This window comes from Aquarana catesbeiana, linkage group LG12 (assembly GCF_042186555.1).
Source record: "Aquarana catesbeiana isolate 2022-GZ linkage group LG12, ASM4218655v1, whole genome shotgun sequence".
Lineage (NCBI taxonomy): Eukaryota > Metazoa > Chordata > Amphibia > Anura > Ranidae > Aquarana > Aquarana catesbeiana.
The window spans coordinates 165828490-165952498 of record NC_133335.1 but is presented as its reverse complement, the minus strand read 5'-3'; the positions used below and the strand labels follow the sequence as shown (position 1 = coordinate 165952498).

The window sequence follows — 124009 nt, the reverse complement described above, 5'->3', positions numbered from 1 at the left end:
CCCCGGTATATCCGATCAGCCCCCAAACTGTCCACCTTTGGGAGATCCCTGAAAACTCACTGTCACGTACCTGGTAGGTTGTGAGCCTGAAGTGCAGGAAAAGACCTCCCTTACAGCTCCCACTCCCGTTCCCCTGGAATGGAGACAGAGGGCCAGGAGTGAAGAGTGGTATGGGTGCCTGGCAGGATCAACAGTTGCTGAAAGTCCAGTAGTGGTGGCACCCTCTGGAGTCAGTAGTCTGAGGAGTAGACTGAGGACAGAGACTGGAATGCAGGACTGGAACCAGGAACAACAGCAGGTAATAGCAGACTGGAAGCTGGACTGGAACAACAGCAGAAGATAGCCTGGAACACTGGACTGGAACCAGGAACAACAGCAGGTAACAGACTGGAACGCTGGACTGGAACACAGCAGAAGTTAGCCTGGAACGCTGGACTGGAACACAGCAGAAGGTAGCCTGGAACGCTGGACTGGAACCAGGAACAACAGCAGGTAATAGACTGGAACGCTGGACTGGTACACAGCAGAAGATAGCCTGGAACGCTGGGCTGGAACACAGCAGAAGGTAGCCTGGAACGCTGGACTGGAACCAGGAACAACAGCAGGTAATAGCAGACTGGAAGCTGGACTGGAACCAGGAACAACAGCAGGTAATAGCAGACTGGAAGCTGATGAACACAGCGGAGGGTCAACAAGCCGGTGGTCAGTAACGTTCGGACAGCAGAGGTACCAGGGGTAATGCAGAGGGATGGTCAGGCAAGCCAAGAGGGTCTGGTGCAGGCAGATAGCAGGATCGTCAAACAGGAAGCCGGGTCAGATAACAGGAAACACAGATCAGATCAGGTAACACTCACAGAACGCTGTAGAGCAGACAGCGGGGATGGAGTGTGACAGGCAGGTTTAAATAGCCCGCCTGACACCAGCGGGAGTGCGCGTGCCCGTGCGTGACCACACCCGTGAACGCGCGCGCATGCGCAATGGGACCCGTGGCCGGGTTCCCGTGCGCCTGGGATGCCGGTTACTGGCAGGATCTTCGTGACATTGCCCCCCCCCCAAGGGGCAGCCTCCGGATGCCCCTTTGAAAAAATTTCTCTGGATGAGCTGTTTTAAAGGCTTGTAACAGGTCTTCAGCATGAATATTATCCTCTGGTTCCCAAAAATTCTCCTCTGGGCCAAACCCCTTCCACTTTATTAAGAATTGATTTTGGTTACCTCTTTTCCTGTGGTCCATGATAGCCTCCACCTCGAATTCCTCTTCCCCATCTACCAGGATTGGATCAGGAGGATCCGTACTTCGACCTGGAAATGGGTTAGTAATAGATGGTTTAAGCAAGGACACGTGAAAAACTGGATGTACCTTTAGTGAATCCGGGAGTTCAAGTTCATATGCAACTTCATTAATTCTCCGTTTAACAGGGAATGGTCCAAGAAATTTGGGACCCAATTTCTTGGAAGGGCAGGCCAACCTGAGGTTTATGGTGGACAACCATACCTGATCCCCAGGTGCAAGTAAGAGCTCACCTCGCCTCTTTTTATCGAAGGTTGCTTTGTTGTACTCCTGGGTTCTGGTCATGGTGTCCTGTAAAACTTGGTTGTTAGAGGTAAAGAAATCCAATTTCTCCTGGACTGCGGGTACTGTGCATTCTGGAAGAGAGTTGGGTAAAAATGAGGGGTGGAAACCATAATTCGCAAAAAACGGAGTTTGCTTGATAGCAGAATGAATAGAATTGTTATAAGCGAATTCGGCCAATGGTAAAACAGCAATCCAATTATCTTGGGCAAAGGAAGAAAAACAGCGCAAATATTGTTCAAGGGTCTGGTTTGTTCTTTCTGTTTGCCCATTAGTCTGGGGGTGATAAGCCGATGAAAATGAGAGTTCAATGTCCAAAGTTTTACACAAAGCCCTCCAGAATCGAGAGGTAAATTGTACCCCTCGATCTGAAACGATGTTAACTGGTACCCCATGGAGCCTGACAACCTCTTTAATGAATGCTTGTGCTGTTTCTGTAGCTGAAGGGGTACCCTTCATTGGGACAAAGTGCGCCATCTTCGACAACCGATCCACTATGACAAAGATTGAAGTGAAGCCCCCGGCCGGGGGTAGTTCTACAATAAAATCTATTGAGAGCATTTTCCAGGGTCTATCTGGGACAGGCAAGGGTTTTAGTAGACCCCATGCCTTTGTTTTGTGCCCTTTGTTCCTAAGGCAGGTGGTACAGGACTCTACAAACTCTTTACAATCTTTGCGCAGCTGAGGCCACCAGAAGGTGCGCTGAACCAAATCAGTGGTCTTAGCCACACCGAAATGCCCAGCCAGTGCATGATCGTGGCAGAGCTCTAGTACTGGAACTCATAGTGTTTCAGGTATAAAGATCCTACCCTCATGCCACAATAACCCATCCTTAACCTGTAGCTCTGTCTTAATGGAAGATTCTATTTCTGCGGAGGCCTGTTTAATCTGGGAAAGCAGGTTTCCCTGAAGTAGAAGAAAGTTCCCTGGAGACAAAATGGTGTCTGGAGGGGAAATCTCTTGAGGTTTGTGAAACATCCTAGACAGGGCGTCAGGTTTGGTATTCTTGGAGCCAGGACGGTAAGTGACATGGAAGGAGAACCTGGAGAAAAAGAGAGCCCACCTGGCCTGACGTGGTTTCAACCTCTTTGCAGACCTCAAATACTCCAGGTTCTTATGATCTGTAAAGATTAAAACTGGATGAGCGGCACCCTCCAACAGATAGCGCCACTCCTCCAATGCTGACTTGATTGCCAACAACTCTCTGTCACTTACATCATAATTTCTCTCTGCCGTAGATAATTTACGAGAAAAGAAAGCCACAGGATGCAGCAGGGCTTTGGTTCCCTGTCTTTGGGATAATACTGCTCCTACAGCAATTTCAGATGCATCCACTTCTAGAATAAATGGCAGAGAGGAATCTGGATGCTTCAGTACAGAGGCGGAGGTAAAAAGGCCCTTGAGAGTCTCAAAAGCCTTTTGAGCCTTGGCCGACCAATGGAAGCGTGTACCCTGTTTGGTAAGCTGTGTGATGGGTGCAATGATGGCTGAGAACCCCTTAATAAATTTGCGGTAAAAATTAGCGAATCCAACGAATCGCTGGATTCCTTTCTTATCAGTCGGGACTGGCCAATCTAGAACAGCCGTGACCTTCTGGGGGTCCATTTTGATGCCCTTACTGGAGATGACTAAACCTAAAAATTGAATACTTTCCTGTTCGAATTCACATTTTTCAGCCTTTGCATATAGACCGTGTTGTCGAAGTCGGCCCAATACACTTCTGACGTGCCTGCGATGGGATTCAAGGGAACAAGAGAAAATCAATATGTCGTCTAAATAGACGATGACAAACAGGTCTAGAAAGTCACGTAACACATCATTAATAAAGTATTGAAATGTGGCAGGGGCATTACACAGGCTGAAAGGCATCACGAGGTACTCAAAATGTCCATAACGGGTACGAAAAGCGGTCTTCCATTCGTCTCCATCCCTGATACGAACTAAATTGTAGGCCCCACGGAGATCAAGTTTGGTGAATATGGTAGCCGTCCCCAGTCTCTGAAACAACTCTGGTACTAAGGGGAGAGGGTACCGATTCTTCACAGTAATTTTGTTTAGTTTGCGGTAATCCACACATGGCCTGAGGGTTTTATCTTTTTTCTGCATGAAGAAGATGCCTGCACCTGCGGGGGACGTGGATGGACGGATGAAGCCTCTTTTGAGGTTTTCGTCAATGTATTCCTTCAATGCCCCCTGCTCTACCTCAGTCAGGGGAAATATTCTTCCAAAAGGAATTTCAGCACCAGGAAGTAACTCAATGGGACAGTCATAGGCCCGGTGAGGGGGTAACACCTCTGCCCTCTGTTTACTGAATACGTCCAGGAAATCATGATAGGCGGAAGGAATGGATTGAAGTAGACTAGGATCTGTATCTAGGCATAACAGGGTAGAGTTCTCCTGGATGTTCTGGGTTCTGCAAAACTGTTGGCAGTACGGAGAAGGAAAGGTCACCTCACCCGTGATCCAATTTATGTCCGGATTATGGGCCTGTAACCATGGCATGCCGAGTATTATGGGAAACAGGGGTGAAGCGATAATGTCCAGGCGCAGCTGTTCCTGATGGACGTTGGAAACGAAAACGGGTATTGGCATAGTCTCTTGGGTGACAGGTCCAGACTTGATAGCGGTCCCATCAGCGAGATGGATAGAAAGTCCATGGGCTTTAGGTGACAAGGGTATTTGGTGTTGGATGGCAAAACGAGAATCCATGAAACAGCTGCAAGCTCCTGAGTCAATAATGGCGGTGATTTGTAGATCCTTCCCTGGAAGCTGTAGCAGAAGAGGAAGAGCAAGGTGAGTGGTATTTTTAACCAGAGATGTCACATAGTCAGTAGATAGGGATAAACACTTACGAAGTTTGAGGGGACAGTTCCTGACATAGTGCCTGGGTTCCCCACAATACAGGCGCAAGTTATTTACTCGACGACGTTGTCGTTCTTCTGGGGTGAGTGAAGGCCGCAGGACTCCTAATTGCATTGGCTCAGGTAAGTTAAGCGTGGAGGTAGGTGGTGTTGATGATGGGTGATGGGGAACCTTAGGGGTAACCCAAGTTGGACGAGAAGACCCCATAGCTTTCTCAGACCTGCGCTCTCGTAGGCGTCGATCGATCTGGATAGCTAGATTGATTAAAGCATTTAAAGTCTGTGGTGTACCCACCCTGGCCAGTTCATCCTTCAGAGGATCAGAAAGTCCCAACCGAAATTGATAACGGAGAGCCGCATCATTCCAATTAGTATCCGCACTCCACTTCCTGAATTCAGCCACATAATCCTCTGCTGCTCTGCGACCTTGTTGAAGGGTGTGTAGAGCCGCCTCTGCAGTTACAGATAGCTGGGGGTCATCATATAACTGGCCTAGTGCGTCAAAGAAAGTGGAGAGGTTGGTCAGAATTATGTCCTTTTGCTCTAAGAGGCGATGGGCCCAGGTTTGGGGGTCACCAGAGAGTAGAGAAATTACGTAGCCCACCTTTGTAGCCTCCAAGGAAAAGGTACGTGGCTGAAGAGCAAAAAATAGTTCGCAGGAGTTGCGGAAGGCTCTGAACTTATGGCGATTTCCAAAGAAACGTTCAGGTGTGGGAACCTTAGGTTCCGGAGGGAGCATCACCACCGTTGAGGAAGGCCCAACTGAAGGAGCAGGAGCAGAGGAAGCTCCCTGGGTCCCAATGGGGTTAGACAGGGTTAACACTCGTTCCTCCAGTCTGGTGTATCCTTGCTGCAGATTTTTGACTGCTTCAGTCAATCCTGCCAGGTGTGCACAGAGTTCCTCCATGGGAGACGTTCCCTGCTCAGGCTCAGACATGGCTGTCTGCTACTGTCACGTACCTGGTAGGTTGTGAGCCTGAAGTGCAGGAAAAGACCTCCCTTACAGCTCCCACTCCCGTTCCCCTGGAATGGAGACAGAGGGCCAGGAGTGAAGAGTGGTATGGGTGCCTGGCAGGATCAACAGTTGCTGAAAGTCCAGTAGTGGTGGCACCCTCTGGAGTCAGTAGTCTGAGGAGTAGACTGAGGACAGAGACTGGAATGCAGGACTGGAACCAGTAACAACAGCAGGTAATAGCAGACTGGAAGCTGGACTGGAACAACAGCAGAAGATAGCCTGGAACACTGGACTGGAACCAGGAACAACAGCAGGTAACAGACTGGAACGCTGGACTGGAACACAGCAGAAGGTAGCCTGGAACGCTGGACTGGAACACAGCAGAAGGTAGCCTGGAACGCTGGACTGGAACCAGGAACAACAGCAGGTAATAGACTGGAACGCTGGACTGGTACACAGCAGAAGATAGCCTGGAACGCTGGGCTGGAACACAGCAGAAGGTAGCCTGGAACGCTGGACTGGAACCAGGAACAGCAGGTAATAGCAGACTGGAAGCTGGACTGGAACCAGGAACAACAGCAGGTAATAGCAGACTGGAAGCTGATGAACACAGCGGAGGGTCAACAAGCCGATGGTCAGTAACGTTCGGACAGCAGAGGTACCAGGGGTAATGCAGAGGGATGGTCAGGCAAGCCAAGAGGGTCTGGTGCAGGCAGATAGCAGGATCGTCAAACAGGAAGCCGGGTCAGATAACAGGAAACACAGATCAGATCAGGTAACACTCACAGAACGCTGTAGAGCAGACAGCGGGGATGGAGTGTGACAGGCAGGTTTAAATAGCCCGCCTGACACCAGCGGGAGTGCGCGCGCGCGTGCCCGTGCGTGACCGCACCCGTGAACGCGCGCGCATGCGCAATGGGACCCGTGGCCGGGTTCCCGTGCGCCTGGGACGCCGGTTACTGGCAGGATCTTCGTGACACTCACTTATTCAGGGAAGCCTATCCGACACCCACCTAACAACGCCCCAAACATTATATGTCTTTATAAAGCAGAGACCCTAGAGAATAAAATGGTGGGGGTTGCAATTGTTTATGCCACATGGTATTTGCGCAGTGGTGTTTCAGACTCACACTTTTGGGAAAATATACACTTTAACCACTTCCCGCCCACCGCATGCAGAATTACAGCCGTAGGCTGGTTCTATTATCCTGACTGGGCATCATATGACATCCAGCAGGATAAGCCATGAGGGCGCACAGCGCGGCGTGTCACTCTGACACACCGTATCTCCGATCTAGGTAAAGAGCCTATGGCGTAGGCTCTTTACTATGTGATCAGCTGTTTCCAATCACAGCTGGCCACATTATAACCAGGAAGTGCCATTTATCTGCATTTCTTCTATTCGCACTGACAAGGCGCGAGTAAAGGAGAGCCGATCAGTGGTTCTCCTGACAGGGGGGGTCTGCGCAGACAAACAGCGAATTGATTAACAGTGCAGACCCATCAAGGATGCCCACTAGGGATGCCAACCCGTGCCCATAAGGGATGCCAATCAGTGCCATCAGTGCCATCTATAAGTGCTCATCAGTGCTGCCTATCAGTGCCAATTATGAGTGCCCATCAATGCTGCTAATCAGTGCTGCATATTAGTGCCTTATCATCAGTTCCCATCATTGCAGCCTCATCAGTGTCCATCATTGCAGCGTCTTCAGTGTCCATCAGTGCCGTCTCATTAGTGCCTGCCAGTGAAGGAGGAAACTTACTTATTTACAACATTTTATAACAGAAACAAAGGCCTGAAGTTGAAGTGCATGCTCCGCTAACGCGTCGCCTGCTACTGACTACCCGTCCGACCGGAAGTGACCCATCCACCGGCATCTCGTGCTTCTGAGGACCAGGAAACGCCGGTCCACGGTACCCACGTCTTTGCCCCGGATGGACTCCCTGATGGACCCCCCCCCCCCCCCCACGGACAGCTTACTTTGCTGATATGCCTACCTGTCACATACTTTTATGAGTACAATTAATCCTGTGCTCAAATAAATTGTGTTTCATACTGCACTTAGAGTGACACTTTTTTGTGCTTTCTCTCCTATAACAGAAACAAAGAAAAACTTTTGTTTTTTTCTCAAAATTTTCGGTCTTTTTTCATTTGTTTAGCAAAAAATAAAAACCACAGTGGTGATCAAATACCACCAAAAGAAAGCTCTATTTGTGAAAAAAAAAATTATAAAATTGTCGTTTAGGTACAGTGTTGCATGACTGGGCAATTGTAATTCAAAATGCAACAGTGACAGCGGAAAATTGGCCTGGGCAGGAAGGGGGTGAAAGTGCCCTGTATTAAAGTTGTTAATTTGTTTTATTGCACACAAACACAATATAATACCCAATTTTTTGATAAAATATAAAAGATGATGTCACTCTGAGTAAACAGATACCAATGCTTTAAAATTGTGCATATCCATGGAAACGGCGCAAACTAAAGTATAAAAAAAAAAAACCTAGTCGATGATTTAAAGTAGTTGTAAAGCCTTAAAAGAGGAGTATGGGTCTGGGGTTTTTTCCTTCATCATACCTAGGTGGATGCAGCATCGGACCTGGCACCCGGCACCTCTGCACTGAGAACCGAGCGATCGAACATCGCCAATCGCTCAGTTCTCACAGCTCCCCAAGCAGTTAATAAGCAGCTCTCTGCTCTGCTCCTCCACGCTCATTGGAGCGCTGAGCTGTGGAGGGGCTGGGAGTGGCCATCACAGGCTCACAGTGGGAGAGGCTGAGATGGGTATCAGTCCAGGCACCTGGCAGATCCAGACTCCTATTGTCGGGATGACGTGGTGCCTGTACTGATTTCTGTGACATCAGCAGAGAGCAGACTTCAGTCTGCTCTCTGCTGAAAACGGGTCACAGGTGCGCGAAACCGATTGCACTCCTGTGACCCATAGGAGAAGCTCAGCCAAACATGCTTTGGCTGGACTTCTCCTGTAAGGTTTTTCACCTTAATGCGTTCTATTAAGGTGAAAACCTTTCTGTGCTGCAGCACCCCCCCCCCCTTTTTCTTACCTGAGCATCCAGCGATGTGGTAGAGCGCAGCGGCTATAGCTGCTGTCCCCATCCTCATTAAACAGATTGCTACCAGTAGGCATTGGCGGCCCATGCATTAAGGGCGCACGGGCTCTCTCTCCTGCCACCCCTCTATCACCAATAGATAGATTCATGCATTGATTCATGATGAGCATTTGATGAGCACTTGAAGAGTACTCAAGGAGCACTACAATCTATATGATAAATCTGGTTGTAAAAATACTATATTTATCATTTGTATCGTCTATATCTATCATTATATCTATCATCATTTGTTATACAGTATACAGTCAGGTCCATAAATATTGGAACATCGACACAATTCTAATCTTTTTGGCTCTATACACCACCATAATGGATTTCAAATGAAACGAACAAGATGTGCTTTAACTGCAGACATTCAGCTTTAATTTGAGGGTATTTACATCCAAATCAGGTGAACGGTGTAGGAATTACAACAGTTTGTATATGTGCCTCCCACTTTTTAAGGGACCAAAAGTAATGGGACAATTGGCTGCTCAGCTGTTCCACGGCCAGGGGTGTGTTATTCCCTCATTATCCCATTTACAAGGATTAGATAAAAGGTCCAGAATTCATTTCAAGTGTGCTATTTGCATTTGAAATCTGTTGCTGTCAACTCTCAATATGAGATAAATGAAGGGGCAAAAGTTTTGCCGGGGGAAGGGTATTAAAAAATACCCTAGGGACTTTTAAGGTGCTGTTTAAGTAAACCATGTACTCAATAGTCAATAGATCTGTACAATCAATCTTTTTTTAAAAAAATATCTATACTTTTATTAGAACCATCATGAATTAAAAATCAATGTCTCAAACAAATGAGATATCATCATAATAATATCATACAAAAGGTGGTAGATCCACAAAACAGTACATTAAAGATACAGCAACATAGAGCTACTTAATGGTTTCGTGACAGATTGCCGCTCGACATGTTTCGCTCTCATACGAGCTTTTTCAGGAGTTTTGTGGCAAAAATTTGTAGTAGACTCAGGCTGTAGTGCATCAACAGTATATAAAGCTTGAGATAACTGATAAACTGCTACTGACTCTCCAAAAATGGGGTCTCTCATACGTGGGGGTCAACCCTCTTGATGTGACCACAGGGGAATGTAAAGTTTTAAAAGAGTCCTTCAATAGAACCAATGTTTATAAGGGCTTGTAAATAAGACAGCCTCCCAAGGAAAGTGGACAATAATAGCCAGAGTAGATCATTGAATAATGAAGTCAAACAGTAATGGAGACTTTAATTTGTTGTGCAAAGAAGGAGAGATCCCTTCTCGGCACCAATCATTGTAAAGCAAATGGTTCGGCGTACTGGGCTTGAAAACAGTCCGTGCCCACCTTACAAAGAGGCACCGGTAGCAGAGCCATAGAGCAGAGCAGAGCCATAAAACTCCTGAAGAAGCTCGTATGAGAGCGAAACATGTCGAGCGGCAATCTGTCACGAAACCATTAAGTAGCTCTATGTTGCTGTATCTTTAATGTACTGTTTTGTGGATCTACCACCTTTGTATGATATTATTATGATGATATCTCATTTGTTTGAGACATTGGTTTTTAATTCATGATGGTTCTAATAAAAGTATAGATATTTAAAAAAAAAAAAAGATTGATTGTACAGATCTATTGACTATTGAGTACATTGTTTACTTAAACAGCACCTTAAAAGTCCCTAGGGTATTTTTTAATACCCTTCCCCCGGCAAAACTTTTGCCCCTTCATTTATTTTGAAACATGGGATGTGGTGCTTTCTGTTGACTACATCTGCCCTTATTACTTTAATATCTCAATATGAGATCCAAAGAGCTGTCACTGTCAGTGAAGCAAGCCATCATTAGGCTGAAAAAACAAAACAAACCCATCAGAGAGATAGCGAAAACATTAGGTGTGGCCAAATCAACTGTTTGGAACACCCTTAAAAAGAAAGAACGCACCGGTAAGCTCAGCAACACCAAAAGACCTTGAAGACCACGGAAAACAACTGTGGTGGATGACCGAAGAATGCTTTCCCTGGTGAAGAAAACACCCTTCACAACAGTTGGCCAGATCAAGAACACTCTCCAGGAGGTAGGTGTATGTATGTCAAAGTGAACAATCAAGAGAAGACTTTGCCAGAGTGAATACAGAGGGTTCCCCACAAGATGTAAACCATTGGTGAGCCTCAAAAACAGGAAGGCCAGATTAGAGTTTGCCAAACATCTAAAAAAGCCTTTACAGTTCTGGAACAACATCCTATGGACAGATGAGACCAAGATCAACTTGTACCAGAGTGATGGGAAGAGAAGAGTATGGAGAAGGAAAGGAACTGCTCATGATCCAAAGCATACCACCTCATCAGTGAAGCATGGTGGTGGTAGTGTCATGGCGTGGACATGTATGGCTGCCAATGGAACTGGTTCTCTTGTATTTATTGATGATGTGACTGCTGACAAAAGCAGCAGGATGAATTCTGAAGTGTTTCGGGCAATATTATCTGCTCATATTCAGCAAAATGCTTCAGAACTCATTGGACGGCGCTTCAGAGTGCAGATGGACAATGACCTGAAGCATACTGCGAAAGCAATGAAAGAGTTTTTCAAGGGAAAGAAGTGGAATGTTATGCAATGGCCAAGACAATCACCTGACCTGAATCCGATTGAGCATGCATTTCACTTGCTGAAGACAAAACTGAAGGGAAAATGCCCCAAGAACAAGCAAGAACTGAAGACAGTTGCAGTAGAGGCCTGGCAGAGCATCACCAGGGATGAAACCCAGCGTCTGGTGATGTCTATGCGTTCCAGACTTCAGGCTGTAATTGACTGCAAAGGATTTGCAACCAAGTATTAAAAAGTGAAAGTTTGATGGATGATTGTTAATCTGTCCCATTACTTTTGATCCCTTAAATAAGTGGTGTCCAAACTATGGCCCTCCAGTTGTTAAGGAACTACAACTCCCATCATGCCTAGTCATGTCTGTGAATGTCAGTGTTTTACAATGCCTCATGGGAAGTGTAGTTCCGCAACAGCTGGAGGGCCGTAGTTTGGACACCCCTCATATACAAACTGTTGTAATTCCCACACCGTTCACCCGATTTGGATGTAAATACCCTCAAATTAAAGCTGAAAGTCTGCAGTTAAAGTTATCTTGTTCGTTTCATTTCAAATCCATTGTGGTGGTGTATAGAGCCAAAAAAATTAGGATTGTGTCGATGTCCCAATATTTATGGTCCTGACTGTATATAAAAGATGGGTATATATGTCTATTTGATTGTATTTACTCATATTTGCGTATCCCTATTGGTGTCTAAGATTGTGGACTGGCTCGTGTTGTCGCATGTGGTTGGTACTGATCGCACTGGTCGCATAGGTTTTAATCATGTTGTTGTCTGGAACACAGGTGATAACAGTGCGTCAAGAGGTGGATCGCATAAGCTTGTGTAGCATGGCTTATACCACATTTAGATCAAGGTCATGGAATTATCCATGACCTCACAGGAACCAGTTATCAAATAACCTATGTTATCGGATCCCTGATAGAGATGATGGTCCGCTTCGCTGCAACAAGTGAACTGGTCAGTTAGTTTTATCAATCTCAATGGTCCCTTTAAGGGTCCAGGAGGCACAGAGAGGGCTGCTGATGACTTATGTGAGGGATATCCTGTTGGACTATATAGGTTTTGCAACATAATAAAGCATTTTCCCTCCCCCCCCCCTCTTTTTTTTTCTCTACACACGATCGGAAATTCCGCCAGCAAAAGTCCGATGAGAGCTTTTGGTCAGAAAATGCGACCGTGTGTATGCTACATCGGACTTTTGCTGGCTGAATTCCCGCCAGCAAAAGATTGGGAGCAGGTTCTCTATTTTTCGGTCGGAAAAAGTTCCTATCCGAAAATGTGTTTGTTTGCAATCCGGACGCGCAAAAAATCACGCATGCTCAGAATCAAGTACGAGACGGAAGCGCTCGGTCTGGTAAAACTAGCGTTCGTAATGGAGATAGCACATTCGTCACGCTGGAAATTTTTGGATCTTTTAATGCAGCACATTCTTTTGTTCTTTTAGAATGAAGTTGTTTTGCTGCTCATATTCAATTCTGACAAACTTATTTCTTTATTATTTCTTGTGATCTCCTGAATAATCTTTTTTGTTTTTAAAGCCAGATCTCCATAATAATGTTTAGAATTATTTTTTATACTCATCTTTTTTTTTTTTAATCAAGAACTCCTTTTTTTTGATTATTTTTAAATCATTTTCTAGTGATCTCCATATTATTTTTTTTTTGTGTGTCAAGTTTCCACAACAACATTATTATCTTATATTTTTTAACCTCAAGGAGGTTGGTTGGTGTCCCTTGTTAATTAGACATTTTTTATTTTTGAAATGTACCTGCCTACTCACAAACTGTCCTATTTGAAGAAAAACACATAGAGATTTTTTTAGATGGAAATACTTGCCTATTTATTCTGGCTCATAGCAAAATAAAGAGGAAGGCAACGCTGGAGAAACTGCATAAATTTGCGACGCCCTTGTACCCCAGGGCACACATCAACTCTTTGCAACTAAAAATTGGTAGCCTGAGAAGTCCATATAATAGGGAGCACAATCTGGTCTAGGACTCCCAGAGATCAGAAACAGCAGCAGATGACATATATGTCCCCAGGCTGTGGTACTGCAACAGCCTGCGTCTTTTGTCAGACCAGACTGAACCCAGGCCATCACTTTCTTGTCTTCCTTGCAGCCTTCCCTCCATGCTTCCCTGCAGCCTTCCTTGGAGGCTGTGGCTCTGGAGGTGGACTTGTGGCAGGGGGAGGAGGAGGAGGAGGATGGGCGAGCGCACATAAGTGCATGTTATCAGTCATTTGGCCCCTCAACCCCTTATGAAGGGCCTAAAAAATAATCTGCTCACAGATGAGGCATTGGCCCTCCTCCATTTGCTGCAATTTTGCAGCTACATAGCAGCCGTAGGCCTCTTCAGTGTCGGGGGGGGTATTTTCTGGGCCTGCATTAGCATTAATGAGGCCCAGTGCTGCCTCCTCCACGTTACTCCCCTTCCTGGCCTTTTTTGTTGTAAGGCGGAGGGGAGGCACCTGGGATTGGGTGAGGCTACTGGGCCTGGCCACCTCCTGGCTGACACTTACCCCCACCTCCTGGCTGACACTTACCCCCGCCTCCTCCTGTCTGCCACATTCCAGAGCCTCGTCCTGGCTGAGGTTCCTGTGTATGAAAAGGGACATAGTTTTTGTTTTTGGTTCATCAATCACACACAATTTTCAGCTCATGACTGTTGCAAATTGAATGTTAATAAATAGAAAAGACTATCTGTCATGGTTATGCAGTGATGTGTGTCTGTCAGCTAACCTCCTCCATGTGTTTCTTTAGAGACCAGTCACCCTCACCTGACTGTTTAAATAACCTTCCCTCAGCATAGCTCCACCCCAGCTTCTAATTAGGAACATTATATTAACCTGGGCATTGCAAGCCAACCTTGCTGATCAACCATTGTGTATTCATTGTGTGTTTGGCTTCCTGCTTGCCGTGTGCTCTTCCTTTGTCTCTGTTACCGACCTTGGCGTGTTCTCAACTATTCTTGTCTGCTCGTGACTTTGACCTTTTGGCGTGTCCCCGACTATCCCTGTTTGCCTGTGACCCTGAACCTTTGGAGTGTACTCTGTTGTCCTTGTCTGCTTGTGGCCCCAACCTTGGCTTATTCCCTTACTATCCCTATCCTCCTGTTGATTACTGTGGGCGTGAGCTAAGGGACCCTGGGAGTCGCGACCTGGAGCCAGTTGCAGCCCAGTCCATCCTCACCACTAGAGGCTCTGGTGAACACCTGCTGGCTCTTAGACTCCGCACCCTAGGGAATCTTACGCTCTAACCCCAGTGGGATCTGTATTGGTGTACCAGCGGCCCTGCCTTCCTTACCACCCTGATTCCTATCCGCAGCAGTCAGCCGTAGGGTCCACTACCTTAGTGGTGCACTCCTGACTCCCACGGAGTACATCTGCCACCTGGACTCAGGTGACCTGACACTATCATCATTCTAAGCCCAGCATTTTTAATTCTTGTCACAATCATTTTTGGCCACTACTGTCTATTGATATGTAAAACACTTTTTGGTAAATCAATCATTTTTTTTTTATCAATAATAACATCTAGTTAACAACAATCATTTTTGGACAATAAATATGTTAAAAAATACTATACCTGGCTCCAGCTGGGCTCCTCAACTTCTTCCAGGATGGAAGGTCCAGGTTGGTCCTCAAAAGCCTCAGCTGCAGTTGAGGGAAGGGTGGATGGAAGTGTAGAAAGTGATTCCCTGGCTTCAATCTGGTCTTCCAGAAATCGCATCCTGTTGTAGTACCACAGACTGGGTACATACATATCCTTTGCTGCTGCTCCTGATATCATGGAAGCCTGGACCTTATTAAGCTCCTTCCTATACGTGCTTCTCAAACTACCAATTTTCTTCTCTACAAACTCAATGTCTGCATCAGGGACCTGCGTCTTCACAAATTGCAGCAGTTTCTCCAGCAATGCCTTGCTAGCTGGTTTATTTCGATATAAGGGGTTTTTAACCTCCTACAAATTTCTCATATCCCTGTATCTGTCTATGAACTGGCCCATGAATTCCGGGTCTAAACTAATATCTAATATCAGGCTAAACTCTCCTAATCTTATTCCAATATAGGCCTCAATCTCGAATCAGTATAGGCTACTGATGTCCCAAGTTAAAATGTTACCTTCGTTCTCACAATCGGCACTTCCTCCACTCACAGATCGTACGAAAGACACACGCGTGTTAGCTTTATATACACTGCGCATGCGTGAAACTCCGCCCACGTCGCCCGCCCCTGACATTCTTTCTAGAATATTCCCCGCCCTGTCTCTTTCGTCGCAGTGGGAGAGGAACATGGCGAAGACTCAGCAGGTGCGTAATAGCAGTAACGAGGAGGAAAGCCCGGAGCCAGAAACGTCCCGATCCCACGGGAGATTTAAGGTCTCCAATATGGCCTTTGGAGAGATGGTGGACATCTTAAAGAGGGCCGACTATGACGGGAAGTATGGACCTTAACTAAACCCAAATGTGAGAAAGGCCAAGATCATGTCTAAAGTTGTGAAGAGTCTGCACAGGAATTTTGGGGTACGACAATCCAAGGAGCAATTGAGGAAACGCTGGTCAGACCTAAAATTGAGGGAGCAGGATCAGTACAGAAGGATCAAGAAAGTGCTTCTAAAAAGTAAGTACTTGTCGTGTGTTCCTATTATTATTATTACTTGCATGCTGCTCCATGTGCTTTTCTTTACTGTTGTACAGTTTTAAATGGCTACTTTGCTAATTAGATATTTCATGCTAATTTGTATTAAAAGAAGTTTAGGACATTGTTGTCTAGATGTGTTTGAAACTAGAAAGAATTGCAAACTTGATTCAGTGTAATGTAAGGAGAGGACACTCAGCAGCTGTTTACACATTTGGACTCAGGAGCACTAGTGTTGGACACCAGAACAAACTTTTTAGGGTGTCCCACACAGGTACTCCAGTGGATACTTGGGGTGTCTCCATGTGTGGAACTTGTCCAAAAAAGGTAAGTATTCCAGCTTTGGTAAGGGAAAAAAATCATGTCTTCAGCTTGGAACTCTGCCAAAACAGACAGTTGTACAACACTTCCAAGCAATGCTTCATATTCCTATTTCTGGCTTCAAATATCTGTGTGCTAAGTATACCTTTTGTTTCAAAGGGGAGAAAAGACTTGGGACATCTGAGGACACCAGGAACACCCCACCTCCGAAAGAAGGGGAACAGAGGACACCACAACCTCAGGATGTGGAGGAAGGAGAAGTGGAAGAAGTAGTTGAAATTTTCACCACAACAGGTCAGTGTCTGACACCACAGATTCAGGTAATAGAGGTATGCCTGCATATTTATAATACATGGTCTGTATTTTTCCTTTTAGGTGATGTGCATGTTGTGGAAGAACAATCTCCTCATTTCACCAGTGACAGTGCACAAATACTAATCGAAGACATAATGTGGCGTAGTTGGGATTTAGACATCATAAATCAAAAAACAAATGAGGTTGAACAAAAACTGAAGAACATGACTGATGTACTAGGAAGAATTGAAATAACCACAAAATGACACCATTTTATATTTTTTGGACCAAGTTTTCCAAATTTTTGACTCATTTTAAAAGCCAAATTTTGAAGATGCACACAGTATGTCAACAAGTGTGTGTTATCTGCCAGCAGGGGATATCAATGTACGCGTTTTGTGGGTGAAACCCCTTCCTCGCAACTCAAGTAGGTGAGAGGAAGTGGTTGCACCCCCAAAACATGTCCATTAATCCCCCATGATGGGAGCTAGCACATGTTGACATTAGGCATGGGATCAGGAGGGAAATCCCCAGTTTGACTCCCAATTTGTGTGCATCTTCAAAATTTGGCTTTTACAGGGGTGACATCACCCCATCTGATGAAGGCAAGATCAACACATTTTTGACACTATAATGTCTGATATTGTCTTCAGTTTTTCAATGTTGAACTTTGTAAGTTCCTGAGTTGTGTATGTTATGTTGTGTATGCCTGTTTATGTACCAAAAAAAAAAATTTTCAAGGTAAAACTTTATAAAACCAAGATGTTGTTTTTTTACCAAAAAATGTTTTAGAACGCACATGTGCATGTGCACGGAGTAAAAGGTTTTATACTGAACAATGTGTGGCTTCTTCTTTCAATGCTCAATACCAGTTTTTGTATTAAGTTGGTGTTTACAGTGACAACGGGTGTTATTTAATAATGGAAAAAATCACTTGGCACTACAAGTGCACTAGGAGAACCTAGGAGACAGCTAAAAGAAACACAAGCAGTAAATCAAAATCAAGATTTTATCAGATACCAGCTTCCAGGGCTGTCAGTGTAGTTTCATGAAGTCCGGCCTCAGGCCCAACTGAGGCAACATAATTAGGAACATTTCTCTTTAAAAAGTTGTGAAGTATGCAGCATGCTAGAACTATGTGGTTCAGTTTGTACTCAACCATATTAATTGCCATAAGAAATAGGCGGAACCGGCTGGCCATTATCCCAAAGGCATTCTCCACGACTCTTCTGGCTGTGGCCAGCCGGTAATTAAAAACCTTCTTCTCCAGGGTGAGGGTCCTCTGGGGGAATGGCCTCATCAGGTGATCACCCAGACCAAATGCTTCATCAGCGATAAAACCAAATGGGAGTCCTTCAACCTTCCCTTCCGCAGGTGGCAATCCCAAGCCACCTCTCTGGAGATGTCGGTAGAACTCTTTCTGGGCAAAGACTCCACCATCCGACATCCAGCCATTCTTCCCCACGTCCACATATAAAAATCCATATGTTGCCGAGACCATCGCCATCAACACGATACTATTGAAACCCTTATAATTAAAATAGTATGACCCCGAGTGGGGTGGTGAAGCGATGTGGACATGTTTCCCATCGATTGCCCCTCTGCAGTTAAGAAAGTCCCAACGCTCAGCAAACTGGGAGGCCACAGTCTGCCATTCCTGTGGCGTTGAAGGAAATTGTGGAGTCAAAAAAGAAACACAAAAAATGAGTACTTTTGCACATAACATTGCAAGCAGATTAGACACAAACATTCTTGTCCAACATCAGTATAACATTTATTTTAAGGAGTATTTAACCACTTGACCACTGGGCACTTAAACCCCCTTAATAACCAGACCAATTTTCAGCTTTTGGTGCTCTCACATTTTGAATGACAATTACTCAGTCATGCAACACTGTATCTATATGAAATTTTTGTCCTTTTTTTCACACAAATAGAGCTTTCTTTTGGTGGTATTTAATCACCGCTGGGTTCTTTATTTTTTGCGCTATAAAAGAAAAAAGACCGGAAAACCTGTAAAAAAATACATTTTTCTTCATTTCTGTTATAAAATTTTGCAAATTAGTAATTTTTCTTCATATATTTTGGCCAAAATTTATACCGCTACATATCTTTGGTAAAAATAACCCAAATCGGTGGATATTATTTGGTCTTTGTGAAAGTTATAGCGTCCAAAAGCTATGGTGCGAATATCTGAAAATTGATCACACCTGAAGTACTCACGGCCTATCTAATTTCTTGAGACCCTAACATGCCAGAAAAGTACAAATACCCCCCAAATGACCCCTTTTTGGAAAGAAGACATTCCAAGGTATTTAGAAAGATGCATGATGAGTTTTTTGAAGTTGTCATTTTTTTCCACAATTCTTTGCAAAATCAAGGTTTTTTTTTTACTTTTTTTTTTTTTTCACAAAATTTTCATATTAGCAGGTTATTTCTCACACACTGCATATGCATACCGCAACTCCCGAGTATGGCGATACCACATGTGTGAGACTTTTACACAGCGTGGCCACATACAGAGGCCCAACATGCAGGGGAGCACCTTCAGGCGTTCTGGAGTGCCCAGGCCAATTCTGACATTTCTCTCCTACATGTAAAAATCATCATTTATTAGCTAGAAAATTACATAGAACCCCAAAACATTATATATGTTTTTTAGCAAAGACTCTAGAGAATACAATGGTGGTCATTGTAACTTTTTATCTCGCACGGTATTTGCGCAGCAATTTTTTTAACGCGTTTTTTTTTGGGGAAAAAAACTGTTTTGTGCTTTAAAAAAACCAAAACAGTAAAGTTAGCCCAATGTTTTTGCATAATGTGAAATATGAAGTTACGCCGAGTAAATAGATACCCAACATGTCACCTTTCAAAATTGCACACGCTTGTGGAATGGCGCCAAACTTTGCTACTCAAAAATCCCCATAGGCGACGCTTTAAAATTTTTTACTGGTTACATTTTTTGAGTTACAGAGGAGGTCTAGGGCCAAAATCATTGCTCTCGCTCTACCGATCGCAGCGATACCTCACGTGTGGTTTGAACACCGTTTTGATATGTGGGCGGACTTACGTATGCGTTCGCTTCTGCACGCGAGCACACAGGGACAGGGGCGCTTTAAAAATTTTTTTTTTTTTATTGTTCATTTTACTTTATTTTAGGTTGATGCTTTTTTCTAAAAAAAAAAATTTTTTGACCACTTTTATTCCTATTACAAGGAATGTAAACATCCCTTGTAATAGGAATATGGCATGACAGGTCCTCTTTACAGTGAGATATGGGGTCAATAAGACCCCACATCTCACCTCTAGGCTGGGAAAAAAAAAAAGATCCTGGCTTTGATCGTAGCTGTGAGTCGGTAGACGCACCGGAGGACGGCGGGAGGGGGGGACATCCCCTCTCGCCTCCCGTAAGAACGATCAAGCAGTGGAACAGCCGCTATGATCATTCTTATGGTGTAGGGAATCACTGGCTGAAAAAGCTGATATCTGAATGATGCCTGTAGCTGCAGGCATCATTCAGATATCCCCGCACAAAGTCAGGGACGTTGTATGACAGCCGGCGGGCGGGAAGTGGTTAAAATGCAGTTTTTTTTTTTTAACACAAAGTTGTCCATTTATACAATATTTCTAACGCATAGCATGTACATACCAAAAATGACACCCCAAAATAGATTCTCCTACTCCTCCTGAGTACGGGGATACCACATGTGTGAGACTTCCACAGCCTGGCCACATACAGAGGCCGAGTACAGCCGAGTATGGCTCAGCATGGCAGGGTATGGCTGGGTATGGCGGGGTATTGCAGAGTATGGCGGGGTATTGCAGAGTATGGCGTGGTATTGCAGAGTATGGGGGGTATTGCAGAGTATGGCAGGGTATTGCAGGGTACCGCCGAGTATGACTGGGTATGGCTGGGTATCACCGAGTATTGCAGAGTATGGCTGGGTATGGCAGAGTATTGTGGGGTATTGCAGAGTATTGCGGGGTATTGCAGTGTACTGCGGGGTATTGCAGTGTACTGCGGGGTATTGCAGAGTATTGTGGGGTATTGCAGAGTATTGTGGGGGTATTGCAGAGTATTGCACAGCATTGCAGAGTGGTGCAGGGCATTGCAGAGCATTAGGGATGGCTGAGCATGGATGGATGGATGGCTGGATGTCACTGTGCAGCGCTGTGGGCACTACACATCCAGCCCACAGCGCTGCAGCCATTCATCCATCCCCCTCTCTGCTCACAGTGTACCGATCGGTACACAGGAGGGGAGGAGAGGAACCGGCGTCATCAGATGACGCCGGTTTGTTTACATGTGATCGCTCCATCATTTGACGGAGCGATCACATGGTAAACGGCCGCAATCAGTGGCCATTTACCGGGATCCGTGATGCGCCGGGTCACGGATGTGTTCGGGTGCGCGCTCCAGGGGGCGCGCGAGAGGGGAGTTCTGGGAGGACGTCATAGTACGTCCTCCCAGAGTTAAGCAACCGCCCTGCAGCCGTCATTCGGCTATGGACCGGTTGTTAAGTGGTTAAAGACAAAAATATAAGGTCCACTTATCAGATTCCTCGCCCCCTCTGATGGCCCATTGGAAACATTTTGGGGGGGGGTTCTAAATTAGTTTGGGACCCCAAAAAAAGCCTCTGGCACTCTGCCTGAATTAAAGGACATCAATAACATTTGGACACATTTTAAGGGGTGTTTAGGGTAAAGCACTACAATGAAGCTGACAAAATACATTGTTAAGTGACTAGGGTAGGTGTGTATGGGCCCAGGATAGCATGCTGGGGAGGTTAGTGAAGGCAAATATGCACGTAGGCCAAAAAAGGAGCATTAAAAGCTTAAAGCATGCATGAGGATAAAAAGGACATTCACAGCATATTACAATCATGGTAATTAGGGAATGATGAAAGAAATACAAAACATTAGCATACATTAAATACATAGAATATGATGTTAAAGGAGAAAACTGTCAGAAACCATGAAGTGGACCAAGACAGAAGTACAGTAAAATCACTGTCAGACCTCTACTTACCAGACCGGTGAGTCCGCTTGGGCAGAGGGTAGACTCCCTTACGCGTCCGACTCGCGGCCCCTGGTAGAGTATACAGGAAGCACAGGAGTGCAGAGTGGTATGGGAGCCTGGTGTGGAAGTCCAGATGCCGGAAGAGAAGTGAACTTTAAACAGCAGGCAGGAATCGGGAACACTGGCAACAGGTGCTGAGCAGGAGCAGAGCAGGGAAGTCCGGGTACAAGCTGGGTTCGGCAACAGGCAGGCTACGAGGTACAATGGAGCAGGCAGAAGAGTAGTCAAGCAGGCAGAGGTCAGGTGTGGGCAGAGTTCAGAGGAATCCAAGAAACAAGCCAGGTCGTCAGGAGATCAAAGCACAGATACAGGAAACAGGAACAAGGCACGGAAGAGCTGTTGATCAGGCAGCACCGACCAGAGTGTGAGGCAAGCCTAAATAGGGCGATTGGCGCCAAACGCCGCGCAGGTGTGCGCGCCCCCCGAACGCCAGCACGTACACCAGCACCCACAGGAGTACGTCGACCAGTACCCACAGACACACGCGCGCGCACCCGGGCACCACCGCGAACACCAGGGTCAGCCGAAACATGCCCACCAGTGTCAGCAGGAGCGCGCACACCAATGCGCACAATAACGCGCGTGCCAACGCGCACCGGCGCCCAACCAGGTAGCCTCTCTGACAATCACACTTGTTTATTAATAAAAATAAAAAGGTAAATAGAGTAAGCGTAGTCAAAGCATAGCCTGAGTCCAGTAACCGGATCGGGTAGTCAGCCAAGCCAGAGTTCAGTAACCAGATCTGGTAATGAGCCAGGCCAGAAGTCAGGGATCCAAGTAGAGGAACAGCAAGCAGGGTAAGGAGCCAGAAGGGATGACAGCAATGCCAGTCTTTAAATAGGAATGCAGGAGATGGTTTCTTGTGATGTGACCAAGGCGAAGGCAGGAATGAAGTGAGCTGAAGATCTTTCAGGCTCGGTTCACATAGGGGCGACTTGTCAGGCGACCTAGTCGCCTGACAAGTCGCCTCCCGTTCTGTGCTACGGAACCGTTCTAATAGGAGCGACGCAAGTCGCTCCGACTTAGAAAAAGGTTCCTGTACTACTTTGGGGGCGACTTGGGGCGACTTGCATAGACTTCTATACAGAAGTCGTTTTGCAAGTCGCCTCAGAAGTCGTTTGCAGGTCGCCTCGCTGAGGCGACCTGCAAGTCGTGCCGCCCCTGTGTGAACCGGCAGTAAGTAGGTGAGACTGACGAGCAGATCCACAACAGCTGGTTAACTGTGGAGAGAGATGAGAGCTGGCAATTAGCTGACGGCTGTGCGGCCAGCTCAGAGAAGGAAGGGCTGAGCCAGCCCTGACAGTACTCCCCTCCTCAACGACCCCCCCCGGAGGACGTCTATGGAAATCACGGAGCAGGGCAGGAGCATGTACGTCCGAGGATGAGACCCAGGAGTGTTCCTCTGGACCGTACCCCTTCCAATGCACCAGGTACTGTATGCGCCCATGGAACCTATGGGAGTCAACAATGGATTGTACCTCATACTACTCATGGTTCTCAACCTGTATAGGGTGAGGACGTGGCACTGAGGTGGTAAAGTGGTTGCAGATCAACAGTTTCAATAAGGAGACATGAAACACATTTGAGATGTGCATACTAGGAGGAAGGTCCAACGCGTAAGCCACTGGGTTAATCCTGCGAAGGATACGGAAAGGCCCAATAAACCGAGGTGCGAACTTCGGTGAGGGAACACGAAGTCATAGGTTGCGAGATAACAGCCAGACCCTGTCCCCAACCTGGTAGGAAAGTGCAGGCAGGCGTCTGTGGTCAGCATAGAGTCTGCACCTATCATTAGCATGACGCAAAGCCTCCTGGACTTGTGCCCAAGTGGAATGAAGACCACAGAGATGCTCCTCTAGCGCAGGAATACTTTGCGGAACAAACGAGTCAGACAACATGGAAGGTTGGAAACCATAATTCGCCATAAACGGAGACAATGGGGAAGCAGAATTCAAGGCACTGTTGTGAGCAAACTCTGCCCATGGTAATAGGTCTGACCAGTTGTTGTGATGGTCAGAAATATAGCAACGTAGGAATTGCTCCGAGGACTGATTGGCTCGTTCTGCGGGCCCCATTAGACTGCGGGTGATACGCAGAGGAGTAAGCAAGCTGAATTCCCAGCTGTGCACAAAAGGCTCACCAGAACCGGGACACAAACTGACTACCTCTGTCCGAGACAATCTCCTTGGGTAGCCCATGTAAGCGAAAGATCTCCTGAGCAAAAATGGAAACCAGTTCCTTAGAAATGGGCAACTTCTTAAGTGGAATACAATGACACATCTTTGAGAACCGGTCAACCACCATAAGGATAACTGTGTTGCCTTGGGAGTTGGGCATCTCCACAATGAAATCCAGGACAGGTGGGTCCAGGACCTCTCTCCATCGGGTATGGGTTGTAGGAGGCCCACTGGAAGGTGTCATGGAGTCTTACTCTGAGCACACACGGAACAGGCAGCTACGAAGGCAGTTACATCAGCAGGTAGACTAGGCCACCAGAATTGTTGGGAAATGGCCCAAACTAGTTGATTCTTACCAGGGTGGCCAGCTGCCTTGGGAGAATGGTAAGTCTGGAGGACGGCAGAACGGAGACACTCTGTGACAAAGCAGCATTCACAAGGTTTCTCAGGAGGAGCATTGACCTGAGCAGTAAGAATTTTGTCACCCAAAGGAGAAGTAAGACTGGTGCGAACCGTAGCTAGAATATGATCAGGAGGAATCATAGGAACCGGAACCGACTCCAACTTGGAAGTGGAGGAAAATTGTCCTGACAAGGCATCAGCCCTTACATTCTTAGTACCAGGTAAGAATGAGACAATGTAATTGAAACTTGACAAGAAAAGAGCCCATCGCGGCCTTCTGGGAGAGAGGCATTTAGCCTCGGACAAGAATGTGAGATTCTTATGGTCAGTAAGAATGAGAACCGGTAAGGCAAATTGTATAACACAAACAGTGCGTGCTGTGATGGTGGAACCAGGGAGAGGTGAACTATTGATGTACGGAGAAATGTAATAAGTTGATAGATCAGTTGTAACAAATACTGTATGCATGTACATGAACCAAACAGGAAATAACATTGTATCTGTAAGTGCAACCTGAGCTTTGATTATTGTTGGATAATATGTGAAAGTTTAATAAAACCTTTTTTTTTTATTTAAAAAAAAAAGAATGAGAACCGGCACAGTGGTACCTGCGAGGAGATGTCTCCATTCTTTCAGGGCTAAAATGATTGCCAACAGCTCGTAATTGCACTCGGCAGGTCACAATTTCTTGGAAAAGTAGCCACAAGGATGCATAGCACACTCACAGGTAGGACGTTGAGACACCAGTGTCAGAAGCATCAACCTCAAGGATAAAAAAGGTAACGTAGGATCAGGATGTGCCAACACAGGAGCAGAAACAAAGGCAGCCTTAAGACTTTCAAAGGCCTTAATGGACTCCGGAGACCAACTCTGTGGGTTACCGTTCTTTCTGGTCATATCGGTCCAGAAACGGGAAGTTACGAATAAACTTCCGATAATAGTTGGCAAAACCCAGGAAACGCTGCAGAGGACGTAACCCCATGGGTCGAGGCCACTGTAGGACTGCGGAAAGTTTCTCTGGGTCCATCGAAAAACCAGCAGTGGAAATGAATTTAATCTGTTCCCGATGGAACTCACACTTCTCCAGTTTACAATAAAGATTGTTCTCTCTTAATTTCTGAAGCACACGAAAGACATCTGTGTGGTGGCTCTCCAGGGACTTGGAAAATGTGAGGATATCATTGGGATAAACCACCACACATAACTGCAACAAATCTCGGAGGACATCATTAATAAATTCTGGGAAAACTGCCGGAGCATTACAAAGGCCAAAAGGCATTATGAGATACTAATAATGGCCTGTTCTGGTATTAAATGCAGTTTTCCACTCGTCGCCCTCCTTAATCCTCAAGAGATTGTATGCCCCTCTCAAATCAAGCTTCGTGAAAACCGTTGCTCCCTTGAGGCAGTCAAATAACTCCGTAATCAACGGAATGGGATAGGCATTCTTAATCGTGAAATGATTGAGACTCCTATAATCGATTCAAGGTCTCAGTTCACCACTCTTCTTCTTCACAAAAAAGAAACCAGCACCAGCAGGAGACGAGGATTTGCGGATGAAACTACGCCAAAGTGCGTCTGCAACATACTCCTCCATGGCCTAATCCCCCAAGACCGACAAAGGGAAAACCCGTCCATGAGGGGGTATGGCACCAGGTTGCAGGTCAATTGCGCAATCATACGACCGGTGTGGATAAGAAGTGCAATAAAAGTTGTATGTGGATCAGGTTGTGTTGGAAAAGGTCGGGTGGTAGGACAGCTGCCTGCAGAGTGGGTGACACCTGAGGAGGTGGAATCTAGTAAGGTTCCCATAGGTGATGGTCACCCTCTGGTGTGTGTGCCTTCTGCAGACACTGCCCTAACAAATCCTGGGAAAACGGTTGATGACATTTGCAACATGGAATGGTGTAATGTCGGTGTGAATATGTTCATGATGAACCGAGTAATGTGTTAATGGTACATCATAATGTGGTGTCCAAAGGTACAGGTAAACCTGGGAAACAATTAGTGACTGCTGAATCAGGTACCAGAAATAAGAGGGGTCCCGTTGTAAACACCATAGAAATAGGCCCCCTACTGTCTCAGGACAGTAATGCTGAGAGAAGTTTTGGGAAACCTGGGAACTTGAAGTGTGGAGGTAGAAGAGTTGATCGAAAGGTCAGAGGGACCCCGTTAAAATTTCAGGAGAGAAAGTGGTTTTGGAAGAGGACCCAGAAAAAAGGTTGGGAAGGATTCATTAGAGCCTGTAGCAGAGTGGCAGTGAGGCTTAGAGGGAGACACCAAAGGAGGCATTGGGTAGAGCTCCCCTTTAGGAAAAAAAAGTATGATCAGACAAGATTGGACGTCTGTAAATGGTAGTGCATGTCTGCACAGTTCTGTCTGTCAGCAGACAGAGAGTGCAAGCCTGTGGGCTGGAACAGCAAGGAAGCTGGAAAAGAGTGCTGAGGTACAGGAACTCCGTTATAAAGCCAAGAGGTCTGAAGCAAAGCCTGAGCAGGAGAGCTGACCAGAGAGCCAGGTGGCTTGGTATTTTTGTTTATTACTACATTACTGCTATGAAGTTGAAACCCCTGCTTGGGGATTCTGGATGGACATTTTCTTTCTTTAATAAAAATGGGCCTATAAGCCCTTAAACGGCATATCTGACATGGACTCTGCTCACTGGTAAGCTCTTCACTGAAGCTAAATAACCCCCAATATTACTGTATGTTTAACTACAATATTCCACCCATAATCCCCATGTAGAAAAATAATTATATGCATGTTCTTATCAGAAATGGGTTGAATATATTCCTATGTATGTTTAACTACAATATTCCACCCATCATCCCCATGTAGAAAAATAATTATATGCACATTCTTAAAAGAAATAAGTTTAATATTTTCCTATATATGTTTAACTACAATATTCCAGCCATAATCCCCATGTAGGAAAATAATGATATGCATATTCTTATCGGAAGTGGTTTAAATATGTTGCTATGTATGTTTAACTACAATATTCCACCCATTATCCCCATGTAGAAAAATAATTATATGCACATTCTTAAAAGAAATAGGTTTAATATGTTCCTATGTATGTTTAACTACAACATTCCACCCATAATCCCCATGTAGAAAAATAATGATATGCACATTTTTAAAAGAAATAAGTTAAATATGTTCCTATGTATGTTTAACTGTGATAATCCACCCATAATCCTCATATAGAAAAATAATTATATGCATATTCTTATCAGAAATGGGCTGAATATGTTCCTATGTATGTTTAACGGCAATATTCCACCCATAATCCCCATGTACAAAAATAATTATATGCATATTCTTATCAGAAATGGGTTGAATATATTCCCATGTACGTTTAACTACAATATTCCACCCATCATCCCCATGTAGAAAAAATAATTATATGCACATTCTTAAAAGAAGTTAAATATGTTCCTATGTATGTTTAACTACAATATTTCCCCCATAATCCCCATGTGGAAAAATAATTATATGCATAATCTTATCAGAAATGGGTTTAATATATTCCTATGTATGTTTAACTACAATATTCCACCCATAATGACATCGGCAGCAGCGCATATACTGAATATCTAGTAAGCTGTGCAAGTTTAGGGGATATTCAAGGTACCTACAGGTAAGCCTTGTTATAGGCTTACCTGTAGGTAAAAGTGGTGTAACAGGGTTTACAACCCCTTTAAAGGGGTTGTAAACCCTCAAGGTTTTTCACCTTAATGCATTCTATACATTAAAGCGGTGTTCCAGCCGAAATTTTTTTTTAAAAGTCAGCAGCTGCAAACACTGTAGCTGATGACTTTTAATAAGGACACTTACCTGTCGGCCCCCGAGGCCTTGCGGCTTCGCTGCCGGTTTCCGACTGCGCATGCACGAGTCCCGCGGCACTTTGTGAATGGCCAGCTTGTCTTCTGGGACACACACATGTCCCAGAAGACAACAGGGGGGCTTGCCGCAGAAGAGGATATGACTTCCTCGGCCGGGACCCAGCAGGAACGGAAGTACTCTTAGTACTTCCAAAAAAGGTAAGTTAGAAAGTAAATTTTTTTTTTAAATATCCAAAAACAAGGGGTGGAGAGGTGGTCTTTCGTTTAAGACCACCTCTCAAAATTGGGTGGAACTCCACTTTAACCAGTTACCAACTGGTCCATAGCCAAATGATGGCTGCAGGGCGGTTGGATAACTCTGGAAAGGCGTACAGTGACGTCCTCCCAGATTCCTGCTCGGGCTTGCACCCGAATACATCCGTGACTGCCGGGTCCAGAGGACTGGATATGTAGTGCCCACAGCGCTGCTCTGTGACAATTGCTGTCACATCCATGGATCCATCCATCCATGCTCAGCCATCCCTCCAAGCTCAGCAATACCCTGCAATGCTCTGCAATACCCTGCAATACCCTGCAATGCTCTGCAATACCCTGCAATACCCTGCAATACCCTGCAATACCCTGCAGTACCCTGCAATACCCCGCAATACCCTGCAATACCCCGCAATACTCTGCAATACCCCGCAATACTCTGCAATACCCCGCAATACCCTGCAATACCCTGCAATACTCTGCAATATCCCGTAATACCCTGCAATACCCAGCCATACTCTGCCATACCCAGCCATACTCTGCCATACCCAGCCATACTCTGCAATATTCAGCCATACTCTGCAATACTTGGTGATACCCAGCCATACTCTGCCATACCCAGCAATACCCAGCCATACTCTGCCATACCCAGCCATACTCTGCAATACTCGGTGATACCCAGCCATACTCTGCAATATCCAGCCATAACCAGCCATACTCGGCCATACCCAGCCATGCTTGGCCATACTCAGCCATGCTCAGCCATACTCAGCTGTACTCGGCCTCTGTATGTGGCCAGGCTGTGGAAGTCTCACACATGTGCTATCGCCGTACTCAGGAGGAGTAGGAGAATCTATTTCGGGGTGTCATTTTTGGTATGTACGTGCTATGTGTTAGAAATATTGTATATATTGTATTGTATAAATGGACAACGTTGTGTTAAAAAAAAAATGTGTTTTAACCACTTCCCGCCCGCCGGCCGTCATACGACGTCCTTTTTTTTTTTATTTCAGGCTTCCAAGCCTAGAGGTGAGATGTGGGGTCTTATTGACCCCATATCTCACTGTAAAGAGGACCTGTCATGCCATATTCCTATTACAAGGGATGTTTGTTAAAAGTGATCAAAAAATTTATTTTTGGGAAAAAAGCATCAAACTAAAATAAATAAAGTAAATGAACAATAAAAAAATAATGTTTTTTTCACCGTGTCCCTCTGTGCTCGCATGCAGAAGCGAACACATACGTAAGTCCCGCCCACATATGAAAATGGTGTTCAAACCACAGATGTGAGGTATCGCTGCGATCGGTAGAGCGAGAGCAATAATTTTGGCCCTAGACCTTCTCTGTAACTCAAAACATGTAACCAGTAAAAAATTTTAAAGCGTCGCCTATGGGGATTTTTAAATAGCGAAGTTTGGCGCCATTCCACGAGCATGTGCAATTTTGAAGGGTGACATGTTAGGTATCTATTTACTCGGCATAACTTCATCTTTCACATTATGCAAAAACATTGGGCTAATTTTACTGTTTTGTTTTTTTTTTTAAAGCAAAAAACTTTTTTTTTTCCCTAAAAAAACACGTTCGAAAAATTGCTGCGCAAATATCATACGAGATAAAAAGTTGCAAGGACCGCCATTGTATTCTCTAGGGTCTTTGCTAAAAAAACATATATAATGTTTTGGGGTTCTATGTAATTTTCTAGCAAATAAATGATGATTTTTACATGCAGGAGAGAAATTTCAGAATTGGCCTGGGTACTCCAGATTGCCTGAAGGTGCTCCGTGCATGTTGGGCCTCTGTATGTGGCCACGCTGTGTAAAAAGTCTCACACATGTGGTATCGCCATACTCGGGAGTAATAGCAGAATGTGTTTTGGGGTGTAATTTGTGGTATGCATATGCTGTGTGTGAGAAATAACCTGCTATGGTATGATATGACAATTTTGTGAAAAAAAAAAATTAAACAAAAACTTGATTTTGCAAAGAATTGTGGGAAAAAATGACAACTTCAAAAAACTCATCATGCATCTTTCTAAATACCTTGGAATGTCTTCTTTCCAAAAAGGGGTCATTAGGGGGTATTTGTACTCTTCTGGCATGTTAGCCCTGGTTCACACAGAGGCGGCACGACTTGCAGGTCGCCTTACCGAGGCGACCTGTATACGACTGCCACGGCGACTTGCAAAACGACTTCTGTATAGAAGTCTATGCAAGTCGCCCCCAAAGTAGTACAGGAACCTTTTTCTAAGTCGGAGCGACTTGCGTCGCTCCTATTAGAACGGTTCCATTGTACAGAACGGGAGGCGACTTGTCAGGCGGCTAGGTCGCCTGACAAGTCGCCCCTGTGTGAACCGGCACTTAGGGTCTCAAGAAATTAGGCCGTCAGTAATTCAGGTGTGATCAATTTTCAGATATTGGCACCATAGCTTTTGGACTCTTTAATTTTCACAAAGACCAAATAATATACACTGATTTGGGTTATTTGTACCAACGATATGTAGCGGTATAAATTTTGGCCAAAATATATGAAGAAAAATTACTAATTTGCTAAATTTTATAACAGAAACAAAGAAAAATGCATTTTTTTACAGAATTTCGGTCTTTTTTTTTTATATAGCGCAAAAAATAAAGAACCCAGCGGTGATTAAATACCACTAAAAGAAAGCTCTATTTGTGTGAAAAATAGGACAAACATTTCATATAGGTACAGTGTTGCATGACTGAGTAATTGTCATTCAAAATGTGAGAGCACCGAAAGCTGAAAATTGGTCTGGTTATTAACCACTTGCCGACCGCCTAACGTATATATACGTCGGCAGAATGGCACGGGCAGGCAGAATCACGTACCTGTACGTGATCTGCCTCCCGCGGGCGGGGGGTCCGATCGGACCCCCCCCCCGGTGCCATCGGCGGTCGGCATCTGACTGGGAGCGTCGGGAGGCGAGGGGGAGACCATCCGATCGTGGCCCCCCCCTCGCGATCGCTCCCAGCCAATGGGAATCCTCCTCTGCCTGTGTGTAGTTTCACACAGGCAGAGGATGTGATGTCATCTCTCCTCGGTCTGGCAGTTTCCGTCCAGCGCCGAGGAGAGAAGACATGTAAGTCCACACAACACAAACACACACACAGTAGAACATGCCAGGCATACTTTACACCCCCGATCCCCCCCCGATCGCCCCCCGATCCCCCCCCAATCACCCCCCCCCCCTGTCACAAACTGACATTAGCAGTATTTTTTTTTTTTTTTTTTTTTCTGATTACTGCATAGTGTCAGTTTGTGACAGTTACAGTGTTAGGGCAGTGAGTATTACCCCCCTTTAGGTCTAGGATACCCCCCTAACCCCCCCTAATAAAGTTTTAACCCCTTGATCACCCCCTGTCACCAGTGTCACTAAGCGATCATTTTTCTGATCGCTGTATTAGTGTCGCTGGTGACGCTAGTTAGAGACGTAAATATTTAGGTTCGCCGTCAGCGTTTTATAGCGACAGGGACCCCCATATACTACCTAATAAATGTTTTAACCCCTTGATTGCCCCCTAGTTAACCCTTTCACCACTGATCACCGTATAACCGTTACGGGTGACGCTGGTTAGTTCGTTTATTTTTTATAGTGTCAGGGCACCCGCCGTTTATTACCGAATAAAGGTTTAGCCCCTGATCGCCTGGCGGTGATATGCGTCGCCCCAGGCAGCGTCAGATTAGCGCCAGTACCGCTAACACCCACGCACGCACCGTACAGCTCCCTTAGTGGTATAGTATCTGATCGGATCAATATCTGATCCAATCAGATCTATACTAGCGTCCCCAGCAGTTTAGGGTTCCCGAAAACGCAGTGTTAGCGGGATCAGCCCAGATACCCGCTAGCACCTGCGTTTTGCCCCTCTGCCCGGCCCACCCAAGTGCAGTATCGATCGATCACTGTCACTTACAAAACACTAAACGCATAACTGCAGCGTTCGCATAGTCAGGCCTGATCCCTGCGATCGCTAACAGTTTTTTTGGTAGCGTTTTGGTGAACTGGCAAGCACCAGCCCCAGGCAGCGTCAGATTAGCGCCAGTACCGCTAACACCCACGCACGCACCGTACACCTCCCTTAGTGGTATAGTATCTGATCGGATCAATATCTGATCTGATCAGATCTATACTAGCGTCCCCAGCAGTTTAGGGTTCCCACAAACGCAGTGTTAGCGGGATCAGCCCAGATACCTGCTAGCACCTGCGTTTTGCCCCTCCGCCCGGCCCAGCCCAGCCCACCCAAGTGCAGTATCGATCGATCACTGACACTTACAAAACACTAAACGCATAACTGCAGCGTTCGCAGAGTCAGGCCTGATCCTTGCGATCGCTAACAGTTTTTTTGGTAGCGTTTTGGTGAACTGGCAAGCACCAGCGGCCTAGTACACCCCGGTCGTGGTCAAACCAGCACTGCAGTAACACTTGGTGACGTGGCAAGTCCCATAAGTGCAGTTCAAGCTGGTGAGGTGGCAAGCACAAGTAGTGTCCCGCTGCCACCAAGAAGACAAACACAGGCCCATCGTGCCCATAGTGCCCTTCCTGCTGCATTCGCCAATCCTAATTGGGAACCCACCGCTTCTGCAGCGCCCGTACTTCCCCCATTCACATCCCCAACCAAATGCAGTCAGCTGCATGAGAGGCATTTTCTTTATGTCCTCCCGAGTACCCCTACCCAACGAACCCCCCCAAAAAAGATGTTGTGTCTGCAGCAAGTGCGGATATAGACGTGACACCCGCTATTGTCCCTCCTGTCCTGACAATCCTGGTCTTTGCATTGGTGAATATTTTGAACGCTACCATGCACTAGTTGAGTATTAGCGTAGGGTACAGCATTGCACAGACTAGGCACACTTTCACAGGGTCTCCCAAGATGCCATCGCATTTTGAGAGACCCGAACCTGGAACAGTTATAAAAGTTAGTTACAAAAAAAAGTGTAAAAAAAAAAAAAAAAAAAAAACACATACAAAAATATAAAATAAAAAAAAAAATAGTTGTCGTTTTATTGTTCTTTCTCTCTCTATTCTCTCTCTCTTGTTCTGTTCTTTTTTACTGTATTCTATTCTGCAATGTTTTATTGTTATTATGTTTTATCATGTTTGCTTTTCAGGTATGCAATTTTTTATACCTTACCGTTTACTGTGCTTTATTGTTAACCATTTTTGTGTCTTCAGGTACGCCATTCACGACTTTGAGTGGTTATACCAGAATGATGCCTGCAGGTTTAGGTATCATCTTGGTATCATTCTTTTCAGCCAGCGGTCGGCTTTCATGTAAAAGCAATCCTAGCGGCTAATTAGCCTCTAGACTGCTTTTACAAGCAGTGGGAGGGAATGCCCCTCCCCCCCCCAACGTCTTCCGTGTTTTTCTCTGGCTCTCCTGTCTCAACAAGGAACCTGAAAATGCAGCCGGTGATTCAGCCAGCTGACCATAGAGCTGATCAGAGACCAGAGTGGCTCCAAACATCTCTATGGCCTAAGAAACCGGAAGCTACGAGCATTTTATGACTTAGATTTCGCCGGATGTAAACAGCGCCATTGGGAAATTGGGAAAGCATTTTATCACACCGATCTTGGTGTGGTCAGATGCTTTGAGGGCAGAGGAGAAATCTAGGGTCTAATAGACCCCAATTTTTGCAAAAAAGAGTACCTGTCACTACCTATTGCTATGATAGGGGATATTTACATTCCCTGAGATAACAATAAAAATGATTAAAAAAAAAAAAAAAATGAAAGGAACAGTTTAAAAATAAGATAAAAAAATAATAATAATAAAGAAAAAAAAAAAAAAAAAAAAAAGCACCCCTGTCCCCCCTGCTCTCGCGCTAAGGCGAACGCAAGCGTCGGTCTGGCGTCAAATGTAAACAGCAATTGCACCATGCATGTGAGGTATCGCCGCGAAGGTCAGATCGAGGGCAGTAAGTTTAGCAGTAGACCTCCTCTGTAAATCTAAAGTGGTAACCTGTAAAGGCTTTTAAAGGCTTTTAAAAATGTATTTAGTTTGTCGCCACTGCACGTTTGTGCGCAATTTTAAAGCATGTCATGTTTGGTATCCATGTACTCGGCCTAAGATCATCTTTTTTATTTCATCAAACATTTGGGCAATATAGTGTGTTTTAGTGCATTAAAATGTAAAAAAGTGTGTTTTTTCCCCAAAAAATGCGTTTGAAAAATCGCTGCGCAAATACTGTGTGAAAAAAAAAAATGAAACACCCACCATTTTAATCTGTAGGGCATTTGCTTTAAAAAAAATATATAATGTTTGGGGGTTCAAAGTAATTTTCTTGCAAAAAAAAATTATTTTTTTATGTAAACAATAAGTGTCAGAAAGGGCTTTGTCTTCAAGTGGTTAGAAGTGTGGGTGATGTGTGACATAAGCTTCTAGATGTTGTGCATAAAATGCCAGGACAGTTCAAAACCCCCCCAAATGACCCCATTTTGGAAAGTAGACACCCCAAGCTATTTGCTGAGAGTCATGTTGAGTCCATGGAATAATTTATATTGTGACACAAGTTGCGGGAAAGAGACAATTTTTTATTTTTTTTATTTTTTTTTGCGCAAAGTTGTCACTAAATGATACATTGCTCAAACATGCCATGGGAATATGTGAAATTACACCCCAAAATACATTCTGCTGCTTCTCCTGAGTATGGGGATACCACATGTGTGGGACTTTTTGGGAGCCTAGCCGCGTACGGGACCCCGAAAACCAATCACCGCCTTCAGGCTTTCTAAGGCCGTAAATTTTTGATTTCACTCTTCACTGCCTATCACAGTTTCGGAGGCCATGGAATGCCCAGGTGGCAAAAAAAACCCCCAAATGACCCCATTTTGGAAAGTAGACACCCCAAGCTATTTGATGAGAGGTATAGTGAGTATTTTGCAGACCTCACTTTTTGTCACAAAGTTTTGAAAATTGAAAAAAGAAAAAAAAAAATTTTTTTTCTCGTCTTTCTTTATTTTCAAAAACAAATGAGAGCTGCAAAATACTCACCATGCCTCTCAGCAAATAGCTTGGGGTGTCTACTTTCCAAAATGGGGTCATTTGGGGGGGGGTTTGTGCCACCTGGGCATTCCATGGCCTCCGAAACTGTGATAGGCAGTGAGGAGTAAAATCAAAAATGTACGCCCTTAGAAATCCTGAAGGCAGTGATTGGTTTTCGGGGTCCCGTACGCGGCTAGGCTCCCAAAAAGTCCCACACATGTGGTATCCCCATACTCAGGAGAAGCAGCTAAATGTATTTTGGGGTGCAATTCCACATATGCCCATGGCCTGTGTGAGCAATATATCATTTAGTGACAACTTTGTGCAAAAAAAAAAAAAAAAATTTGTCACTTTCCCGCAACTTGTGTCAAAATATAAAACATTCCATGGACTCAACATGCCTCAAAGCAAATAGCTTGGGGTGTCTACTTTCCAAAATGGGGTCATTTGGGGGGGTTTTATGTCATCTGGGCATTTTATGGCCTTCAAAACTGTGATAGGTAGTGAGGAGTAAAATCAAAAATGTACGCCCTTAGAAATCCTGAAGGCAGTGATTGGTTTTCGGGGCCCCGTACGCGGCTAGGCTCCCAAAAAGTCTCACACATGTGGTATCCCCATACTCAGGAGAAGCAGCTAAATGTATTTTGGGGTGCAATTCCACATATGCCCATGGCCTGTGTGAGCAATATATCATTTAGTGACAACTTTTTGTAATTTTTTTTTTTTTTTTGTCATTGTTCAATCACTTGGGACAAAAAAAATGAATATTCAATGGGCTCAACATGCCTCTCAGCAAATTCCTTGGGGTGTCTACTTTCCAAAATGGGGTCATTTGTGGGGGTTTTGTACTGCCCTGCCATTTTAGCACCTCAAGAAACGACATAGGCAGTCATAAATTAAAGGCTGTGTAAATTCCAGAAAATGTACCCTAGTTTGTAGACGCTATAACTTTTGCGCAAACCAATAAATATACACTTATTGACTTTTTTTTTACCAAAGACATGTGGCCGAATACATTTTGGCCTAAATGTATGACTAAAATTGAGTTTATTGGATTTTTTTTAGAACAAAAAGTAGAAAATATCATTTTTTTTCAAAATTTTCGGTCTTTTTCCGTGTATAGCGCAAAAAATAAAAACGGCAGAGGTGATCAAATACTATCAAAAGAAAGCTCTATTTGTGGGAAGAAAAGGACGCAAATTTCGTTTGGGTACAGCATTGCATGACCGCGCAATTAGCAGTTAAAGCGACGCAGTGCCGAATTGTAAAAAGTGCTCTGGTCAGGAAGGGGGTAAAACCTTCCGGGGCTGAAGTGGTTAAAGGGGTTTAAGTGCCCAGTGGTCAAGTGGTTAAGGTGAAAAACATCCCATGATGCAGCAGCCCCCCAAGAGCCCCCCTTTTACTTACCCAAACCCGTTCTTTCCAGCGACGGGGATGAGCACAGCAGATCCAGCAGGCGCCTCGCATCCTGATTGGATAGATTGATAGCAGCGCAGCCGTTGGCTCCCACTGTTGTCAATCAAATCCGGAAGCACGCCCACACGAGTGCCCCGAAGGAGAGCAGCTCTCCAACGGGGAACTCGAGAAGAGGAGGAGCCAGGAGCGCCACGGAGGGACCCCAGAAGAGGATTGGGATAACTCTGTGCAAAACCAACTGCACAGAGGAGGAAAGTATGACATGTTTGTTTTTTAAAAACGAACCTTTAAAAATCCTTTAACCACTTGAGGACCGGAAGATTTTCCTGCTTAACGACCGGGCAATTTTTTGTGATACGGCACTGCGTCGCTTTAACTGACAATTGCGCGGTTGTGGAACACTGTACCTAAACAAAATTTTCCCACAAATAGAGCTTTCTTTTGGTGGTATTTGATCACCTCTGTGGTTTTTTATTTTTTATTCTATAAACAGAAAAAGAGCAACAATTTTGAAAAAAAACAAAAAAACAATATTTTTTACTTTTTGCTATAATAAATATTCCCAAAAATGTTTTTAAAATACAATATTTTTCATCAGTTTAGGCCAATATATATTCTTCTACATATTTTTGTTAAAAAATGCAATAAGCGTATATTGATTGGTTTGCGCAAAAAGTTATAGCATCTACAAACTATGGGAAAGATTTTTGTAATTTTTATTATTTATTTTTTTACTAGCAATGGCGGTGATCTGCGATTTTTAGCAGTACTGCAACACTGCGGCGGACAGATCGGACACTTTTGACACACTTTTGGGACTAATGATATTTATCCAGCGCTCAGTGCTGTAGAAATGCACTGATTACTGTGTAAATGTCACTGGCAGGGAAGGGGTTAACACTAGGGGGTATCAAGGGGTTAAATGTGTTCCCTAGGTGTGTTTCTAACTGTGAGGGTATGGGACTACTAACTAGAGGAGGAGCCAGATTGTTGTTCCTACTTAGTAGGAACAGACAATCTGTATCTCCTCCCATGTCAGAACTAAGGATGAGCTTCGGCGTGTTCGCACACTCCACATGAAGAGCCCGCCAGGAAGTCGGCACGGCGCAGCGCTAATCACAGGCAGTGAGACATTTCCAGATCTCTGCAGCCGAACATCGAGAAATGTCTCACTGCCTGTGATTAGCGCAGCGCCGTGCCGACTTCCTGGCGGGCTCTGCACTTGGAGTGTGCGAACACGCTGGAGCTCATCCTTAGTCAGAACAGGGATTTGTGTGTTTACACACACAAATCCCCGTGCTGGCGCTCGTGCCCGCAATCGTGGGTGGCCGACAGCGATCACGTCCACTGGCCACACGCATCGTGTCCCCCGCCGTGCAGCGGGTGCGCATGCCTGCTTTGGGTCTTAAAGGGGACGACGTACCCATACGGGATGGGGTTCGCGGGAACGTGCCGCTTTGCCGGCTTATATTGGCGTGAGCCGGTCGGCAAGTGGTTAATGATTTCTCGGACGGATGTCCTGTTGCTAGGCAGATTAGACTTTTTTTCTAACCTAGCAAGTAGCAACAGCAGCACACAGCTAGAGAAAAACTCCAAAGAAAAAATAATAATATAGTTTATTATAAAAAATATTAATAATAATCATAAAAAATATATTTTTTACTTTTTTTTCTGCAACAAACCTGGTGGAGCGTTGCCCCAGCAGCCCCTTTGTATGAGCCTCCACTGCCGTCCATATTGATACACCCCAAATTAGCACTGCCTCCATTCTACTACACCTGAGATGTCAGCTCTGCGTCCCTATTGCTACACCCACGGTCGTCCATCTTGATACACCCAAGTTTCTCACTACTAGAACACAGATGTTTAGTGCACACAGAACTAAAGCATGCACACCCATAACCTAAATATACAAGTTACACAATCACTTTATGGTAGCTTTAATTCGTATATTACAGAATTAACGCGACACTAACCCGCCACGGTCAAAGAACACACCAATCACATGCTACCACACGATTCCCTCCTCCTCACAATTACGCACGACGTCGTTCAAGGTCAGGCAGTAGTAGGTGGGCTCTTTTCCCCGTCTAGGGAAGGTCACATGACAGGTTTCAGCGAATCCCTGCGCGCCGTTCCCTGACTAACTCCCTCCTGATTGGTGTTTAGTAAGTTTGTGTCGCTCTCTGCTATTGGTGGTTTTGGCAGCGGCTGCCATTGCTCTGTCCCGGCTGGTGTGAGTGGAGGTCGGAGGATAGAGGTGAGGGATGGCGGTATTGTGCATGAGGAGATCTTGCTCCCCTCATTCAGTGATTATTTCCCGACAGACATTGTCCTATGTGGGGGGGACCTTGAAGTACCCGCTGTGATGAGGCCGGCGGTGTGTGTGAGGGGCAGGGAGGGGGACCCTCTGTTATAGAGGTTCATAGGGACACTTGTATGTCCGCCCTTTATAACACTACTGGGCGGTGGGGCCTGTGCTGAGTGAAGGAGGCTGACCTCTGGCCGTCGCCCCGGGTATGCGCCGACCTCTGGCCGTCGCCCCGGGTATGCGCCGACCTCTGGCCGTCGCCCCGGGTATGCGCCGACCTCTGGCCGTCACCCTCCTCCTTTTGGATGTAGATTAGGGGGTCAAGGTTCACCTTCACTGGTAGTCTGCCTTTTTTTGTGCCTAAAGCTGGCCATACACTGTACAATCGGATCGTTCCATCTCCTTCCCATCCACGGTGTAGTACAGGGGCCTCCCCGATTGTGTCCAGATTGAATGAAATGTCCTCTAATGACATGGTCTCTTTAAATCTAAAGGAGATTGTACAATCAGATGGTCAGCGTCTCCCATCATTTGTGTTGTACAAGGCCCTGGCTGGTTGTATGCTGTTTGATTGATTACATTGTTTTGGTAAAGTTGGTAGGGACCCCAGAAGATGTGATAAAACTCAACCTGTCCAAGTTGACATAAGAGGTCGGCTGTTTTAAACCTCCTTTATGGCTCAAGAAGAATATGGAAATAGTTCAGTGTCCATAGACTAGGGACAGGTACACTTTAAAGTGGAGTTCCACCCAAAAATGGAACTTCCACTTTTTGGATTCCTCACATTTGGCACCTTTCAGGGGGGAGGAGGGAGCAGATACCTGTCTAATACAAGTATTTGCTCCCACTTCCTGGCATAGATCACCGCGGAGCTTGCAGTGACCTATGCCACTTCCGGCGCCTACGCTCTCCTCCACTGCTGTATTCTGGGAGACACAGAACATAACAGGGACCAGAGAGGACGAGCAGCGCGACTCGCGCATGCGCAGTAGGGAACCAGGAAGTGAAGCCGCACGGCTTCACTTCCTTATTCCCTTACCGAGGATGGCGGCAGCAGCCGAGAGCCGAAGGACTGATCGGCTTCAGCTGTCGACATCGCGGGCTCCCTGGACAGGTAAGTGTCCATATATTAAATGTCAGCAGCTGCAGTATTTGTAGCTGCTGGCTTTTAATATTATTATATTTTTTTTTTTTTTTGTAAACCCGAATATAATATAATATAATATATATATATATATATATATATATATATATATATATATATATATATATTATATTCGGGTTTACAAAAAAAAAAAATTATATATATATATATATATATATATATATATATATATATATATATATATATATATATATATATATATAATTTTTTTTTTTTTTATCGTACTGTAGAGTATAAGATTTCCTATCATTTGAGCCCAGTCTTGCCACAAAGAGTTAATCCATCTCTGAGCAATCCTCTTTTATTGTTCAGTGAGAGAAATCTTGACAAACTGACAAAAACTTTGTCAAATACTCCCCCTTGCTGTGAGTGACAGCCTAAGACACAGGCATGATTTTTTAATTCCATCCCCCACTCCTTTCTTTAGCAGCTCTGCAAGGATTGGCTGTTCCACACCTCACCATGATTTGGCATGCTGAAGTCATGTGGTTACTTTCCTGTCTTTTCACTGGATGTTAGAGATCATAGAAGAAGTTCAGTGTTAGAAATACAGAGAAAATGCATATTGACAAGGGGAGTGTAGAGGTGGGTGGGGAGTCTACTGACATCACGACTCCACCCACCGAGCTCCAGACAACAGACCCACCCACAGAATATGCAGTTTTTCGGGTCTAATAACAGACAGAGGGGAGACATTTGACAGGTAAAGATACATGCAGGAGGCATGTATATCCTTATAGATAACCCCTATGGCAGTAGTTTAGAAAGGATGACATTGGGTTTACATCCACTTTAAGGACTGCCCCACATACATTTACTGCAGCAGGGTGGCCCTTTAGTGCCACATCATGTACCCTACGTGTGTGTGTATATATATATATATATATATATATATATATATATATATATATATATATATATATATATATATATATATATATATATATATATATATATATATATATATATATGTGTATTTTCTTCTTTTTTTTTTTTTTTCGTTTTGGGTGCCACCGGGACCTGCTGATCGTTCCCAAGGCAGACAGAACGGTGGTCTGCCTATGTAAACAAGGCAGATCGACATTCTGTGACAGGAGAAGATAGAGATCTTGTGTTTCTGCTAAGCAGGACCACGGATCTCTTTCTTCTTACAGTACAAGCACCCCCACACAGTTAGCACCCCCTAGGGACACATTTAGCCCTTTGCCCCAGATGTTAACCCCTTCCCTGCCTGTGCATATACAGTGGCTTGCGAAAGTATTCGGCCCCCTTGAACTTTTCAACCTTTTGCCACATTTCAGGATTCAAACATAAAGATATAAAATGTTTATTTTTTGTGAAGAATCACCAACAAGTGGGACACAATTGTGAAGTGGAACGAAATCTTTTGGATATTTTAAACTTTTTTAGCAATTAAAAAACTGAAAAGTGGTGCATGCAAAATTATTCGGCCCCTTTACTTTCAGTGCAGCAAACTCACTCCAGAAGTTCAGCAAGGATCTCTGAATGATCCAATGTTGTCCTGAATGACTGATGGTGATAAATAGAATCCACCTGTGTGTAATCAAGTCTCTGTATAAATGCACCTGCTCTGTGATAGTCTCAGGGTCGGTTCACACATGGGCAACACGACTTTAGCGCGACTTTGTACCGCGACTTCAACGCGGCTGCAGCGCAACTTTAGCGCGACTTTGTACCGCGACTTCAACGCGGCTGCAGCGCGACTTTAGCGCGACTTCAGCGCGACTTCGGCAAATTACGAGGCGACTTGAAGTCGCCTCCATGACAGGCGACTTCGCCTGTGGCCAATCACCTCTCTGGGAGGGAGGGGGGAGGGAGGGGTTTTCTCTGCAAAGTCGCTTGAGAGATCCGACTTGCAGGCGACTTACGTTGAGTTGAATGGGTACAAGTCGCCTACAAGTCGGATAGAAGTAGTACAGGAACCTTTTCTGAAGTCGGAGCGACTTCAGTAGTGTCAATTAAGACGCTCCCATTGCCTACCATGATAATCTAAATGCAAAGCGACTTGAGGGCGTACAAGTCGGATCCCAAGTCGCCCCAGTGTGAACCGACCCTCAGGGTTCTGTTGAAAGCGCAGAGAGCATCATGAAGACCAAGGAACACACCAGGCAGGTCCGTAATACTGTTGTGGAGAAGTTTAAAGCTGGATTTGGATACATAAAGATTTCCCAAGCTTTAAACATCCCAAGGAGCACTGTGCAAGCGATCATTTTGAAATGGAAGGAGTATCAGACCACTGCAAATCTACCAAGACCTGGCTGTCCCTCTAAACTTTCAGCTCAGACAAGGAGAAGACTGATCAGAGATGCAGCCAAGAGGCCCATGATCACTCTGGATGAACTGCAGAGAACTACAGCTGAGGTGGGAGAGTCTGTCCATAGGACAACAATCAGTCGTACACTGCACAAATCTGGCCTTTATGGAAGAGTGGCGAGAAGAAAGCCATTTCTCAAAGATATCCATAAAAAGTCTTGTCTAAAGTTTGCCACAAGCCACCTGGGAGACACACCAAACATGTGGAAGAAGGTGCTCTGGTCCGATGAAACCAAAATCGAACTTTTTGGCCACAATGCAAAACGATATGTTTGGCGTAAAAGCAACACAGCTCATCACACTCAACACACCATCCGCACTGTCAAACATGGTGGTGGAAGCATCATGGTTTGGGCCTGCTTTTCTTCAGCAGGGACGGGGAAGATGGATACAGCCAAATACAGGACCATTCTGGATGAAAACCTGTTGGAGTCTGCAAAAGACCTGAAACTGGGATAGAGATTTTTCTTCCAACAAGACAATGATCCCAAACATACAGCAAAATCTACAAAGGAATGGTTCACAAATAAACGTATCCAGGTGTTAGAATGGCCAAGTCAAAGTCCAGACCTGAATCCGATCGAGAATCTGTGGAAAGAGCTGAAAACTGCTGTTCACAAACGCTCTCCATCCAACCTCACTGAGCTCGAGCTGTTTTGCAAGGAAGAATGGGCAAGAATTTCAGTCTCTCAATGTGCAAAACTGATAGAGACATACCCCAAGCGACTTGCAGCTGTAATCGCAGCAAAAGGTGGCTCTACAAAGTATTAACGCAAGGGGGCCGAATAATTTTGCACGCCCCACTTTTCATTTTTTTATTAGTTAAAAAAGTTTCAAAAATCCAAAAGATTTCGTTCCACTTCACAATTGTGTCCCATTTGTTGGTGATTCTTCAAACATAAAGATATAAAATTTTTATTTTTTGTGAAGTCTGAAATCTGGCAAAAGATTGAAAAGTTCAAGGGGGCCGAATACTTTCGCAAGCCACTGTATATTAGCACTGATCACTGTATTAGTGTCACTGGTCCCCAAAATAATGTGTCACTTGGTGTCCGATTTATCCGCCGCAATGTCTCAGTCCCGCTAAAAGTTTCTGATCGCTGCCACTACTAGTAAAAAAAAATAATTAAATAAAAATGTCCCATCGCTTGTAGATGCTATAACTTTTGCGCAAACCAAACCAAAAAAGTATTCACACACCTTTTTAAAATTTTCCACATTTTGTCATGTTACAACCAAAAATGTAAATTTATTTTATTGGGGTTTATGTGATAGACCAACACAAAGTGCACATAATTGTGAAGTGGAAGGAAAATGATAAATGTTTAATTTTTTTTTTTTTTTTCCAAGTATATGAAAAGTGTGGAGTGCATTTGTATAGCGCCCCCCTGAGTCAATACTTTGTAGAACCACCTTTCACTGCAATTACAGCTGTAAGTATTTTTGGGGATGTCTCTACCAGCTTTGCACATCTAGAGTGCCATTTTTTTTGCCCATCATTCTTTGTAAAATAGCTCAAGCTCTGTCAGATTGGATGGAGAGCGTCTGTGAACAGCAATTTTCAAGTCTTGCCACAGATTCTCAATTGGTTTTAGGTCTGGACTTTAACTGGGTCATCCTAACACATGAATATGCTTTGATCTAAACCATTCTGTTGTAGCTCTGGCTGTATGTTTAGGGTCGTTGTCCTGTTGGAAGGTGATCCCCCACCCCAGTCAAGTTTTTTGCAGACTAACAGGTTTCGTCTAACATTGCCCTGTATTTGGCTCCATCCATCTTCCCATCAACTCTGACCAGCTTCCCTGTCGAAGAAAAGCATCCCTACAACATGATGCTGCCACCACCATGTTTCACAGTGGGGATGGTGTGTTCAGGGTGATGTGCAGTGTTAGTTTTCTGCCACACATAGCATTTTGCTGTGTGTGTTTTTCAGATGGACCCAATGTTCTCAATGGAGCGTCCACTGACACCCGCCGTCATCTGATCCAGTCTTCAAAAAACAGATGGATGGGGATCTGTTTCCCATCTGTCCGGCGGATCAGATGACAGTCAGGTGGAAACGGACAGGCAATCTGTTCCCACATGACTGCCCCACGGAGAGTAACGGACTGAGTCCGCTCTGCATCAGCGGAGCAGACCACGGACCTGTCCCCCGTCTGCTCAGCGGGGATCAGCGGAGAAATCCAGTGTGACGAGCCTAAAACAAGTAAATCTAATGAACCTTACAATCTATGTACAAATGTTAGCAGCATGAGGATTAAAAATTGTCCATGTTGATTGAGAGAGTGAAATTTTGTTTTAAACAATAAAAAATAGGTGTCACTGCACAACAAAAATTATATCTATATACTAAAAGCAAGCTCGCACAGTCTGTAATCACTCACAGGAATATATACAGTATAAATTACTGCAGCGCTTTATATACATGTACCCCACTATTTTTCAACCTTACATACACATAAAATGTCCAATTAAAATCCAATATAATGTGCAATAAAGGTCCAGTCACGTGATCGGCTCCCAGTGGCGGCTTCAGGGAAGAGGAGGGACAGCCAACAACAGATGCCCCATAGTAAGCCTATGGGTGACGTCACTGCCCAGGCATTCCGTCCGTTGTCTGTGCTCTATCCTCTCCCCTGATAATGCAAGTTGCATACAGCACAAGAAGTGGTGCTACTCTCTACACACGTTGGTGTATAGGGAGATGAGAGCTTGGCTTTTGACAAAATTAAACTTTTTTTCTAATCAGTACCAGCACTCATTGGGTTAAATCCTAGCCAGGATGCTGTCTGCATGGAGTTTGTTTTCCCTGTGTGCATGGGTTTCCTTTCACACTCCAGAGACATGATGGACTTTTAATTGAGTCCTGTCCAAATGCATGTGAGAGAAACCTTGGATTGTAAGCTCTTTGATGTAAGTATATGGAAGCAGGAAAGGCAAAATATAAGTTGACTAAGTCCCCGTTCACACTTGTGTGACTTCATGTGACTTTGGACATCAGAGTCGCATAACAAGTCGTATGATTCCCAATGATATTCATTCATATCCGTGTGACTTTAAAGTAGTCCCTGTACTACCTTTGTTTCAAAGACCAAGTTTACACAGGCATTCCCTGAAATCGCGCGATTTTCAAGTCGCCTAAATGTCCGTTTTAAATTTGCTGTTTCCTCTGACATTCATCAGCATTCTATACTTCTGGGAGCTTTAAAGTGATTGTAAAGGCTCTCTGTTATTTAAAAAAAAAAAAAAAAATCATACTTGCCTCCACTGTGCAGCTCGTTTTGCACAGAGTGGCCCTGATCCTTCTGGGGTCCCTCAGTGGCTCTCGCGGCTCCTCCCCACATCAGATAACACTCTAGGAGAAGCGCTCTCCCCAGGGGGTTACCTTGCAGGCACGCTCCCGAGTCCAGCATCCATAGACACGAATGCCGACTCGGCCCTGGCGCCTGCGTCATTGGATTTGATTGTCAGTCGCGGGATCCAGTGGCTGCACTGCTATCAATCTATCCAATGAAGAGCCGCAACCCCGTGCAAAGAGGGACAGCGCGTCTCCGCCGAAGGAAATACGGGGCTCAGGTAAGTAAAACGTGGGGCCGGTGACTGCCAGAAGTTTTTTCACCTGGATGCATCCAGGTGAAAAAACATGAGGGTTTGCAACCCGTTTAAGTTAGAGCCCCTGATCTGCATACTTTTTCCACATTCCTTTGCCTTCTAGTAGTGATGCTGGAGTCTCTTCATGATAGCTTGGCAATGAAAACTTCCAGTTGCATATACGCAGTGTTTTTGACCAAAGGCACCTTTTGTGGGTCTAGAGAAAAGAGTGTTTGTTTTGTTTGGTTTTTTGTTTTTTTTATCTGTAGATGCAGATCTTGTCGCTTTATGTAATGCTTTCTCACATAGCTGTACTGTATCTTCTTTTTTCAGACTATAATCATGGCGGGTCGCAGAGCTGCAACCAAGGCGATCGACTGGTTGGCATTTGCAGAAAGAGTTCCTCCAAATCAAAAAGCTATGTTTAATGCACTGAAGACCCGCAGTGATGCCGTGGCTGCAAAGTGAGTGAATCTGTTTGAGGGTTAGAAAGCCTATAAAAGGCTCCATATACCTGTGATGAATTACGTGTGGATTTTGCATTGTTTTCTGCTTAAATAGTATGGCTTTTAACAATAGGACACTTACCCGTCCTGGAGGCACCGCAGCTGATGTTTCCATCAGCTGTCGGGTGCTGCCGCCGCCATTTCGGGTAAGGGTACCCGGCAGTGTAGCCTTATGGCTTCACGCCGGGAACCCTACTGCGCATGCGCAAGGCCCTGCTTCTCTCTCCTACTGGCCCAGCGACCAGGGAGAGGAGGAGGGAGCCCCGCGGTGATGTCACGGGCCGCGTCCCGGACTCCCAGAAGTGCAAACAGGATATCCCGTCCTCGTCGTCCCAGCCCCCCTCCCCCTCCCAAAGTGCCAATTGTGGCACCGGAGGGGGAGGAGGACAAATCAGTGGAAGTTCCACTTTTGGGTGGAACTCCGCTTTAAGCAGTTTTGACAGCCTGACGTACAGAGCTGAGTCCTTGTGCGATCTAATTCACTGGTTAATCTTGGTGTACTTTTTAAACAAAGTGTAGCAGATGCTAACAGTTGTGCTGCTTATAAACGTGAAGGTCATTATTATTTTGCTTTTAAGTATTCAAAAGGGCAATGTAGTGAAATTGAACTATATCTCAAAAATTACCTTTTTTATTTGTGCACAAAAGCCTTGTGACACATGCCCTTAAAGTGGTTGGTTGTAAACCCTTGCATATATCCACTGAGGTGACTAGCCTCAAGTGTTGCATAGAGATTAAATAAATCCTCCCACATACGTTGTTACTGTTTATCAGCAGCCCTCTCTCAGCTGTTCAAAGTGCATAAATCAAAGGCTATTTCTCAGCTACAGAAGGCAGGGAGCATGGATCTGATGTCACACCTCACAGAATAGCACACACAGCTCAGTGTAATCTGAGACCTGAGTGGAGGAATAGACAGGCCCGCCCCCTCCTCCTCTGTGCAGTATCATCGGAACATATGCCCCCCAGAATTCTTTGACAATGTCATGACCTGTCAGAAATGACTCATGCAGAGGTAAGGGAGAGCAGATAGGAACCAATCTAGGTGCTTTGGGTTTAGGCTGCCAATACATAGGTCAGTTTTTTTCATATTTGTTCAGTCAGCCAGCTGAATGGGGGGGGAACGATTTTCCTTCATACACATTCAGTGTGGTTGTGGGAATCCATCCTGCTGTGTTGTTCTGACAGCTCTCTCCTGCCTATTGGCTGTATGCGCTGATCAAACTGAATTTTTCCAGTAGTCCCATTTATGAGAGGTCGATAGATCGTCTTCTCATGAACGGGAACAGCCATACATGGATTAAAATTTGTCCGATTCCTGCTGAACAGGCTAAATTTAGATCTATATATGGCCTGCTTAAGGCAAGTACACACTATAGAAGGATATGCTTTTCATTTCACCCACTGTGTACAACCTTTTTAAATTTGTTCCTCATGAAAACAAATAGACAAGCAATTGTAGTAAGTACTGCTGCGTGGCAAGAGTAATGCCACTATCTTAGAGCAAAGAACCAGTCCTTTAAAAGTAGTCCGGTAGATCGGTTTTGGTCCAACATAGTGGAGGTGATAGTGGAAGCTGTTTTTGTTCAGCATAGACCTTGAGGGAATAGGGTGCCAAGCCTGGAACTGCAGAGGATTGTCCTTCGAGAGCTTTCTTGGGTCAGGTCCCATTACCTGGCTTTTGGCAATCACTTTAAACCCTTCTTCCTCCTGACATGTTTCTCACAGTAAGTGCCCCTGACCTGGGCTCATCGTTGCGCATCCATTCCAAATGCTTGTATGTGACATCACATACATCACATACAAGCACGTGGGCTGGATGCGAGAGGTGGATCAGCAGGATGAGTGTGCCAAGACAGGTAGATGTTGTCTCATCTCTGCTTCCTTTCACCACTCTGCATATCATAGATGAGAAGAGGGTACAGCGGTGGGGCAGATGAGAAGGAGGGTACAGTGGTGGGAAAAATGAGCAGGAGGGGTTCAGAGGTGGGACAAATGTGCAGTGATGGAAGAGAAGATGAGAAGGGAGTTCAGTGTTGGGCCTGATGAGCGGGGGGGGGGTTCAGTCCTTGGACCAGATGTAGGGGGGTTCAATGTTGGGCCAGAGGAGCGGTGGGGGGGTTCATGGTTCAGTGTTGGACCCAATGGGGGGGGTTCAGTGTTGGGCCAGATCCAAAGATGAGCGGGGGGGGTTCAGTGTTGGGCCGGATGAGCGGGGGGGTGGTCAGTGTTGGGCCAGATGAGTGGAGGGTTCAGTGTTGGGGCCAGATGAACGGAGGGGGTTCAGTGTTGGGTTCCGCGGGGGGATGTTCAGTGTTGGGCCAGATGGGGGGGGGGGGGGGGTTCAGTGTTGGGCCAGATGGGGGGGTTTCAGTGTTGGGCCAGATCCAAAGATGAGCGGGGGGTTCAGTGTTGGGGCCGGATGAGCGGGGGGGGGTTCAGTGTTGGGCCAGATGGGGGGGGGGGGGGGGTTCAGTGTTGGGCCAGATGGGGGGGGGGGGGGTTCAGTGTTGGGCCAGATGGGGGGGGGGGGGGTTTCAGTGTTGGGCCAGATGGGGGGGGGGGGGGGTTTCAGTGTTGGGCCAGATGGGGGGGGGGGGGTTTTCAGTGGTTTGGGCCAGATGGGGGGGGGGGGTCAGTGTTGGGCCAGATGGGGGGGGGTTCAGTGTTGGGCCAGATGGGGGGGGGGGGTTTCAGTGTTGGGCCAGATGGTGGGGGGGGGTTTTCAGTGTTGGGCCAGATGGGGGGGGGGGGGGGGGGGTTTCAGTGTTGGGGCCAGATGGGGGGGGGGGGTTTCAGTGTTGGGCCAGATGGGGGGGGGGTTCAGTGTTGGGCCAGATGGGGGGGGGGGGTTTCAGTGTTGGGCCAGATGGGGGGGGGGGGGTTCAGTGTTGGGCCAGATGGGGGGGGGGTTTCAGTGTTGGGCCAGATGGGGGGGGTTTCGTGTTGGGGCCAGATGCGGGGGGGGTTCAGTGTTGGGCCAGATGCGGGGGGGGTTCAGTGTTGGGCCAGATGCGGGGGGGTTCAGTGTTGGGCCAGATGCGGGGGGGTTCAGTGTTGGGCCAGATGCGGGGGGGTTCAGTGTTGGGCCAGATGCGGGGGGGTTCAGTGTTGGGCCAGATGCGGGGGGGTTTCAGTGTTGGGCCAGATGCGGGGGGGGTTCAGTGTTGGGCCAGATGCGGGGGGGGGTTCAGTGTTTGGGCCAGATGCGGGAGGGGGTTCAGTGTTGGGCCAGATGCGGGGGGGGGGTTCAGTGTTGGGCCAGATGCGGGGGGGGGGGGTTCAGTGTTGGGCCAGATGCGGGGGGGGGGTTCAGTGTTGGGCCCAGATGCGGGGGGGGGGGGTTCAGTGTTGGGCCAGATGCGGGGGGGGGGGGGGGTTTCAGTGTTGGGCCAGATGCGGGGGGGGGGGTCCCAGTGTTGGGCCAGATGCGGGGGGGGGGGTCCAGTGTTGGGGCCAGATGCGGGGGGGGGGGTCCAGTGTTGGGCCAGATGTGGGGGGGGGGGGGTCCAGTGTTGGGCCAGATGCGGGGGGGGGGGTCCAGTGTTGGGCCAGATGAGCGGGGGGGGGGGGGTCCAGTGTTGGGCCAGATGAGCGGGGGGGGGTTCAGTGTTTGGGCCAGATGAGCGGGGGGGTTCAGTGTTGGGCCAGATGAGCGGGGGGGGTTCAGTGTTGGGCCAGATGAGCGGGGGGGGGTTTCAGTGTTGGGCCAGATGAGCGGGGGGGGGGTTCAGTGTTGGGCCAGATGAGCGGGGGGGGGTTCAGTGTTGGGCCAGATGAGCGGGGGGGGTTCAGTGTTGGGCCAGATGAGCGGGGGGGGTTCAGTGTTGGGCCAGATGAGCGGGGGGGGTTCAGTGTTGGGCCAGATGAGCGGGGGGGGGGGGTTCAGTGTTGGGCCAGATGAGCGGGGGGGGGTTTCAGTGTTGGGCCAGATGAGCGGGGGGGGGTTCAGTGTTGGGCCAGATGAGCGGGGGGGGGGGTTCAGTGTTGGGCCAGATGAGCGGGGGGGGGGTCAGTGTTGGGCCAGATGAGCGGGGGGGGGGTCAGTGTTGGGCCAGATGAGGGGGGGGGGTTAGTGTTGGGCCAGATGAGTGGGGGGGAGAAGGGGGTGGGGCAGATGTTAAAGGAGGTGTGTTGGCGGGGCAGATGAGCGGGGGGGTGAGTCAGTGTTGGGCCTTATGAGGGGGGGGTCAGTGTTGGGCCAGGTGAGCAGGGGGAGAAGGAGGTAGAGCAGTGGGGCAGATGTTAAAGGAGGTGTGTTGGCGGGGCAGATGAGCAGGGGGGGGTTACAGCGGCGGGGCAGATGAGCAGGGGGGGGGTTCAGTGTTGGGCCAGATGAGCGGGGGGTTCAGTGTTGGGCCAGATGAGCGGGGGGGTTCAGTGTTGGGCCAGGTGAGCGGGGGGGGGGGAGTGTTGGGCCAGGTGAGCGGGGGGGGGGGGCAGTGTTGGGCCAGGTGAGGGGGGGGGGGGTCAGTGTTGGGCCAGGTGAGGGGGGGGGGCAGTGTTGGGCCAGGTGAGGGGGGGGGGGGTCAGTGTTGGGCCAGGTGAGGGGGGGGGGGGTCAGTGTTGGGCCAGGTGAGGGGGGGGGGGTCAGTGTTGGGCCAGGTGAGGGGGGGGGGGGTCAGTGTTGGGCCAGGTGAGGGGGGGGGGGGTCAGTGTTGGGCCAGGTGAGGGGGGGGGGTCAGTGTTGGGCCAGGTGAGGGGGGGGGGGTCAGTGTTGGGCCAGGTGAGGGGGGGGGTCAGTGTTGGGCCAGGTGAGCGGGGGGGGTTCAGTGTTGGGCCAGGTGAGCGGGGGGAGAAGGAGGTAGAGCAGTGGGGCAGATGTTAAAGGAGGTGTGTTGGCGGGGCAGATGAGCAGGGGGGGGTTACAGCGGCGGGGCAGATGAGCAGGGGGGGGGTTCAGTGTTGGGCCAGATGAGCGGGGGGTTCAGTGTTGGGCCAGGTGAGCGGGGGGGGGTTCAGTGTTGGGCCAGGTGAGCGGGGGGGGGGGGGAGTGTTGGGCCAGGTGAGCGGGGGGGGGGCAGTGTTGGGCCAGGTGAGGGGGGGGGGGTCAGTGTTGGGCCAGGTGAGGGGGGGGGGCAGTGTTGGGCCAGGTGAGGGGGGGGGGGGTCAGTGTTGGGCCAGGTGAGGGGGGGGGGGGTCAGTGTTGGGCCAGGTGAGGGGGGGGGGTCAGTGTTGGGCCAGGTGAGGGGGGGGGGGGTCAGTGTTGGGCCAGGTGAGGGGGGGGGGGTCAGTGTTGGGCCAGGTGAGGGGGGGGGGTCAGTGTTGGGCCAGGTGAGGGGGGGGGGTCAGTGTTGGGCCAGGTGAGCGGGGGGGGTTCAGTGTTGGGCCAGATGAGTGGGGGGAGAAGGAGGTAGAGCAGTGGGGCAGATGTTAAAGGAGGTGTGTTGGCGGGGCAGATGAGCAGGGGGGTTACAGCGGCGGGGCAGATGAGCAGGGGGGGGTTCAGTGTTGGGCCAGATGAGCGGGGGGTTCAGTGGGGGGAGAAGGGGGGGTAGAGCAGTGTTGGGACAGATGAGCAGGGGATTACAGAGGTGGGACAGATGTGCAGAGGAGAAAGGAGATACATCGGTGTCCAAAGGAGGTACAACTTTGTGTCAAAAGTTGCATGACAAGTCATACTAGTGAAAACTGAGCCTTGGTGTACTTTTTCAAAGTTTTCAAAACCCCAAAGTTGCACAATTGAGTGCGAGTTTGATGTGACTTTACACTCTCTGGATCAGTCTCATCAAAAGTTGCAACAAAGTAGTGCAGGTACCTTTTTCTAAGTCGCTGATTTTCAAAGTTGCATAGATGGGAACGGGTACCATTAAAATCAATAGGCTGTGACTTGTCATGCGACTTTGGACACATGGTAACGTTTCCACTATTGCGACCCCAACTTTACAAGCTCTGAATCAAAGTCGCATCAAAGTATTGCAGGTACCTTTTTCAAAATCGCATAGATGGAAATGGGTCATGCAGCTTTGTGTCCAAAGTTGCATGATAAGTCATACTAGTGCTAGTGAAAACAGAGCCTTAGTGTGATTGCCTGTACTATGATCATTGTGGACTGTGAGCTGAGACCCCAAAGCACTAACAGCCCCCCCCCCCCCCCACCCCCTCATGTCCAGCTCCCTTCTCCTGTGCTAGTCTTCACTCAAAGCCCAGCACAGCTATACTGTATATGTGCACTGCAGAGTTTAGGTAGGAAAAGGGCTAAGTCCGTAACAAAGGCCTGGGCTCACCTCAGAGATAGAGTTCTGGTAGGCAAAAGGTTAAATCCGTACACAGGCTGGGCACACAGCAAGGATAGCAGGATCAGGGTTAAGTCTGTAACACAGGGCTCTCGGGGGTTAAATCCTCAGCAAGGGGCACAGCAAGGGTTAACGGAACTCAGCAGCCAACAGTGGCCTCATAGGCACATCATAGTACCTCAAGGAGCTGTGTGTCCTGGCCACAGCATCTAGATCACACAGACAGCAATTGCAGGAAGAACAGAGAATAAAGTCCCAATGTCTAGAAAGCCACACAGACAATGCAGAACTACAAGTCAATCACTGAAGAGGCCCCTAAAAGTCTGACACTTTCTGCCAGCATAGGGAAATTAACCACTTCAGCTCTGGAAGTTTACCCCTTTGCGCTATAAACCAAAAAAAAAGGACAATTTAAAAAAAAAAAAAAAATTTTTTTTTTACTTTATCCAATAAAAAAAAAAAAAAATTAATCAAATTTCTTTTTCAAATTAGGCGAATATGTATTCTGCTACATATTTTTGGTAAAATCAGAAAAAGCGTATATTGATTGATTGGTTTGCACAAAAGTTATAGCGTCTACAACCCTATGGGATATATTTATGGAACTTTTTTTTTTTGTGATCAGCGACTTATACCGGGACTGCAACATTGCAGCAGACAAATCAGGCACTGACACTTTTGACAGGTTTTTTTTTGGGGGGGGGGGGGGGAACCAGTGACACTAATACAGTGATCGGTGCTAAAAATATGCACGATCACTGTACTATTAACACTGGCTGAGAAGGAGTTAACAGGAGTGATCACAGGGTTAACTGTGAACCTAAACTGTGCTTGGTTACTGTGTGGGAGGTGCTTGTAGTCTGGGAAGGCAGAGATCCACCTTCCTGCTTTGCAGAAACAGGATCAATACCTTCCCTACTGACAGAACTGCAGCCTGCCTTGTTTACATAGGCAGACCGCCGTTCTGCTTGTGTCCCGGGTACCGGCGGACATCCAATCGCAACGGAAGTGGGTCGCTGGCGCGCGAGTGTGTGTTCCAGACCCGGAAGTGCATGAATCACGTACTAGGTACGTGATTTTGCACAGGAGAACTGCCTTCCCAACTTATATGTGCAGTATACGCTCAGCAAACGGTTAAATTGTGCTTTGAATTCAACACCAGGTGCCAGCACGTCTGGCTTCTCCAACTACAGGACACCATGCTATCTGCGCTTCCTGTGGAGGTCACTCATCTTCCGCCCCCTGCGGGGCACAGGAACCCATTGGTGCCTGCTGCATGCAAATTTGGCCTCTTGGCAGGTGGGCCATGGTGTCAAGCGGTCACATATTTGCGTGACTTGAAATACAGCTGTACTGAGAGCACACTCCCGGCACAGTTACCCGTGGCTAACGGAAAGCTCACGATCAAGAGCTTTCCAATCATGTGACTGCCAATCGCGGCGGTCACGTGATCAAAAACCCCTCCTCGTATCCTAAACGTCTTGAAGGGACAGGACACGCCAGCTCCAAGAGGTTAATCAAGCAGACTGCTTACACGCTGACTTCAACATAACACAAAATCATTTTTCTGACCTCCGTTTAGTCACCTATGGAGATGTTTAGGTACCACAGTTTGTCACCCTTTCATGCACATTTTTATATCTTGCAATGTTTGGTATCTTTACTTGCCGTACAATCTTTTATTTTTCAAAAAAATTGCGTGGTATTTTGTGTACTAAAATACATTTTATTGTATTTTTTTTTTCTGAACATTTCTGCTTGATAAAGGGCTGCACAGATATTGTGCAACATAAAAAAATTCAGCAGCCATCATTTTATTCTCCATTGCCTCCACTTTTAGAAAATATATTTATATTTGGGGGTTTTAAGCAATTTTCTATTTAAAACTTCAACATTATTGTGAAAAATGTCACATTTTGCTTGGATGGCAAGTGGCTGATTTTAGTGACATCAGATGTACAAATGCTGGTTTTGCGTCTATAACAGATTGGAGTGCTTGAGAAACAGATCCTTAACTTTGTTGATGTGATGTCCCATGGAAAGATGTACAATGCTGAATTTGCCTTCTATTGAAGAAAAACTGTACTAGGAAATATGGTGGCTGCCATTGCTGATCAACCGTGTAATGCCTCCTGGGTGTTATGCCAATGTCTTTGGAAAATGCTAGTAACTCTGATGTGTGATCTCAATTGTGGTCCCCACATCTCCACATCTTTCATGAATATCTGATGACCATTATTGGTAACACAGGTTCAGTTTTTCAGGTCCACTTAAAGTGGTTGTTCAGCCACTATGTTAAGTTTATACCATCCCCTCTGTTAGATAACGTGTCCTAGTGTCTGTGTTTTTATTTATATATAATAAAAAAAAAAAAAAAAAAAACTGCTGATTTCTACCTGATTTCACAGTGCCTCCCGGTGCCCACGTGGCTCCTCGGCTCTCTCCTCTCCCCATCTGACAGCTCCAGCGGGCGGGGCTGAGCACTGCCACTGACATCAGCCGGGAAGGAGGTGGGGCAGAGGACAGAGCCGAGGAGTCACGTAAGCGCCGGGAAGCGCTGTGACAACAGGTAGGAATTGTCAGCTTTTTATTTAATTGTTTTTATAAAGCACGGGCACTAGGACACGTTCTTATTTAACAAAGGGGATGGTATAAACTTAACATAGTTTTAGAGCAGCGGGGAGAGGCGCAGAGTGGCGCTGATAGCAGATGACAGGCGGGGAGTAGGACTAAGGGAGACGCAGGAGAGCCGCGGCACGTAAACTGACCCCAGTGTTGGGGTTCAGCAGCCATAATAAACCATAGTCAGTTTACAGGGGGAGGGCAGAACCAGGCAGGGTCAGCCAGGTATTTCAGGTGATAGTGTGCGAATTATGCAGCACAAGCACTGTAGTGTATAATATGCTTTAAGGGAGCAGCCTCCATGTTTCTGTACAGCAGGCTTCCTGTAGTGAGAGTTGAGTGAAGTTGGTGCCCTGTGAAACAGGCTGGCTGTGTGTAGTGTTTGCCCAGGCCAGACATGCTGGCAGGCAGGGGATTATCTCCTTGCACTCCTCCCTGCCGCTGGCCTGGCTCTCTAGCATCTTTATGAACTGTTTCTGTCTCTGGGCCTCCTTTCCCTGGCTCAGCCTCTTCTCCAGCCAGCAGAGCAGGGCGCTCTGGTGCCCAGAAACCACCGACCCTGGAGCCACCACCTCCCTGAGCCGGGCCGCCTCCTCCTATCAGCCCGGCCTGCTCCAGCAAAACCACAGAGGAGGATGTCGACAGCAGCGGAGTTGACGGGCCACTGGGGATCCAGCCTTGTCAGTGGCTGGCGCGCTGCTGTCTTCCTGCTCTGTCCCAGGGTCTTCATGCCCTACTGCCACGGCTAATCGCGTTCACCATAATGATGGCGGTGCCCGAGCAGTGCTCTGTTGTGTCAATCCTCCACCTTCCCAGCCAAGACCTGCTCCGCAGCCCACCCTGTAATGCTAGCTGAGGCACCTGTCGCTGACAAAACCCCAGGCAATTTCTAGTCACCCTGGCAAGCCCTGGACTATTGCATTACTTGTTTTATGCACATAAACCTTAGATCACCAAGATAACTAGAAATTTCTTTTAACAGGTTAACATCTCTCCCTGCCAAACCTCCAACAATTGACTGGGCCTATTACCGAACCACAATTGCCAAGGCAGGCCTAGTGGATGAGTTTGAAAAGAAGGCAAGTATACGATTTTGATTAAAAAATAATTTGTATTGCAGAAATCTAACTTAAGATGCATGTTTATTTTGTTTATTTAATTTATTGTTTTGCCTTTTCAGTTTAATGCCCTTACCATCCCAGAGCCTAAAGATACCCAAACTGAAAAGATAAATGCCCAGGAACAGGAAGCTGTAAGTCATTGTGATTTGTGATTTTTTTTCTGTTTTTATGGGGTTTTTTTTTTTTTTTTTTTTTTTTTTAATATATGCCATGAGAGAAATTTGGTCAATAAATGACAAATCTGTGAATAGCTAGCTTGCGGTTTGTCCTTGGCTTAACCACTTCAGCCCCGGAAGAATTTACCCCCTTCCTGACCAGAGCACTTTTTGCGATTCGGCACTGCGTCGCTTTAACTGACAATTGAGCGGTTGTGCGACGTGGCTCCCAAACAAAATTGACGTCCTTTTTTTTCCCACAAATAGAGCTTTTTTGGTGGTATTTGATCACCTCTTTGGTTTTTATTTTTTGCGCTATAAACAAAAATAGGGCGACAGTTTTGAAAAAACGCATTATTTTTTACTTTTTGCTATAATAAATATCCCCCAAAAATATATAAAAAAACAATTTTTTTTCCTCAGTTTAGGCCGATATATATTTTTGGTAAAAAAAAATCGCAATAAGCTATTATTGTTTTTTTGCACAAAAGTTATAGCGTTTACAAAATAGGGGATAGTTTTATGGCATTTTTATTAATTTTAATTTTATTAATTTTTTTTTTTTTTTTTTAAATGGCGGCGATCAGCAATTTTTATTGTGACTGCAACATTATGGCAGACACATCGGACATTTTTGACACATTTTTGGGACCATTGTCATTTATATAAAAATGCACTGATTCCTGTGTAAATGACACTGGCAGTGAAGGGATTAACCACTAGGTGGCAGTGTAGGGGATAAGTGTGTCCTAGGGGCATGTTTCTAACTGTCAGGGGGATGGGCTGTGTCAGAAGAATAGCTGTACACATGGTCTGAATGCCGGCTGGCTCCTGCTGATGTATGTATATATGTTTGATGAAATCCTCCTCTATCACCCTCCCCTGTCGCTATAATCTACCAGTGTGAAAGGGGTTAATGCATGTAAGGGGCTCGCACCAAGAGCCCAGCTGTCCCATTCATAGGTGTACTGCAGCTTCTATGAATGAAACACTATCTAAGAATGGCGATTGAGCTGGATGATAGGTTTTTCTACTCCATTAATGGATCGTGTTTCATTCATAGAAGTTGCAGTACTATACAGTCACTATAAATGGAGCACCTGAGCAGAAAGGGCAGGCTAGCTGGGCGCTCTTGATGAGAGCCTGTGACAGCCCCTTAACTTTATCAACACCATTGCACCCTGAAGATTACAGCAGCAGGTGTGGGGGGATGCAAGGACATAAGAAGATTTCACTGAACAAAAGAGGAATCGGCACAAGGGACTATTTGTTACTATTGTGACTGTTAGTTATGTCCCTTGTGCTGATATATATTTGTTTTATATTTGTTTTGCTACACTATACAGGCTTTATCCTCCAAGTCAAAATGAAAAGTTTATTTTGGTCCCCCCTCCTTCACAGCAGCATGTACTCACTTTTACTTCACTCCTCCTTTTAGTTTGTTTAGCTGCCAGCATTTTAGGTATGGGCAAGAATATAACTCCTTTCAGCAGTGGGGCCCAGAGCTGTCACATGGGAACAGAGAAAGGAGCCCATTGCTTGCTTTTCCTTGCCATAGCAGCTGAAAAGTAGGGGAGCAAAGAAAGGTGAGCACATGTTGCTGGTGGGGAGAGCTAAGTGAACCTTTAGGCTGGGTTCACACCTATGTGAATTGGATGCGAGTTTCCCTGCATCCAATTCGCATAGCAGGAGAATGTGACAGGCTCTCTATGAAGGCAGTTCACATATCTCTGGGGCGGCTGCGGAGTGCATCGCACAGACCTGCTATGCATCTTTGGCTCCGTTTCAGGGCCAATTCAGGCAAAGATTCGGTCCTGCTTCGTCCCTGAACCGGAGAATGGGGACGCATAGCGTTCCAGTGTGAACTGAGCCTTAGCCATGCAAGGATAACTAAAAGGAAAGTTTCACTTTAATACATCCATTATCGCATTAAATTGTTTATTTTTTTGTTTTAACATTTTTTGGTAGACTTTGACATGTGTGCCTTCAGTAAAAAAAAAAAGTTTGCATGCTGCCTGTAAATTTTAATATCTGTCATGCTTTTGTTTGCTTACAGAACAAATCTGCTTTAGCCTTCATTGAAGACTCTAAAGCCAGGGTGACCGCATATGAGAAAGAGGTATGTAGTTATCCAAGCTACCGATGACTCAAAAAAAAAAAAACTGTATTTTATGGCAATCGGGTCAGCTGAACATTCCATAGGCTTTTCAGAGCTTTGCTCTCTAAGGGTAGCCAAAGGTCTTGTCATATATGTGGGCTTGTATGCAATCTTGAAATTGTGTTCATGTAAAGCAAAGATTCATTAAACCCGCCATGGAAACTGCCATCTTGGCCTCTGTTTAACCACTTTAATACAGGGCATTTTCAGCTTTCAGCGCTGTAACATTTTGAATGACAATTGCGCGGTCATGCAACACTGTACCCAAATGAAATTTTTATCATTTTGGGTTTTTTTTTTCCCCACAAATAGATTCTTTTGGTGGTATTTGATTGCCTCTGCGGTTTTTATTTTTTGCGCTACAAACAAAAAAGAGCGAAAATTTTTTACTATAATATCCCTAATTTCTTTTTCTTTTTTTTCTTTTTTTTTTTTTTAAAAAACTTTTTTTTTTTTTTTCTCAGTTTTTAGGCCGATATGTATTCTACATATTTTTGGTAAAAAAAATTGCAATAAGCGTATAGTGATTGGTTTGCGCAAAAGTAATAGCGCTTACAAACTAGGTTATTGATTTATGGCATTTTTATAAAAAAAAAAAAAAAAATGTCTTTATCGTACATCATGGGACACAAAGCCTAAGTAATTAATGGGTTATGGGCCACCTTCAGGTGTTGACACTGGTATACCCAATCAGGGAAGTTCACTCCCTATATAACCCCTCCTCCTTCCAGGAGCACATCAGTTTTTTCACCAGTGTCTAAGGTGTTGATGTGAAGATGTGCTCTGAGGAGCTCCCGGAGGGATCCATGCTGTATTTAAAAAAAAAAAAAAAAACCTCCACAACTGGAACCATCCACGCCATAGGATGATACCCGGGCCCCTCATAGAAGAACGAGGTTTTGCCTGTAACGCTTCTCTTTGAGGGCTGGACTCTAGGAACCAGGACTCGTTTTGGTCTTGCTACATTACCTAAAGTTGTCCTGAGGGGTGCTATACAGGTCCAAAGGAGTGGAACCTTTATTGAGGGACCCGGACTTTGAAGGTTTAACTACGCTGCCTGCCGTGATGGGTGAAGTTTGGATTTGTCTGTTTTCAGCAATATCCTGCAGCGAGGAAAAGGTAAGAGAAAAACTTAGGAACTGCAAAGTCCACCTATGCCTTTTCTTTCAATATGTAACATTGTAATGCCTTAAGGTCTCCTCTAGAGGGAGTAAGACTACACATACCCTTTCAATCTGTGCTACAACAGCATTGGTGTCCTAGCAGCTGGAGGGGGTTCTTTAGTCCTCTCCCCCCAATTGGGGAAGCTGAGTGGCGGGGGGTACATGTACTGTGAAGGTACAATTACATCCTGTAAGAAGTGGGCAGTGTGATATTCTCAGTATGACAGCACACTTGTAATAACCTCAAACTGCTTTTGTGCTTAGCACTATGGCTTCCAAGGTTACTACTAAGGCACCAAAAGTTCCACCCCCAGGCGCTGGGAACTCCAGTCATGCCTCCACACTGTCATCCTCTCCGGAGATACCGGATATGGCAAGCCAGGGTGAACCTTTGGAACCAATTGGTGGTGCAACTGCTTTCACACTTCAGCCCCTGTATACGTGACTGAAGATGCATGTTCCTCTGCCCTGCAGGGCTTAGAAAGAATATTAGCGGCTTTAATCGCATCCTTCATCCAAGCGGATAGGAAGCGTGCTAGATCCCCCCTTCCCCACCTCAAACCCTTTTTATCAAGGGAACAGTGGGCACAGGATGAGGTATTTTCCGCAGGCGATCATGTAGAAAAACAAGACGATTTTTCCTCTGCGGAGGAAACAACAGTTGATGAACCTTGTGCAACCTCGCAATCGGAGAGATTGATGGTACAAACTCTTAAGAAGATGGTTCGTTCCACTTTTCATACTACCCCTAACAGAGTCAGCTGAAAGTTCGGTCCCTTCCTTGGGTTCTTTAAAACCTTTACAACCTTTTTCATGCATTACTAGAAAAGCTTATATATGCTGAATAGGATCATCTGGATAAGCATTTTCTCCCTCCAAAGAGTTTCTCAGTTATCTATCCCATGGAGGAGAAATTCACAAAAGATGGAAAGTACCAGCAGTAGACGCGATTTCCAGCTTCAATAAAAATTTAACTTGTCCAGTAGACAATGCACAAATGCTTAAGGATCCAACAGATGAGTTGGAATTTTTGGTAAAATCCTCTTTTACCTGGCAGGTGCCGTCGCTGCAGTAGGCATCTGTCAGTCCCTAAAGGACCGGTTCAAAGAGGCCCTTAGGGAGGTCCCTGCACAACAGGCTTGTGAGTTAGCAGAACTACCAAAGGTGCTATGTTTTGCCATAGACGCCATAAAAGACTCTATCCACCAAGCGTGTCCCGCCTTGCGCTTGTGCTAAAACACCTTTTTGCACCCTGTAAAAAAGCTTCTGACTAGTTTCCCTTTTCATGGGGAGCGACTATTTGAGGAGAATGTTGGTCAAATACATCCAAATGATTTCTAGCAGGAAAGGTACTCTTTTGCCCAAAAGAAGGTATAAACGGACTCCTTCCCCTGCGCCAGGGGCAGCTGCCTCTAGGCGGTGGCGATGGCCTCCACCGTCAAATTCTAGAGGAGAAAACATTCAGCCCCTGTATACATAATTGAAAATGCATTTTTTCCTCTGCCCTGCAGGGCCTAGAAGGAAAATTATTGACTTTAATCGCATCTGCTAACCAAGGATAGGAAGCGTGTTAGATCCCCCTCCCCCACCTTAGATCCCTTATCAAGGGAACAGTGGGTAGAGGATGAGGGGGGGGGTTACCCTCAGGTGATCAGGAAGAAGGGCAAACTGATTACTCCTCCTCTGCGGAGGAGCCTCTTTCAAGCTACCTCTAGTAGAGTCAGCCGATAGTTCTGTTTTTTTCTTAGGTTCCTTTAAAACCTTCACTGCCTTTTTCATGCGTTTCCTGTACATGTACAGATCCGCGCAGAAATTCAATAGATCCATTCTAGATCTAAAAGAATCTAAATCAGTTCCTGAAGATCCGTTCCTTTCTATGGAGTCGATCAGGTCAGTAGTTTCTATCCTACAAGAAGGAAAACTTCTGGCGTTTATCGGCATCAGGGATGCATGTCCATATATTTCCCGCTCACCAAAAGTTTCTGCGTTTCGAAGTAGAACAGCAGCATTTCAGTTGTAGCCTTGCCCTTCGGGCCAGCTACAGCACCCTGAGTGTTCACAAAAGTGCTAGCCCCACCTCCTAGCCATGTTAAGGGCACAGGGCATAAACTTGGTCTTGGCATACCTAGACAATCTATTGCTATTACAATCAATGCTAATAGACCTATTGGTGTTCGGAGTAAGGTGTACGCATTACAACCAGTTACCTGAAAAGTTTTGGGTTGCGTTCTCAACCTAGAGAAGTCTCCCTTTAAAAAAGCTAAAAAAAGCTGCAGTATTTGGGTCCGATCATAGATACAGCTCAGAAAAAGGTGTTCTTGCCCAGGCAAAAAACAACTCCATAAGAGTTGGTGCGGATGGTCAGGTCAAAAGGAGATCCCTCCATTCGCATGAGGTTGTTAGGAAAGATGGTGGCTTCATTCAAAGCAGTTCCCTATGCCCAGTTCCATTCGAGACTGTTGCAAACAGTATTCTATTTGCTTGGAACAAAACGATCCAAGCTTTGGACTTGCCAATGTGGCTGTCCCCAAGAGTGTCCCAAAGCCTCAATTGGTGGTTACTAAAGAATCTGCTAAAAGGTAAATCCTTCAGACCAGTTATCTGGAAGGTGGTAACGACAGAAAAAAGGCCACTGTCCAAGGACAGTGTTCAAGAACCGAAAAAGAGCCTTGCCCATCAACATACTAGAGGTTCGGCCAGTGCGTCTGGCTCTAAAAGCCTGGACTTCCAGGTTAAGAGATTGTCCTGTCAGGATCCAATCCATCAATGCCACGGCTGTGGCCTATATCAATCACCAAAGGGGGCACCAAGAGTCTCTCAGCGCAGAGAGAGGTGAACCATATTCTAACTTGGGCAGAAAGAAATATTCCGTGCCTATCGGCAGTCTTCATTCCGGGAGTAGAGAATTGGCAGGCGGACTACTTGTTGCCAGCAGATTATTCCCAGGGGAATGGTTTCTTCACCCTGACCATATTTTCGTGCTGTTTGTCAAAGATGGGGGACTCTGGACGTAGATCTTGTAGCGTTCAACATAGTTAGTCAACTTTGTGTCCAGAACAAAGGATCCATTCGCATGCAGAACAGATGCGTTGGTGATACCGTGAGATCAGTTCTCACTGATCTATGTATTTCCCCCTATTCAATTGCTGCCTCGACTTCTTTGCAGGATCAAGCTGGAAAGAAAACCGGTAATTCTGGCAGCACCAGCATGGCCCAGAAGGTCATGGTATGCAGAAATCGTAAAGATGGCAGTGGGGGGTCCGTGGTCCCTTCCACTAAGGCCAGACCTGCTCTCACAGGGGTCGATATTCCATCCTACTTTACGAACGCTAAATTTAATGGCCTGGCTATTGAAACCTATATTCTGAAGAAACGTGGGCTTTCCGGGTCAGTTATCTCTACTTTGATTTAATGCAAGGAAACCAGCTTCCAGAACTATACATTAGAGTCTGGAAGGCTTATGTTTCCTGCTGTGAATCCAAGGGTTGGCACCCTCGGAGATATATCATAGGCAGAATTCTTGCCTTTTCTCCAGTTAGGCGTAGAGATGAAGTTGGCCTTGAGTACTATTAAGGGCCAAGTCTCAGCCTTATCAATTTTATTTCAAAGACTGCTTTCTACGCATTCTTAGTCCAGGGTTTTATGCAAGGGGTGATGTGGATTAATCCGTTAATTAAATCACCTTTAAGCCCTTGGGACTTGAACTTAGTTTTGTCAGTGTTACAAAAACAGCCATTTGAACCGATACAGCATATTCCCTTAGTCCTTCTGACAAGGAAGCTGGTATTTTTGGTTGCTATATCCTCAGCAAGGAGGGTTTCGGAATTGGCTGCTCTTTCTTGTAAAGAGCCATATTTGATTATTCATGAGGACAGAGTGGTGTTACGCCCTCGTCCATGCTTTTTGCCAAAAGCGGTTTCAGGTTTTCACCTGAACCAAGATATTGTCCTGCCATCATTTTTTTTTTTTTCCAAAACCATGTTCCAGGGAAGAAAAGTCACTACATTGTCTTGATGTGGTGAGAGCAGTGAGAATCTATTTAAAGACAACTGCTCAGATTCTTAAGAGTGATGTCTTATTTATTCTGCAAGAGGGTCCTAAGAAAGGACAGGCAGCGTCGAAATCCACTGTCGCTAACTGTATTCGGCAAGTTATAATTCAAACTTATAATTTTAAGGAGTAAGATTCCCCCTTTTCAAGTTAAGGCACACTCTACCAGGGCGGTTAGTCCTTCTTGGTCAGTGCGTCACCAGGCCTCCATGGCTCAGATCTGTAGGGTCGCAACTTGGTCTTCAGTGCATACATTCACAAAAATGTTATCAGGTGGATGTAAGGAGGTATGAGGATATTGCCTTTGGGCGCAGTGTGCTGCAGGCAGCCGTATAAGTCCTCAAGTCTGGGGGTACCCTGCAGGTTGTCTTTCTCTCCCCTCAAGTAGCATTGCTATGGGACGTCCCAAGTAATCACTTAGGCTCTGTGGCCCATGATGTACGATAAAGAAAATAGGATTTTTTTTATTACAGCTTGCCTGTAAAATCCTTTTATTGGAGTACATCATGGGACACAGGTCCCCCCTCTTTTTTGGGATTTAAGTATATTGCTTTGCTACAAAAAACTGATGTGCTCCTGGAAGGAGGAGGGGTTACATAGGGTGTGAACTTCCTTGATTGGATATACCAGTGTCAACACCTGATGGTGGCCCATAACCCATTAATTACTTAGGCTCTGTGTCCCATGATGTACTCCCACAAGAAAAGGATTTTACAGGTAAGCTGTAATGAAAATCCTATTTTTTTACTAGTAATGGAGGTGATCTGCAATTTTTTTTTTTTTTCTTCTTCTTCTTCTAAGGTATGCGACAGTTCGAAGGTTACATTTAAGTGTTCACAGTTGTGGCATAACTGAATGAGAGTCCATTCATACTTGTGCAAATTGTTGTGCGACTTTGGGGTCCGAAGCTGCATGAGAAGACGCCAAAGTGTGAATGGACTCTTATTCAGTTATGCCACAACTGTGAGCACTTAAATGTAACCCTCAAACAGCATGTTTCTCTATGATAACCATTCATAACTGTGCGACTTTAAATTCTGCACTGCACTGCTTTGGTCCGACTGTCTTGTGACTTGAGGTCCATAGACCTCAATGTAAACCCTTAAAAGTTGCAAGAAAGTTGCACCTGCATAATATAGATGCGATTTTATGTGCGATTTGTGAAAAGAATTCTGGCAATTAAGATTGAAAAAAAAGGCATTACTTTGAGAGGATGGAGACCCTCCTGGCACATGAATTGGATACATATGAAAAATGCCGTCGGGTATGGGCCCCCTGGAGGACTCATAGGGAGTCATTACCCCCCCCCCCCCCCCCCCCCCCCGAAGTCATGACTGACATGGGGGAATGAAATCGGGCGAGTTCGCCTGATTTCATTCCCGCAGTCAGTATGAACCAGGGCTCACTGTTCCTTTTTTGTTTTCCAGCAGTCCATCCATCAGGCTTTCTGACCATTATGAGGCAAGGGTAGCGGAGAGAGGTTGGCATAGCACTCCAGCGCTCTAACTGATGTTTACAGATTAGCGTATCCCAACTTATTGGGATCTGGGAGGTGCAGTTCCAACTTCCCTTTGCCACTTTGGTTTCTGCTGGAAGCCTACAGGGTTGGTTTATAACAAACCTGTCCTGAGATAAATGTGTAGGCTAATGTGTTGATTGGCTAAGGGTATTTTATTTCTGGTGTGGTCTGTTCCCAGATGGGACGTTTTCTACTGTTTTCCTGTGACAGATATGACTTAATTGTGTGTGGGTTTTTTTTTTTTTTTTTTTGTACGCAGCTTGCAAAGTTTAAGAACATGATTCCGTTTGATCAGATGACAGTTGAAGATGTAGTGGAAGCTTTCCCTGAAGCCAAGCTGGATAAAGAGAAATATCCCTACTGGCCACACAAGCCCATTAATGAACTTTAAGAAGCACAGAAACACCAATTTATCTGTCAATAAATCCTCTGTAAAGATTGTTTTCTTGAGTTCTTTTGTTGTAGTTTGTAACTATGATTGACTAAAGATTTTGGTTTGCTGGTAAGGGAAAACCTTGTGAGGGTATAAATATGCAGGCACATGCAAAGTTAAAGTTTGACACATTGGGTATCTTTACTTCCGGGCAACCTCATCTTTTATATTTTACTAAATTTGGTAATATTTTGAGTTCTTGTGCACTAAAGTTAAAATGTATTTTTTACTGAAATTTTGCACTTGATGCATAGTTGCATAAAAATTGAAATGACCATGTTTTAATCTTCAGGTTTGCTGCTTTCAGAAATGTTTGGGGGTTTTAACTACAGTGAGGGGGGGGGGGGGGGAGTATTGATCCCCCTACTGATTTTGTACATTTACCCACTGACAAAGAAATGAACAGTCTATAATTTTAATTGTAGGTTTATTAAACAGTGGGACAGAATAACAAAAATATCCAGAAAAACGCATTTCAAAAAGTTATAAATTGACTTGCATTTTAATGAGTGAAATACATTTTTGATCCCTATAAATCAGCTCCCAGGTGTCTTCTATACAGGTAATGACCCCTTTAAAGGGAGTCCTCCAAATCTCAGCTTGTTACCTGTATAAAAGACACCTGTCCACAGAAGCAATCAATCAGATTCCAATATCTCCACCATGACCAAGACCAAAGAGCTGTCCAAGAATGTCAGGGACAAGATTGTAGACCTACACAAGGCTGGAATAGGCAACAAGACCACTGCCAAGCAGCTTGGTGAGAGGGTGACAACAGTTGGTGCGATTATTCGCAAATAGAGGAAACAAAATAACTGTCAAAGCTCTTTCCATTTGGGGCTCCATGCAAGATCTCACCTTTCAATGATCATGAGAATGGTGAGGAATCAGCCCAGAACTACACGAGAGAATCTTGTCAATGATCTCAAGGCAGCTGGAACCATAGTCACCAAGAAAACAATTGGTAACACACTACGCTGTGAAGGACTGAAATCCTGCAGTGCCCGCAAGGTCTCCCTGCTCAAGAAAGCACATGTACTGACCCGTCTGAAGTTTGCCAATGAATATCTGAATGATTCAGAGGAGAACTGGGTGAACGTGTTGTGGTCAGATGAGACCACAATCAAGCTCTTTGGCATCAACTCAACAACATGTTTGGAGGAGGAGGAATGCTGCCTATGACCCCAAGAACACCATCCCCACTGTCAAACGTGGAGGTGGAAACATGCTTTGGGGGTGTTTTTCTGCTAAGGGGACGGGGCAATGTACCATCAAAGCTTGGGTGGGAACCTCTTTCCCCTTAGCCAGTGCATTGACAATGGGTCGTAGATGGGTATTCCAGCATGACAATGACCCAAAATACACAGCCAAGCCACTAAAGAAGTGGCTCAAGAAGAAGCATATTAAGATCCTGGAGTGGCCAAGCCAGTCTCCAGACCTTAATCCCATAGAAAATATGTGGAGGGAGCTGAAGGTTTGAGTTACCAAACGTCAGCCTCAACCTTAAAGCGGCATTCCAGCCACAACTTTTTCCCCCCCGTTTGTCTTTCAGGACAGCCACCATAGAGACACTGGCTCCTCCCCTCTCAGGAAACACTGCCTTTCAATTCCAGATTTACCATACCGCCGGCCCCTCAGAGATGTCTCCCCTCCAGAGGAAACACCATAACTAAGGAAACTGGGCTAAACAGCCGGGGGGCTGAGGCCAGGCATACATGAGAAGGGGAGACGGTCTCTCTATACTGGTGGCTAGGGGGCCCGGGTTGGTGGCATTCGGCTCACCCCAGCTTCTCCTGGGGAAGGAGAAAGACTGGGGAAGTCTGCTTCTCTTCCGCCCAGGGGGCTGCTGTGGGAGGTGCACCAGATCCCCCCTGCAAAGCAGCCAGCGTTGGAGCTAGAGGCTGGGCCAGACAACAGGTAACGTCAGTTCCAGTGGGGGCGGGCACTTTGGCGCCGCGGCTTACAAGAACGGACCGAGCGTTCGGCTGGTGCGACCTGTTCGTTCGCAGTGCAGACAGCGGTAGTCGGCACGTTCGACCATCCATCCTCAGCGGGACATGTCTGAGGCAGAGGCTTCATGGACCGCTCCTGGAGAGAACCGCACCAGCCACTCTAAGGTAAGAGGAACCCTGGGGCGGTGTTGCCTTACCTATCTCGGTTTGCTCCACGGGTGTTTCCCCTTCCTGGTTGTCGTGGGGAAGGGGAGAGCGTCTGGGCCCCTGGTGGTGGTTGGTCGGGGGGGAGGGGGGCGGGGGTCACTCCCGGTGGTCCTCTGTGGTAGCGCAGGTGGGCGTAAACATTTACGGCTGCTTTCTCTTTCAGAAAGCCACATACAAAAACATGTGGACCCACGGTTCTAAGAAGAAATGTCCCGCATGCAAAGTTACCTTGGGAGATTCCTGGACCAGGCGCTCTGTAAGGAGTGCCTTGATTGGTTAGTGAGGGAGCAGGCGGCGTCCGTCAAGGAGCTTTCTAGCACCTTTCAGTCGTTTAAGGCACTCTTTTCTAGTTTCCAGTTGCTGCAGCCCCGGAGCAATCCTCCACCAGTGTTACACCTAGTCCAATGGATACTCCCTCTGTTAGTGGAGAGAGACCACGGGACTCCAGAGAGGAAATTGAGGAGGAGCCAGACAGTGCCGCTTCTGACTCCCAAGGGGAGTCTAATGGAGAGGGAGTGGATGGGGAATCCACAAGAACCTCTCATTCTAAACTTTCCCTTGATGAAGAGGAGGATCTCTTAGGAGCTATCCACACCACTTTGGGAATACAAGAGAAAAAGAAGTACCCTGATTTCACAATCGGTAAAGTGAATAAGTGCAAATAAATGTATCAATCGATAAAGTGAATGGATGCAAATAAATGCATCAAAAACCTATAAGGGAACACATATCCCTAGATATATGTTGATGAAAGAAATAAAAATAACATTAAATAGTGTCTGTGTTAATCCAGCTGAGGTCTAAATGTCCAATCAAATACCTTTGATGAACTTGCTTGTATTTCAGTTATCACAGTTGCATGATGAATTACATTTGCACGGTGATGATTCACATAAAAAGAAAAACCATCATTGCAGTGTTTTTAAATGCTACAAAACTGGGCAATCAATGTAATCCACTCACACATTCGCAGTAGCTGAATCGCTTTTGTTACAATGGTCAGACAGCTTCAAACACCAGAAAAAAATGTGTGAGCTGCAACCAACCAATTAGTGCTGTGACACCGTTGCTACAAATCAATATAAAAAATGTTGGTGCGCTTATCCAACTCTCTCCATCTGTTGCAGTGGTGCTTGTATATAAAATCCTAAACCATAAAAAATACCCTGATATCACAATCGGTAAAGTGAATAAATGCAAATAAATATATCAATCAATAAAGTGAATGGATACAAATAAATGCATCAAAAAACCTATAAGGGAACCCATGCCCCTAGATGTATGTTGATGAAAGAAATAAAAATAAAAAAAACATTAAATAGTGTCTGTCTGTGTTAATCCAGCTGAGGTCTAAATGTTCAATCAAATGCCTTTGATGAACTTGCTTGTATTTCAATTATCACAGATAAGAGTTGCATGATGAATTACATTTGCAAGGTGATGATTCACATAAAGATAAAAGAAAAACCATCATTGCGCAGTGTTTTTAAATGCTACAAAACTGGGCAATCAATGTAATCCACTCACACATTCACAGTAGCTGAATCGCTTTTGTTACAATGGTCAGACAGCTTCACCGCTCATACAGCTATCGCTGTGTTTGCCGAACACTATGTGATGAGGTCACTGACTCCTATTCCCCACACGTATCATCACATGTCACGTGACTTTCTCAAGGGTACCCTTGAGTGCATTTATTTGTATCCATTGACTTTATTGATATATTTATTTGCACTTATTCACTTTACTGATTGTGATATCAGGGTATTTTATATGGTTTAGGATTTTATATACAAGCACCACTCCAACAGATGGGGAGAGTTTGATAAGTGCACCAACATATTTTATATTGATTTGTAGCAACGGTGTCACAGCACTAATTGGTTGGTTGCAGCTCACAAATTTTTTCTGGTGTTTTGTTATTTTATAGAGAATCCACATCAGTGCTTCAGTTTTCTTTTTTCACAAGAGAAAAAGAAGGCGTTATCGCTCCGTGACCAGATGTACCAGGGTCTGGGGGAACAGAAAAGGAGGGTGTTCTTGGTCCATGATGTTTTGGTCGAAGCCATCAAAAAGGAATGGCAAGATCCCGACAGGAAACCTTTCTTTTCAAGGGCTCTGAAACGAAGATTTCCCTTTGCGGACGAGGAGGCTCTAGTCTGGAATAAATCTCCCAGGCTAGATGCAGCTTTTTCACAGGTTTCCAGACATACGGACCTGGCCTTCGAGGACATGGGGGCTCTTTCAGACCCCATGGACAGAAGGAAGAAGGATGGACTCGCTCTTGAAGTCCTGGAATGCACTGGATCAGAGCTGGCATTTCTCCAGGTGTTATGTCTCTTCCCCCCCCCCCCCCCCCGTACTGATTCCAGCAGTACTGAGAAAGTTTCAGTTGGAAAACACAACCCTCATTCTGATCGCGCCACACTGGGCCAGGAGGCCGTGGTTCTCCTTCTTGAGGGGTCTGGCTGTGGAACCACTCTGGATTCTGCTTATCCAGGTGGATCTTCTTTCTCAGGGGCCGATCTGTTGTCCCCAGGTGGAGCAGTGGAATCTCGCAGCGTGGCTACTGGGTAGGAGTTGCTGAAGGGCAAAGGCTTCTCAAATCGTTTAGTGGCGACTCTCCTAAGTTGCAGAAAAGAGAGATTCAAGCTATCTACTTAAAGCTGTGGAGACGCTTCAATAGTTGGTGCACAGAAAGCTCCTTCTATGTACGCAGTTCTGTAGCGGTATTGGAATTTCTGCAGTCAGGAGCGGACAAAGGGTTTGCCCGTAGCACCTTGAAAGGACAGATATCCGCCCTGGGCGTTTTCCTGGAAAAGCCGCTAGCAATAGATCCTTTAGATAGCTAGGTTTTTCACAGCCTTAGGCAGACAGAGACCAGTCAGAATCCCCCCCTTCCCTGTGTGGGATCTTTCTTTAGTTTTACAGGCCCTTACAGGGGAACCTTTTGAGCCACTGGGTTCCTGTCCATTAAAATTGGTCACCCTCAAAATGGTCTTTTTGGTGGCGATCACCACGGCAAGGAGAGTGAGTGAACTCGAAGCCCTCTCTATTAGGGCACCTCTTTTTCAGGTTTTCCCGGGCCGTTTGATTTGTAAAAAAGGTGGCCAAGAAATTATTTTACCTACTTTCTGTTCGAATCCTGTGAGGGAATGGGAACATATTTTTTCATAAATTGGATGTTAAAAGGTGTGTCCCACAGTACTTAGTACAAAACAATTTAGGAAATCTGATTCTTTTTTGTGTTATTTTCAGGGGCTAAGAAAGGGTCTAGAGCCTCTAGACCAGGGGTCTCAAACTGGTGGCCCTCCAGCTGTTGCAAAACTACAAGTCCCATGAGGCATTGCAAGGCTCACAGTTACAAGCATGACTCCCACAGGAAGAGGCATGATGGGACTTGTAGTTTTGCAACAGCTGGAGGGCCGCCAGTTTGAGACCCCTGCTCTAGACGTACGATAGCCAGATAGTTAAGGTTGGCCATTGGTCAGGCTTATGTGATGGGGGGGGGGGGGGTTGGAGCCCCCGGAGGGTTATTAAGGCATATTCCACCAGGGCAGTGGTGACTTCTCAAGCAGAGGTGGGCTGGTGCTTCTCCAGAACAAATCTGTAGGCCTGCAACGTGGTCCAGTTTTGCCACGTTCATGAAGCACTACAGGTTGGACCTGCTGTCAGCCAAAGACCAGGCCTTTGGGCATAAAGTGCTGCAGGCATTAGTCCTACCCTAAGGTAGGTCGCTTATCCTACCCTACCCTAAGGTGCTCACTTATCCTCTCTATGGTGGCTGTCCTGAAAGACGAACGGGGGAAAAAACAGAGTTACTTACCGGTAACATCCTTTTCCAGGAGTCTTTCCGGACAGCACCGGTACCAAATTGTTAGGCATCTATGAGAACTCATTGCATGAGATCATCAAGTACGATAAAGGTTAGTATGACATATTCTTGTGTCTCCCCAGCTGGCCGGTGGTACTCTTGAAGAACTGAGGGGACAGCGAAAGGCGGTCTTTCCTGAGAGGGGAGGAGCCAGTGTCTCTCTATGGTGGCTGTCCTGAAAGACTCCTGGAAAAGGATGTTACCGGTAAGTAACTCCGTTTTTGTTTTGTTTTTTTTAAGTCTGCAGCTTCAAATACTGTAGCTGCTGACTTTTAATCAGAACACTTACCTGGCCAGGGAGTACACAATGTCAACTAAGCAACACTGGCCGTGGAGCCTTCAGGCTTCACAGCTGGTTTCCTACTGCGCATGCGCGAGTCGCTTTCTAAATGGCCACCTCGTCTTCTGAGATACACACAGGTCCCAGACGGCAGCGATGGGGAAGGAAGAGGGCTTGCCGCAGAAGAGTTAATGACGTACTTCGCCGTGGCCCAGCTGGGACGAAAGTACGCCTTTTGTCATTCATGAAAAGTAGAGAGAGAAAATTAAAGAAATATATAAATATAATAAATATATATATATATAAATATAATCGTATAATTTTCTACAAAAACGAGGGGTGATCTTCGGTTTAAGACCTTCTTGTAAAGTTGGGTGCAAACCTGGTGGCCAACTACAAGAAATGTCTGACCTCTGTGATTGCCAACAAGGGTTTTGCCACCCAGTGCTAAGGCATGTCTTGTGAAGGGGTCAAATACTTATTACACTCCTTAAAATGCAAATCAATTTATACATTTTTTAAAATGTGTTTTTCTGGATGTTTTTGTTGTTCTGTCTCACTGTTAAAACTATAGGCTGTTCATTTCTTTGTCAGTGGGCAAACGTACAAATTAACGGGAGATCAAATACTTTTTTCCCCCTCACTGTAATCTTCAGCCATTAAATATATTTTTTAAAACCTGTTAGTAAAATGCAAAAACGACTCTGGCAGCAAAAGGGTTAATATCACTTTAATACAGTACTCCACAACCCACAGCATTAGTGGGCACACATTTTCTAGTTATTCCATGTTACAGATTCAATATTATAGAGCTATGTTCTTTTATGGTAAAAAAATGTTTAAAAGGATGTTAACTTTTAGTGAATTTGTCCTTTTATTCTTTTATCACTTGCCACCTCACCCCAGTAAGTATAGTCTCTGTTTTATTGGCGCAATATATTTTGAGATTGACAAAAAGAATTAGATTTCTAGTATGTTTGCACAAATTTAAAAAAAATGGCTCTGGTAGCAAAGGGGTTAACACAGAAGCAAAAAAAATGGTCTTCTCACATTCTAATTATCAGTATATTATGTTTATTGAACAGTAGCAACCAAAATTAAAGCACCCCCCCCCCCCCCCCCCCTTGGTTTAGTCATAAAAGTTTACGTGGTCCATTTGATGACTATTGTTACAAAAAATGCAGCAACTACCACAAGATGACTGTAATACAGCCACACCTCCAGTCTCTCCTGTGTATCTTCCCGTTTTGCATCCAGCTTTTCCTTGTTCTGCAGCGACACGATGTGCGCTTTTATTAACTGTACATCTTGAAGCATCCTTTCCAATACAGAACGGGTATGATCCCCATCTATCAGCTCTTCATCCACTGGTTGTGCATCCCTGGAGCAACACTTAGGGAAGAGTCCTGGCAAAATACATACACATCTTTTCAGTATGGACATGCATTAACTGCATTGCTCCAATATATCTATTATGCACAACTGTCATGAAGTTGAGGACAACTGTACTGTTGGTACAACTATCCTTTAATCCAGGGATATGCAATTAGCGGACCTCCAGCTGTTGCAAAACTACAAGTCCTATCATGCCTCTGCCTCTGGGTGTCATGCTTGTGGCTGTCAGGGTCTTGCTATGCCTCATGGGACTTGTAGTTCTGCAACAGCTGGAGGTCCGCTAATTGCATATCCCTGCTTTAATCCATACACCCACCTCCCGGGGTGCTACCCTTCTGGATAAATACATACCTTCCTCCCCAATCCAGTGCTCTTCAAGAAGACTGGACTGCTGAAGGCCCTCATGCAAATGAATGGGGACATGGAGTGCATGTGCCCTCAAAGAAGGACCCAGCGGAGAGGCTTTTTCTGGAAATAGATCAAGGAGGAACACAGTTATTTATCCAGGTGGGGGGCACTCAAGAGAACACTTTGTGAAAGGCTGATTACATGCTTTTTATTATTCTCCCAATTCATGAATTAGAATTCTACACACTGAAGTAAGGAGCTAAATTCTAAAGCACAGCCATATGCTTCATAAATGTGCAGGTTTTGTTTGCACGTTTTACTGTGTTTTTTTTTTTATAAACATTTTTTAATAAAAATAACAAACAGCTTTCCCTGACGACACCCGTGCTTGCTCCCAATTCCCGTTACTGCATCCATTAACACAGACTGTTGGACTCGCCCCCCCACCCCCTCTTTGATTGACAGCAGTGGAAGCCAATCACTTCCTGCTATCAATCTGTTCCATGATGAGAGAAACAGTGGCGGGAGTTTCTGCGCTCATGCACGTCCCTAGATCGGCTGGGCTCAGGTAAGGAAAAGGGGGGGGGCAGCTGCAGCACAGAAGGTTTTTAACCTTAATGCATAAGGCTTTAGAACCACTTTAAGAATCCTTTCACACTGGCTTGTCTGCTTGCTCAGCGGGGGGATCGATCCACTGATCCCCGCTAAGCAGACAGATGACAGGTCTTCTCCGTTCACTCTGCTGAGATGGAGTCCCGCTCTCCTCTATGGGGAGATTGGATGCAAACGAACCGACTGTCTGTTTTCATCTGATCCGCCAGACGGAGGGAAAATGGGATTACCATCCATCTGAACTTCACAGACAGGATCGGATAGCAGTGGGTGTCAGCGGACATGTCACCACTGACATCCACCACTCCATAGGCGTGAATGCTCCGATCAGGTCCGTCTGAAAAACTGACAGTCAGACCTGATGAAAGGGGCCTAAAGTAGGGGTCTTGCCAAAGGAAGGCTTGCTTTACTAATCTGATCTTCAGGGGCTTATTTTAAAAAAAAGTGTTAAATGTGTGAAGTGTTAAAACATGAAAGGTGTGTTAACTAGAACATTTCTTGTTTTCTCTCCCTACAAAACATGTCTTATAGAAAGTTGAAAGCTGTTTGGTTAATAATTTAACAAATGATCACTTCTCATAGATAATAGATTAAAACTTTTAGAAACATGACAAAGTAAATGGCAGGAGATAGGACAGCTACATTTTAAAGCAAACTGGAAGACTACCGAGAGCAGCACAATTAGTCGCAAATCAGACTGCATCTCCGTCAGCAAAGTCTCTGCAACAAGTTTACAGACATGTGCATCTGTCTTCCTGGGCAGCCAAGTGCAACAGTTCTGAGACTTATTACTAGATTATTAGATTTATTACTGAAGTTAAGACCGATCTCCAATTTAAAGAGTTGACTAATAAGTGGACAGTTCGGTTTCATTCAGTCACAAGTTCTACTTTACAGCAGCCAATGGAGGAATGTAGGACCCAAGCTGTAGCCATATAATAAATCTGTCTCACGATGTGTCTCACTGCAACCAGGCTATACTGCCACCTACAGGTGATTAGGACACTGGCAAAAAAAGTAGTATAGACGCTCTGTATGCTCTATCCAAATGGCTGTTTTTTTGCTAGTGTCTTAGGAGCTAGGGTACTTTTTTTTTTTTTTTTAACACTGCTGCTCACCATTTTCATTTTATGGAGATTTTTTCTCAGTGTCTTCAATCAAGGTTCCCCACTACTCCCATGATTGAGTTTTATAGCAGCTATATGGATCAGTATTTCCTCAGCAATTGCTTTGGAGGCCGTACCCATACCCTGTTTGGCCTGGATGTGACACTTGTGCATTGGGCTCTGCATTGTAGCACTTTGCCGACCTTTGTGTACCAAGTTAGTTAGCAGTGCAACACTTTCTGGGTCCAGAGCTGTTGCACAGCCCCAGTTGTGACCATTTCTGTGAAGACTGGTTGGGGGTGAAACACCAGAAGCTAACTTACCGATTGCACCACTGAGCACTTTACAAATTGTATGCCACTGCCGGTTATTACTGCAGTGAAGGTTAAGGATGAAGGATCGAGTGCTGGTTGTGAGTGCTCTGCTCTCTCTTTCCCGCTTCACATTGGGCCTAGTTGCTTAGCGCCACGCAGCACAACATGTCTTCCCAAAGACACACAGAGGACAGTTTAGCTGCCACAGTTGACCTCAGCCCATACTCTTCTAGTGGTTCTGGGGGAATTTACCCTGTGTATCAAGATAGAATCAAGGCCTGTAATCTGGAACTTGAGACCCCTATTGTTATAGGGTTGTTATCTGTGGAGTCTGTTTAGCCTCATTGGGTGGGCCCAAGGCCTTTTCTTTGTCCACAGGTGCTTCCATGTTCACTCTGGACTTCCTAGCTGTTTGTGTCTAGTTACTGGAGCATTCTGCCAGCAGGGATTCTAGAGGCCCTGTGGCGCCATCCCCAGCAGAGCCTGTCTCTGACCCTCATAAGCCCAAACCGGGTCTTCAGTCCCTGTTATGATATCAGGGTCCCAACAGTCTGTATCTGGAGAAGTTGTTTGTGTGTCACCACCATCTCCTACAGTTGACTTGGATGTCATGGGGGTTGTTTAATCCTATTGATGCAGTGTGTATCACACCTGCATCTGTAAGATCAGTCTTCTGTTCCAGACTTGGGGTCTTTTAGGCACCTGTAAAGTGCCAATTATGCCTGCCCTTTCCGTCCCTGTGCCCATTCCCAGGAGCCATATTAATAATCTGTTTCCACAATGAAAAGCGTTGTAAGAATAGAGGAGATGGACCTTTCATTCATCTACCCGTCCTCCATACACATAGCACTTTTCATTGTGGGAACCGATAGTACAGCTTCTTTAAATAAACAAGGGGGGGGGGACAGAAACATATTTTGAAATGTGTAGGATGGGTTTAAACCTGTTGCAAATTGTTTAATTTTAACTGAGCAGCTGATGAAAACAATTGTAAGCAGATGCTACCTTTAGCAAAAAAGCATCAAACTACTGAGTGGATCCAAATATACAAGCAGGTAAACTAATGAGCAAAATTCAACTTGAAGTTGAGCTTGGTTCCAGTCTCCCCACTAGATCATCTGATCAGTATGACAACATTATATGCTCAGTTTGAATTGTCCAGGGCTGTGATATGTTTATTTTAATTGTTGACAAGATGGTTCTATCGTTCACATTATTGCTGGTCATTAGGGATGAGCCGAACACCCCCCGGTTCGGTTCGCACCAGAACCCGCGAACGGACCGAAAGTTCGCACGAACGTTAGAACCCCATTGACGTCTATGGGACTCGAACGTTCGAAATCAAAAGTGCTCATTTTAAAGGCTAATTTGCATGGTATTGTCCTAAAAAGGGTTTGGGGACCCGGGTCCTACCCCAGGGGACATGTATCAATGCAAAAAAAACTTTTAAAAACGGCCGTTTTTTCGGGAGCAGTGATTTTAATGATGCTTAAAGTAAAAAAAAAAAAGTGAAATATTCCTTTAAATATCGTACCTGGGGGGTGTCTATAGTATGCCTGTAAAGTGACGCGTGTTTCCCATGTTTAGAACAGTCCCTGCACCAAATGTCATTTTTAAAGGAAAAAATCTCATTTAAAACTGCTTGCGGGTTTAATGTCATGTCGGGTCATGGCAATATGGATGAAAATCAGTGAGACAAACGGCATGGGTACCCCCCAGTCCATTACCAGTCCCTTTGGGTCTTGTATGGATATTAAGGGGAACCCCGCACCCAAATTAAAATAAGGAAAGGTGTGGGGCCACCAGGCCCTATATACTCTGAACAGCAGTATACAGGCGGTGCAAACAAGACAGGGACTGTAGGTTTGTTGTTAAGTAGAATCTGTTTGTAATTTTGAACATTTTTAACGTGTTTAGCTCCAGCCAAAAAATCTTTTCTAAGCTTTTTGGAAAACATAGGGAAGGGTTATCACCCCTGTGACATTTGTTTTGCTGTCTTTCCTCCTCTTCAGAAGATTTCACCTCACTTTTTTGTCCCAATGAAAAATGTTTTTTGAAAATTTGGGTTTTTTTGTGGAACAAGGATTGGAAAGCATCAGTGGAAAGGAGAACTTGTTTTCCCATATTAACTCTTACAGGAGAGAATTTCCCTTCCTAGGGGTAGATTTCATCTCACTTCCTGTTGTCTCCTTCCGTTTGCAAGTAGGAGTCGTTTGTAAGTTAGATGTTTGAAAGTAGGGTCCTGCCCTATATACTCAGCAGAAATTTGGGCCTTAGGTGTTGCTGTGGCCACAACACTGTAAGCCCTCACAGGGCCCTGCTGTGAAATATTAGATCAAGAATTGTAATTACATGCCCCTGTTGAACAGGAGCTGAAAAATTAGGCCTTAGGCACTGGTGCTGGTGCCACAACACTGCAACCCCTCACAGACACTCTAGTTGGAACGCAGGAACGAGCCCTGCTGCAAATTATTGCTTCAAAAATTGTAATTACACGCCCCTGTTAGACAGGGGCAGAAAAATTGGGCCTTAGGCACTGGTGCTGGTGCCACAACACTGCAACCCCTCACAGACACTCTAGTTGGAACGCAGGAACGAGCCCTGCTGCAAAGTATTGCATCAAAAATTGTAATTACACGCCCCTGTTAGACAGGGGCAGAAAAATTGGGCCTTAGGCACTGGTGCTGGTGCCACAACACTGCAACCCCTCACAGACACTCTAGTTGGAATGCAGGAACGAGCCCTGCTGCAAAGTATTACATCAAAAATTGTAATTACACGCCCCTGTTAAACAGGGGCTGAAAAATTGTGCCTTAGGCACTGGTGGTGGCGCCCAGAACCAAAAATGTTCTTACAAGCTATCAGCGTGATGATTGAGGAGGAAGAGGATAATTACTCAGGGATAGTCACTCAGCATCAGCATAGGCAGTCTTTGAAGGGATCTGAGATTTCAAAAAAAATTATTCGGTTACATCAGCATCAGGTGCTTGGTAGCTGGTGGTGATCCAAGACTCATTCATTTTTATGAAGGTCAGCCGATCGACCGAGTCGGTGGACAGACGCACCCTGTGATCGGTTACCACGCCTCCAGCAGCACTGAATGTGCGTTCCGAAAGAACGCTGGATGCAGGACAGGCCAGTAGCTCAATTGCATACTGTGCAAGCTCTGGCCAGTGATCCATCCTCAAGACCCAGTAACCCAGAGGATTTTCGGTGGGAAAGGTGTCCAAGTCTGATCTTGCCCCTAGGTATTCCTGCACCATGTAAAACAGACGCTGGCGATGGTTGCTGGAACCGATCATACCTTGGGGCTGCGGACCAAAAAATTGTCTGAACGCATCGGTCAGACGGCCACCTTCTCCACCGCTCCTTCTTTGACTGACCGAAGCCTCAGCAACACGTTGTCCAGAAACAGGAGTTTGTAACCTCCCAGTCTCTGGGAACGCGTTGCACAGACCTTTCTGCAAGGCCTCCCGAAGATGTTTCATCCTCTGCTCCCTCTGCGATGGCAAGATAAGGTCCGCAACCTTACCCTTGTAACGTGGATCAAGGAGGGTTGCCAGCCAGTATTGGTCCTTCTCCTTGATACCACGAATACGAGGATCCTTACGCAGGCTTTGCAGGATCAGGGAGGCCATGCAGCGTAGGTTTGCTGAGGCATTCGGTCCGGAGTCCTCTGGGTCACTAAGAACGACATGGTCCGCAGCCACCTCCTCCCAGCCACGTACAAGTCCATGTGTTTCTTGGGACTGATCCCTTAAAGACTGCTGCTGATGCTGAGTGCCAGGCTCCACCTCCATACTGACACAATCTTCCTCCTCCTCCTCTTCCTCCTCGTCCTCTTCCTGTGTGATCGGCGGGCACGCAGGAACACTGTCTGGATAAAGGGGGCCTTGAGAGCTAAGGAAGTCCTCCTCTTCCTGCCTCTGTTCTGCCTCAAGTGCCCTGTCCATTATTCCACGCAGCGTGTGCTCCAACAGGTGGACAAGGGGGACAGTGTCACTGATGCATGCACTGTCACTGCTCACCATCCTCGTGGCCTCCTCGAATGGTGACAGGACAGTGCATGCATCCCTGATCATGGCCCACTGGCGTGGGGAAAAAAAACCAAGCTCCCCTGACCCTGTCCTGGTGCCATAGTCGCACAGGTACTCATTGATGGCCCTCTGCTGCGTGTGCAGCCGCTGCAGCATGGCCAACGTTGAGTTCCACCTGGTGGGCATGTCACAGATTAGGCGGTTCTTGGGCAGGTTAAACTCCTTTTGGAGGTCCGTCAGCCGAGCACTGGCATTATATGACCGGCGGAAATGCACACAGACTTTCCTGGCCTGCCTCAGGACATCCTGTAAGCCCGGGTACCTGCCCAAGAACCGCTGCACCACCAAGTTAAGGACGTGAGCCAAACAGGGCACATGGGTCATTTGTCCCTGTCGGAGGGCAGAGAGGAGGTTGGTGCCATTGTCGCAAACCACCATTCCTGCCTTAAGTTGGCGTGGCGTCAACCACCTCTGAACCTGCCCCTGCAGAGCTGACAGAACCTCTGCCCCAGTGTGGCTCCTGTCCCCCAAGCACACCAGCTCAAGCACCGCATGGCATCTTTTGGCCTGCGTACTTGCGTAGCCCCTTGAACGCCTACGGAGCACCGCTGGTTCCGAGGAAGAGGCCATGGAGGAAGAAGAAGAGGAGGGGGTGGAGGAGAGAGGTGTGTCACAATCAGCATTTTGGAGGCGTGGTGGCGGAACAACCTCCAACACTACTGCACCTTGTCCTGCATCCTTCCCAGCTGCCAGCAGAGTCACCCAATGCGCCGTGAAACTTAGGTAACGTCCCTGTCCATGCCTGCTGGACCATGAGTCAGCGGTAATATGCACCTTACCGCTGACCGCCCTGTCCAGCGAGGCATGGACATTGCCTTCCACATGCCGGTAGAGAGCCGGAATCGCCTTCCGTGAGAAAAAGTGGCGTTTGGGTACCTGCCACTGAGGAACCGCACATTCCACAAACTCACGGAAGGGGGCAGAGTCTACCAACTGAAAAGGCAGCAGTTGAAGTGCTAGCAATTTTGCCAAGCTAGCATTCAACCGCTGGGCATGTGGATGGCTGGGAGCAAACTTCTTTCGGCGGTGCAGCAGCTGGGGCAGGGAAATTTGCCTGGTACAATCTGACGTCGGTGTACCAAAAGCAGATTGCCCACAAGTACTTGGCTGTGACACACCTAATTCTACACCTTCATTCCTCTCACTGCAGGTCTCAGAGAGGACTGAAGGTCTAGTGGGGTTGGAAATCTCAGCTGATGAGGAGCAAGGAGAGATCCTCTTTGTTCTTTGGTGTGGGTCTTTTAGATACGCTTGCCAACGAACTGCATGGCAGGTCAACATATGTCTGGTCAAGCATGTGGTACCCAAGCGGGAGATATTTTGGCCACGCGAGATACGCTTGAGACATATGTTGCAAATAGCAGCGGTGCGATCTGATGCACTCGTCTCAAAAAAGGCCCACACCAAAGAACTTTTTGAATAACGCGCAGAGACTGCAGCGCCCTGCACATGTGGAGCTTTGGGGTGTGATGCAGTCAATGTGCTGCCCTTAGGCTGGCCCCTGGAGGGCATCCTGCCTCGTTGGTGATGTGCTGCCGCCTCCTCCTCCTCCTCCTCCTCCTCCTCCTCCTCCTCCTCCTCCTCTCTCCTATCAGGCACCCACGTTGAGTCAGTGACCTCATCATCCCCTCCCTCCTCATCACTGGAGCAAACCTGGCAGTATGCTGCAGCAGGGGGAGCATGACTGCCAGATTGCTGTCCTTCTTGGGCACCCCCCTCTGTCCGCGCTCATGTTACTGCCTTCATCGAGCTCAGTATCGTCATCAGAGCCTTCCAAACGCTGGGCATCCTCCTGGAGCATGTACCCAACACTGTGGTCAAACAGTTCGAGGGAATCCTCATGAGGACATGGTGGAGCTAGGGAAGGAGTCACTGATGACATTGAGCTGAGGGAAGAGGCCGCTGCTTTGCCAGACAAAGCACCCTGGGCATGGGTGAGAGAGGATGAGGAGGATGAGGACGGCTTGGTCATCCACTCGACCAAGTCTTCCGCATGTTGCGGCTCAACATGGCCAGCTGCCGAAAAAAAGGCCAAGCGTGTCCCATGGCCACGTGCTGATGAGGATGCACCGTCTCCACGACCAGCACTAGACACAGAGCCTGCTTGCCCTCTCTTATTGGCTTGTGACTGTCTGCCTCTCCTTCTTGGCCTTCCAGACATACTAATGGCCTGTAGCTGCACTAAGCTGGGATAGAACACCTGTAATTTTCTTCAAGTAGCTTTATATACTGTAACCAGACAAGCCTGCCTGTCAGTAGGAAGATAACAGGAACGGATCTAGCTGAACACTGTGAGCAGGACGCACTGTACTAAATGTAAATAGTCTAGCTGCCTGACCGTGGTACTAATAGGATCAAATAGAACACCTGTAATTTTCTTCAGGTAGCTTTATATACTGTAACCAGACAAGCCTGCCTGTCAGTAGGAAGATAACAGGAACGGATCTAGCTGAACACTGTGAGCAGGACGCACTGTACTAAATGTAAATAGTCTAGCTGCCTGACCGTGGTACTAATAGGATCAAATAGAACACCTGTAATTTTCTTCAGGTAGCTTTATATACTGTAACCAGACAAGCCTGCCTGTCAGTAGGAAGATAACAGGAACGGATCTAGCTGTACACTGTGAGCAGGACGCACTGTACTAAATGTAAATAGTCTAGCTGCCTGACCGTGGTACTAATAGGATCAAATAGAACACCTGTAATTTTCTTCAGGTAGCTTTATATACTGTAACCAGACAAGCCTGCCTGTCAGTAGGAAGATAACAGGAACGGATCTAGCTGAACACTGTGAGCAGGACACACTGTACTAAATGTAAATAGTCTAGCTGCCTGACCGTGGTACTAATAGGATCAAATAGAACACCTGTAATTTTCTTCAGGTAGCTTTATATACTGTAACCAGACAAGCCTGCCGGTCAGTAGGAATTTAACAGGAACGGATCTAGCTGAACACTGTGAGCAGGACGCACTGCACTAAATGTAAATAGCAGGAACGGATCTAGCTGAACACTGTGAGCAGGACGCACTGCACTAAATGTAAATAGTCTAGAAGATAACAGGAACGGATCTAGCTGAACACTGTGAGCAGGACGCACTGCATTAAATGTAAATAGTCTAGATAGAAGATAACAGGAACGGATCTAGCTAAACTGAATACAGTGTATATATATATATGCAACACCTGGGATGCATATATATACACAATACACTGTAAGTGCAGCTAACTGACTGACTGTTCTGCCTAATCTATCTAACTCAAATCAAATGACACTGTCTCTCTCTCTCTCTATCTCTCAGCACACCGGAACACACACTACACAGGGCCGCCGTGCAGGCGGCCTTATATAGTGTGGGGTGTGTACTAAATGCCCTGAGCCGTAATTGGCCAAAGCCACCCTGGCTTTGGCCAATTACAGCTCTCTCTACTGACAGCGCTGTGATTGGCCAAGCATGCGGGTCATAGTGCATGCTTGGCCAATCATCAGCCAGCAATGCACTGCGATGCCGCAGTGAATTATGGGCCGTGACGCGCCACACGAATTTAGCGCGAACGGCCCATAACGTTCGCAATTCGGCGAACGATCGAACAGCCGATGTTCGAGTCGAACATGGGTTCGACTCGAACACGAAGCTCATCCCTACTGGTCATATACGTTCTTCATATATTACTGTGATATTTGTCACGTTTCAACAGTTGAAGGCTACCTCTAGTCAGTTAAAAAAATAAATAAAACCTAAAACACTGTGATATAGCAGACATCAGACTGCTCCTACCTTCCTAGTGTTGCCCACTTTTCTAACATGATATAGAACCCTTTCTCTTTATTCCATAATTAATAAAAAAAATAATCCATGGGTACGGGGATAGGCCACCCAGGAACGATTACATTCTGGAAGGTGGGGGTGAGCATGTGATGTCTACCATTTCCAGCATGTCACTTCAGGGTGGTGGGGAATTAAATGGTGCTGAAAAGGTAGGAGCTGGCACTTTAGGGTGTCTGTTGTACAATAGCTGTGTTAACACTAACCACAGGTTTTCTTTAACAGTTGTACATACAGAATAGGATGTATTTATTACCCTCAAAGAAGGGGCATTTCCTCTTAGGAGTCACTTCTGTTTTCTGGACTTTACCACCAATGTACATTATAAAGATAACTTCCACGATCCCCATAATCATCAGCAACATGGTTCCCACAAAGAACATCACTGAAAAAGAGCATAATGTCTGTCAGGATACAGTTTATAGACCCGTTTACTAGATCTCTAACCCACAGAGGTGTACAGTACATTCCCAACACAACATTGCTGGTTAGTACTGTATGTGTGTCCCAAAGAAGGTTGCTACTAATCAGTTCATGATGCAAAATTGTCCTTTTTAGATACATAACCTAACATTTTTCTATCCTATCTAGCTTATAAATACCTCATCAGTGTATTATTAAAGAATAAAAACTCTACTCCAGTCTGTCTCCAGAGCCCCGATTATTCCCTTGTTAGGCACCACCATCTTACCTCTCACTCAGTACAGTGGAGGTAAAGCTGGGATGCCAGTTGCAGCCCAAGATCTAAGATACCTTTCTGTGACATGTCACAGATTTCTACCAGTTTTGGGAGCATTTCCATGGGGCGAGCATCACGCACGCTCGACACAGCGAACACAGATCGCGGTAAAGGGCCAATCACATTGGCCCTTTACCATGTGATCAACTGTGTCCAATCACAGCTGGTCACATGTAAACAGACTTGCCGGTTATCAGCATTTCTTTCCTCACATGCTGTCTCTGTGTGAGGAAAGGAGAGTCAATAACAGGCAAGTCTGACAGGGCACAGTGAATACATTGTTTATCAATGCCCTTATGATCAGTGCAGCCTCATCAGTGCAGCTTATCAGCACCCATAAGTTACTGCCTCATCAGTGCACATCAGTGCTGCTTCATCGGTGCACATCAGTGCAGCCTCAAAAGCTCACATCAGTGAAGAAGAAAAATTACTTATTTGCAATATTTTATAACAGAAACTAAGAAAAAAAAATATATTTTTTTTTAAATTTTCATTTTTTTTTTTAGTTTTAGCAAAAATAAAAACCCCAGTGGTTATAAAACACCATCAAAAGAAAGCTCTATTTGTTTTAAAAAAATTATAAACATTTAATGTGGGTACAGTGTTACATGAATGCGCAGTGTTGTGTGACAGCGCTGAAATCTGTAAATTGGCCTGGGCAGGAAGGGGGTGAAAGTGCCCAGTATTAAAGTGGTTAATAAATGTTTACACACCCACTACACTTAGTCTGTGCACTTTACTCTTTTTGTCTGTTTGCCACTTAATATAACTATGTCGAATGTTCTAACATTACTCTCCACTTGGCCAAAATCAGTGCTGAACCACGTATTTAAACATTGCATTTGTGTTTAAGCTCTATTCTTACCAACAACTGGAGGTACATTGGTGGAAGCAGGCAGGTAATCATTAAGGATGATAGCCAGAACTGATATGCCCAGGAGCACTGTGAGTTTAAAGTTGGCTTTTTCAGGATAAGATTTGGGAATGAAGTAAGATAGAAGGTCCAGGAGCAAAAGGAACAAAGTAGGTACAATTAGGCTGAACATGTAAATGCTGGATTTGCGTTTCATGATTACCTAAAGAATAATTACAGAATACATAAAGAGAGAAACATTTAAATGAAGGTATGTTTTTGTGACTTGCATATCTTTTACTTACTGACTTTTGTGCATTTAGGCTCCATGTACACTAGGCGTTTAGCACTGATGCATGAGGCTCCAGGGTTTAGGTGCAGGCGGGAGGCACAGATGCACTGTCCAGCCCTGCTTCTGGCAGTCTGTGAAGGTCTATGACAGGCTTACAGCTGGATGGAGCTGGACAGTGCATCAGGTGCTACAAATGTTTACAGCAGAATGCGTCCAAGGAAATAGCCTGGAGTGCAGACTGCTTGCTTTCTGGGCATTCGTCCCAGGATGCATGTTGCTCAAAACCAGAAGCGTAGATAAGGGGGGGTCAGGGGTGTTCAAACCCCCCCCAGGGCCAAAATAAAATGCATGGTGTCCCTGCTCTGCAGCCGCACATGGCACCAACGACAGGCAACACTGCAGTCAGTGGCATACAGAGTGTAATAATGTCGCTGCAGCAAGTGTAATAGATCATTAGGCATACCTGCACGCATGTTGTGGTACATCGCCAGGCTGGTCTATTGGGCTCAGGCTGAAGGCTGACAGATCTATCACCAGGCAGCACAGTGGGAGCCGGCGGTGCGTGTAGTCCTGCCCACTGCACACCATGTATTCCCGTTGGCTTGCAGTGCCACTCCCACCTTGGGCTTGGGGTGGGGGGGTTGCCTGGGCCCTGGAGCGCAGAGTGCTTGTAAAGTGCTGTGTAGCCGCCGACCCCCCACATGGATGAACTGCAGCTGTCCTGTCCAGGTATGTCCCTCTTTCTCTTCTGGCCTAGTCTCAGAGAGTGTGCTCAGACTTACCACTGCTCAGACTGCTGTGCTGCTGCTGGCATGCTGCTGTTCATACTAGGTAATCGTGACTCAGTGAGAGACTTCTGTGATTCTGTGTGGCAACTGGCAAAGTATGTGACTGAGGCTGGCTGGGCTAAATTTTGCATTGTTTGTGTTACTGACAGTTGACTGAGGCCAAGGTGAGTTTTCTATTGCTTGTGTTACTGACAGTCCAGCTTGGCATTGGCAAGCCTGATTTAGCAGTTGACTCCACAACATGTTTGCCAATGCCAGAGCCAGGCTGGACTTTCTGCTGCCCTCGGTGGCATGCCTTGGCCCTGTTTTACCCCTGGTTCATACATATGTGGTACAGGAAACGCTGTGATGCCTGTGCGTTTCATGCACCACATTGCAATCACACTGTGCTTTTGATCTGCTGCAGGTGTCAATTCAAAGTTAATCCAGATAATAGGGTTATATTACCGCGCCAACCTCAAGGATCAGAAGCAGCCAACACAACAATCAGACAAATTGTGCAGTGAAATGTGAAGTAAAAGTGTGGCACTAAGTGTGTGAAAAATAAAAAAGTGAATAAAAACATATGCAGCAGAAAACGGCCTGAAGTGACACTCCAAGACTTCATACAAAAATATATATAATAAAATATATATCAATCTGCAACAAGGCTACTGGGCAAAGACCTAAAGTCACACAAATCTTGTAAAGAGTGCAATATGTGAACTCATGTATAAATATAAGTGTATACCAATGCTGATGAAAATACCTGTGAAATTAAATAAGAGTAAATGTATGACCCTTATTACAGCAAGTCACCTACACATACATAGAAAGTGTGATCCCAATGAAATGTGTTGAATTACATATAAACAAATAAAAACTTACAAACTTAAATGCAAGAATATATAAATATAAGTGAACCATCAAAATAATGCAAAAAGTGTATATTTTGTAAGCACCAATCAATGGGTGCATACACAAGTAGTCCGTGTTGCTAACAAAAAGGAGAGTTTATAGGGATACAATGGTAGTAATCACAGATCTCTCATATACTTCTCAAAAAGCTCTGAGTGGCAAGGTGATATTCAAATTATTGCCTTCACAGTGGTGATCTCAAACAGTAAGGAAAGATGAGGTACTCTTACCAGCAATGGTGGACTCACAAGCCATGGGTGGTGAGTCAAAAGCGCTTAAATCGCCATGCGGTAGGTGACGGTGTAGGTCTGGTCCAAAACGGTGGAATGTTCCTGCTGGAAGGGGAACTTGGACATCTGCTTGCCAAAGAGAAGTGGCTTGTACTTGAACGTCCGATTATCCTGTTTGTCATCTCACTCCAAGGTGTATGCAAACCTCTCAATCAAGAGGGTAATATTCAGAATATGGAATAAAAAATAGAGAGCCTCCACATGGTGTAAATCCAAAAATGGATGTAGGGTTTATTGAAACTGTGTCTTCCAATAATCAATAAAAAGCATGACAATAGAATCGATTCCAAAATGTTAAAAAGAGTGATAAAAAGTGGCTGGGATAAGCAAAGAAACCCTACGCGTTTCATCCTCAAAGACTTCTGTTTAATTTGAATATCACCATATCATCATATTAATATTGAATATCAATATATCACCTTGCTGTAATAAGGGTCATACATTTACTCTTATTTAGTTTCACAGGTATTTTCATCAGCATTGGTATAACCTTATATTTATACATGAGTTCACATATTGCACTCTTTACAAGATTTGTGCGACTTTAGGTCTTTGCCCAGTCGCATTGTTGCAGATTGATATATATTTTATTATATATATTTTTGTATGAAGTCTTGGAGTGTCACTTCAGGCCGTTTTCTGCTGCACGTATTTTTATTCACTTTTTTATTTTTCACACACTTAGCGCCACACTTTTACTTCACAATTCAAAGTTAACAACTCCCCAAAAGAAGATCACAAACGCAGTGTTTGTCTGAACCAGATCGCATGGTTGGTTTTCAAAAAAAGGTGCCTGCACTTCTTTGGTGCGATTCAGCCCATTCAAAATGGACTCAAATTACATCACACAGAATTGCACAGGAATACGGTGCAGTTCCTGTGCAATTTACAATCAAACTATAGTGTGAAACTAGGCTTACTGTGTTGATTGTGGTGCAATCAAGGCCCATTCATTTTGGATTGGGCTCAAATCGCACCAAAGTCATGCATGCACCAATTTTGGAACCACATTGCAACCGGTTCGCATGGTTGTTTTGTGAATGCGATCTAGTGCAGGCTTTGTTTTGCACACTGTGTTTTGCAGGCTTTCTTTGGGGTGTAGTTAAGATAGCACTGACACCCACTGCAGATTGCAAGGGGGGTGCGACTTGAATGAGGTGCATGAAACGTGCATGGATTGAGGGTTTCCTGCATTTTAGTGTACCTCTGCGTATCTCCTAAGCAGTAGTGTCTTTTTCCTCTGCCAGCACAGGAAGGTGTGCAATTACACACCTTCTCGTACCCGCTTAGATGTGAACCCAGCCTAAAGATAAGTCAGTGTATTCAAGGCTGGTCATTTTTCAGTGGATTGTTTTTTTTTTTTTTATTCTGTGATTAATTGAAAAATAAGCTAATGTGAACACAGTGAGTGTGCTGCATTCCACAAGATGGTGCCCTTTGTACCTGCCGAGTAAGATTGGATATTACAGTGCACCATCTTGTGGTAGGCAGTGCATCCCCCCCTTTTTTTTTAATCTGTGAGCCTGGGTTCACACTGATGCAAATTTACAACGGGTTTGATGCGTTTAGGAACACACAGATTCGCAGGTCATGTAAAAAGCATAGTATTCCATGCCTTTGGTTCACATCTATGCGTTGCGAATTTGGTGCGAGAAAAAAAAAAGGGTCCTGTGCGTGTTGACTGCGAGTGCAATGCAAATTCCTATGGTGAAGTGCAAATTTTATCTTCATAGGCTTCAATTGCACTTGCAGTAAACTTGCAGCACACAGTTCACATCTCTACAAATTGTTCACTGTCTGCCTCCTGAAATTCGTGGTAAATTTGCGGTAAATTCACACCTGTCCACCTCAAAATGCAAGGCAAATTCGCACCTCACACAGGACCAAAAAATGGAGCAAATTCGCAGTACATCTCATCGCAGTACTATGAACCTAGGCTAAAAGTTAAAAAAGACAGTGAGTGCTCTGTCTGACACAACATGGTGCACTTTGCACCATAATAGCCAACCTTACTGAGGAGGTGCAAAGGGCACCATCTCCTTGTAGGTAGGCAGCACACTCACTTTTGCACCTATTCAGTTTGGATACTAATACTGGACAATAGCCAACACCGTTTATAAATATTGGAAGAAGGAAAAAACTGAAATCAGGTTCGATTTTCTAAAGGACCTGATAAAATACAATTAAGGATGTGATTGCTTACTAGGGGCAACACATATTGTTTTTCCTTTTTCCAGTCTTTATAATTTTGGTGCAATTTATTTTATTTAAAAAGACTTTTACTTAGCTGCTGAACCCCCCCCCCCCCCCAGAACAAAAAATTATCTACGGCCCTGCCCAAAACATTAGTAGAACTGGTGCACCTAAACGACGGAGCCTCATGCGTCAGAGATAATTGCCAAGTGGGCATTGTGCCTTAAAGGAAAATCAATCTGATGCTAGACTAGGAGATTTTTCCTTATTGGTCAATGATACAAGGTAAATTAGTACAAGTTAATAAAGTATATCTAAAGCCAATAGTTGCATGGAACAGTTAAACTCCCTGTCAGTTGTTCATTGATGTCTTTGTCCCATTATTATCTGTCCCAGTGACAGCAATAAAAACATAACAGCATTTTAAAACCTCACTCACAAAAAAAGAAAAAAAAACTTGTGGCTTTAAATTCACTTTAACAGAATAGATATAGCTGAAACCAAATTATTGTGAACAATGATCACATCATATCTCATACAACAACCTTTGTCTTTAGCTATTAGGTTGCTGCTCTTTAATGAAAAGGTCTGTTTTCATTACTAGACTTCATATGCCTACCACACTCACTGCACAATAATGTATTTTACAACACTACCAAATAGGGGGTGTTGCAGTTATGCTTATATTCCATAGCCTCAAGGGCTTGGGAGCTGATGCAGATTCTGCACTTTGAGTTAAAGCAGAGTTCCAACCAGAAATGGAACTTCCGCTGATCTGGTTCCTCCCCCCTCCGGTGTCACATTTGGCATCTTTCAGGAATGAGGGGGGAGCAGATAACTGTCTAATCCAGGTATTTGCTCCCACTTCCGGGGTAAGATCGCTGCAGTTTCCGCGGCGATCTACGCCATGTCCGGGCCCTCCTCTGTCCCCCCCCCCCCCCCCACTGTCTTCTGGGAGACACACAGGTCCCAGAAGACAGCAGGGACCACTCAGAACGCGCAGTGCAACACGCACATCATGCACAGTAGGGAACCAGGCTGTGAAGCCACAAGATTTCACTTCCTGATTCCCTTACTGAAGATGCCAGTGCCTCCACCTGGAGCTGAGGGACGGGTCGGCTTCGGGTGATGACATCGCAGGCACCCTGGACAGATAAGTGTCCTTATTTTAAAAGTCAACAGCTGCAGTATTTGTAGCTGCTGACTTTAAAAAAAAAAAAATTCAGGCGGAACTCTGCTTTAAAGAGAGGTATGAGCTTCTACAGGCCCTGTGATAATGGTGAGAAACTCCAGCAAATCACAAAACGGTTCTGTCTAGCCAGTTGCAGACCTCTGCAACCCGGGGAAGGAGGAAAACATTTTGCAGTGACATAACTTCCTCCTTCATAAAGTTTATTAAGTTTAGTACTAGCTATGCTGTGGCAGTTCTTCTTGGTGCATAGATACTGTGGAGTGAGCTGTGTTTTCTGGAGTGCTGAGCACTGAGCTGAGTGTGTGTTGGACTGCTAACCTTACTGGTGACTTGGTTATAGCGACATTAACTATGTAGGTGCAGTTCCAGTGGCCATCAGCGGGTTTCTCCCAGCAGCCAGCCAGCAGATCCCAGTAATTAGGCACCACCTGATGCTGACTGCTGGGAAAGTATATAACCCCTCCCCTGATTTACATTAGCGCATCAGTGTTTTGCCTGTTAGTCATATACCTGCTTGCCAATCTTTGCCTCGTATCCTGTTACCTCATCTTTGCTCCCCTTGTTGCCAGTCCCACTAATGCCCTGTTTATTTTAGCTTCCCTTCATTTTTATAGAGTCAGTCCCCTCCATTTGTGTATAGTGTATATAGTTAGATTGTTGGTTTGGTTTAGCTTCACTGTCACATTTATTTTTCACTTTTGATTTGCTTGTGGTTTGTTGGTATTGGATAGTGTTGTATGCATTATTAAACTTTGCCCACAACTGGGTATACTGAGTGTACTCTGCGCCCCAAGCCCACCCTTTTTTTTAAGCCAATTAGAGCCTCAGGCTCTAATCATGTTTAAAAAAATACAAACATTGAAATGTAGATTAGGGGCTGGGCGCATGGATTAGGGGGGCGGCACCCCTTATGGACGGGCCGCCACTGCTAAGACCCCTAACCCTCACCTCCTTATGCATGTTGTCCAATAAAACTTCTAAATGACAGAAAGAGACTGTTGCCCAGTGTTCTTTTTCAGTCCCCCATTTTAGCCCTGGGGTAAAATGCTGACCCATCTGTCTCTGGAGATGCCACCTTACATCCAGGGGTTGCTACAGTAGTAATACGAGCAATATGAATCATGAATGGAGAAGAGGGCAGAGGGAGGCAGGCAAGCTACCACATTTTTTCCAGTAGTAGTGGTGGCTATTATACTTCAGAGCACCAAAAGAAAGCAACTGGGTCTTTTGAGAAGCTGTGTGATGGCCTAGCTGCCCGCACACCTGTTCTGTCAGTAGAGGGCCTCTCACTTGGCTGCAGATTTCTTCCCCAGCTACCTCTGCTTCATCAGGTGTTTTCTTTCTAAGAGGCTGAGGGAGAGAAGCTGAGGAATTTATACTTACTAGGCATATTCAGGAATCCAGGGATTTGTGGGACATAGAGTTAAAGGAGCCCATGCCTGCAGCTATGCATGGTGAGTAAATGGGCACTTCACTACAACATCTGTACCTGAAATGTGAGCTTTGAGTAGCCATTTAATGAGCCTTCCTCCACTAAAATGTCCAGCAAGCACCATTCTCCAGTATCCAAGAAAATGTTTTTACTTTGTTCAATGATTTGAGAGGTATTTTTCTGCATTTTCAAAATCAGGCTTGGCTCTAAGGAATGTAACACAGAGAGATAAATAATATTATATGAACAAAAGAAAAAGGAATACCCTGTTAAGAATAAACTTTTTTAAAATGAAGGGTCATTTAAAAATATTCTAAAAGAACAACTAAATGCAAAACTATTTTTTATTGTGGATAGAGTAGTTGAGGGATACAGTCCCTCTCAGCTTTTTTTTGCCATCTGTGTCCCATTAAGGCAATTTCCCTTCACTTCATGTCCCATTCTCCCAGGAAGTGGAAGAAATGTTGTGCAATGTGTGGCAATTATTGGTTGTCACCAGAACTAGGTGTCCCCATTGGAAGATATCTTCTCTATTTCTGTTCTGGTGATGCTCCAAAATTTAGAATTTTCTTTTACTTTTAGTGATAACAGTAAATAGGACAAAGAGAGAGTCAATCCCCTAACGGGGGTACAGACAGCACTAAAACCTGATAGGTGTTCTACTTCTGCTTAACTCTATCCAAAACTAAAAAAAAATAATTACTTTAGTTATACTTTACAGTGACCCTAAATGATAACCTTATTCCCAAAAAAATATTCCATACACATTATACACTTAAAGTAATTATAAATGTTTTCTATAAAAATAACAAACATGTTATAATTACCTGCTCTGTGCAGTGGTTTTGCCCAGGGCAGCCCTGATCTTCTTCTTCTTGGGTCCATCTTCAGCGCTCCTGGCCCCTCCTGTCGAGTGCCCCCACAGCAAGCAGCTTGCTATGGGGGCACCTGAGCCGAACTACAGCTCTTTGTGTCCATTCAGGCACGGAGCCACGTTTTTTTCTCTCCTGATTGGCTAATTCACTGATTGACAGCAGCAGGAGCCATTGGCGCCACTGCTGTGTCTCAGCCAGTCAAAAGGGAGAGTCCCAGGCGGCCAAGGCATTCGTGGACATCGCTGGATAGAGATGGGGCTCAAGTAATTATTAGGGGGTGCTGGGGCAGTTTCTGCACATAGAAGACTTTTTATCTTAATGCATAGAATGCATTAAGATAAAAAAACTTTCTGTCTTTACAACCAATTTACTGACCTTTTAATGCCATTTTAAATAGTTTCTTACTGTGTTTTTATGCCTCCTTGTAACTTTTTCCTTGAGCTCTTGAACCCCTCCTTTAATCCCTCACTTCCATTTGTTTGGAACAAACAGTGTACATTAACCACTTCAGCCCCGGAAGGATTTACCCCCTTCCTGACCAAGCCCTTTTTTGCGATACGGCACTGCGCCCCTTTAACTGACAATTGCGCGGTCGTGCGAGGTTGTACCCAAACAAAATTGACATACTTTTTTTCCCACAAATAGAGCTTTCTATTTTTTCGGTTTTTATTTATTGCGCTATAAACAAAAAAAGAGCGACAATTTTGAAACAAAGCAATATTTTTTACTTTTTGCTATAATAAATTTCCCCAAAAAATATATACAAAAAATTTTTAGACCAATATGTATTCTTCTACATATTTTTGGTAAAAAAAAAATTGCAATAAGCGTATATTGATTGGTTTGCGTAAAAGTTATCCCGTCTACAAAATAGGGGATAGATTTATGGCATTTTTATTAATAATTTTTTTTTATTAGTAATGGCGGTGGTTTTTATCGTGACTGCGACATTGCGGCGGACAGATCGGACAGTTTTGACACTATTTTGGGACCATTGGCATTTATACAGTGATCAGTGCAATAAAAAATTCACTAATTACTGTGAAAATATCACTGGCAGGGAAGAGGTTAAACACTAGGGGGCGATCAAGGGGTTAACTATGTTCCCTCAGCATGTTCTAACTGTAGGGGGGATGGGCTCATTAGAACATGACAGATATCATTGCATAGGCATCTCCCCGTTCTGCCTCTCCGTACCACGATCGCGGGCCACCGGCGGACATTGAGTCTGCAGGACCCGCAGGCACGCTCGCACGGGGGGCGTGCGCACACCCGCTAGCCGCAGATGACACAGCGACGTACAGGTATGTTGTTTGCACACCTGTGCCACTTTGCCAACGTATAACGGCATGAGGCGGTCGTCAAGTCGTTAATTGCAGTCATGTGCACTGCTCTATCCTCATTACAAATCTCATAGTCAGTAGTCCATCTCAGGAGCAAGCAAGAGAGGGTGGCTAGATTCCTACATACAGTGGCAGTACAGCTGCCCAATTACTTTTACAGGGCTCTCAAAATGGTGTCCCTTCCCCTGGGGTGACAACTGTGGTGTTTTCCAGGCTCTCCTATTCAACTTGGGAGCCCCGTACTGCAGAAAACAGCATGCCCAGTTACATGTGCTTGGGGAACATCTGTTCCCTGATCCCTTCAACAACTAATGACCCTGGAAGCAACGATTATTATGTCACTTCCGGGATCATTTCTTGCCTAGTGTAGCCAAAGATGCAGCTATTCTAGCACGATCGATAGGATCTTCTCCCAGCACCCCCTGTCACTTTTTGAAAACAGTGTGGCTGTGCAGGGCTCTGCCCGCACAGCTGCATCCTTCATTGACAGTTTCCTGTGAATGAATGAACTACAAGTACTGCCAGCCGCTGTAGCAGACAGCTTGTAGTTCTCAATGAACTGCGAGGGCGCTGATGAGTGCTCTCGTAGTTAATTGATTCTTCATGCAGTTCAGTAACTAAATAATAAATGCACATTTTTTAACCTGCAAAAATATGTGCATTTATTATTCTTTTTGTAAAGGTGAACTTATCCTTTTAAGAGAATAATTAATATAGTTAATTAGTTTAAAGATTGAAGTGTGAAATAGTATATTGTGAATTATAATCAATTGTATCTATGTGTATTTGTTTACAAAATATGCTTTGTTTTTATACAAGTTTGTTAATGGATTTAAAACCATTACTGAAACATGTAGAGGTGTGACCTGGAAAGGTCTGGAAAGGTCACACTTTGCAGACCAGAATAGGTTGTTACCATGTGTGCTGTAAGGCTACTAAAAGGTTAACTCGGCAGGAGATCTGGAGTTGGAAAAAAAAAAATTACGAAAAACTAAAGGATATCTTCTCAGTCTTCATATTTGTTCTGTCCATTATTAGTACTCATTTAATTTTGTGATTACTACTGTGATGTATAGAGGAACATAGGCAATATCAGCTACTCTAAATATATCACTGGTAAAAAAAGTGTCCTTGAAAATATTTTTGAAATGTTGGCAACTATGCACTTGGGCACTGCCCGAGGGCCACCGGGTCAGTAAGGGGCCCCATGAGAGGCTCCTGGGATCCTGTGATATTAAAGCAGTAGTAAACTTTACTAACATTTCTACTTTTTAGAGGCCCTGAGGTAGGTTATGCCATAATGTACTAGTATGCACAGCATATTAGCACATTAGGGTACACTTACCTGTCAGACTGAAACCTCCAGCACTGCGCTGTGATCAATCCGGTGGGTCCCGGGCGCCTCCATCCTCACCCGGTCTTCCTTCCGGGTTCTGTGCCTTCGGTCACTTGCCTTGGCCGGGCTGCGTTGCTGTCACTCCCACACATGCTTTTGCGCATCCTCTCTCTCTCTCATCCCCCCTCTCTCTCTTATCCTCCCTCCCTTACCCCTCACCCCTCTCTCACCCCTTTCTCTCTCTCTCTCATCCTCCCTCTCTCTATTTAATTTAATTTGTTATAACAAAAAATTGTTTGCATTTTTATTTTTTTATAAAAAGCCCCACTAAAATCATCAACACCAGGCCAATGATGTTCTTAACCTGGCCCTGGAGCTGAGAGGTGATTGGAGGGAAGGGACAGCCCCCCATGCCATTTACACAGCACACAGAACAATGCTGAAGCTGTCAATCACAGACTGTGTGCTGGAGCTCTCTCCCCTGCCCCCTCTTTCTTGGTGTCAGGAAAGCTTGTCAGGAGTTACTCATGAAGATAGCAGAGGAAGGAGGCAGCAGACAGAAGTTACACTCAGTGTTCTGGATTCAGGCAAGTACACAGTATAATAGGATGTGCTTTGTTCATATTTTATGTCAGAGGTTTACAATCCCTTTAAGGATATAACTGTGTTATCATTACTTCTTATCAGCTGTTATAATTGCCAATGAAAAACAAAAATAAAACATATACTGTTTATATATATAAACAGACAGAAAAACACAGAATTGTTGACATTTTTGCAGATTTATTAAAAAAGAAAAACTGAAATATCACATGGTTCTAAGTATTCAGACCCTTTGCTCAGTATTTAGAAGGACCCTTTTGATCTAATACAGCCATGAGTCTTTTTGGGAAAGATGCAACAAGTTTTTCACACCTGGATTTGGGGATCCTCTGCCATTCCTCCTTGCAGATCCTCTCCAGTTCTGTCAAGTTGGATGGTAAACGTTGGTGGACAGCCATTTTAGGTCTCTCCAGAGATGCTCAATTGGGTTTAAGTCAGGGCTCTGGCTGGACCATTCAAGAACAGTCATGGAGTTGTTGTGAAGCCACTCGTTCATTATTTTAGCTGTGTGCTTAGGGTCATTGTCTTGTTGGAAGGTAAACCTTCGGCCCAGTCTGAGGTCCTGAGCACTCTGGAGAAGATTTTCGTCCAGGATATCCCTGTACTTGGCCGCATTCATCTTTCCCTCAATTGCAACCAGTCGTCCTGTCCCTGCAGCTGAAAAACACCCCAACAGCATGATGCTGCCACCACCAAGCTTCACTGTTGGGATTGTATTGGACAGGTGATGAGCAGTGCCTGGTTTTCTCTACACATACCGCTTATAATTAAGGCCAAAAAGTTCTATCTTGGTCTCATCCGTCCAGAGAATCTTATTTCTCACCATCTTGGAGTCCTTCAGGTGTTTTTTAGCAAACTCCATGCAGGCTTTCATGTATCTTGAACTGAGGAGAGGCTTCCGTCGGGCCACTCTGCCATAAAGCCCCGACTGGTGGAGGGCTGCAGTGATGGTTGACTTTCTACAACTTTCTCCCATCTCCCGACTGCATCTCTGGAGCTCAGCCACAGTGATCATTGGGTTCTTCTTTGCCTCTCTCACCAAGGCTTCTCTCCCCCGATACCTCAGTTTGGCTGGAAGGCCAGCTCTAGGAAGGGTTCTGGTTATCCCAAACGTCTTCCATTTAAGGAGTATGGAGGCCACTATGCTCTTAGGAACCTTAAGTGCAGCAGAAATGTTTTTGTAACCTTGGCCAGATCTGTGCCTTGCCACACTTCTGTCTCTGAGCTCTTCAGGCAGTTCCTTTGACCTCATGATTCTCATTTGCTCTGACATGCACTGTGAGCTGTAAGGTCTTATATAAACAGGTGTGTGGCTTTCCTAATCAAGTCCAATCAGTATAATCAAACACAGCTGGACTCAAATGAAGGTGTAGAACCATCTCAAGGATGATCAGAAGAAATGGACAGCACCTGAGTTAAATATATGAGTGTCACAGCAAAGGGTCTGAATACTTAGGACCATGTGGTATTTCAGTTTTTCTTTTTTAATAAATCTGCAAAAATGTCAACAATTCTGTCTTTTTCTGTCAATATGGGGTGCTGTGTGTACATTAATGAGGAAAAAATGAACTTAAATGATTTTAGCAAATGGCTGCAATAAAACAAAGAGTGAAAAATTTAAGGGGGTCTGAATACTTTCCATCCCCACTGTATATATATATATATATATATATATATATATATATATATATATATATATATATATATATTTATATATATACACACACGTATATACTGTATATTCAATTTATATAACAAAAACTCACCAGGGTGCATGAAGCTTGTAAGGGACGCAGAACATTTCTGAACATCAAATGGGAAATAATGGATATTCAAAATGCATGTGCTTGTTAAATGCATGGGTTTGGCTGCTTTGATCATGCCATCTGATGTTATATTGACATATATTATCCATGGAGATGTGTCTTCAATAACTCTGCCAAAGAAAAAGGAAGAACACCCTGGCACGGGTCTGAAAGAATGTACTGAACCTAATGGTATTACATACAGTATTTCTGCATTTGCTGTATGTGCCATTGAATGGATCTAAATATCAAATGTTACATTCAGCTGTAGCTGTAGAGAACCCCAATGGTGATTTTATTTGTATTGCTTCCACGACAGTTGGACAGTACTACCCAAGGGAACACAAGATGTGCTTCTTCATTCATTACCTTGCAATTTAACTTCAGGGCTTGTTCACACTTGAGGTGGGGGGCAGTAAAACTTCTAGCTGCAGAGGAATCGGCTGGGAGTGTACACATGACAACCACGTGCAATGCATGCATGCAATGCTAGTGTGGGGATCAAGGGGTTAACGCAGGCAGTGAGAAGGCAATGCAACACAATTTTTGCTGTGAGGCACGGGAACCTCTTCACAGAAAGTGTCCTGGCAGATCTGTGTATGCGCAGTAGATTTCCCTTTCGTTCCTATGGTCTGCAAGCATGGACTGGCTGGATAACGTTTTGTCAAGAAGCTGTGCAGCACCCAGGGGTGCCTTTCTAGACTTTTTCCCATGACAGTGGTAAAATCTAGCAGCCAATCTCTAGACCCAAGCACTGTCACCTGACTGAGGGATCGATTCCACCACACCCATGATTACCAGCACTGGTGATTTTAGTGCCAGTGCTGCCAAGCCATGGTGACATTGCCTTTTTAATGGCCCAAGGCCAGCTATGTATACGCTTTTAGTTTTGAGCTTTATATACACTTTAAAAAGCTATATAACTGTGCAGACAAGCTTTATTACAAATGAATGATAGACTTGATTTCACTGCAGTTGCAGAATTAGCATTATATCAAGTGCATGGACAGAAATTGCCTGTAATTGGTTTCCCTAGATGAGCCACACCACTCATCACTCTGTTTGCTACTGACTGCCATATGACTGCAAGATAATCTTTATTTTAATCTCCGGTGGTGTGTCTCACTTGTGGATTAGGCTGGAGTTCCACTTTAAAGCCCAAATGCAGCCTGTTTTTTTTTTTTTTTTTTTTGGATAACCGAGTAGGCTCATAATCTTATATTGCTTATGTCTCTTCGTTGGAGAAATGTCTTTGCCACTGGGACAGGAAGTTAAGTGAAATCTCTACAAGAAAAAGGCAAAGAGCAACAGAATCCCCATCTCTTGCTATACTGTACATAGAGTGGAGAAGGGTTAAAACATCTGTCAGGATTTCTTGCTGCCTACGTCCCCACTGGGGAGATTTCCCTTCAGTTCCTCTCCTGGTGGCACCCCCTAACATCAGATTATGACTAGGTGTCACTAGGACAAGAAGTAAAGGGAAATCTCTCAGGAGAATAATTTCCAGTCACTCTGTTAGGGCCTGAACTTGAACCTGGGACCTCTGCTGTGTCTGGTGATGACTCTTCTTGCTGAGCTACCTGAGATGCTGGACAGTGTTCTGTCTGATCCATTAGACAACCCTGCCTTGTACCTTGACTTTTGCTGAACCTTGAAGTCTTTGCTCCTCCCATGAACCTCCTGATTTAAGCAATGTTTCTACATGTCCTGTTTGCCAGATTATTGTGTTCGCTTCAGCCAGTATCTCGCTCTCGTCTTCCTTGCTGCCGTCCATATTTTGCTGCCTCTCATTATAGACCCTTGGCTTGTTCCTTGACTATGTTTCTGCCTAATCCAAACCTTCAACTACTCATCATTGACCTTTGGTTTATTTTACTGACTACCCTTCTGTTTGATCCTTACCTGCTTATCCGCTTCTGGACCCCAGCTTGCTCACCTCCTGGTGGGGAGATTCTAAGGACAGCGACCTGGTACTAAAACGCAGCAGAATTAATCTCCACCATCAGGAGCTCTGGGAAAAACTGGTTAATGCTTAGACTCCGCACCTCAGGTGAGCCCATGTCATCCATCAGGGTCACTGCCTGTGTGCCTATCCTGCTGGTCGGTGGTAGTCCCGCTACTGCTATAGCAACTGCTCTTCAAGCCTGACCCCTGATCATGACACACTCACACTTAAATGGAGATATTTTATTAAAAACAGAAAAGATTAAAAGGCATAAAAGACACAACACATTTCTTAATCATGTATAAATATTGCTGCAGTGGATCGGCGCGTTTCGCCTGTAAGCTGCTTCCTCAGGATCCACTTGCTTGTAGTGTCTTAGGATATGAAAACTAGGTACCCAAATAGGAGTCTCCAAAGATCATTAATATTGCAGCAAAATAACCTCTCACAAAGAGGGGAATTATCCCCAAGAAGGCGGCTAGGTATATCTAGTATGTTTAGAAATGATGCCAGATGAAGATACTTAAAGTCCTGAAAACCCCACATTAAATATACTGGTTAGATGGATGGCCCCACAAACCAGGTTTTTCCAATAGAATCCAGGGAATATATTGTCTCACTATAGTGTCCCCAAAAACTGGCAGTTGCAATCTCACCGCTCACATGTCAAGAAAACATGGAAGGAAGGTAGTCTCTAGGATCCTCCTTCTTGGTGATATTTCCCCTCTTTGAGAGAGATTGTTTTGCTGCAATATTAGTTTTGCAAGTATATCTATATTGTTTCCACTTTTTATCTAAATATGGAACATGCTTTTGTTGTGATGGTAATGTACATTATTTTGTAAATCATTCCAGCTTACCTTTGATCACAAATATCAGAATATTATATTCCTTTACCAATATATGGTGATGTTTGATGCCCAGTGGAAAGATTATCTTCTGCGGACTTTGACAAGGTAGCTATATGTGTGCTATGCATGTTACCTGGATATGACAATGATTCGTGTTTTTATACATATGTTATTTTTATACATAGTCTTACCTATGTGTTTTATCTTAGATAGGGAGACCTGTTTTTTCCAACAACCCCCGAGTGTGTCCCGATGAAGCAATGACACACAGGGGCTCACTGTTGTCCATACGGTGCACACATTTTCTCTGCACCATGTACTCATGTTTAATGTGTAATATATCTTTTTAATTCTCCCTTTTTTTGCTCTGAATTGTTATCAGTAAATATATTTTTTACTTCTTTTGCGTCCAAAGTGCCTCTAAAGTCCGACCTAGGACCGCCATTTGCCATTTTTCTTCCTTTTTTTTGAGTTACAATCCACCAATACGGATGTAGCCATAGGAGTGTTCTTTTTTTCTTTTTTTTTATTCACGTTGTTTTGCTGCAGTATTAGTTTGGAGATTCCTATTTGGGTACCTAGTTTTCATATCCTAGGACACTACGACCAAGTGGATCCTGAAGAAGCAGCTTACAGGGGAAACGTGTCGATCCACTGCCTATCTGCAGCATTATTTATACATGATTAAGAAATGTGTTGTGTCGGATAAGCCTTTTAATCTTTTCTGTTTTTATGTTAAAATAAACTTTGCATTTTATCTTATGTATGTGACTTTTACTGGCACATAAAAAAATCCCCATTTTCTCTTCAGTCTGTTTATGTGGGGATGGTGCCTTTATTGATGTATCAAGACCTTCCACCTCCTATATTATAATAAAGGGAAATCTCCCCAGTAGGGACAGCAATGAAATTTCAGACAACAAACTATATGGTTCTCCATAAATCCAGGCCTAAAAGCCACATTCAATTAACTAAATGAGCCCATAATGTCTTAATGTCTTACTGTTCGTGAAAATAGAGGTCTGGCATCCAGAAGTAGGACAACGGCAGTGTAATATGGCTTATATTGCAAAAATCATCCGGGTTCCAATATATAAAATCATTTTTCCAAACCTGGGGACAGAAATGTACATAATAGTGGAAGATGTTTCCTAATACTAAGAACAACACTAATAGGACAGCTGGAATGACTCTTACCACAGATAGCCAGAAGTACGTTGTCATAGTCTGTGTCTTTTCAACCTAGGGAAATGAGACAATAATGAGAAGGGTAATCAACTGCACTTATCCACTAAGTGTTCCAATAGCTGGAAATGGGGAAATGTCAATTACAAATGATTATGCAAAATTGTATTAAAAATTGTAATAAAAATATTGCCAGTGTAATGTGAAGCCTTTTTTGCATTAATAATTTTTAATAAAAATTTATAATATTTTAAACGTCAGAATAGTTTAGGGCTCATTCACACCTATCAGTCTTACTTAGCCTTGCAATAAAACTCACATTAACACACTTACATATCGCAATGCATGGGAGAACACTATAATTGCACTACTGGGTGTTGTGTTGTGGTGTACTCCGTTGGAAAAAGTGTGATTATCTGTTCTGGTCTGTTTTGGTGCATTGGCAGCCTATTCAAATGACTGGACCACCTAAACATAGCACACATAAATGCCTTACATAATACATGTTAATACACAGCAAAGAAATGTCGAGTGACTGGGCCCCTATGGAAAATGACAATTTCACTATATTTGAATAAGTCTGGAAAAGTAATTTAAAATAAAAAATGCATTATTTTAATATCTGGTCTGATGATAGCTTTCCAAAATGTTATTTTTTTTTAAACAAATAATCGGCCTATCTCCTCTGCTTTAGGCATTGTGCATATTATAAAATATTGTTACTGTTTTCCAGTGTGGATATATAATTGTATCTTTCATATTCATGACATGCATATCACTGTGAACTGTACAGTGAGTGTATTTTGTACATTTCCTAAATTGTATACTATTTTGTATATGATTATGGGAGTAGCATAGTGGATTAAAGTATATGTGAATCCTCACCTTGTAAAACAACCCATTCAGTTTAAAATACAAAAGGCTAAACATTTGTGTATACATATAAAAAACATTATGAATACCTTTTTTCCCCTTTTTTAAAAAGTTGCATAAGGCGCTCAGATAGATGGGGGAGAATAAAACATCAGTACACTAGTTTTTCCAGTGAATGCCAGTACAGGGAGGGGGGTGTCAGCAGAAGTTTGATCTTTGGAGTAGAGGATACCAGCTGTAGGTTGCATGTTCTGCCCGTGCTGGTGTGAGTTTTGTTCAGCACTCCAAAGACATGTTACTTGGTTAAGTGCAGTGGCAGTATTTTCCTTCTTAGCCGACGTAGTGGGGAATGTTTGGCGGCGGCTGCGGGCGGTAGTTACCGCCCGTTCTGTGGTCCCTTCTCGCAACTACCGTGCTAGCGTGATGCTGGTATGGGCCCATTGGCGGGTGGGACGCATATAAGGCACCTCCCCGTCAGTCTTTTCAACTGAACATCTATTGACACTGTATCTTGCAGGAGAATCTGTTCACCAGTAGACACTTAAGGTAACCATTTCGGGAGTCTAATATATTGCGTTCTCCAACACTCTATCTTTCTCTATTGCCTGTTTGAGGTTTGGGCTATTCAAGGTGTCTCCACTTATGGTCACTCATCACTCCCACTCCCCACACAGGTTGTGGTCTATAACCTCAACCCTGGTTGCACATGTTTTTTTTTAACCTATCACCTTGTATTTAGTTTCTATTCACTCCTATTTCATCAAATATAACCTCTCATGGATATTCTATTTATCCAATACATACCCTTCTGCCTACCCTTCTATTTACCTTTGGCCATCACGCCTTATCACTGTATGAAGATGGGTACTTCTTTGTGTGGGGATGTTGTGCCTGCATCCCACTGCCGTGGGGCTCTTCCTTACCTCAGCTCCCGGGACAGACAAAGTTTCAAGTCCTGGTGATCCCCCCTTCCCACAGCTATATGTATCTTTTTCCTTTGGTTGTATGTAAGAACATAGGGTTGGTAACCCTGTTTCTTCTTATAAAATTTAGTTTTAATACTAGATATACTCATATTCTGTTTCTTGCAGATATTTTTTAGCATCCAACCCTGAAGAAGTGTTTTAATGCACAAAACGCGTTGGGGATTTGGGATGTAGTTACATGCTTTTCAAGGACCCCATCCATATATAACCATGTTATTCCAACTAATTTCATCAATTTTCATACCTCTACACATCTGGTATCAATCTGTATCCCACACTGTTGTGTACTGCAAAGTTGACTGTGCTGCCTAATCCATGTGTGTATGTATATGGATGTTAATATGATGTTCTATGCTATACAGTGTATATATATATGAAATTACCTGTGTATGTTTTCTATGTCCATGTTATGTATATCCATCCATTATGCCAACACACCATTAAACTTTTATCAAATTACATGTATCAAGTCAAATTGCCTCATTTAAAGTCCCAAATTCCCCCCTCTTATATAACTTGAATAGGGATGGAGGCACATTTATATATGTGCTTCATTCAAAGTCCCATACCTTGCCCCCTTTTTAAAAAAAATATTTTGGGGGGGTGGCAAACAAACCTGCCCCCTTCACTCGCACTACCACGACTGCCCACCCCCGCTGCGGGAGATGGGGACAGGAAGGTGACGATCAGTGGCCTTACCTTAGGCTACTTCTCACTCCAGCTTGTCATGAGAAGTGCCGGGCTGTTGCTACTCCTCCTGGACGAACAGGAAGTGGGACCTGAGACCGGATTGGACCAACCTGAATGGCTGGGGAGGTGAAGCAGGAAGACATTAGTGAATATTAATTTGCTAATGTCAAACAACTGGGTGGGTTCAGGGCGCAGTGCTCTGAACCCCGAGCCCGCCCTTTTATGAAGCCAATTAGATCCTCCGGCTCTAATCATGTGCTTAAAAAAAAAATCCATGTGTCCAGCGCCCTGCATGTAGATCAGGGGCCAAGCGCATAGATTAGGGGGGCGGCGCCCCTGCATCCCTAATGGAGTGGCTGCCACTGATTAAGTGGCTCCTGTCTAAGGCTCCATTCACACCTATGTATGTTGCTTTTGAGTGTTTCTGCAGTGCTTTTTGTTGGGGTTTCTGTGTTTTCGGACACACGTTTTTGATGCATTTTTGATGCGTTATGTGCTTTTTATGCTTTTTTCTTTTTAATTGGCCAATTTGTTGTTAGGCAGATTAAATAACACACTAAAAACGCACTACATGCTTTTCTGCAGCATCTCCATTGAAGTCTGTTGAACCAGAAAAGCAAAAAAGCGTTTTTGCATTTAAAAAAGTCCCTGACCCTTTCTAAAAATGCAGATGCACCAAAATGCATTGATGTGAACATTTTCCATAGGAACCTATCTTAAAAAACGTCTTGCGTTTCTGCAAAAAGCATGAAAAAAATAGCCTAAATTTGCTCGTATATGTGTGTACAAATTGGCTATGAACATGTGTCATAAAATTCTGCCTGCTGTTCCCAAGCCTGAGCAATTGAGGAGGGCCGAGGAAAGACATGGCTGCAAGAAACTTCTAAAGAAAAGGATTTTTAAGTGGTATTAAACCCACAACCAAAAATGTATTATATTGCAGTTTACCAATCATTCGATGGTGGCTGCATCAGTTTTCCTTGGCTTTTTTCTCTCTGTTTTCACCTGGGGATCTGGCCAGTAACACACCTCCTGTACTGGTGAGACGCAGCTCTGGAGGAATGAGCATAAGAGGCACAGCAGACAGCAGCATTGTTAGTCTGGGGGAAGGTAGTGTTGTATGTATTAGCAAATTTAGAACTACTAACAAGCTAAAGCCAACTCCCTGATTTAGAGGGACTGTCCCTGATTTGGAACAAAGTCCCTCTGTCCCTCTTTCCTCCTCTTTTGTCTCTCATTTTGGTCTCATCTATAAGGTTGTATATAAAGTGCACTTTTTATCTTTCAAAAAGTGTTTTACAGTGCTAAACCTTTCATCCAGGATCCAAATGACTGCATTTGTAAATTTCAAAAGCCAGTATAAAGGAATAGTAGTGGTAAAAAAAGCACTTGTTGGTATAACTATTTTTTTTTTATAAATCGCCTTTAAGGGGGCGTGGCAGGGGGCGTGTCCTATGCCTACATACTTTTGCTAATAGGTGTCCCTCATTCCCATCTCAAAAAGTTGGGCGGAATGGTTACAGCCAGCAGTTTTTTTTGCTTTAGGGAAATAGGTTTTACATGAATAAATAAAGCTAATCATTTTATACACCCCTGCCAGTGTTAAGTGATTTGTCTCTTCCATGTATACTGATACATTCTGCTGGAGCGTTTGTGCTGTGTCAACCAACAGACCTACTGGCTGGATCACCAGATGAAAATAAAATAAAGAAAGCCTAAAAAATGGAAACCAATACAGCCATCATATTTAAGAATTGGCAAGCTGCAATGCAATAAATGTTTGCTTTTGGATTTAATACTGCTTTAAGCATATCAGACATGGTCCCCAGAGAGTTGGCCCATAGAATCACAGAGAGTCAAACATGACATATCAGGTTGATGGACAGAAGCAAGTTAGTTCTCACCACAGAATGAATTGAAATGAATGTTGAATCAACAGAAACGGTCAGTGGTTTACTCCAATCTTTTTTTGGCATGGTCATTGACAGTAAGGGTCCACGTTGAGTGATATTCAGATGGTCAACCACATCATAGTCTTTACAGGTCTTGCTTAGCATGACCCCCACAAGGAAGTCTACAAATCAAGGGAGAGTAAGAATATATGAGTTTATGTCCTGCAAATAAATGGCAGCAGTGTTGTCAGCTTGCTGTGGGTGTTTTTTACATTGGCTTTTGGGTTTGCTTGGCTATCTGATAAACCAATGCTGGGCAGCCCAACAGCAAACTGATGGAGTGCACGCAACAAGGCGATAACACTGCTGTCAATTGTGAGATAGCGGCTTAGCGTTGTCAGCTTAAAACAGGTGCTGTTACTCTCCTGGTAAGAAAATTTACAACAGATTCACAAGAAAATTTACTTACGAAAAAAAAATACAGTGAGCTATGATGCCTAACATACTGAAAAAAAATAGATTCAGAGTTTCTACAACAGAGTTTCTACACACTTAAACTATTATTGGTCAAATATATACATATGTGAGATTGCACAGTACCAAAATTGGTCCATTCATATGTTTTCTGAGCAAGTCTTCACACAGTAATGGAGTTCAGCGATCTTACATTGTATGCCTACGTTGTTCCGTGGTAGGAATCCTCCATTGTGGCCTGCTATCAGTCCTGTGTTTAACAATGCAAGGATTTTGAGTTGTGTTTTCAAATGTATGTCCAGGGAAGCTTTGTTAGGCTTTTCCTGGTATCATGTGCTTTGATAGAGTGATTTCCCCTCATAACTTCTTACAACTGTTGTCACCAGAACAGAAAGTGAAGGGAAATGTTCCTAACAAAGATCCTTCCCCAAGAATATGTAAAGAGAGTAATGTTCCACTGCAGGCTTCACCATCCTCTCAAGTCACCTGGCATGAGTAGCAGGCTCCCCACGATTGTGAACTGCTCCCCATCCATCACCTCAGTCCTCAGAAGAAACAGGGACAGAGCCGCTCACCATAAAATCCCTAAGGGTTGGTTGCGCCTAGTGGACTTGTCTGTACATTGATTTCCTTCAATAAACAACTTGTATTTTACAGTGAGCGGCTTTTCCCCCTTTATTCTGAGGAGTCAGATCCTTCCCCTTGTTTTCTGTTCCTTTTATGAGAAGGTGGCAGAATGCCACATCCGCACTTCACAGAAATGGAGAATAGGTAGGGTAGTAGGGTTTCTGCAGCTGATCTTATCCATGGGATTGATGTAGTATGCCTTATTCTACAGTGTCTCTTTGTAGTGAATAGCCATATTAGTAGATGTACAAGGCTTTGCTTCTTCGTGTAAAATATACTGTGTTTGATAAAGGTTTAAAGAAGTCGTTTAATACTTCAACATACGGTACACTTCTAGGTGTGTAAGTAGTTTGGTCGCCACCTTGAGTTGTGGTTCCTTTTACTGACCATAATTTCACTAATGTGTTCTGTAGTCGCATGTACCAGGAGAACAGCCATTTGACACTTCCAGGTGTGTCAGATGCATATGTCTGCAGCTGAATACTAAAGATTAGGTTGTACCTCTGCAAAAAAGGGATAAGACTCAGCACTCTCCAGAGAGGTGGATTTTAAAAAAGTTTGCTTTGCAAGGAGCTACTTTTTACAGTTGTTTTGGAATAGCAGAGAGTTGAACATAATCTCCCAGGAGAACTAGAGTGCCTGAAGGGCAAACTAACGAGAGCTAGTTGCCTGAATCTCGAAGAGGCAGCCAGCTGAAGAGGACCAAGGTGATGGCTTAGGACCCAGGTTATGTAAGCCAAACAGCAGATTACAGTGTGACAATGCTGACGTTATTGTGTGGGTGAGCATGTAGTTTGAAGCTAACCCCACAATACAAGTAAGAGGGGGAAAAACATGGGGGGTGGGTGAATTCAACTTTAATGCCTTTAAAAGGTAAGTGTCTACTTTTGTCCTCCTGGTGCTGGCAAGAGACAGTTTGGGTTTTCATGTATCCTCTGTAGGCTGCCATGGGAATATGACAGTTTAATTTGCATGTGGCTAGCTATCTGCATACTCCTGATGCATCCCCAAGGCCACAGCTACAGTGAGCTGGAGAAAGCAAAGTCTTTTTAAGTACTCAAACAGCCTCAGACCCATTCACAATTTCCCCAAAGCTGTCCAGTGCCCACACATTTCACAATTTAATGGTACAGTTTCTGTACAACTTCCTTTAGACTTACCAAAAACATGTAATGGAGGGGCCACCTAAACAATGCACTGAATTACAGTAGTGGTTGGTAGATAGATTATTACATGTATGGTGTGCTTGAAAGAACTGATATGTGTGGGAGGACCCCCATGAGGTCCCTCTATTCCTTTCTAGCCACCTACTTAGCATTCTCTTCTCCTAGGAGTGTTGAGCGCAGGACTTTATACTACCTTATTCTGCTTTCTTTCTTTATTTGCTATCCCTTTTTCTCTGTTTGTTTGTGGACCCCTTCTGAGAGATCTTTGAAGAGAGTTGGACCCCTGTGAGATGTCTTGTTACTGGATGCCTCTCAGGGTTAGGCTTGACTGAGGGTACTCAACACATTTTTTCTAAGCTTACTCTGTAAGCATTTTTCAATGCCATTGTGTTGTTGCATTTATTAAGTCTTTTCTATATACTGGTCTGTTGTTAGCCCTGTGTAATATCCAGTTTGTTACCCTTTTTCCTTCTTAATTTGAAAAATTAATAAAAATTGTGAATTACAAAGAAATAACTGATATGAGCAGATCAATGTTGGTTACCTATGGTGCTTGGCATAAGTCCAGAAACAACAAGCTTATTAACATTCTACATGAACCTTTCTAGAAATTACTAAAATCAAAAAACATCAATTTAAGAATGATAACTTAGACATGTGTGACCATATTTCCTTCTTATTGCCTAAATTGTAACAGAGAAAAACCATTTACAGATGCAGGGGGTACAGCCTTAGAGTGATACAGAATATAATCTAGGAGCACTTACCTGCTGCACTCAGTAAGAAGAACAACCACATGGCTTCTGCTCTGGTCTCTGTCTGCAACTGAGAAGTAACTTTGTATTTATAAGAAGCAGGAAAAAGCCAACAAGATTTTTTTTATTCAACGAGCTTGTGTACTACCCCATATCAGTATCATTGGTCAGAGAAATTTTAAATGCAAAACTGTGCTGGAAGTACATTTGTAGTGAAATCTGAGAACTCTGTTCCTCCAGGGAACACTGCAGCTGATGGTGCTAACCTAATGAATTTTAGATGGCTTCTGCAAATCTCAGCCATAAAACATTTTTTTTTTATAACAAAAAACAAAAAAAAGAGACATGTTTCTTTTGTTCTGCCTAATTGATGAAAGCTGGAAAATCTTCCCGGGGTTAGAACCTGATTCTTCACCCTTCTATGGAAACAAGGGATGGGTAAAATGTACCCAAATTGTGTAGGCTGAGTATGGAGATGGGTGGTGGTGCTAGAGTGACTTACCCACCCGTCCTCCTCCCTTCCACAGACACCCCACCAATGTAATTGTTAAACATTTTTAGTATACATTTTTGAATGACTCCTCAGTCTGGTTATATGACATCACTGATGCATCTTCTCCATCTGTTCCCCTGGTGGTGGGCAGGTCCTGAATGCCATGGAAAATGGTGCCATGAGATTTAAATGTACTTTACCAATTTATATCATGTATGTGCACTTATGTACAGTGTTTTTTATGGATGTATATATCAAGTGCTATGAATTGTAGTTGTTTTTTACGTATGCTTAGAACTAGGCCACTATGTCGGGTAACGCACATTTATTGCTGTTCCCATGTGTTCTACACAGCATTCTGTGATCAATAAAACATTTTATTGCACCTATTGTGGAAGTGTCCCAATCTCTCCCACCTCATTTAAAGTCCCAGGGCTGCTTTTCCTTTTTCTTGTTGCATTTAGGGATGGAGGTGTTAGAGTGGTTTCTCCAGACCATTATCCCCTTTTTTCAGGAGATTTAATTGTTCTTTGCAATATTCTCTTGTGAGCTTAGGTCTGCGATGTATACCCCAGTGTCAGTTCTCTCAACAACCAATTTTGCTCATCATTTAATTTGCTCATAAATAATAATATTTGTCCCTGTCAGAGAAGTACTTACCGAGGCCGAGATGCCGAGAGCGGTTCACCCTTGCGACTAAGCGCAGTCTGCCCCCTGAAGGTGATACAGGGAGTGAATGGCACAAAGAGGCACAGGCTACCCAGTAGGCAGGAGTAGACTTGCATGACAGTCCTTGTAGGGATGAGCAGCTGTGCAGTGACTGGCAGAAGGGATGACTTGCTGTTCTACACAGGGGGTCATTTACTATAGCGCTATGGCGCTAATTCGCGCAAATTGCCGCGAATTAGCGCTAATTCGCGGCAATTTAGCGCGAATTAACGCTAATAGCGCTAATTCGCGCTAAAACGGTATTCACTATAGCGCTGGTGAGAAAATTCTCCCAAAATCGAATTTACTATAGCTCCCTGAAACTAAATAGAGCCCAAACCCTTACTCTGCTAAAACCTAGAGAATTGCACATGGAAATAATGTTTAGAGCATGATATAATTGCCTAAATAGTACTGAAATATGCGGTATATTATTTAAAGATTATCTGCTTTTAAACTGTGTGAAAAAGTGATTTCTACACTGAAATATCTTTAAAAGTCTGAAAAGTGAAAAATTCCCCGTTTTGGACAACTAGGTGCCAACACAACTGAGCATGCTCAGACCTGAAAATAACTCTCATTTTAACTCAAGTGTCTTTTTTACCTGGAGCTATAGTAAATACCAAAATGAGAGCTAATTAGAGAGCATTTTTTGGGAGTTAAAATCTGCTCTAATTTAGTCCAAATGAAGTTTCAGTCACTGATTCTAATGGAACAATTCTAACTTTCACAAAAAAACCTTTTAATGTTGAGATGAAATGTATCTTTCTGTGAAATAAATTTTCCTTTGCAACATTGTTGCTTCTACTTAAAATATTTTGATTTTAAGAATGTTACAATGTGGAATGTTTTGATGTTTTGGTAAAATATATTTTTCTCTGTCACTTTCACTTGTTACTCTTCATCTCACAACAATCTTTACCCCAAACTCACACAGGTGTCTTTATAATCTACAAACAATACCATTGCTGATGAAAATTTAAAATGAATCACAATTTTTTGTGCTTTGTATTATTTCCAAATATTCATAATTTGAGCCCAAAAAATGTGATATGTGTACCAACATCAGAAATCAAAATGTAATTCCCAAAAATTTGAGGGTAATATTCTACTCTCACCCACAAAAAAACACCAAATATCACAGAATAAATCAAGAAGAATAACTCTTGAGTAATGTAATTCCATCACCTGTATGTCCATAGAAATGTAGTATTTATGTGTTTTTATGTGTATTTATGTGTAGTTATGTGTAGGAGAGTCTCACATGTGGCAGCTCTGTGACTTAGAGGTTAGAACTTCTGCTTAGTATCTCTGAGCCTCTGGGTTCAAATCCCAACCATGTTACTTCATGTAGAGAAGTTGTCTCATCTCCCAGGTCCTATAACTATGTCTAATTATAGTAGTTATGTGTAGGAGGGTTCCACCACCATTGTAAGTCTTTTCCAGATACACTATATAGCCAAAAGTATTGGGACACCTGCCTTTTACACACACATGAACTTTAATGGCAGCCCAGTCTTAGTCCGTAGGGTTAAAATTTGATTTGGCCCACCCTTTGCAGCTAGAACAGCTTCTGGGAAGGCTGTCCACAAGGTTTATGCTGGCCATACACTATACAGAAAATCGGCCGAACCCATTTTCGAAAAAAGAACGTTCGGTAATGACCGCAAACGATCACGCCATCAGGTAAGTAAAGATTTTCGATCGTTAAATCGTTTATGAACAGCAATGTATCGTTTTTTCGTTCGTTTTTTTCATTTATAAAAGGAAGTGTCAAAATGTGTTTGACCTCTGTACTGTGGCTTCCTGTGTTTGACGAGGAGCAACATACGTTCGTGCGTACGTCGGAACGAACCCTCTACCTACAATATGGATGTGGATGAAAGGACCATTGGCATAGTCATGCTTGGAGTGATGGCTATCCAACAAGCAGAGGAACCCATAATCAAAAGGCGAAGGTTATGGAGTAAAGAGTGGCTCAAGAACCGGGATGACTTCTCTCATATGAGATTGGTTCGAGAGCTCAAAGAAAACAATCCCGATGACTATCGGAACTATCTCAGGATGCCTGATGAGTCCTTTCAGCTCTTATTGAGTAAGGTGTCACCCCTTATTACCAAAAAAGACACCGTTTTAAGACCAAGCATCCCAGCAGAGCAGAGACTGGTAGCAACACTTCGGTTTCTGGCAACTGGCCGAAGTTATGAAGATTTAAAGTTCACTACCGGAATCTCTGCCCAGTCACTTGGCCGCATCATACCAGAGACCTGCCAAGCCATTATAAAGATCATGCAAGAGGAATACCTAAAGGTAATGACACACTGCTTTTATTTTTAACTCTCAAACACTGTACAGCTTGCTTTGTTTAACTTTGATTTTAGAAGCTCTAAACATATCAGTAAACTCAAACTAGTTCATAACATGTCAAACTGACAAACATAACATATTTAAACTCAAATGTATGTTATTCACAAAGATGTGTACTGATAATCATGTCCCCAGTTGCTTTGTTGACGATCCTGCTGTGGGAATGGTACGTTCCACTGATGCATTTGTTGAGGTACTTGCAATGATTGTGGGTGTGTGGTTTGCAATGATTGTGGGTGTGTGGTTTGCAATGATTGTGGGTGTGTGGTTTTGTGCTCAGCTAAGTGTGTATTTGTGGTCAGCTCCCCCCTTAACCCTTTATTAAGAAGTTGAATGAGTAATGGTTCCAGTAATTGTTTTTGGTCTTCTGACATCCTGCGCATTTTCTTTGCTGCAAATGCACCCAGGTCATCACATTCATCCTTCTTCTGATTTAACGCTGCAGATGCTTGTAGTAGAAAGTTGCCTGTTGCATCTTGCTTTGTCTTTCTCTTTTTGGTAATGCTTACTGGTGGTGATGTGACAGTTTGTGTTTCACTGCCAAATAGATCCTGTATAATAAAGTCAATTGTTTTAATTTTTTGACAATTAAGCCTTAGATTTTTTTGTAACATATATTTTTATCTTTGCACAGCTGCCATCATCTGTGGAGGAATGGAAAGCAACTGCCAAACAATTTGAAGACTATTGGAATTTTCCAAACTGTGGTGGTGCCATAGACGGCAAACATGTTCGGATAATACCCCCAGCAAACTCAGGCTCATTCTTCTTCAATTATAAAGGCTACTTTAGTATTGTCCTAATGGCAATTGTCAATGCCAAATATGAATTTATTTATGTTGACATAGGGAAAAATGGCAGAAATTCGGATGGGGGGATACTAGAGAAGACCTCTTTTTTCCATCACTTAAAAAATGGACTTCTACATCTCCCAGCCCAAGAGGATACAGTTGAAGGTCTCAACTTCTCATTTGTTGCGGATGACGCGTTTGCGTTATCAGAGCATATTTTAAAACCTTTTGCCCTCAAAAACCTGACCCCTGATCAAAAAATTTTTAATTATCGGTTATCTCGGGCTAGACGAGTGGTTGAAAACGCGTTTGGCATTATGGCCAACCGTTTTAGAATATTTCACACTGCAATAAATGTAGCCCCCTCAAGAATTGACACAATAGTACATAGTTGCTGTGTGTTACACAACTTCTTACGGCGTACTAGCTCCACCTACATGACCCAATCCCAGTTGGACCGGGAAGATATTTTGTCTGGGGATGTCACGCCTGGTGAGTGGCGTAATGACACCGAAGGCTTATTAAACCTAGGCCGTGCCCCACCACGTCTCTCCAGTCAAGTAGCTCGCCAGAGTCGCATTGATTATATGCAGTATTTTCTGGGTCCTGGAGCAGTCGATTGGCAAAACAATGTCTAAATGATATGTACATTTGAGTGGCTGCATTTATATATTATTTCATTTCTTAATACAGATGTTATGTAAGATTTTTCTTTAAATAAAAAAAATTACCAAGTTACATGTGCTTTGATTTTTGGCTGTATTCTCTTAAATGTTTAGTTTCAGATGTGTACATATAAAGGTGTATATTAAAACATAATATTCAGACTTTACCTGACTGTCTGCCATTTCGTCAAATGTTCCATCTTCTTCATCTCCTGAAATATTCTCACTGATACTGTCTAAACTTGACACAGAGGGTCGTGCTTCCTCCTGGTCAGTCAGAAAACGTAGACTCTCAAAATACCACAGGCGTGGCACATATACTTCATCTGCACCTGCACCAGATCTTTTGGATTCATTAATTTTATTTAATTCTTTTTTGAAGATAGTACGCAGATTGGCTATTTTTTTGGTCACATAGGATATATCTGCTTTTGCATACACAACAGTGCATAGTTCCACTAATTTAGTATACGCTTCTTTACGTTTTTGCCGATCTGAGTAGTCTTTGGAGCGCACTTTCCATAGACATGTAAGGTCTCGGTACATTTCAATGAATTGTGGCAGGAAATGTGGTGATGTAAATTTGTCCACCATTGCTCCTGTATTAATAAAAAATGCAGCATTGTTCAGTTGCCAAACTACACCTAACAATTAATACCCTATAACTATTGTACTGGTCTGCTTACCTTCACTTCTTAAATCTTCTGTGTATTGGCCAGTGTAATCCTTTTGTCTGGTCAGTGGCAAGACAACGTTCTGTTCTGTGTGTGTTAAGCACCATACACACGATCGGACCTTGTACAAACTTTCCCGTTGTTTTTTTTGGAAAAAGGGCCTTGTCTCTCTGAACTTGTATTGCATGCAGACGGTCTGACGTTTAGGCAACAAACACGAACGTAGTCACGTTACAACGTACGGATGACACTTCCAAAGAAGACGTAAAATTCTTCGGCGTCAACGCTTCGGGCTCCCTCTGCTAATTTCAAATTATTATACGTTTGTCAGTGCAGATTCGTGCGTTATCTTGCGTTTACGACCGTTTGTAAAATTGTATGACAACCAGCCATGTTACACAATCCTAGGAGAGAGTGTGTTGTTTATGGGCTTGCAGTTCTTGCTGTGACTCTAGCCCGGTCCAGGAATAGTCAGAGTAGTAGGATGAGGATTATTTGGGCCAAAACTTGGCTACTTAATCGTGACCAATTTAGCCATATGCCCTTGCTGCGTGAGCTGCAGGAGAATAATCCAAATGATTCTCTGAATTATCTCCGGATGACGGACTCCTGCTTTCAGCAACTATTGTCCTTGCTGTCCACCTATATCATGAAGCAGGACACCTGCATGAGGGCTGCTATTCCAGCAGAGCAAAAGCTCATAGCTACCTTACGTTATTTGGCGACAGGGAGGGGTCCCCAGGATATCAAGTTTACCACTTGGATCTCTCACAAGGCTCTGGGAGAGATTATTCCTGAGACATGTAGTGCTATTATCCAAGTCCTGCAGAAGGACTATATTCGTGTAATTTTTTTGGATTTAATATCACCTTCGTGTTTTTCAAAATTATTTTAGAAATTTATTATTCCATCCTTCCCATTTTTGTAATGTGCTGTGAATGAATGCCCTCTTTGTCCTCATGCATGCTGTAACTTTTTGGTGGCCTACATGCATATTTTCCTTCACTAACCTCACCAGCATGCTACCCTTGGCCCACACACACCTAGCCTAGTAACTTCAAACTGTTTTTTTTAGGCTTCATTTTTATGTTTACCACAAACACCCTCTAAAATGTGTCCCAATATTATTCCTGTCCTTTAAATTCATGCAGAGTGCAAGATTCCCTTTTTGGTTGTGCAAATACTTATCCCCCCCCCTAAAAAAAAAAAAAAAAAACAGTCAACCGATATAACTACTCTATCTGCTGATTTTGCAAAACACATACATAGTATACCTTATTTTTTTTGGTAAGATTGCTGACTAAATTCTCCAAAGCATGTAGTGCAAGGGCCTGCAAGATTACCTTCAAAAGGTCAAAATGATACGTTCGTTAGGATGAATTTAGCATTATGAGGGGCTCACACCATCCCTGTGCTGTGCTGACTTCCTGTGTTTATAACTTTATCCTAACGAATAATCCTAATTAACGAACATTGTTATTATTTTGTCCGATGTATGTCAAAATGTGTATAGATTTGAACAATGTGCCTTCTGATTGACGGATTTGCCCACTTCTTACCTGGCCACTGGCCTGACAATGTTCTAAAGATGGATGGTCAGGCAAAATATTAAATAATTTTTCATGCATTTAGCTCTCATGGAAGTGTAGAGGTTTACTTGTCAAAACCAGCTACCAATTCAACTCCCCCCCCCCCCCTTAAAGTTTACGAATGTGCCACCAGAGGGGGTGAGGGGGCATATAATTAGAATGTAGCCTTTTTTGGATGTTGGGATGAATGGACGCCACTCTGATGGAGATGTGATGATACGTACTGAATTTTAGGATATTATACAAAAAGGGACCTTAATTTTTTAAAATGCTCTTGACAATATTGAGGTACTAAATTTAGGCTTTGGGGCAGATGAGGCTACATTGCCTCAGAGAAAAGTGATGAGCCTTTTTCCCCACCAGCTCAATAGGCTGTGATGCCAGCTAGGGCAAGTGCATGTGCTGGTTTGGGCTCCCAGAATGCCCGTCTTGTCATTGAACAATATATGGACTACTTTTTTACTTGCTGATTAATTAGTTTACTTCTTAATAAAATGAGATTTCCAAGGAAATACTGTTGTCTGTTTACTAGCTTTGCAAATAGCCTTGATCTTTTTCTTTTTTGCCACTAGTGCAAACCAACCTGATGTGCAACATGAGGTGACAATCTCACTTTGAGCTAACTATTATATTGTGCTGTGTCTCAGCTACACACATTTTAGAGTACACTGTCAATGTAACCACAGCAACTTAACAAATATACTGGTATTGAGCATTGAAATAAAAAAACACACATTGTTTTGTTTCAAAAATGTTTTTATATGTGCACATTCCTGTGCGTTTTTTTCTTTGCACAAACAGGCATATTCTAAAAGTGAACTTTTATGACAACCTCGAACTTACAAAGTTCAACATTAACAAAATATGTTAAATTTTTATTTTCTTGATTTATTATAAACAATTATTTACACAAATTTTAACATAAAAAATCTTAAGGTAAAATTTTTGAGTATTTATTTTTTTTTTTTGATATTTTGTGTGTAATTATTTTTTCATAATATATTTTTTTTTGTTTTTAATTTTTTAACTCATTTTTTAATCGAAAATTTTTGATAAATATTTAGATCAAATTTTTTTTTTTTTTTTGTTTTTATATCATTTTTTTGGATAAAATTTGTATAAAATATTTAGATAAAATTTAGGTTTTTTTTTTTTTTTTTTTTTTTTACATTATTTTCTTAGCATTTTTTTGGTCATTCTTTTTTGGGTAAAATTTTCTTCATTATTTTCTTCAATTTTTTTTTGTTTTTTTTTTTTTTTGGCAATTAACAAACATAAACAATAATTTGAACATTATCATGCAGCAGGAAATGAAGAACATGATAGATGTTTATGGACGTCAAAAGTGTTTAGATTCTACCCAAAACATCTATCATGTTCTTCATTTCCTGCTGCATTGTGTTGAGACGAGCTCTCATGGCATCAATTTCGGCGTTCCAGAGCATTATCTGACCTATGAGCCTTTGGGCGCTGTCTGTTGTAAAGTGGTCAGGTGGCTCTTCCACAACCAGAACATCACCTAAAAAAGTGAGAAAAAAACATGTATTTAGAAATATGCAGGCATACATAGATTACCTGAAGCTGGGGTGTCAGACACTCACCTGGTGAGGTACAGGCTCCCACTTCCCCCACCTCTCTTTCATCATTTGTGATGCTGGTGCTGGGTTCAGGTTGGGGGTCCCGTCGATGTTGTGGCTCCCGGCGAGGTTGTGGGTCCCGGGGATGTTGGTTGTCCCGACGAGGTTGGGGGTCCTGTTGACCCTGTTGTCGGCGTCTTTGATTCCCTATGAACAATTAAAAAAAGGTATACTTAGCACACAGATATTTATGGCCCGAAATAGGAATATGAAACATTGCTTTCAAGTGGTGTACAATTGTCTGTTTAGGAAGAGAACCAAGTTGAAGACATGAAACCGAGCCCTTTCTTTGATGGCCGTCTCCATCCAGCCTACCCTACGGCATTTGGGTCGCACGCAATATCTATGCTTGTTTGTTGTTAACCATTTTATTGCCCTCTCTATGTATTTAATATTGTTAAATAAAAAGTTTATTATTTTACATTCTTTTCTCTTATTCACCTGGAATACTTTAGCACCGCTATAATCCCCTGTCCCTTTACTCATTGGTTATGATTAAAAAGACCTTTGACCCCAAATTCAATACTTACCTTTTTGTGTGAAGTTTTTATGGTGTCCCACACTAGTGCTCCTGAGTCCAGATGTGTAAACAGCTGCTGTGTCCTCTCCTTACATTCCACTGAATTAATTAACATTTCAAAGACATCTAGACAACAATGTCTTTTAAATTCGTTCAATCACATAAATGATCATGACCAAAACAGTCATAAGCCTATATCAGTTTCAAAAAGTCGTATTCATTGGCAAACGATCACTGTTGGTCCTTACGAACGTTATTTCATACCCGCGAACGTTATTTAACCACCTACGAACATTCAGTATAACAGTCAAGAAAAGCACATGGAGAAGCAGGCAAGTGAAGAATCATAAATGGGACACACAAGTACTTACTTTTTCGAAGTTCCTTCCTTATTTTGAGGTACTGATCTGGCTCCCTGTTTTTCAGGTCAGACCAGCGCTTCCTCAGTTGGTCCTTTTTTCTATGGACCCCAAACTTCCGCTCCAAGGCCTTCACCACATCAGTGAGGATTTTGTCCTTGACCAAATTGGGATGTGCATATGGGCCATGTTTCCCATCATAATCTTGTTTTTTCAAGATTCCAACCATCTCCACCATCTCCTCAAATGTCATGTTGGTGGCCTTCCTGGATCTGCATTCAGACACATGTGTCTCCGCCATTGTTGCTCCTCACTACGCACCGAACAGAAAAGGGGCGGGCAATATTCAAGAAAAAGAACGTCAGGGGCGGAGTTTCAGGCATGCGCCGTCTATGTCAAGTTACCACGTGGTACGAACGAATGCGTGATGCCGTTCGGGTAGCGGAGTTTTCACGCATAGTGTATATCAATCGAACGAGCGTGTGATGTAAGATTACGTTCTGTTTGTGTGCGAGACAAAGGCAATCCGAGAGTCCCCGCGAAAAGAAGCTGGTTCTAAATTCTGTCGCTCCCGTTCGTAATTTATAATGACATTTTTTTAAGTAGAAATGTCATTTTGCTCTCTAACTGTTTTAAACAGGGGAAACATGCGCCCCTTTACAGGCATACTATAGACACCCCCCCTAGGTAATACATTTAAAGGAATATTACACTTTTATTGTTTGACTTTATTCATTAGTAAAATCACTGTTCATGAAAAAATGTGTTTTTGGTAAACTTTTCTGTCCATTCATACATGTCTCCTGGGGCAGGACCCAGGTCACCAAACACTTTTTATGGCAATACCATAAATATAAGCCTTTAAAATTACCACTTATAATTATTCATGTTCAACTCCCTTAGACTTTAACGGTGTTCACGTGTTAAAACCAATTTTTGGCCTGTTCAAATGTTCTGGTGCAAAACTAACAGGGGGCTGTTGGTCTCATCCCTAATGGCAATTAGCTTGCATATTATGTCTTAAAATTATCACTTTTGAATTCTAACATAGACTTTTATAGGTTGGCAAATGAGAAAATGTTGTATGGGGCACACTGCAAACAGCCCCCCCCCCCCCCCACAGCTGCCCTACTGTCAATGCAGCGTGACCTGTGACCAATACAGCGTGACCTGTGCCACATACAGCATGACCTGTGCCCAATACAGCCTGGTCTGCCTGTGCACCATACAGCCCCACATATGCTGAGGAAGAGGCAAGCTACTAGGATCAGCAGAGAGCGGGATTGGCCACTGTACTAGCTTTCATTTGAATTATCCCGTCTTCCCGGGGCTCATCACATAGCCCCACCTCTTGGCCCGACGCCTTTGATGACGTCACATGTCCCGCATTGGATCGGCGTTCTATGAAATGCACTGGCCCAAAAGGTGGAGCTATGTGACGTGAGCCCCGGGAACATTGGAAGTCCTAATGAAAGCTCTTACATCGGGCAATTCAGCTCTGCTGATACGGACAGCTCGCCTCTTCCTCTCCTCTCTCTTCCCCTGGCTGGGAGACTGTGCCGGCGGGGCTCTTATCCTCACTGGGCCCCACTCGGCTGCGGGCCCCGTAGCGCCTGCATGGGTCAATATGGTGGTAGTTACGACCCTGAATGCATAGTACTTTTTTGGGATACAAAAAGTGAGTCCCATATCAATAGACAGCAGTGGCCAAAAAGGATTAGGACAAGAATGAGAAATGCTGGAGTCAGAATGATCTTCTTTCCTATTTGGACACATTACAAATTATAAAGTCATGACATGAAAATTGTTGATGAATGATGTCCAAAAATTAAAATGATGTTGGTTTTACACACACAAGAACTTTAGAGCCAAGAAGAGCCTGGGCCCAGCAGCCAGACAACAACTGAGTGCAGGATCCCTCCCCTGCGTCCTCCCAAAAAAAGGGCCAGGAAGAGCCAACATCTGGATGAGGCCACAGCTGAGTTCTTAACTAGGGCTACTTCTCTGATAAACACAGCACCCGATAGTGCTGAAGGGTTTGGCAGTTTTAATGCTAGTAAGCTCCGTGAGCTTGACGCAGATCAAAGGGAGCTATGTGAGGCTCTAATCATCCAGCTCTTCAGCAAGGCCAGGAAACAAGAGCTAACCACTAAATCTCATGTGTGTCATTTGAACAACACTCCTCCACAACAAACCTACCCACCACAGCAAGCCCACCCACCTGAGCAGCATGGTGGTCAGTGGCAAAATCAGCCCCAAGGATCCACAACAAGGCCACTGGTGTGGGGAGTTTAGGGGCTAAGAATTTAGCAGGTTGAATTTTTGGATTTCAGTATGATTTAATAAGCTATATTTTTTCGTTTGATGTGTATCGTTTGCTCTTTTTCTTTTTAAATTATATTTTTAAATTGTGAGGACAGAGAACATGTCTAATAATTTTGTAAGTTTATTTATGTTGTGAATGCACAATAAGCAAAATGGCCTTAAAAAACAAACAAAAAGGATTGATATCACTAGAACACAAATCATAACTAAAATATGTTTGTCTGTACTCTGTCAGTATAACCAGCAAAGCAGATTTATTCTTAAGCCATTAAAAATTCGTGATGGTCCTTGCTTCCGACCATGCATACGTGTTTGTACTTTGGACTAAAGTCCGATGGTATTTTGGGCACACACGATCGGAGTTTTGTTGACAGAAAGTTTGTCCGTTCGTAGCCAACAAAAGTCCGAATGAAAAAAAATTTGTCCGATGGAGCGTACACACGGTCAGATGTTTCTCCAGAACTGCTAATTTACATGTTTGTTGTCAAAAAGTCCGAGCGTGTGTACGGGCCTTTATATAGTTGGTGTGGACGATTGGTCATGAGGTTTGGACGCGAACGTATTTGACACGAATATTTCCCTTCCGGGTTAAATTATTTTCAACCATGCGCAGTAGCAACCATTCGTTTTTTCACGGACGAATAACGCATTAAACTTGCAATTTATCGTACGTTCGGCATAAAATTTCCAAACTTGCCGTTCGTTTTTTTTCCACAAAAACGTCACAAAAGATTATCGATTTGTGCCCATTAACTTGCCGAAAAACGAACGAAGTGTCTATATGAACGATTTTTCGGCCGATTTTCTGTATAGTGTATGGCCAGCATTATTCAGCCAAAGGGTGTTCTATCGGGTTGAGACCAGGACTCTGTGCAGGCCAGTCAAGTTTCTCCACCCCAAACTTTCTCATCCATGTCTTTATGGACCTTGCTTTGTGTACTGGTGTGCAGTCATGTTGGAACAGGAAGGGGCTTTCCCCAAACTGTCCCCACAAAGTTGGGAGCATGAAATTGTCCAAAATGTCTTGGTATGCTGACGCCTTAAGAGTTCCCTTATCTGAAACTAAGAGGCCAAGCCCAACCCCTGAAAAACAACCCCGCACCATAATCCCCCTCCACCAAATCATTTGGACCAGTGCACAAAGCAAGGTCCATAAAGACATGGATGAGTGATTTTGGGGTGGAGGAACTTGACTGGCCTGCACAGAGTCCTGACCTCAACACAACAGAACACCTTGGGGATAAATTAGAGAGGAGACTGTAGGTCAGGCCTTCTTGTCCATCAGTGCCTGACCTCACAAATGCACTTGGAAGAATGGTCAAACATTCCCATAGACACACTCCTAAACCTTGTGGACAAGAAGAGTTGAAGCTGTTATAGCTGCAAAGGGTGGGCCAAATGAGTTTTGAAACCAATACTAATACTGGGATGCCATTACAGTTCATGTGTGTTTAAAGGCAGGCATCCCAATACTTATGCCAATATACTGTATATTGCTTGTGACACTGAGCATGGCTATGGACTTAGGGCTGGTTCACACACAGAGATGCAGAAAACATGTGTGGGGCTGCCTGGTGGCTTAGTGGGTAGCAGTTCTGTCTAGCAGCACCTGGGATGTTGGTTCAATTCCCCAACATGCTAATGCTTGTGTTGAAGTGTATATGTTCTCCCTGTGTGGGTTTCTCACCACAATCCAAAGACATGCTGGCATTTTATTTGTCTCCTGTCGAAATAGGTTCTAATGTAAGAAAGTTAATTTTGGACTTTATATTGGAAGCTCATTGCAGCCAGGGACTGATGTTAATGTTTATTAGCACTAATCATGCCCAGGGACTTGGACATTTCAAATTTTAGGGTTTACACTGCACAGGTACATATGCTTAGAAAACTGTTGCTTTGTTTATGTGGATGCAAAT

The 124009-nt window shown here is 44.5% G+C and overlaps 2 protein-coding genes across 3 annotated transcripts; one reads left to right on the top strand and one right to left on the bottom strand.

The window, feature by feature from the left end:
• Positions 1 to 38614: 38614 nt before the first annotated feature.
• ATP5PD (ATP synthase peripheral stalk subunit d) lies at positions 38615 to 65879 on the top strand. 2 transcript variants are annotated; one of them, XM_073606173.1, is made up of 7 exons: positions 38642 to 38767; positions 43668 to 43750; positions 46242 to 46372; positions 56255 to 56351; positions 56453 to 56524; positions 58605 to 58667; positions 65698 to 65879. In XM_073606173.1, the coding sequence occupies exons 3-7, from the start codon at positions 46251 to 46253 to the stop codon at positions 65827 to 65829; spliced, it is 486 nt and encodes a 161-aa protein (XP_073462274.1). In that variant the 5' UTR covers positions 38642 to 38767; positions 43668 to 43750; positions 46242 to 46250; the 3' UTR covers positions 65830 to 65879. The 2 variants fall into 2 exon arrangements, with proteins under 2 accessions (XP_073462273.1, XP_073462274.1); XM_073606172.1 differs by lacking the exon at positions 43668 to 43750 and having other exon boundaries at positions 38615 to 38767.
• A 7434-nt stretch (positions 65880 to 73313) lies between these two features.
• LOC141114134 (5-hydroxytryptamine receptor 3A-like) lies at positions 73314 to 110048 on the bottom strand. The gene is made up of 9 exons (XM_073607635.1): positions 109978 to 110048; positions 106956 to 107125; positions 102515 to 102559; positions 102321 to 102430; positions 98483 to 98652; positions 92617 to 92765; positions 85488 to 85698; positions 84140 to 84268; positions 73314 to 73590 (listed from the first exon to the last, which is right to left on the bottom strand). Exons 1-9 carry the CDS (start codon positions 110006 to 110008, stop codon positions 73328 to 73330), a joined length of 1278 nt encoding a protein of 425 aa, XP_073463736.1. The 5' UTR covers positions 110009 to 110048; the 3' UTR covers positions 73314 to 73327.
• Positions 110049 to 124009: the final 13961 nt, after the last annotated feature.

Excerpts from the sequence above, each read along its gene's own strand:
- ATP5PD (XM_073606172.1), top strand. The coding sequence starts at position 46,251 with ATGGCGGGTCGCAGAGCTGCAACCAAGGCGATCGACTGGTTGGCATTT. Across the intron at positions 56,352-56,452 it reads TGGATGAGTTTGAAAAGAAG|TTTAATGCCCTTACCATCCC; the intron begins GCAAGTATACGA and ends TTGCCTTTTCAG. Across the intron at positions 56,525-58,604 it reads ATGCCCAGGAACAGGAAGCT|AACAAATCTGCTTTAGCCTT; the intron begins GTAAGTCATTGT and ends GTTTGCTTACAG.
- LOC141114134 (XM_073607635.1), bottom strand. The coding sequence starts at position 110,008 with ATGTGGTTGTTCTTCTTACTGAGTGCAGCAG. Across the intron at positions 92,766-98,482 it reads TACAAGCTTCATGCACCCTG|AGCCAAGCCTGATTTTGAAA; the intron begins GTGAGTTTTTGT and ends TACATTCCTTAG. Across the intron at positions 84,269-85,487 it reads CAATGTACCTCCAGTTGTTG|TGATGTTCTTTGTGGGAACC; the intron begins GTAAGAATAGAG and ends GCTCTTTTTCAG.